The following is a 127,810-nucleotide window of genomic DNA, read 5'->3' on the forward strand; positions in this document are numbered from 1 at the left end:
AATAATTAGAACTGTTCATTCTTTTCTCTTTTTTTCTTTTGTATATGTGTATTTTGTTTTTATAAATTGTTTGTTATAAACTTTTTAATTATAACTTTTTTTTTTTTTTTTGGAGAATCTGAAAAATAGTTTTTGCCAATAGTTCAACCATATTGTACTTGTTTTTGTGCAATAAAATTTCTTATTGTATTATATTGTAATTGTTTTGTAATTAATAAGAAAAATGTACTGTACAATTGAATTACTTAGGTTCTTGGAAATACATATTTTTAATTATTAGTATATTTGAAACCTAGTCTTATACATGCAAAACATTTTTAAATCATTAAATTTAACAATTTTCTCAATTTGAAACAATCTACACAGAATTAACAAAAGTACTTTCTTTGTACAATTTTTGAGGTGGAGTGTTAGTGAAGCCTCTTCTATATGTGTGAAGCCTTTTGTATACATATATAGTGAAGCCTCTTCACAATTGTTACAGAATTGTGTTTATTCTTAAAATCTATTTGATCAATTTTGATTAAACTTTACCATTTTCCATTGAGCATATGGCCTAATGAATTTAGATGTTTTATTTTTTCACAGAATTTATAATAGCATGTAGCCTATGAAATCCAGATGTTTTTATTTCATTTTTTAGATATTTTGTTTCAATTAGAATTGGCAATACTGAAACTTACACTGGCCACGTCATTACTGCGCATGTCATATCTTAATTGAGTTCAAATTGCTGGTCGGCATTTTAATGTACAGTACAAAATAATCGCAATTCATTTAATCTCTAAAATGCCAAAAAGAAACCATGTTTTTACTGAGGATTGAAAAAAAGTCTGTGATCATATTGACCAAGTGAAATATGAACTGTGCTTTTCAGAATTTTCAGTAACTCGTGGTGGCATTCAAACATTAAAAATCACTTGAAATGTGCAAAACATAAGGCAAGCAATAGGAACTTCCTCAAATGTATTGTCGTATTTTAAATGCACCAATTTAAGTGACAAAGAATTTTTAAAAAAATTCACACTAATGATAAATATTAATAACTTCTTAATAATAAGATATGTTTAGTTCAGTTATTAAAAATTGCTTTTAACTTGTTGTTTCTGTTAACAACTACATTATTTAGCCTTTTCAATCATAGTTACTTATCCTAGTAGGCTTAATTTTCTGTTGAGAGTATTTTCTCAAAATTGTCTCCGTTTGAGAAAAAAATATTATGGTAAGCCTATCCATGATTTCCTTTTCGAGATAAGGTTGTAGCATGAGCACACGCGACAAAGCGATAGTGCATGACTTTCTTTAACAATGTTCCACAGTAACTAGCATGTCTTCTATGGACTTCTAAAGAATTGAGTTCATTCTCAAAATTTAATGGGCTAATTTTATAAAACTTTGCCATTTTCCATTAATTGAGATGAGGAATCCAAAAATGTAATGAGGGTCCATTTAAATATAAAAAGTGGGTCCATGACTGTCAGTTTAACCCTTCTGTATTTTGAAAACAATGTCCATGCTCTTTGATACAACTCAGTGTGCCAAACATAATTTAAGCCTAGGGATCAAAAGTAAAACAACATTGTGTATGCCTAATGAAAAACAGGTGCTAAAAATGAACAAAACACAAAAACTAAGCAATTGATGGCGATTACTTTGTTCTTGTATTGCTTTCTCTGTGTTGGCAGATATGAGGGTAACCTCTCCCGTGGCTTAGCAGGTATGAGCCTAGCCTCTTCTGTGGCAGCAAATGCAGTTTGCCTGTCTGCAACCATCAGGTACAAGGATTGCCTCTTCTATACATAATAAGTGCAAGGATGTTTCTTTCTTTCTTTCCAGTTCTGCCTCAAATCATGATACTAAATAACAAAGTTGTGCAATGTCCTGGTTTAAAATTTCTTCTAAATCAATACAAAAACTTTTTATTATAATTTAATTACAAAGTGTTTTTTGTTTATTATATTATTACATTACATATTAAGTATTTTTGTTTCTTCAATTTTTTTTTGGCCCACCAGTAATTGAGTGGCTAAAATCACCTACTACTGGTAGTTTGTTGCAGGTTTATGCTCAATCAATGGGTTTTTTATGGATTTTCCAAGTGTTTTGTGTGTGTAAAACTTAAATAACCAGTTTCTCATAGAAAGCCATACTGGAAAGCATTGCCCTCATTTTGCCCTTTGTTTATACCAGTGTTTCTCAACCTTTAATGAATCGCCGCCCCTTCAATAAAACCGTTACGTAGTATTGCTCCCTTCACTTTGAAAAAAATCCTGGGTTGAGGCTAACACGAAATTCTTATTGCATTGAATAGACTAGTGACTAGTATAATGTTATTTGTTTAATTATTGTACAATATAACAAATAAAATATCTAACTATTCTTAATATATAATGTTTTACTCTATCGCCCAGAAAATTGTTTTTCGCTCCCCAAAATATAAATTGTTACTAATTGCCCCAACATGGAAAAATGCCCACATGGGGACGATATCACCCCCATTGAGAAACACTGGTTTATACCATCAAACCAAACCAATTTCTTTTGCTTGAAATGATTTCACAAAGAATCTAAAATCTAACATACACAATTTTCAAATTTATTTAATAAAGATATGTCTATATTTTAGGTGAAAAATATATTATAAATAATTTATCAATGAACTGTAAAATGATTTATTTAAAATTTTATTCTATTTTTGAGGTTAAAAATAGGAGAAATTCTGACTATCCTGGACAAATCAGTATGTATGGTCACCTTAACCATGTCTCCAGTAAAAAAAGCTGGTTATAAGGAAGAAATTGTACTATCTCTTTCTTATATTTGGCATTATAAGTGAGTTAAATACAAACACCTCAACACTGGGTAGTATGCACAGCAATACTGGGCAGTTGGCAGTCTTAAATATTACTTTAGCTTATTTTATTTATTCCTTAATCTTAAATACTACATATTTGTTGTTGTTGTATTTTTTGAAATAGTTCATTGTTATTGTGAGAATCGGGACTTATTAAGCTAATTAATGTAAGAAAATATATTATTTCTTTAAATATTGTTTACAAGAAAGGAAGTTACATTCATCGTTTCTCGAGAAAAGGGAAATCAACTTCCTTTCCCACATGGCCTTATCTATAATTCGGACAGCCATATGTCTGTTTACCCTCTCTGCACTCGTCACACATCCCAAAGAAACCGTGGTCCTCCTGTGACGCTATTGGCTAGAGAGTGTGGTAAGAGGGGCAAATTTCCTCTCTTGCGGAGAGTCATCAAGAAGTCCCCAGGCAGTCAAGGAAGATATGAGATTGTCATACAGATGCACACAGTTCGTGACGAGATGACTTTGCCGCATAAACTACGGTTGGCTGCCATAGAAAAGAACCTGTCGACAAGATTTTACTTTGTGTGGTGAGAAGCAAGAAAATTGTCCCCGATAGTTCACATTCACCTCCCTCACACCTCCATTGTACAGAAGAAGACTACTCACTGACCAACAGTCAAGGTAGTATGCATTATATTTTTGTAAACTCTCTCTCTCTCGCGAGGAATAGATAGGTTTTGTTACTCTTGCGATTAGAATAAGAAATATTATTCTCTCAATATATCTATATTTACTTTGCTAACCTTTATTAAATCTTGTTTTGTTAATTAAATATGGTCTCGTCTTTGAGCTCAGCTCTACGTCAATCTTTTCACTTACCTACATATCCTCCCCACTCGTGGAATAAGCCTTCCTACTTAAATTTATTCATTATCTTATATCGTGAGTTAAACTATTGTTTTAAATCGTGGTTTAACTGGTGTCAGGAAATCCTGATAGGAGGCATCGATTATACGATCACCTTGTCTCTGCCTCTCTTTTAATTAATTTAACGTAGCAACGCAATCCTATGACCCTTCGGATGGATCCTACAGATCTGTTGCCAATAAGTGGTAGAGAATAATACACATCTACCCCAGTCATCCTCACATTATTACAATAATTAGAATTTTTTATTTATTGTAAAAATTTGTTAACTGTATTCTTTTTATTTTTCTTGTTAATTCCATTTTAAAAAATTTTTTGAAGAAATGTTCGATGTTAAGTTGTTCCAAATTCGAACCCTATTTATCTGATGAGGGCTTATCAATAGAGCCAAAAAACGTTTAGTAAAATGATTTAACTACCCTCAGTGTTAAGGTGTTGTTTGTATTTAGTTGAAAATAGTTAGCTGGGTTATAATGGATTGTTATAAGCTTAAAGATTTATAAGAAAAAAAAAACTGGTTTGATAGTTCAACCGATATGAAAACTTTGAATGTAAATTTTACTTGTATAACAAATGATTACATTCATTTTGTGATGATCATATATTTTATTTGAAAACTAAATAAAAAACCAGCAATAAGTTGTTCAACTTTCCCGGCAACATTTAAATTTTGGTGGTGCCATCTGTTGTTATATTTTATTTTTTTAACTACTATAAAATGATAAAAAGCTTAATTTTGAGGATAGCAATAAGTTTTATAAAAAATTGTAAATGCTAATAATGAGTAAAATCATCATTAAGTCCAACCATACTGGAGATACACACAACCCCCATTATCTCCCCACCCCCTCAATCTTTAACCACCAAAATTTAATAGTATCAATTCCCCTATTAAACAAACCTCCCAGCAAAATTTCAGAAATTTTTGACAAAAAGCACAGGCATTATTAAGCTTCAAACAGGGTGAATAAAATCGTATACCCCACCCACACACAAATTATCCCTCAATTTTTTTTCATTTCTGGACATTTCAAGGTGTCCTAAGTCCAAAAATGAAAAATCTTGGGGGGGTCATTTTTTGACTGATTGTCATACTTTTTCTCTGTTATATGTATGTAAAGGTTGCTTTTAGCGTCCTAAGTCGAAAAGCCACGCGACAGAGATAATTGGACCCACCTGGCGTTGGGGCCATAAATGGCCGGAAAGATCAAAGGAGTAGCGTCTCCGCTTAAGGGTCAATGTGTTGGCCACGTGCCGGCCGGCTTGGGAAAAAATGTAAACAAGGGACGGACGCGAATGTAAGCTACGTCGGCGGGAAATAGGGCGAACGTCTTTGGAAGCTCTCAAAAAAAAGAAGAAACTGATTGGTCACAGGTGGTCGCAGCAGGATCCCTTAAATTGGAAGGGTGGCGGAGAAACGAGGAGAAAGGGCGAGAGACCGGATACGTGGTGGTCTCTGACACTAGGTAAGCCTTTGAGGTGTATAGAGACAGCATTCTCCTCTTGGAAAGTCCTCCGGAAAAAGGTTAGTGCAGAGACGGACGGCCACGCGGTTGAGCCATCTCCGGAAATGCGACTCGAGTTCCCCGGAGACTAACAGTCCCCAATAGACAAGCCGACTAGCGATATCACATCTTTGTTACATAGCGTATGTAATGTTGTTGAACATTGTACATCTTGTAAATAATTGTTGTGTAAATAAAACTGTATATATTTACTTGTTGAGTGTGGAGGTGTAGCTTTCCTCGAATCATCTTACGGACATTCTCGAGTCACAAAACCCAACTCGAGACAGAACATCGTAAAGATCGCAACGGAGTAATAAAGATCTTCACTATGTAACAGCCAGGAAAGTAAAAAGGGTTGTAAAATATTGTTTCATATTAAGAAATTTGGTAGCAGATTTCTTAATATGAAACAATATTTTATACTCTAAACATATGGTTTTTCATCTCTTGCTTTTATTTTATTTATTCCTTTGTTTTCAGTTATAGTAGAAAATCTACTACTATAAATTTTTAAAAACTTTTATATTGATTGCTGTTATTAATAAAGAAACAGAAATCTTATCTCAACATATCTTCCTTGTCATAAAACTATAAACTGATGAAATCTCTGCTTTGATGTAGCAATTTTATTTCATTGTTTTCATATTGTATTTAATTGACACTTTATTTCATACAATTAGAATATTTATGAAATTTTGGAAATATTGATTTATATCATATCATAGCTATGAAAAAAAAAAAGATTTGTTCTGATTTCATTTTTACATAATTAATTTGCATTGTAAAACTGTCTTGTATGATAAACTTCAAATATAAGAAAATGATTTAAACTTGTTGAACAAGAATATAAATACTGTATATATATTTGCAGAAGGTACTTATTTTGAGGTAGTCTTCTGTAAATGTCTTTAATATAAATTTTATTACACTAATAGTTTGGTTTATTTTTGAACCAAATTTTGTACTATGTTAACTTTACCACTTTTATAAAAATTCGATAGATTAACATAACATGTGAAAAAGGAGGTAAGATTGACTCGAAAATTTTATTTTTGTAAATAGTCATTATTCAGTTTCTAATCGATAGATTAAAATAAAAATTTTATCAATTTAATGTATGATAATCATCAACTTATTAATTAATGAAAAATAACTGAAATATGATTTAGATCTGAATTTTATAATAAAAAAAAAAGTGTAAACAATATAAGATTTTATTATGGTTAAATTAGTTGAAAAATCACTTCTTGTTCTTCTATTTTGAAATTAAAATTGAAATATGATGTCCCTAAAGTGAAGAAAATTAGAAAAACTTATATAAAAAATTGTGTGATTTTATTTAAGAATAAATACACAAAAGAAAAGAATTGGTATCGAGTTTTTATTTATAATATACACATTATGATACATTTGTATACAATGAAGAGTTTGACAATGAGTTATTTATAAAATGTGATGAAATGGTTTGCATCCCTATGTATTTTTCATACATATGGATATACGTAGCCATCAAAATTGTTTTCAATTTCTCGTGGACTTTGATTTTTGATTAATTGTACATTATAACTGTACCCAAAGGCACTCATCAAAACTTATACAAAAATTTTCCAACATGCAAATATAACATAAATCATAAAATGAAACTATTTAGCTAAAAATATTTTATATACAATAACAAGTATTTCCCAAAGATGAAAATTACATCAAATGATGAATAATGTGATGAAATAATATTTCATAAAAAGCAAATTCACACCAAAACTCACACTTAAAAAAGTGTTAACTACAGGAAATATATAAAAATTAAATAAAAATCATCCTGTAAGTTTCTTCCTTCAAAATAAATATAATGCTATTTTAAAATTATGTTATTTTCATAAAATAATTGATAACTATTTAGAATGTAGAATAAATTTTTTTAATTTAATTTTTAAGATCTTCCAAACTGAAGTTGTAAACAGTAAAAATGTACTAACCTTTACCATCATTCAACTGAAGTTAAATGTTAGTACATTTTTTTAGAATTTATCATCATCTTGGATAATTCAATACACTTTGAATGTAGGCTATACTTAAAATTATTGAATAATTGTAATTAGTGAACTCAAAATTATTTATAAAAAATAATGTCTTTTTTTTTAATCCCTTGTATTATTAAAATATTTACAGAGCACCTTTCTCCATTTCTAAATAGAGTACAAAACATACATATTCAAAACGTTTCAATTCAAATTCTTAAATTGTCTTTAAATTCTAAATCACATTTTTCATTGAAACTTTTTGAATTTGGTTATACAAAATACTGAGGAGGGAAAAGGATTCTCAAAAACATTTTAACGATAAAGATAATTTATGTGATATTAATTCAACTCGGGTTGAATTAAATATAACTAATCTTCATTTTATTTTATTATTTTCTAAATATATTTTCAAATATCAAACGAGGAAAAGAATAATATAAGAGTTGTGATTATATTAATGATATGAAATTTTATATATGCAGGCAAAAAATTAATATATTTAGAATATTTTAATTTTCTCTAAAAAGATATTTTTGTGTAATCTTCCATGCATAAATTTATTCATAATTAGTGAAAAGATTATTATTTTTCATAATTTTACAAATTAATTTTAAATTTTATTTTAAAATCAAAATAATAAACAACATTTGCATTCCATTAGTAAGAAATATAAAGTTTAAGTCAAAAATTACACAAATTTTAATGCTTAGCTTGACTTAAGAATATTTCTAAGAATTTTAAAAGTTAGCTTATCATAAAAATTAACAATTTTGTAAAAACAATGGAATGATATATACAGGGTGTCCCATAAATTTGTAAACAGTTTAAAAATTCATAAAAGTTGAAAGAATTGGTATATTTGATTGCGGTTTGCCTAAAAGTTATTCTCACAAAGGGGGATTTTTTTGAGTAGAGAAAAAGAAAATAGTTCAGGCACTGAATGCAAAAAAATCACTGGAATTGTGCAAATCTGAATCATAAAATGCAGGGTGTACGATTAACAGCTCATTTCTGAATTTTGCTGTTACTGGCACTGACATACAGTTTTCATTGTGATGTTGGTGAATAAAGCACTATTGGTAAAGTTGTTTTATCTCAGCCACGAATTGCCGGCCGAAACTTTACGAAAGTTTAGGACACAGAAGAGAATGAACAAAGGTTCAGGTCCAATCACTCCTGCCAAATTGTCTCCATTTGTGAAGCCACGTCGGAGGTACGAACCTCTGATAAACGTGGTGCACCACTGCATGGGCGATTACACAAACTTCCCGTTTCTTCGAAGCATCGTACTAGGGAAACCAATCTGGCTGGATGCAAACCATATTCGAATATACCAATTCTTCAACTTTTATGAATTTTTAAACTATTTACAAATTTATGGGACACCCTGCATATAATATCTACTATTTTATGAAAATAGATTTAATTACGAAATATTTAATGCGTAATTGCTGGAGTCATATTTTTATTCTCTGCTTCATACAAATGTACTTGTTGCACTTCAAATCAACAATAAAATTTCATATAAACTATTATTGTAAAGCAAAAGATACAGTACAATCCGATACCTTGTTTTAAAAGAATAAAAAATAATTTCAGTTTGATAGTAAATTAGAAACATTAAAATCTGAAAATTATATGCATATCAAGTCTTAAATATTTCTTGTGACATGCTGATTTATTTTTGAAAAACATTGTTTAAAAATGTAAAAGACTATCATTGAATCCAAGGATATAATTTTGTATTATAAAATGTGTGTAAAAATGCAAACTGAAAATGAAAATAATACATTTTTACCCATAACTTTTAATGAATTAATACAAACTTTATCACTTTTTAATTTAAAATTAGATATTTATCTTTTAAAATGAAAATTGCATATGCATTATAATTAAAAGAATTTTTGCAAGAATAATTATTTTACTTTATCAGTATTTTCTCTAAATGTAAAAGAATAATTATGACTACACAATGTATACAAGTGAACATCAACAAATTTATTTTTATTAAAACTTTGTATGATCAAAGCAATTATTTATGTTTGGATTTACAGTATTAATTTAGTAAATGCATAATTTGAGATTTTTACTTAACTACACTAAATGCTGCAACTATTCTCTGAACATTAGAGATGCATTATAATTAATAATAAATATCTATTTTTCTAATTGATATATTTATTTATTCTGTAAAAATAATTATTGGAAAAATCTTTGTTTCAATTTTCGTATTAATAAATTAACTACTATTCTGAAAAGAAAATCTTTTATCTTTAAGTAAACAATAAAATAAATATAAATAATTTTTTAAAAGATTTATTTCTTAAACCTCACATCCTGAACATTACAACAATGATCATGACACGTCCTATTTTGGAGATTAGTACTTAAAATCATTGAAAATTTAAGTATGCAATCTATATAATTGTTTGAATTTACTACCATTATAAAGCACAGCATATAAAATTTTATAATTTTAAATATATTAGCTTCATTGGCATTTATTGAAGGCTGATTTTCCAAATGAGCAACAAATGGACTAATGAAAGTTAGACATTTAGTGAAACTTATAATATAAAATAATGAATAACAGTGGTTAAAGGAAATGCTGATTTTCTTGCAAGTTTGTTTAAATTGTTTTGAAAACATCACTTTTACCTTACATCAACAAGTTATCAAAAACATAAATTCAGGCATTAAGAACTCAACAAAGATTTATATATTCTGTATGTGCAAACAAATGTATGTGAATTCAATATATTTTCAATAAAATAAAATGTATTCTTTATGATCATTATTTACTTTCTATGTCAACTCTGACTACAATGCAAGTTGAAATTGAGAATGTGCAGTTTAAGAGTGTGTTTTTGTATATATTGTTTTATTAGTTTTAAAAGTTAATAAAATAAGTTTATTAAACAGTTTTCATAAGTCAAGAATGATATTAGTGTAAAATTTAATAAAACTATTGACAATATTGCATTGATCTGAAAATACATTTCTTCTTTAATAGATTAAAATCTCTTATCAAATAATTTTAAAATTATGCATTAATATTAATTCAAAGAAAAAGAAACTTACAGTTTGTGAGTTGAATATAATACAAATGATTCAGTATAAGTATACTTATCAATATAGATCATGCAATGTCTATATCAAGATTTTAAAATTAAGAAATATTTTAATTCATCACATATATATATATACTGTGTGTATATATATATATACATATTATCACACATTGATATGCATATGATTTTTAAAAATTCATATACATATCTTCAGTTACTTAAAATATTTTTTCAACTGTTCTTAAAATATAGTCTATTTCTAGGACAATCTGTTTAACTGTCCTCGATATATTTTATTAAAAGATATCACAATCAAATACCCCTATCTTCAATGTCATTGATGTTTGAAACAATGATCTTAAAATATTTAATTAAATTTAGTCAATTTAATTATATTCATATAATCTATATTACACGAAAATTTAAAAATATTTAACTTTGAAGATAGGCTATATAGTTAAAATATCATTATCCATTACTCTAACAATTTTTTTACATTAAAAAATATACACATTTTTGCATCTCCTTTCTTCAGAATTCAAATAACAATAATTTACAAAATAAAATAATCAAAATTACTTCTATTTTAATTTTAATTTAGTACAGTAAAAACAATTATTTACAATTTATTTTGGTGATCAAAGAAAATGCAAATATGCTGTATTATTATTATTATTATTTATTTAATTCTTTTGAGAGCCAATATATCTCACTGCTTAATTATTTCCTTATTTTAAGCAAACAATAGGAATGATAATAAATTACTTACATATATGAATATTTTACTCCAGTTATTTGAGTTTTTGGTCATTTTCTGCTAAGCTCTGATATATTATTAAAATAAAAGACAAAACACAATATTTAAATGTTCTAACATTAATATTTTTGCTATAAAAATTTATATAACACTGATTTGATTAGGTATAAATTTATGAATATCTGTAAATACTAAAATATCAAATTCAGAAAACGTACTTAACTTGGCAAAACACTTTAATAGGCACAGATAACTCTATAACAGTTCAATGATATGAATTAAAATTTAATAAATTATTATAACTAGAAAAACTATTAATTATTGCCTTATAGTGAAGATCAAGATGATAAACACTGTTACCAGTTAAAAGAAAATGTCAATTTTGAATTTTATTTCAGTTAAATCATCATTAAAGTCATTTTAAAAATGATAATATATTTAATTCTTTATTACAGAAAATTAAAATTAATTAAAATAGAATATGAAGTTTAAAAAATAATTATTTGTGAATTTAATTGCAAAAGTGATAAATCAATTCTTTTATTTCTTTTTTCTAAGGAGTTCAAGGAATAAAAGAAAATTTAACATATTAAGAATTTACTATTCATCTTTTACATTATTGCAATTCCTTTAAAATAAATTTTATTTACTATTAATTTTATAATTTTTAAACTTTTATTAATGAAATATTTCTCATGAAAACATTTACAATTTAAATTTATATTTTGTGATATCAATGATAAATGTAATTAAAATAATTGTTGGCTTTTATTAAATTAATGCAATTATAATTAAAATAGTTATTCGATTAGTATCTTAAATGGTAAAAATTTAAACTGAATATTTAGACTCAAAGCTGACATTTTCAATTGACTGACTTTTAAGACAATTTTGCAAATAGACAAATCATATGTAATATGACTTTAATGATTATCTAATTTTATATTTTACTTTCTAATTTTTATCTTACTACTGTTGCATATGCAAAATCTTACACATGTACTGTACATATAAATTAGGTTTATGGATCTCTATTTCTGCTTTTTATTTTTTTTATTTTTTTCCGGATATGAAGGAATGATAATTTAACATATCAGTGTAAAATTAACACTGGACACACTAGCAATGTTGTGCCTATTGGAATATTTTTTTAATTCCAAATAACTTCTGTTTATAAATGTTTTCCCTTCCAATTTAGTCTCAAGTGCGTACTTACATCATGTACATTTAAAATTTATCATTCATAGATATATTGACTATAGGCATTGGAAGAGCAGCAAGATCAAGAGGTGTTCCTTCTTCAGTACTTGGACTTCTATCAACTTTATATGGTTGTACTGCTGGTGTTATTCCTATTATAAAACGCTACAGAAATAATAACAAAATTTTGTTTTTAACAAGTGTATGAAGTTTAGAATAAATTAGAAATCAATACTTTTAATAAATGTTAATGATTTAATATGATAAAAACTTATGTACATTTAGAAGTTAAATTTTTGATTAGGAAAATTATTTATTAATAAAATTCATATAAACATATAAATCAACTTATAATAAAAAATCTTTTGTAAAAAAAAATAACAGTTTTGTTCCTGTAGATATTTTCAAAACGTTTAAAGGAATAAAACTATTATTAGTTCAGACAAAAGTAACAAAATGATTGTTTTTTGAAATTAGTTTTTATTTCTTTGAAACCCAATTACTAGAAATATTTAATATAAAAATTGCAAAAAATTCAAATAAATATATAATCTAATAATATATTTCCTAATGATATTATAAAGAACAAATTTTAAAATTTATTATTATATTATTATTTAGTTGAATACTAAAGCAATTATTATATTGGATAAAAAAACAACATTCAACATTGACATGTTTTTCATTATCACCTTTTGTTTTAAGAACAATTAGATTAAAAAAAATTAGCACATTATAAAAAATATATAGTCTCCATATGAAAAGATATGCCATCAAATGTTCAAAGCAAAACAGCTTTTTAGAATAGTTCAAGAGTTTCTTTTGAAGTTAAAACATTTCTTACACACAACAGATATTTATATGTATCTGTTGAATTTACTGACAATTAAGTTAACTAAATTGAATCTACAATATCTTACATATCAAATTTAATTAATAATTAATGGACACCTTTAATATCAAATTTATTATTAACTTTATGTTATGTGCTAAAACTATCTTCTTCTCGAATTACTAGAGAAATCAAACAAATCAACAACCTTTAAACACCAAAAATTTTATACGGTAGATAAAATAAAAATAAAAAATGCATAACCATCTCATATATAAGCATTTTTTAAGATTTACCCAGTGTCTGAGATGAATTAATATATGTTAACTTTGCCTGATCATTCATAAATGTACTGTACCTCCATGCATAGATACCATGTTACAGTCTTTAAAGTTAATACACTTGCCAGTCAGGCCGGCCTCATATATTTTTAAGACCTCCAGGTTATGAATATGCTCTGTTTGAAATTAACTTGGTATTTTGGAGGTCAGCGTGCACATTCGGGTCAGTGGCGTATGTGGACGGGCAGTGGTATGCCTGTTGTTTGTAATGTCGTACTGATGCTCCTGTAACCCTATTATGCATATTCATAACCTGGAGGCCTTAGAAATACATAAGGCTGGCCTGACCAACAAAAGTGTTAACTTTAAAGACTAACATGGTATCGTATGCATGGATGTACATTTACGAATGATCAGGCAAAGTTAACATATATTAATTCATCTCAGACACTGGGTACATCTTAAAAAATGCTTATATATGAGATGGTTATGCATTTTTTATTTTTATTTTATCTACCGTATAAAATTTTTGTGTATGTTATGTGTTGTTTGAAAACTTTAAAAAAATAATTTTTCAAATATTTTTGTTCCAAGCATTCCATTTTGGAATTTGTTTCGTTAAAACTTGAGGCAGGCCTCGGATAAGGCCGAAAACGTTTGAAGTTTTCATTAAATTTATGTTACTGGTGTTTAAAGGTTGTTGATTTGTTTTATGTTATGTGCATATTAACAAAAGGTACAGATTGTTTCATATATCTTGACCAGGCAATATGTGGTACTTGGTTGGGACTCTGGAAGTTTTAAAAGTTTGACATTGTCACTGTGCATTATGAAAAAGGGGCTCTCAAAAGTTTTATTAACGATCTATTCCCTTCGCTAAGTAAATAGACTGGTCCCTACTAGTGTACAATTTTACAGCCTGTTCAAGAGTCATGAAATGAGCTGTATATATGAGAGTTTTGTAAAATTTTACAATATATAAACACATTATTCACAATTATGAATAAAGCATTCATAATTAAACATTATCACCCATTATCCAAACTTCTCAATACTGTGTTACATTTATATGTAATATTTAAATTATATATATATATATATATATAAATTTATTAATATTACATAATTTAAAAATAAAATTTACAGGTAAAAAATTTGTATATAAAAAATTTTTTTAATTTTTTTTTTAATTTCTATCTATTTATACATAACTGAAACAATTTTAACAGACAAAATATTCAATTTTAATGTTTATGGTTCTAATAAATCAATGAATATTCTTAATGGAACTAATAAATAGAATCTTAAAAAAAATCTTTCAAATATTTCTGAAGAAAAACACGTGTAACATAGTTTTTACTATGCTACGTATGCTTAGATAGTCACTTTTGAAACACCTTGTATATAGTATAAATCTATCTATTACGTTGAAATTAAAGATATTTTTAAAAAATTTTATACGAGCATAATGGTTTTGACTTAGTCAATGGTTTATGGACCCTTCTGTTTGGAGACTACAATTACAAGAACAATTGATATGGTGGAACAATTCTTCAAACTTCAACTTCTTCAAGATGGTATTCTTGACAATATGGAACACCATACCATTATGCAATAATTTTTCAGGGTTATCTCAACATCTGCTTTCCTGGTTGTTAGCTTGGACATGGAAGCATAATCATAGATAACATATTCACCTAATTTAAAGGAACTTTGGAAATTTTTGCCTGGAGATTCATTGAAATCATGTTACTGTAGCTATTCAAAAGATAAAACTTGAAATGCCTGAATGTGTGTCCTGCAAAACAGCTGAATGTTTTGAGTTCTGCAGAGACATTGATAATGGTCATATAGAAACTAATCATTAAATTAGACCCATATAAACAAAATAAATACTATATGTAGGTAAATATTTCATGTTTACACACAAGAACATAAATATGAATAATGGTAGATAAGGACCGATTTGTTCTTGTAATGAAGGAAAACAGTAAACATAAACAAAGATACCAATAGAAAAACTGTTGAAAACAAAATTTCCTGATTGCACTTACATCATAAATTACTCATTTAGGATTAATATTACATAAAATTATATTAATTAATAAACAACTAAAAATTTGACAAAATTATTCTTAACTATAAATAAATTTAAATACATAAAATTAAATACTGTAATTTTTCAAAACATTTTTATCAGATTGGTAATTGATGCTCAATCGTACTTATTTACTATTTTCAATATTGGATTTTCAATCCTACTTTTGTATGATTGAGAATCCAATTCTTTTAAAATTAATATGATCTAAAATCAAAAGGTAAACCAATGTTAATATCTGGAATAAGAAACTAAGGCATAAATGTAAACAGTTTTCTACATGTGAAACCAGCAGATTCTGCATCAATCATATTAATACCAAATAGATCATTGTGAAACCAATATAATTTTACAAATGTTATCATCAGCATCTGCAACTTAATTTTTTCTTATAATCATTATTACAATCTAAATATTTCTAATATTGTGTAATAATTTTGCAGCTTACTATCACTTTAATAATTATATATTAGAATAAGTCAAATGAAAGTCAGCCAATGTAATTTACTGTATTTGCAAATTTATTATCTGTAAATTAAAAGTAATGACCACCAGCAATGAGGCAATTTTCCCATTGTATAAATGAGGTTAGTGATTTCCTGCTTGCAGCAGTCCTATGGTTTCTGCTTCAGGAAGTCTATGACCAATTTGCCAGAGGTGCAGGAAGTGAAGCACCTGAAGGGTTGCAGGTTTGCTTCAGTTGCAAACACATTAGTCACAAAGTAAAAAGTGCTAACTAGGGCTGTGCTAAATGCTAAACCAAAAATTTTGATAAATATTGAAATTGATAGTGCTATGCCAATAACCAATATATTGAACCAAAACCAATAAAATATTGGTAAGTTAGTAATCGTTACTTAAAAGAAGTAGAGTTGATGATTATTATCTATATATATAATCGAGACGAGTTAATAATAATAATAATAATCAGCGCAGAGCCCAAACGGTTAGGAGTTGAAAGTTGAAATTTGGTACACAGTTAGGGTACATCACGAGAACGCACACTAAGAAGGGATTTTTCGAAATTCCTCCCCACGGGGGAGAGGGACAGGATTAAGTCTTACCACTTCCATCAACAATGGAAGTGTTAAGTAACAATGGAAGTGTGAAGCAACAATGGAAGTGTGAAGCAACAATGGAAGTATGAAATAATAATGGAAGTGTCAACAATGGAAGTGTTAACAATGGAAGTGTTACGTAACAATGGAAATGTTAAGAGCCCAAACGGTTAAGAGTAGAAAGTTGAAATTTGGTACATAGTTACGGTACGTCACAAAAACGCACACTAAGAAGGGATTTTTCGAAATTTCTCCCCACGGGGAGAGGGACAGGATTAAGGCTTAACACTTCCATCAACAATGGAAGTGTTAAGTATTAATAGAAGTGTTAAGTAACAATGGAGAACAAGAGAAGGCGACGTGCAAGATTTACGGGCGCTGGAGGAAAAAAAAAAAAGTAATATGTTAGAACATATTCGATTTTCAAATTTAAACAGATTAATTCGGTTTTTCTCGACTTTTCTTCTTTAGAACATTCGATGAAAATCGAACGATATAATCAGAACACGTCGTGAAAATTGAACAATATTCGATTTTCAAATTCGACCTTTTATTAAAAATATTTAGTTTGTTGATGAAATTACTCTTTTTCTTCTGTGACTATAACGTAATAATCTTAATCTTCGCTATCATTACTTTTGCCCGAGCAACGCCGGGCCTATCTGCTAGTAACATAATAAACCCAGCTGTCAAAAAATTGCACTAGAGTGTTAAAAATTCCGGAGGGGATATTGCAGTTTTCACAATTAGTGTTGTGTTGATAACTGATATTTCATACCAAAATTAATAAATGTTTACATTATTGATATTTATATGCTGAAATCTAGAATATCAATATCATTATTATATATTAGGTTACATATAACTGATATATTGAATCAAAATATATCAGCATAGCACTAATCCAGACTGTAGAGTAGATGCTGTAGAATTTCTCATTTGAAGTTCTCAAGCTTGTCATAAGTCTCATTACAGTGTATAGTCTCGCATTCTCATGCAAGAGGATCATGCAATCTGACAAGAAACCTCTGCACTTATTCTTGATTGCTGTAGAGTCACTAAGGATTTCATCCTATAGTACGGACCTTTTACCATGTTATTTTCATATGTTTAGTGAATTATTTAAGCACCTTAAGGATCACAGTTTTGCCTTGGATTCAGAGGTGCAGGAGATAGTCACAGATTTCCTGAAGCAGAAACAAATAATTTCTATAAGCATAAACAGTAGAATTCATTAAAAAACATTGAATTAGAAATCAACTCTTCAATATTCATGGCAATAAATTAAGAATTAAAGCAAGCAGACTTGATCACTGAAATTTATAAATACCTAAAACAATATATTTCAGTTTTTGGTTTCTTCTTATTTTTTCTTCATATAATTTTAGGACTAAGATCAAATTTTTATTTTTTAATAATCATTTTATCTGTTTATATTTATTCATTAAAGTGGACAAAAATAACTGAATTATATTAAATACAGCTTCATTATTAACAACAGAATACAGCTAATAATTAAATGACACACAAATTAAAGACATTTTTCCTTATATTCTTTCTGTATTATTCAATTGCTGAATTTATCTTAAATATTTACTGGGCTGCAATTTTCAAATTGCAGACCTATACATTTCCACTGTCATCTGTCTGTCTATCCTTTATTAATCTTGAGAATGGAGTTAGATAGATGAAAATTGAGACCAGATATGGAAAGCTTAGCCCTGACTATATGCAAATAGTTCACCTAATTTCAATTCAAAATTATCATGACAAGGGAATTAGATAGATGACCATGATTTGATTGTTATCAGGAGAAGTATGATGTACAGGAGCAAGATACCACTAAAATTCAGATCAGATATGGAAAGCTTAGAGGCTAGAGAGCCCAATTAACTATATACAAACTTCCAGTCTGGACTGGAAGTCACAAATTTTTTTTTTAATTAAAAGATGATTAAAAATTACAGCCCAGCATTATGATAATGTCACAATAAATAATTGCTTGTTTTTAACATTTATTTTTATAGACACATGTCAAACTTTTTAAATGATACTTAAGGCTTTTATACTGTTTAATTTAAAACATGAGCTTTTTCTCTTGTTGCATTTTGCTTCAATTTTGCTCTCTAAAAATACAGTGGTGCCTCATATTTCAAATTTTCATTTATTTCAGGAGATCATATGAAGTCCAAATCAGTTTATCATGTTAGAAATAATAGAAAGTGAATCAATCCATTCTCAGACTACAATACACATGTCAATAAACTTAAAAACAGCAAACACACAAATTAAGGCAACAATAACAAAATTCAATGCCCCAATAATAAATTAAAATGCAAAAGCAATAAATAAAATACAAATACTGTATGATAAAATGAAAATTGCATTTGTTGGTAACAGACATTGGACTTTGGTACCATAGATGTGTGATTTAATTATAACAGTTGTGAAATTTAACATATTATAGATATTGTGAGATTTTATTTTTTGTTTAGCATCTTATTTTAAACTATTTACTTCACATCTTATTTGAATAAAATCAAGTTGTAATGTCTTTGGATAAAAAGCATATCAAGCATATGCATATTATGCTTTGAGTTTCAAAAAGGATATAATGTCGTGCAAACAGTTAAAACAAAAAAATTGTAATGTGTATGGAGAAGACACTGCTAAACTTATAATGTGTCAAATGTGGCTTAAAAAGTTCAATTTGAAAATTTTGAACTAAAGGATACAAAACATACAGGGTGCCCAAAAGCTGTCAACAAAGACAGTACAAAAAGTACAGGAAGAAATTGCTAAAAATTAACAAACAACACACAATATATATAACCAAACACACCAAAAATACAGTGAGAAAAAAGCAGTGAAAATATACAAGCATAATGCGAGAGCAATAGTCGACTTGGAAACATAACAGATTGAATTACGCTTTGAGGGCATTTTTTCACTGCATGCACAATTTAAACTCCAAGTCAAATTTTGTGTCCAAATTTTAAAGCATTTGAAGTTAGAGTCATTTAAAATATGAGGTAACACTGTATTGCAAAAATATGGACAAACTAGACATATAATGATTCAGATATAATTCTCAAAAGCTTAAATTTGACAACTAAATGGAAAAAGAAATAAACAACATATACATTTGAATCAAGGAGTATATACTCTGCTTTTTACTTTCTGTTCCTGCTTGTTGAAGGTTTTTAGAAATAATTCTCTCACTCAATGTACAAATATCCAATATAATTTTTTAGTTGTTTCAGATAAATTAAATAGAACATATATCATAATATTAATGAATTACATTAACATTATGATGTGTGTTCTATTTAATTTATCTGAAACTACTTAAAAATAGTAAAATAAAGAAATATTTTTTTTTAAAGGAAAATTATTTGTATCAAGTATTTAAAAAATATTATTTATTTTATCCATATCCAATTCAATTGCTAAAATATTAATGATATATAATAAAATAATAAGTATTTATCAATAATAAATACAGGGAGATTATAATTAAAGTATCTCTATTCAGATTAAAAATCAATTATGCTATTAAACAACCAAAATTCAATAAAACTTTGGAATTATGCTTCTTAAAACTTATAGAATTGATTATTTTTATTACGAAAGTATTTTCTCATGCAGATCTACAATGAAAGTAATAAAGTTTAAGAAACTTTTTTAATGAGTGAATTTTTTAAAATTGATGAAGGTTTTTTTTTAATTATTTGTTATTAAAATAAGGATCCTTTGGTGATGGAATCATAAGCCAATGGGTTGAATTAATTAACATCAATCTTAGAAAGCCCAAACCTCCAGCTTTATGGGATTACTGAGCTCACCAGAGTACATTCAGAACCTACATTTTGGCAGCTTGATCCTTGAATCTTTTGTTGGTGCACAGCTTAATAGATCTATATCTCAGCCCTAAGGCTACAGTCAACAGAACCATAAAAATACATCTGAATTCTCAATTCAAGCTGCACTTGTCTCACTTGTGCATTTATTTTTACACCAAAAATCAGATTTTTTTTCACCTCTTTATTCTAATGTGCTTCTTCTAATAACTTTCGCTTTCTCTCTCTCTCTAGTAGAGAATAAACCAAAACGTTTTCTGTGCATTGAGATTGACTGCTGTGAATTTTGCTACTCCAAATTTTCTTTCTTTTCATTTTTAGTAAGTTTTTGATTATATCTTTGTTTAGTGTTAAAGATGTATAGATCAAAATGTTCTCATAAACTTGGCCCGTAGTTATTGTGGATGATATTTTGTGTTTATATGTCTGCTGGTTTCATTAGCTAGCAACTAGTACTTCAGTTCTGTCATCCCACATCACTATTTGGGCCTCAAAGTCCTTGCAAGGATAGGAAATCTCTGGATCTTGTTGGATGTTGGCCTATTGTTGCTGGTTGTGAAGGGACCAATAATTCAAGCTTCAAGGTACCAAAACCGTAGGTCTGCCACTGCTCATAATTTGCTGCCATGAATGGCAAGAAAAAGATCAGACAAGTTATTTGAATGAATATGATTAACTGTAATTTCTTTTATCTATCTTTATACACAGATAATAATACATTAACTCTAACAACTGTAATATTGTGTTTAAGATGTTTTAGTGTATTTGGAAGTGGATTGTAAATGTTTTATACGGATAGAAAGTTAAAATAAACTGAAGTGCAAAAAAATTTGAGACAACAGCACATGTAATGTTGTTACCTTCTACCCACAGGGGTAAATGCTTTGAGCTGGAATATTTGCATTTGACACAATAGATATGATACTTATCGGTTATTATGTGTTAGCTTGGTTAGAGTAGCAATGAGCCATGTAAAGGATTTATTTTGGTTTGATTGTGGACAGATTGTTGGAGCAAGAAGAATGAGTCACTATCAGCAAGTTGGCAAATGCTTTTGGATTTTCTTGTGTGCAACAGTTTCAAGGGTTTACCAGGAATACTTAAATTCCAGTCAGACATCAGAAGTATATGCATACAGTGTGGATGCCCATGGCTGATACAATAACATGACTGCTGTTGGCTAACCAGATTAGTAACTATGCAACAAAGGGCAACTCAGCACCAAAACACAACAGACTTCAACAGGGGCACTGTCGAACCCATCAGTCAACATACTGTGTGACATACACTGTATTGCTTGGGTTTAGTAGTCACAACCACTTTAGTGTCACTACTAACATCTGGGTATCAAGCAATGCACCTCACCTGGGACAAAGAACATCAAAATTGGTCATTGGATGACTGGTGCAATGTTATGTGGTCAAATAAATCTTGTTTTCAGCTTTTTGAGCTGATTGTCCTGTTCGTGTGTGGCGACAACAATATGAAGCCATGAATCCATCATGTGAGAAAAGTGTTGTGCAAGCTGGTGGCAGCTCTGTCCTAGCTTGAAGTGTGTTCTATTGGCATAAACCAGGTCTAATGATGATACTGCAGTTGACCTTGACAGATGTGACATATACTAATCTTGTGACAGACATTTTGCACTTCTTTATGCATGCTGTGTTTCCTGATGGTAATGATTTGAACTAGCACTCCCCAAAGAACATGGGTGGCACAACAATAGCTTGAGAACACTTGACAGATTTTCAGCTACTCCTTTGGTCACCTCAGTTGCCAGACTTGAATCCATAGAACATTTATGAAACACTGTATAAACATTACTCAATGCCTTGCAAAACTATCCAACTAATGCAACTGAATTATGGATAACCATTGAATATGTCTGGATTTGAAATACCTGTGCAACAAACAATCCAGATACTTTGTAGAATATATGCTGTCATGTAGCTGATGTTATACAGGCTCAGGAAGGAGGCTCTGTCTAATTTTTTGGCATTTCAGTTTATATACTATATACCAGGGGTGGGCAAGCAAGAGTTCAGTGGGAGCTGAAATATAGGTTTTGCAAAATGCATGGGAGCTGCAGTTCTGTACTGTCGTGGCGGATAGTACGGTACAGCACACGATTTTATTATATAATATAAATATAATATAAAACATATATTAAATTTTTTAAATAAACATATTTTCATAAAATTATAAAAATAAAATTGTAAAAACAATAATAAAAAACAGAAATTAACACTTTCAGCAAGTGGCATGCGGCTCTCGGAGCCGCATTTGCCCATGTCTGCTATATACTAAGATAAACATTTGATTAACTGATGGTAAATACCAATCATATACAGGGTATTAAAGAATTAGGGTTACAAAATGAAATGGGTAGTAGAGAGAGTCAATACACTCAATATAAAAATTTCTGAAGTTTCTTTGCTGCCTGCATAGCATACATGTAGCATAGGAAACCATGAAACAAAGTGTGACACTTTGTTTCATGGTTTAGCAATTTTAAAAATGTAGATCAATGGCAGCTCATGGCATCTAATATGCAGTGCTGTCGTAAGAGAATACTTGGCATGCAATGCTAATAGAATACTTTTATTTTGTATAATGTTTTTATTGGCACTAGTTTTGACTAATTTTAAGTTAAAATTAATACTCTTATCAAAATCAACATCAATCAAAACAATTCTATTAGGGTTATGTGCTACATGCCCCCTGTAACAGTATCCCTATATCAAATGCCATGAACCTCCACTGATGTTGAAAGATGCATCTTAGAAAAGTGAAAAGTGAAATCTCAACAGTAAATGTTAAATGTTTGTTGTCGTTTCTTTACTGGTAGCCCATTTTTAATTGCATGTCAAATTTTAAGTGCAATTAACAATAAAAAGGTGATAATCAGATAAAATAGTTTAATGTCTGTTCTGTGCCACATGAACAGTTGCTATACCCCGTTTACTATCAAACTGTACAAAGCTTAATCCCTGCAGATTTTCCAGCATGGAGAGAGTTTCCACAATGGTATTTAGAACTGTGAGAATCAGAGGTGGATTTAACAGCAGGTGCACCGGGTGCGTGCCCTAGGCTCCGACTTCTGAAGGCCCCCACAAAACCCCCAACTTTACACTTTTTTCTAATGACACTAAGTTTGGTTTCATATGTGCAATTTTAATTACTTACAAGTTTACAATTGGTAGTAAAATTTGAACATAATATATGATACATTATATTCAAATTTTATTGGAAATAAAACATTAATAGTACATAACTTTTTTTATTTAAAACTATGGTTAACATGTATTTTTATTTTCCCTGTCTCTCTTTCTTTTTTAAGGTGCCCAATATTTTCTTCTGTGCCTGGGGCCTCAACTGACCTTAATGTGTCTCTGGTGAGAATTAACAGTACGCCACACATAATTTTAACAAACGTTTGACAGTAATGTCAGACTTCTCTGTATGGCATTCATGCATCACAGAGCTGTAACCACTACCAACAGTTTAAGAACCCATATCTTATAAGAAGGCTGTGGAAACCCCATTTCATAGGACCAAAATTGCTTCTTGTATTCATTCCTCTACTGGCCATTCCATTTTGTTGATCTAAATTCTTAACACCTTGTATACATGTTCCAACTTGCCTAAAAATTTGACAAAGACAAATGGAATAGAACTTGTTCATGACTTGGGGACTGCTTGTAGTCACATCCTGACTCCTGCACTATCATCTAACTTTAATGTATAAAGTTTTACATAAACCAGAAATATTTTAAATGTAAAATATGACTTGTAAGTTACAGTTAAATGTCAAGCAAACTGATGTAATTGTTTCCATCCCCTTTTCAGTGTAAGGATATGAAAATTTGTAGAATCAATATTTTGAGAATATTAACAGTTAATACAGTAAAACCTGAATAAAACAGAAACATGCTTAAATAGAAAAAACTTCAAAACATAGCAATTTTCTGTGATAAATTTTACTATAAACCAGAAACCTGTCTAATGGAAGATTTTTTTGGGTATAAAGAATGTAATTTAATCTGAATAATGCAGAAATTAAGATTCCACTTGTTATGGACAAATGACAAAAATTGCCTCCAGGTATAATATAGTTACAACAGAGCATGACAAACTGTAGTTTAAGAATAAGTTTGATTTTTCTTCAATATTACATAATTACTCATAAAACCAATGTATTCTCAAGTGATGTTCAAATAAGTTTACATTTAACTATTAGTGGGATATACCTGTTGACTACAGTAGGAATTTCAGTGTAAAAAAACTTCCTAATAAAACTTTCGGAAATTCAATTTATAAGAACAATAGGACATATACTAACTTACACATAGTATTTTGATCATCACCCGTGGTTAAATGTCAATACTGTCAGAAAATTTTCTGGATATGTTAGATATATGTCACATTATATAAGCACTAAAGTCATCAGAAGTATTTCACCAGAAATTAATCTACAAAGCCTTTGAATATCCCTTGATAGATACTTTAGTTACATTTATAACTACATAAATACTGTAATCATCAGAAGTATCCCACAATACTTAAAATGTAATCTTTGAATATTATTTGACAGCTACATTGGTAGACAGATACATTAGATAATAATAATAATAATCAGCACAGAGCCCAAACGGTTAGGAGTTGAAAGTTGAAATTTGGTACACAGTACGTCACGAGAATGCACACTAAGAAGGGATTTTTCGAAATTCCTCCCCACAGGGGAGAGGGACAGGATTAAGGCTTAAGGATCAACAATGGAAGTGTTAAGTAACAATGGAAGTGTTACATAACAATGTAATTGTTAAGAGAAAGCGACGTGCAAGATGTAGATGCAGTTTTTTTTTTCCTTTTTGCGGGAATTGAACATACTTTTAGACCCATCTAAAAATTCTCTAATTAGTCTTGAAACAGGGGGACCCAATTCTTGCATTCTGTGAAAACAGGTAAGGTTGACTATAATGTTAATCTTAATTTTCGCTGTCGTTACTTTTGCCCAAGCATTGCCGGGCCTACCTTCTAGTATGTTTATAATCCGAATCCCAATAAAATAATCACTTCAGATAGTTGAATTAATTTACAGTTAGATAAATGAAATTATCTTCTTCCTGATAACTGGATTGATGACTAAGTACAGTACATCAAACAAAACCTTCACAATTCAGTAAATAATTTCAGTATAAATTAAAATTCTAAATGTTGTTGACCTGAAGCAGATCTTGCATAAGATCAAAAACATTTGTTAAATTTATATTAAAATTATTTACTGGATTGTAAAGGTTTTGTTTGATGTACTTACTACAATTAGATTTAAACCTAGTAATAAAATGTTTCCTATGTATGTCATAAAAGTGGTTTTAGTTTAAAATATATGACTGTGTGACATGTATCCAGTATAACTTAAACATAAAAAAAAGTACTAAAGCCTATTCAAAATGAAAACCTGCCATAACAAAGGAAAATTTAGTATGGTTTGTATTCCTGTTTTCACAGCTTTTACTGTATATAGTTTATATCATTTGCTGTTAGTCTCAACCATTGTAGTTTATAGAGTTGTTTATAGAAGTCCAAGTTTGTTTATAGAACTGTTTTGTGTGATTTGATAATTTTGAGTGAGTACCTAAGTATACAAGGCTCAATATTGGATTTTTTTTTACACCCAGTGTAATTTGTACCTGAGGCAAAATTGATTTTTACTGCTCCTGCTTCCAAAGCATTTGCCAATAGAGAGCATGTGTTGGTACCAGTGGCGTAGCAAACATAACTGGCGCCCGACACTTTATTGGCACCTCCCAGAAACACATATAGTTTGTCTTGGAGACCATTTGGGCACCCCTCTGCGAGTGGCGCCCAGTGCATGATACACCCCCTTGCACCCCCCTCGCTATGCCATTGGTTGGCACTCTTGTATAAACTATTTATAAACAACTTTAAGATACTTTAAAATACGTTCATAGAACTTTATTACATTCTAATTATTTATTTATTTCTTCTTTTGAACATTTTTGACTGCTCATTTTGCTATTTGAGACAGTTGTCTCATGATCTTAACCATTGAGCAGGTCTTGTTTACACCTTGAAGCCAGCCTTAATTATATTAAATGTATTAAGTTAATTTTATTATCTTTATTTATAACTAAATTACTAGCTTTGTTACATGGAGTACATATGGCATACGGCTAATAGATAGTTAGGCTTACGAGCATTCAATTCTAAGGCCAGAGCCAGATATGACTTTCTGATGGAATGCAAAAAAGAAAAAGTGCTACCTATGTCATTCTTCTGAATTCAACTCCCACCAGGTAATGAACCATTACTTGCTAAAGTGCAGAGTATGTGCTTGAATAGGGCCATCTGCACAACAAGGAAGCACATATACACCAATATCACAGAACTAATCAGGATCGAGAACGCACTTTTTGATAAGAGCCCCTACACCTTAGCCCAAGAGAATGCTCAGCTTGTAGCTATACAGGAAAGACTAATGAACACCTTAAAGAAGCGCTACCAAGGGAAACTCTGATGAATCATAAGGATACAGACACCCTGGAAGCTGCAACAACCCTCATTCCCATACCTCATTTGGGATGACTTAAAGTTACCGACTTTTGCAGTCAAAGTCTTGAGTTTAGGACCTAAGTTTGCACCCCTCCGATCATAGAAGACTTAAACCCTATCCCTGAATTGGAATCTCTATTGATGGGATTACCTAATATTGATAAAGAATACTGCAGATGGAAGGCCACTCACACACTTAAAAAATCCACCCAGCACAAGATATGAAACACTTGAGATCTAATTTGGAGCACACAAGAAGATGGATGCACCACAACAAAGTCACATTGGTCAGAGCTGACAAGACCAAGTCTATCGTCCTTGTGGAACTAGATACGTACAATCAACTATTAGAGGAGCATATAAACCACACCCAATGTACCATCGCAAGCAATAATACTATTGACAGATTACAGGCGAGAGTTAGACACTTTGCCAGTATGAAGCTCGCCAAATGCCTTGAGTTAAAGAATATCATGATCAAATCTCCAGATACTCCTAGGATGTTTGCCTTCACAAAAATCCATAAACCTGGACAACAGCTATGACCACTTATAGATAAAGCCAGGGCATCAACCATTAAACTGGAGAGGCTCACACACAGGCTACTTTCGCCCCACTTGGAAGGATACCCATACGCTCTGACCAATCCAGTAGACCTTGTATCCCTCCTCAAGGAAATATCAGTGCCTCCTGCCTTCATAACGGTTTTAGACTTTAAGTCACTGTACCCATCTATTAGACTCCCACCAGCAATTTGCGCCATCAGAGATGTACTTTTCAACATCATTAACGATAGCACTATGCACCAACAGATACTAGAATTGGAGCATCTACTATGTTATAATTCCTTGTTCCAATTCAATGGCATTACATATCCCCATGGGAGAGGTGTCCCAATGGGCAGCCCCACCTCAGGAGACCTGTGTGAGATCATGGTCAGGCAGTTAGAATCTAGAATCATCCCACAGCATTTACCCAACATCGTACTATATAAAAGGTATATCGATGATATTCTCATCCTATGGAGGGTAAAGCCAAACAGATCAGCATTTGTCAATTCATTCAATGATAACCCATATGGCTTGACCCTAGAGACAGACCAGGCTCATGCTTCCAAGGCACATTTCCTCAACATTAACATCAAGTTTTCGAACAAACAGCAATCCACACAGAAGTATATTGTAAACCAGGTCAGAACATCTATATATACCAGCAGGGTCATGTGACCTCCCATTATAAAATGGCGGCCTTTAATGCCTTAATTAAGAGGGCCTACACACATTTGTCTTCTCAGATAGCTCTCCGAGCCGAGATGTATTGAACATGTAGCCAAAGAACATGGTTATCCTGCCATCACACGTAAATTGATCCACAGATGGCACTGTTGCCAAGAACTAGACCCAACCCAAGCACCCAACGAAGTTTCACCCAGTATCATCCTGGTTACTTACAATCTGTACCTTAAATTGCTATACTCTGCGATAGCTAAGAAAAAGAATATTTGCATCACTTATAGAAGATGTGCTACAATATTTGACATTTTACAGAACAGAAAAGACACTCCCAACAAAGAACGACTCTCGGGTGTGTACACCATCCCACTCACGAACCATAGATGGGACAGAAGCCTGGTCTACGTAGGATCCACCAAGCGCTCCCTAGAAGTGAGAATGAAAGAGCACACAGCAGATATGCTACAGGCGAGGACCACCTCTGCTCTAGCGATCTATGCCTCAGACCTGGGCATAGAGCCAATGTTCAATCAAGCAAAGGTGATCCACACTATGCAACACATACACCATCTTGGATGGCTAGAGGCTATTTACATCTGCATGGCTACACTCAAAGATGGTAATTGCATTAACTATAAGGATGAAATCATTCTGTCAACAGCCTGGCAGGTGCTCGTAGACAAGAATGTACAATAATCTACAGCTGTTAATAGGGCACATGCCCAAATGACATTATCAAAATCCACATGATAGAGTTCTGACTGGTGTTCCAATTGGATTTAAAATTTGAATTGCATTTGTTCAGGAGTTATTAGTTACCCGAAGAAGAACCTAAGAGTTCGAAAACATTCGTAATGGTCTGTTTATTAGAAGACACACACTGGTAACAGGCTCAGTGGCATGTTCGTTTACTTTACTCCAGTGTAGTATCACTGTTGTTTAAAACTAAACAGAAACATCAAATCAACTAATGCCTGAATTGCTTCATTTACTAAAGATAATGTCCTAATTATAAGATGTTGTGATCTGGAGTGTCAGTTCAAAAATAAAATATATTCAGTTATATTTCATACCATGAATTTCAAATTTCAATTGTATAAACATCTTAGGATTAAAGGCTTGTTGTAAAATGACTCTGATCAAATGCATCCATGAAGTTTGTGAAAAAACAGCAAGAAATTGCCAAATGATTGATAGATTTCATGATCTATTCACAGTGTGTGTAGGTGAGATACCAATTAAGATTCACTTAGAATAGAAAGAGAATTCCATTCTGTCTCTCTAGGAAGATACAATAGCCCTTCATACTAAAAATATTGGAGCTAGATAGAATGACTAAATTAGATGTTATTGAGCCAATAGAATGATTCATTGATTGGGTCAATCAAACAGTTATACAAAAAAGAAGAATGGAAATTTGAGAATATATTAATATGAGAATGATCCTATATATCTGAATAGTGCAATTAAATGATCACATTTAAATTTCTTAATCATGTTGAAATGATAGCCAAATTGTCAAATGCAAAATACTTTTCAGCTTGATGCCATCTCAGGATTCTGGATGCTTCTTCTAGATGAGGCAAGTTCAAAATTATCACTTTTCAAACACCTTTTGGCAGATATGTTTGCAAAAGACTATCATTTGGTTTAAACTGCTCTCATTTAAACCTTAAACTAAGATAGTTCATAGTTCATAAGGTTGTGCTGCGGATTTTTCAAAACTTACCTAGTATGATAATCTAAATAGATGATATTCTGATATTTGCAAATTCAGTTCAAGAACTACAGAGAGTTGACTTAGTATAAGAAAACAAGAATGGCATCAAATTCAGCAGAGACAAGTATGAATTTAATAAAACTAAAAACATTTCTTGGACATTATTTCAGTAAGGAAGCCAAAAGAATTGAGAAAAACAAAATCAAAGAAAGCTATCACAGAAATAAAACCTCTCAAAGATAAGAAACCCCTAAAGAGAGTCTTCAAAATATTCAATTATTTAACAAAATTCATTTCAAATTATCCTGACCTAATAAGGTCTCTTCACTTGTTGTTGAAGGATAAAATTCAGAAGACTTTTGTTAGGTTAAAATCAATAATAACAAAATCATCAGTGTTATATTACTACAACCCTAAAAAGCCAATAGTTCTCTCTGTGGATGCTGCTTCCATTGGATTAGGAGCAGTCCTGTAACAAAAAGACAAACCCTTGGCATATGCATCCAGAGCACACAATGATGTTCAAACCAGATATCCCAAACTGAAAAAGAATTCTCAGTATTGTATTTGGTTGTGAATGGTTTAGACTAGCATTCTTCAACCTTTTCACACCTGCAGACTGGTAAAATAAGAATAATATTTCATGGATCAGAAAAAGGATAAAGATAAATTTTCTTAAACTTAAACTGCTTAATGTGGGTGATGTGTACAACTGCTGTAACTGGCCATAACAAGACACTGGTTACTGTGTATTGCAATACATTGCTTTTTCTTCACATGTGGCTTGTACTGCACATTCCAGAGTATCATATTTCTTTTTCTTCATTTCTTCTAAACTTGAAGCACTAGTACTTGGCATACTTTCAGTATCATCACTACTTTTCACTTGATTATTGTGTCCTTTTAAGAAGATTAAAAGGTTTTGCTGTTTGATATTTTTGTCTCCATTTTGTGGGATTTAAACTTAAAAAAAAAAAAAAAGAAATACCACAACAATATGAAATAATAAGTAATAAACAAAAGATAATATGCACAATTGCAATAAAATAAGAATTTTTGCTACATGTCACCAATAAGCAAGTTTATGCAATTCTGTAACACCTACTGAGTAACAGCAGGGGTGTAAGGGGTAGAGGAATTATCACAAGACTGATGCTCATTTGATAACTGTCATGCATAAATGTAATTATTTTATAAATTATTTTAATTATTATATACTAGTTAAAATATTATCTAATAATTTTAATAACATTTCTGATTTATAATGAACTTTATTTAAACAATTTCAATAAAAAGTAAATGAAAACTGTTTATATTAATTACAAGTTTAAAATCTTATTTTTTTTATCATAAAATTTCCTGCCAGTCTACGAGATTTTTTGTGGACAGGCAGGAAATTTCCTTGGACCAGTACCAGCCTGAGGACCCAAGGTTGAAGAACACTGATTTAGACAATTCATATATAGTAATCCAAGAATAATTGTTGAGACAGATTACAGACTGTTAATATCAACTTTCAAGAAGCTACTACTTAAAGTTACTACTAGGACATCATGTGATTTTGTTGTATCATGATAGGATTTAGGCAGAACCAAAAAGAAACAAGCAATCCTTGCACTTGTTAGGCACAGAGAAGGCAATCCTTATACCTGAAAAAGTTGCAGACAGGCAAACTTTGCACTTGCTACCATAAAGGAGGCTGTCTTTGCTCCTGCTGACCACGTGAGAGGAAATCCTTGCATTAGCAGGCCACACAGAGACAATCCTTACACTTACCGACACAGAGACATGATCCAAGAACAAAACAGTTAATGCCAATGTCCACCAGTGGCTAATACCACTAAGTGGATAATACCACTGAATACTGGTAGTTGGTTCTGAGTTCACATCTGGCCAATAGGCTAGCTACATGGAGTTTTCCAGATTTTCTTCACATTAGAAACATCAAAATAGGGTCCAATTTTCCATAAAAGACCTCCTGAGAAGCATTCATGTTTGGCAGATCACCCATGTGTCATATTACTGTATACAAATGAAATCAAAACTAAAAGCAATCAATGCCAATTGCTTTGTTGTTGTGTTCTGTTTGTTTTTTTATGTCTATTTTCTATTAGGTGCATGCAATGCTGTTATTTATTTATTTGACCCCCAAATTCTGTTAGGCATGCTTAAGGAGCACAGACATTGTCATTTTGACCCCACTTTACATCAAAAACAAAATCATGGATTCCTATTTTCTACATTACATTTATCATATTTCTGGATTCTTCATCACAATCAATAGAAAATGGCATAGTTTTATCAAAATTGGCTGTCAAATTTCGAGAACAAACTCAATTCTATAAGTCACATAGATGTGCTAGAACCTTGGGATATCATGTGACTTTGTTGCACTATTTGTGCAATATCACTTTGTCGCATATGCTAGTGAAACAACCTTATATCTCAAAAACAAAGTCACAGACACCCATTTTTCACTAATTGCGATGAATTCCTCATTGCAATTAATGAATAATGGCAAAGTTTAATCAAAATCAATCAAACAGATTTTGAGAACAAACACAATTCTGTAAGCCTCACAGAAGAAACTTTGCTAATGCTCTACCTCAACAAGATTACAAAATATGCTACTTAATCTGCAGTCATATCACTTAATAGTTACCTACAAACAAGAAACTGTTCATTCACTGCTGATGCATTGTCAACAGAACATTAAATACAAACAAATGTTTTCAATCATCATCATTCTGATATTCGACTTTAGAAATTCGATTTTGTTAAAAATCCCGAGGCAGGCCTTGGTGAAGGCCAAAAACGTTCGAGTTTTTGTTGAAATGCTGTTACTGGTTAAAAGGTTTCGTTTGTATTTAATTAATTACCCCCAGTAATTTTGTGAAGAACATAGTTACAACAGAACATAATCAACAATCTAAAGACTCTGACTCCTTTGACATAGAAATTGAGTCACAAATGACTCTACTAATTGATAATCTCCGAATTACCAAACAAAACATATTATTCAAGAAGAAACAATGAAAGATCCATAATGGTGAGTTTATGACATTATTGATAAAGGTAAATGCTACTGGTGCAATAGAGTACATCTGTGGTTGCATAAATGTAAATGTGATGATGTAGAGTGGACATGAGGTGCTAATACATTCACCTTGGGACTTTGGCAAGTAAAATTTTATTTTCTTGTTTTTTGTCTTGTGCCATTATGCAATCCTAATTAAAATGATATTTGCAATGAAGAACATTCAAACTAAACTTGACTAGTGAAAATATAAGAATAAACTATAGAAGTCTAATTTATACATCATTAGCATATATTATTTTAGAATATAGTGTACTGGTGGCTATTGAGTATGTTGGACTCAGTAGGCTTAAAGCCTGCAACTCTGTAAGAAAAGATATGTGTAGCCCACTGGAAGCTTATGAAATTCCCTTGCAGTCCACATGCAGAAAAGAGTGATGTAAATCCTCAATAGTCAGCTGATCCATAAGATGCTGAATCACTAAACACTAGAGGCACTCCAGAAAACCAATTCATGGATGGACTAGGAAACTACATAACAAGAAGTGATCATGCCATCAAGCTAAAACAAAGTACTTGAAACCAGTATTTCTCCATCTTTTTTGACCTTTGACCTCTTTTCAGCTTAATATTTTTCTGGGGTCCTCACATTAAGTAGCTCAAGGAAAAATTAAAAATTGCATCCACTGCATTTTTTAAATATTACAAAATAGAATTTTAATTAATAATTATAGCATATTTCTTATGAATTACGTATACAAGTACTTATATAGCACATTCATTTTTAAAAATAAAACGTAATAATTTGACATTTACTTTACTCAGTGTGATCTTTGCAGCTGATTCAAACTAGCAAGTTTTTTAATGTCTGGTTGCAATGTTGTCAGCAACAAATGAAGATTACCTCCATTCACAACAAGACAAGCTTTAGAGAGCAAATGAATAACCTGACTAAATCCAGATTCAAGAAGATAAGATGTGGGAAATGCAATAAAATATAAATTGGCCTCTTCCAAAAGCTGTGTATTTGCTATTTCACTACTTATTCAAAAATTTTCTTTATTTTGTTTTTATCTAACTTGAGCTTCACAGTGTATGCACTTTATACATCTACATGCAGAGCCAGATTTACACATGTCTACACCCTAGCCCAAAGCACATAATTCTGCACCACCTTCCCCTCAAAAAGTTTTATTTATAATTTTCAATTTAATATATAATAGTTTATTTTTGAAACATAAGCACTTAATACAATCTTTATAATCTTTGAATCACATTACATTTTTAATTCAAAACTACACTATACACTACTTATGAAATTGCATAACATGAACACCTTACATTACACTACATTAAATGATGCTGCATAAACAAGCTATAAGTTGTGTGTTTCATGTTTTGTAATAAAAATCTCAGTCCTCCTTATAATTTGGCAAACACCCCTGTCAACTTTTTCTCCTTACCACTTTCAGATTTATGGCCCTGACAGTGGCGTAGCGAGGGGGGTGCAAGGGGGTGTATCATGCACCAGGCACCACTCGCAGAGGGGCGCCCAAATGGTCACCAAGACAAACTATATGTGCTTCTGGGGAGGAGGGGGGTGCCAATAAAGTGTCGGGTGCCAGTTATGCCCTTGGTGCCAATTATGTTCGCTACGCCACTGGGCCCTGAGTAAACTAAACAGTATATAAAAGTAGTAACAATATATTTTAAGTATTGGGTACCATAATATCATAAAATAAACAACCATTCAAACTTCAGCAAAAATTCTTTAATCTCAAGAACATTTTCAAACGTATTGGGTACCTACTATCAGTAGATATGTAGAAGTCAAGCGATATGAGTGTAATGAATCACTTGGAATCACTATTGTAATGCCAAATCTGGAATTTTCCTTTAACACGTGGCTTACGCTGAATGTGAGAGAGAAATAGCAAATGCTTTTTGCCTGTGACTGAGCATGACAGTGCAAGCTGTAGAGATGGGCAATATAAATGTATTGTACCACTTAATTTATTTAATGTATATATGGATGTAAATTTAAAAAATAGCATTTTATATGGTCTTTTCAAAATAATACTGAAAATTTGTAAATATTTGGTTATGTCTTCTGTATATATACCCCAACTGCTGCACCCTAGGCCATGGCCTAGGTTGACCTTATGGGAAACCCTGTCTTCATGCAATAAGCCCATATTATAATAGTAAACATATCTAAAAATATTAAAATGATATGCTTTGCATCAATGTGGGAATTTAATATGTCCTTGTTTACAAGAAACAAATGTATGTAAATATATTGAGAATTTTATTTATCTCAATATACTTGCATACATTTACAAATATTTTAGGTTCAAAATTTTCTTATCAAATTTACTTTTGTATTTTATTTAAACATTATGTTTTAATAATTTACATTTCATTAAGCTTATTGAAGTTTAATTGTTTTCATATAATTTTAATATTTTATTTTGACTGTGGCTCCCTAGTGTTTGTTATGGCTCCCCAAAATTGATTTTTGGTCTGTGGATCTCTTGAAATGTTCTGTGGCCCCAGTTTGAGAAACACTACTCCAAATAGTAAGAAGCTAAAAGATAGTGAACTTAAACTAATAATTCTCTCTTATATGTATCATTTAAATAATTCTTAAAAAAAAAAACAAAATTGTGACATTTTATTTTAAATTTGTTAACTTCTTCAATGGGATGGATATATAGTATAATGTAAAATCCTCAATGACTGACAGAGAGCATAAATCTTATTGAACATGGAGTTTGAATTGACTTAAAAACAATGAGCAAGTATGTACTGTGACATTGTCACAATGCCATGCTGCAAGTTTTAATCATCTTTTAATTTAAAAAAAAAATCACGTAACTTCCAGTCCAGACTGGAAGTCACATGATCACCATATAGTTAGTTAATAGGGGTCTCTGGCTCCTAAGGTTTCCATATATGGTCTGGATTTTTTGTGGTGTCTTGCGCCTGTAAATCATACTTCTCCTGATAACAATCAACTCATGCCAGTCATTTGTTTCTGAACTTTGTTCTTGAGAAAATTTTGAATTGAAATAATGTGACCTCCAGTCCAGACTAGAAGTTCATATATAGTTAATCAAGGTCTCTAACCTCTAAATTTCCTATATATGGTCTCAATTTTCATCTATATAACTCCATTCTTGAAATTAATGAAGAACAGTCAGATGAATGATAGTGGGAACGTATAGGTCTGCAAATTTGAAAATTTGTCTCCTTACATTTTTAACCAAACATAACACTGCCAAAACAGCCTGACCTCCAAGGCATGGATTCTATAAGATTTGATAGGTTGATTGGTAGAACCTACCAAATCTTGTAGAATCCCACAATGTCACTAGAAGAGCCTTCAGTTCCAGAAAATTACTTCGTTGAGTGATGCATCATGAATCTGTTTCTTCAAACTCACACAAGTGCTCAATTAGATTTGTGTCAAGGGATTTATTTATGAATCAAAACATTCTTCAAACCAGGCAAGCTTCCTTCATTCCTTAACAGTTCAATTTTGATTCTGATGTGCCCAGTGATGAACATAAACAACAAATGCACATGTTTTCACACTCATGCCATCATTAAGATTGAGAGCATGGTTGAAATTGTGAGATTTATGCCATAGTAGATGTTCCTATTTCTTCAAAGAAGATAAAATAATCTGCACTGACCTTTTTCACGAACATGTGTGACCAGCCTATATCCTGTCTACAGTTTATTGTTTTGCCATTTTTGAACCACCTTTGATAGATACTTACCAGTGATAAATGCAAACAGGCTGTTTCAGAGATAACACGAAGACATCTGGCCATTAAATTTGGCCTTTGTTGAAGTCAGATGAGAATCTGCTGCTTTACTCACTTGCACACTGTAACTACTACTACTTACACAATCTTCTGTAAGCTGTTATATGACCTTGACACTTGTCACTGCATCTGTAGGAATTGTTCTTGCCTTAACAAAGGGTAGTTGTATTGTTTTGGCTGATCAGTGTATATGTTTGTATATGTTTCTATTATATTTTAAAACAATAAATATTCAAAATAAAAAATAGTGATTATATCCATATGAAAATTAAACTTCATAATGATTTTATCATCAAGAAACATTTAATAAATTTATCTATTTAAAAAACCTGATTTTTATCAAATAAAACTGATGAGATGATATGATAGCATGATAGCAGATGATTAAAAGATAATGATTCTTGAAAGGAAAAAGCAGTACATTTTTCATGGAGTCTGTCAGAATTAATAATTTTAATTTTATAATAATCATCATAATGAATTATATTTTTTCTAGGATAACTGATAATTCAATTGATATTCATTAACAAATTTTTACATCAAGATCTATAATAAAATATCTCATTCAGAAAATAATTTCATTGTAACAAACATTTCACTATACAGTGGGTGATTGGTTAACGAACAGTTCGGACTGCAAACAAATCGGACAACGAACACTTTTGCGAAAGATTTTTATGGTTGGATAACAAACACAAGAAGCAACACTGTTTTTTTAAGATTTGCAAAACTGTATTTTAATGGCATCTATACATGATTTATGGAATGAGACTTTCACAGTTGTATACATAACCTTTTTTGCACTAGTTAATTTCTGTTCTCTGAATTTTTTTAAGTGCTTTTCTGAACTTTTTATTTAAAACACTGATATTATTATGGGGCCTAAAAAGAGTGAAGTTTCAAGAACTGTGTTCACTATAGAAATGAAGCAAGAGATAATATAATAGCCAAGGTACAGAGTGGGCAGAAGATATCTGATATTGTAGGTAGATGACTTCAACAGGTCTACAGTAAGCACAATCTTAGCTAAGAAAGATATAATAAAAAAGAATTGAGCTGATAAAGGAGTAGCAAAAATTGCATCTGAGAAACAAAGATGTGCCATCCATGAAAAAATGGGCTGATTGCTTTTAGTTTGTTATTGCATGTAAATAAACATGGTAAGAAAGTATATAATTTTTTATTTATTCTTGTGGGTCTCCAGAACGAATTAATCAAATTCCCACAAAATCTATGGTAAATTGATAATCAGTTAACAAACAATTCGGATAGCAAACATAGTCTTGGAATGGATTATGTTCGTTAACTGATCACCCACTCTATTTGAAAATTTTAAAAATTGATTTAAATTGAATAGTAATTTGCTAGAATGTTTAGGTATCTGTCTACAAAAAATTTCTTAATAAAAATAATACTACTTTAAACTAACAAAGAATAAAAAAATTAGAAAAATGAATCATATCAAATGAAAATAAAAATTAATTTTTTTTTTTTTTTTTGCAGAATCTATTCATTATATATAAAAATAATAAAATTTATAAACTATTTATATTTCTTGTTTAAACAATGTTATAATTGATTATTGATAAGAAATCAATACTTTATATATATATATAGCATTTAAGAATTATATAAAATATTCAGATAATATAATTTTAATCAATAAATATATTTTAATAAAAAGAGGATTATCTTGAATTGAAAAAAAATTAAATCCATACTTTTTCAAAATACAATGTTATAATATACTAAGTAATTTTTTATTTACTTTCATTACAGAATTTCAAATATGAGATAAATAAATTTATTTAACATAATCCTATTGGTTATATATCAAATTTTCAAAAATTTAATAATTAAAACATAAGGACAACTTTCTAAATAGAACACAAAGCATGTGCAAGAATGAAGATTGACATATACAAGATGTGTGTAAAAGAACCAATGGATTATGAAAAGTATCGTGTATTTCTAGAAAAACGGATCAACACATTATTTTGATCAGCATTGTTCAGTATCATAATCATCAGTGAAACTTTCTCCTCATTACAAAACCAGAGAACACTACTGTTGCTTCAGGTATAACTTTTTAATGAAGTTTTTCCTAACCAATGGATGAGATAAGACGAATGAATTCAGTTTCCACTTTGCTCTCAACATAACCTCTTTGGATGTTCTTTTGTGAGGTTACATGAAGAACCTTATTTATCAAGCAGCTATTACAAACAGTGTCTAAGGCACAAAGGTAAATTCAGAGCTCTCCCACATACCGAATAATTTTAAATGAAGCAATTTCATTTACTATCAGTTTTAGCTTATTAATTTTTATTTACAAAAGAATAATAATAAAGAAAAATAATTAAGCAAAACAATTTCTATGATAATGGATGGAATGGGTAAAATCTCTTATTGGTTCATCAAAAGAAACAATCTTGGCAATTTTTTTTCAATAGACAACATTGCAAATGAATATGAGTCTAAAACTGAAAACTTTTTTCCACTAGTGTTATTTGAGTTGAGTTTAAGGTAAATAAAAAGCAAGAAAAAAATGTTTGGAAATGTAGATTCTATCCTTAATTCATGGGTTTTTTTTATCTCTTTGTACAATTTGAATGGATTAGAAGTTACTTTTTCTCAAAGCAAACTTCACAAATTATAAAAGTTTATTTTGAAATCACTCTTCCAAATCATTTTTTAAATCATTTTACAAAACTATGATCACACAAAAGGGTTAGCACATGGATAATTTTTGGGAATGTAAAAGCATGGAGATATTAAATGTAGTTTCCTTGCTGAACCAGCTGACAGGCTGATGTATTATTAATCTAAATGTAATTAAAATGTATACAGTATGCCAAATTGGCATATGTTTTACTTACCATTTATATCCAATATCACTTCCTAAGCCTTTTAAATTTCCGGTACTCCATACGAAAATTATCAACTAACTAACGTTTTCGATCGCCTCCGCGATCTTCGTCAGGTTTTATCGACGGTTTTGAAAAGAAAAGAAAAAAAAAAAAAAAAAATGCAAAAGGAATTATTTCAAAATTCAAACAATCGAATCTCTCCCGCGTGCAATAATTGCGAATGATCTAACAAGCAATTAATCTCCCTGATACCATCATAAAAATGTCTCTGTCCATCCATACAGGAATACTACACTATCCTGAGATGCTACCATTGCGGGTGCATTTCGGATACATACCGCCACGCATATGATAATACGTTGCCATCCTTGAAATTAATACATTTCCCCGATTTTGACGCCTTGTAAATCTCAAGGGTCTCCAAGGCCCTGATGCGGTCCGTGTCGAATGACGTTTTAACGAGGCTGGTTTTATCAAAATCTGCCTTTATCTCGGGGTCGGTGGCGTACATCGACAGGGCGGTGGTGTGTCTTTTTTTGGCAACGTCATATTTGTGTTCCGAGATCCTTCTTTGAACGGACCTCTTGGTAGATCCGATGTATATTAGGTCCCTTTGGGACCTGTGATCCCTTATCGGGACACTATATACCCCTGGTGCTCTTAGAAAATCCGGTTTGTCTTTGGCGTTCCTGAGTAGCGAATAGATCGATTGGGTTCTTGAGTACGCCAACTTGGTGCCCTTCTTCCGCGCTATTTCCTTGTATAGGTCCTGCATACCTCTGTTGTACTGGACCACCGTGCGCCGGTTCGGCCCCGAATTGGACCTATCCCGTGCCACCGAAGCGCCAAGTGCCGTGTTTGTATTACGGAAGTTACGCGCTAATCTACGGACGAGGCCACGTTTATATCCATGGTTAGCGGCTATGTCTTCTATGTGTCCCAGCTCTGTGAGCGTGTCCTCCCATTTAGAATTATGAGTGTACGCCCTCCTAACTAACGCCCTGAACGCCGCAATCTTATATGGATACGGGTCTTCAGACCCAGCAGGTATGTACATAGGTAGGTAGTCGGGCTTGTAATACACCCGCGTTTCAATACTGTTTACCTTGAGTTGAATGGCGACGTCTAAAAAGTGCACATCGGTGCCCGATAGTTGATCTAGTTTAAGCGTTAGCCCATACGGGTTGTCGTTAACACTGCGCAGAAAATCATGGACGTTCGGCTTGTTCTTCCATATGACCATCACGTCATCCACATACCTACGATATAAAATAATATCGTGTGTAAACCTGTGAATGACATCTCTCTCTAACTGCCGTAAAACCAACTCACACAGGTCGCCCGAAATTGGGCTCCCCATGGGGACCCCCCTTTTCTGTAAATACGTGGCGTTGTCGAACCTAAACAGCGAATTGTAGCACACCAGGTGTGCGAGCTCAAGTACGTGTTTGCGGTGTGCTGGTAGGCTATACTTGGTTAGTAGGACGTCCCTAAGGGCGCAAAAGCAAGGTTGGAGTTTAATGGATGGATATAGAGCCTGAAAATCCAATACCGTGATGTGAGTGTTCTCTGTAACCTGTGTACGCTTCAATTCATCGACCAACTCTCTGGAGTTCTTCACTGTTAAGGGATAATCTTGGAGATGTCCGGCCAATATGCGGTGCAACTCGGTTTCTAGCAACTTCGTAGGGGCTCTAGCCTTATCCAAAATAGGTCTGAGCGCAGGCGTAGGCTTGTGCGTTTTCGCGAAAGCGAAAAGCCTGGGTGTATCCGGCGACGCCACCACCGCCCTGCTTAATCCCTGCGCCTTCGCCAAGGGTGTGCCCGTGAATCGCACAACCCGTGCATGCAACTTGTCTACGTAGTTATCCGCGACCTGCTCACTGTCCGTATCCACGATGTATTGCATCAACATAGCTTTATATGTCTCTTCCTTGAGTAGAACGAGTGCTCTGTTCTTATCCGCCCTTAGTAGAATGATACGCTCCTCCGCAAGCCATTTCTTGGTTCTTCTTATATGCATCCATATGCTGTCTTTTCTACAGCTTCTGTTACAACTTATTCTCATGGCAGCCTTCCATTTGTAATGTTCCTTGAAAACCTCATCCATTCCGCAGACCATTCTTTCAATGTCCGGCATTACTGTGTCCAGCAAGGGTTTATATGAGCCCGGAGTATACATCGGGCCGTGCGCTACCGTTTCGATTAAGTAATGCGGAGGAACTATGCCGTCCCAGCAGACCAGAGGGGTGGGGGGTACACTCTTCTTGTTGGGTTTTTGCTTACTCATTATCCACTGCAATTTCTTCTTGTATCTCCGTGCCAAATTTCTTGCCAATATTTTTTTTTTACCATTTATAAAAAGATTTATTGATTTTTGTAAAACAATAGTCCTATTTTTTTCCTATTATATGTCCTTTAACTATATAATCTTATTTTTTCTGTTTTTTATATCTTTGAAGGCCTTAGCACATGCCTCATTTGCTTAATGGTTAAAATGGCACTGGTTACAGATATTGTAACATTAAAAGGTTGCATAATAAATGCATTCAGAACTGTCACTCAAGACATGTTACATAACACCTGAAGAGAGATTGAATATCATCTCAATATTTTGAGAGTAAGTAATACATGGCAATTTGAGATTTCTTAAAAATAAGAAATATTTTTGAATTTTCTCACTAATTGGGGTAAACCATATGGCTACACTTATTTTTCTAAAATAAATACTGTGCAAGTTTCTGTTTTGTCAGTTTTTTTCAGAAACCTATACATTCACAAATATAATAACATTTGTTTTTTACAGTTTGAAAATTACAAATACAGAAGAAATCAAAAGTTAAAAGTAAAGAATATAAAAATAATTAAGCGACAACAATTTCTATGATAATGGATAGAATTAGTGTTACAACAGTGTCAAAAATGAGTTACTTAATTTTTCTGGAATGAATATATGGTAATAAGCTGGATAATTATTATAATTAATCTTTGAGTATGCTTTGTAAATAAAATAAATATTCTGAAATCATTAGTATTGGTTGATTAACTGGTTTATGTTTTAAGTTTAATAGTGTTTCCTAAATAAAAGTTGTTTTTGGATCCATGATTGAATTTAATAATTTGATATCATTTCATATGGGTACAAAATTATTATCCAGCAATATTTCTACCATTCTATCTTTTTTATTTTATTGTGTGGAATATTGATGTTCTGCTAAACCAAGTGCTAGGTTTCTTGTAGCCTAAATACATTCCTTGACAATGTTATTTGAGGCCACAGACTCCAAAATGTTCTAATAATGATTTGAGTGTTCTGTCTTGAGCAAATAACCTCTTTAGTGTATTTACAATTATATTTCACCTATTACACCTTGTGTACAGTAAGTAACACAAGGTGTAATAGGTAAAATATAATTGTATTTTTTAAAAAGTGATCTAAATAAAATATATTACACACTGTATTTATATATAAAAACTAGCAAATGAGCCCAGCATTGCTCCAGCAAACAATTTGGATGATTTGATAAATATTGTACGTTTGGAAATTAAGTTATTACTATCAAACACAAAAAAATCGCATCTAAAATAGCACAGTAGAAACCGTTCTTCAGGTTAAGCCTTAATCCTCTCCCTCTCCCCTGCGAGGAAATTTCAAAAAATCCCTTCTTAGTGTGCATTTTCATGACGTACCCTAACTGTGTACCAAATTTCACCTCTAGGTTCAGCGGTTTGCTCTGTGTGATGATGAATCAGTCAGTCAGTCAGTCAGGACATGTAATTTTATATATATATATAGATGTCCTAATAAAATATTAACATTTACAATAATCATTATTATAAAGACCATTTTTGAGCTATACTGTTATTAGATTTATTTCATTATATAACTTTAAAGCTACTGATTCAACGTATACCAAACAAATGCACAAAACTTTTTAACTCAACACTTCAAAAATTTTTAAATTCTAATGTACAACTAATGTTTTTGGTTATTTTTAATGGCCTTTGTTGGGCCATTCAATTCATAGAACAGTCTGATGAAGGCCATTAAGAATGGCTACAAACATTAGTTGCGGATTAAAATTTTAAAAGTGTTAAGTTAAAAGGTTTAGCACATTTATTTGGTAGACTTATTTCAAATTCCAATAATTATCTACAATAATAGATTTTTTAATGGCTTAATTGAGGAAAATTAAATTAAAAAACCCATAACTAATATTTTTGTTGTTCAATAATGTTTTACATAGGTATTTTTAATAGAGAAAAAATGAATGAAACAATGCATTATATTCATAAAGTTATGGATAAAACTATTGTAGTTTTTTTTTTTACTTTAAAAGAAATCCTTTTATATATAGTAAATTACTTGATCTTATATTTGAAACTATTATAGAAAACAATGTATTTTAATTTCTGTAAACTAATATTTTTTTACGTTATATAAATTATTCTGTTTATGTAGAAAAATGCAAGATCCCAATTGTATTATACACAATGATACCTAAAAATTTGATATCAATTTTAATCAATAATCAGTCACTTAATCAGAAAATTTAATTGATTTATATTGATTTCATATATATTGAAATAATATATAAATATAAACTTTATTTTTATAGATGATTATTTATAACTGCTGTAAATATTTAAATAAAATTTTATTTCTTCAATTTAATAAGATAAAATAATGTCAAAAATCTGAAGTCAATGACTTTTTGGATTATATTGTTATTAGAGATTATAAACAAGTTTACAATAAAATTTTTGCATGAAATTCATCAAAAATAAACAGAAAAATATAATTCAAATTCATATTAAATTACCAAATAGTCATAGATTTCAGATTTAATAATGACAATCAATCTTTTTATGTATTTTATTTATTTTTTTTTAAAGTAATAAATTTTAATTAATTAATTTGAATAGATTCTGCAAAAACAGTCAAAGAGAATAAACTAATCTTTTACCAAATAATTTTAATAAAAGAAATATTTAAAAATTTTGATATTTGAAACTATAGTAAAGATTTTTAAATATGTAAAACATCAAGATCAAATATATTTTGAAAATTATGATAATATATATTTTCGATAGAACAGTTACAGTTTATATTTACAGGTTAAATTCTCATGCATATACTAAACATATCTAAATGCGTTTTCTATGCATTTTATATTACTATCAAGTTCAATATGGAGGTCTCTTAAATTACATTTGACATATCATTTACATTTATTTCTAATATATTTTAAATCGTTTAAGTAATATGGAACTATAGAAAATTTTCTACAGAAAGTATTTGTTTTTTTATTGAAACAATGCATATAAAAATACTAGAAAATTATCGTAAATATATTAACTTTTTATTCAATATTGATTTTTATTGACTTGCTCAAGTACAGATACACGTTTTGTCTGAAATCTATTCATTGAAAAACGAGATGCATGTTTGCAGATGTTTGCCCATGTTTTACATATATGATAAATTTTCAAAATTATAAATGTTCTTTATTAAATGTTAATCATCGTCTATATCAGTGGTTCTTAACCTGGGTTCGGCGAGTCAGTCTCAGGGGTTCGGCGGAGGTCAACCACCTGACGTCATCGTGACGTAGAAACCGTATTGGTTTCGAAAACTAATGCTACATAACATGTGTTCTATTGGGAAATATGCCTATATTTCCTAATAGAACACCTATTATACCTATGTTTTGAATTTGAAAAATTATATTTTATTTTTCCAATTAAAAGGGGTTCGGTGAATGCTTATATGAAACTGATGGGGTTCGGTACCTCCAGCAAGGTTAAGAACCACTGGTCTATATATTTTTAGATTTTCTTCATTTAATGAACAATGTATATTTTTAATATAAGTACTAATATTATAGCATTTCTACTTTCAATTGAGACCTTCTCCACTATCACTCTTGTCTATATTATTCATTTATGCGCATTACGTTTTCCAAGATTTGCAAATTTGTCAATTTATATTACTGTCTTTCTTAACACTGTTAGAATAGATCTGATTTGTAACATAAGTATGGTAATTTATTCTTTTTAATTTCTAGCTTTATAGTTTATAATATTGATATTTTATGATTTCTCTTTAATTTTCTTCAAATCGTATTGACATATAATTAATTTTATTACTATATCCAACAAATTGCCATTTTCATTATTGTCATCTGATATCATCATACTTCTGATAATTTAATTTCCATTTAAAATCACTCTCTCTTTCATATTTATTATCGATTATTATAATTATGCAAAAACGACAACTTGTTTTAATTTTATTATTGATTCAAATTATCAACTACAGAATTGTTTCTAAATCAATATTTTAAAATGCCATATTTAAATCTATTGAAATTAATTTTTTTATGAATTCTAAAATAAGAATTATTAGAATCATAAAAACAATTTTATATTATTTTGGCATTATTATATGTTACTATATTTTTAAAAAGTATATGATTGAGTAACATTTACATGACTAATTGCTTTAATAAATTTCCAATTCTTTAAATTTATGTATGAAAAATTTCTTTACATTCAAATAGTTGTAATTGGACAAATAATCTAACAGAAAATTGTTATACAGTAGACCCTCCTATAACAGTAGATACGTTCCGTGTTATAGAATCCGTGTTGTATGAGTCACTTAAATACACGAGCCAATCACAGCTCGGCATGTGTGCAGTTTAGGGGCTATGGCTGTTTGAAAGGTTTTCTTCCATAAAATTAAACGATTCTAGACTAATTTGACTCAACATTTCCAAATCACATATAATTTTTTGGGAATAATCCATATAAACTATGCTATAAACAAAAAATTGTAGGATTACCTACCAAGTGTGCACCGTTCAACAACGCCATTGCTTAAGCTTGTTTTCATTGCGGAGCGGCTCGTCGAATGGCGGGCGCGTGTTTCCTGATAAGTTATTTTTCTGCGAAAAATTCGCTGAACTTTGGAGACATCATTAATATAAATATAATTTTTATGGCCATTGAATAATAAATGGTTTTTAGTAGGTCCGCTGCTCGTTTAAACTCAACGGTTTGTGCAATGTCCACTATTGGTCCAGATTCGACCAATCCTGTCACGATATGAGTCGGCAATGATGTTTTACCGTGTTACACGAATCCGTGTTATAGGGGAGGGTCTACTGTATTTCAATATTCATTATAATTTTCTTATTATTCTTCAATAATCATTCTATGATTGACCAAGAAACACACTTTTATAAAGTTTTTTCAAGTTTTTTAACAAACAAAAAATACATATTCATTTTAAAATTTATCTGAAAATAATTCCTTCTAGTACTAATATTTTCAGTAAATAAATTTTAGGTTAATAATCTAAAGTATAGTTATTTTATATAGGAAGCCTCATTTTTTTATATTCATTATCCAGTTGTTTTATATTCAGATATATGATTTTGCTACTAAAAGATATAAAATTATATCCCTTTAACTTTCTATATTAAAATGCATAGAATCACATGCACTGTTTAGCATATCCATGAAAAAATTCATCCCCTGCATATATATACGTGTATATATAAATAATTGGAATTAAATAAAAAATATTATAAAAATTAATTTTTATGAAAGTGCTTAGTGTTTCTTTTTTTTAGATATTAGTTTTAATTGTGCAATTATCAAAACAATCAGAATGAGATATACAGGCCTTTCTCTTCTGTCTTCTACCACCGGACACACTCAGAGAAAGAGTGGCCACCAAGCCAACTCCTCCCTGTCAATAACAGCACTGTACAATAAAGACAGCAGAAAGGGGGACTATAAGGGAGGGAGGGAAGAGGAAAAAAGGAAGGGAAAGAAGCAGCCTATGATATTTCAATGCCAAAACCACAGAGCCTACAGCTATTTTATTTCTTTTTTAACTTTACATTTAATTAAAATATAAATATATATTTTCAAATTAAAGTATTATTTTATTTTCAAAACCAAATATATATTTTGTGCAATATAAGAAATGTCTAAAAATGAAGGATTTTAAAATATATCTTTTGGATAAAATGGTATTGAAAATAAATGTGCAATCAAAATAGTTTTCTTATTTAATGAAATAAAATTATATATGAATATATAATTTGATTTCATTAAATAATATCAAAAAATAATAAAATATTTCAATTTTAAAATTTTAAACTTTTATGAAAATAAAAGTACTCAACTAAACATTTTTAGACTTTTCATAAAAATTACAATAAAATTTAATTATTTAAAATTAGTATTAAAATATTTATATACATATAAAAAAGTTTTAATTCTATTTCATTTATATAGATTAATTTATATTATTTGTAACTGATTATATCTTTACTATTCATGAATAAACAATGATATAAACTAATTGTCGTAATTTCTACATTTACTTATGTCTATGTATACTTATTCTAAATTTCATAAATATTTCTAAATCTTAAGTAGTATTTTAAATAAATTAATTCAGATACATTTTGAACTTTATATTATTAATATATTGATGAAAGAAAAAAATTGAATCTCTATTATTTAAAACATATAATTATTATGATTATTATACTTTCTATGGTAAGAAAATACTCAATATAAAAAATAACACTATTAACATCAATATAGAAATATTTTAAAAACCTACCTTTATAAAATTTTGAATAGATATTTTTTGTAATATATTTATTAAGAACATTATACATTTTTATAGAAAAAATGAATTATCATTTATATGCTTTATTTGTATGTTTTGTATGTTATTTTTAATGAAGTCATTAACGAAACATTGCATACAAAACTGCACTATACTACGTGTAATACTGTAGTTTATATAAAATAATAATTTTCCTTAACAAAAAATCCAAATATTTCAATAATAATACAATTTAAAGGACAAGAAAAATTGCAATGAACAGAATCTAATTCCTTTAAAATAAGTATATTTACATTAATCCCAATGAATTTATTTGTGTGAATCTACTTTACAGAAAACATTACATAAAATATTTTATAGCAAATACAACAGTCATTACTAAAGTAATATTTATTACAAATAATATATTTTTGTTTTACTTGAACAATAAATATTTGAAAATATTTCCACTTCCAATCAAAATTGGCTAGTCATAATGATAGAATATGAAGCATTTACTGGTACACATTATATATATATAGGGTAATGATAAAAGTCTCTCTCTTCAACTGATTATTGTAGAAATTAGTACAATTATTTCAGATCTTATGACAATACATACTAAATCAAGACTAAATTATCTGTTTCCTTCTCCACATCAAGGAGAAAGGAGATATCTCAACCCCTAATGGAAACGGGTCAATAATGTCAATTGCAAAGTTGTAAAGGATAGAAAAATAAATAATTTTAGTTTTTATTACATTCCGATATATCAACTTTTTTTAAAGCATGATGTGCATTTTGAGAAATATCAGAAATAAATGAAAAACATTATAAATTACTAATGGTTATACATTTATTTTAATATTTGAAATGACTGCAAACTTCTCTGCAATTGGTCAAAATTCAATATTAATTTCCATTTATTTATTCTATTCCAGTGTCCTGTAACTTTTGTTTGATATTTTGAAAGCAAAAAGAAAGCTAAAATTATTTATTTTTGTCATCCTTTACAACTTTGCAATTGAATATGTTGATCTGTTTCCATCAGGAATTAAGATAGCTTCTACTCCTTCAACATAGAGCAAAGGAAGGAGATAATTGTACCATCATTTAGTACAGTTCTAACTTAATGTGCATACATTAACATAATATCCATAGGCCTATTGCTTATACTACTAACTTCTACAATAAACAGCTGATCAGAGACTTTAGTTATCATCATACACAGAATTATTGACATTAGTCATCCAGGCTTTTTTTTTATCTCCAAAAATATTGAACATAAAATTAAAGGAGGAGAAAAAACACGTTACCAATTCAGAATAATAAAAACTGTAGCTTTCTAAAATTCTAAATTTACTCTTATTCTTTAGAGAAATAAAAACTGTAATCAATTAAAAAAAAAGTTATCATTAATTTTATCTTCAGTACTCCCAGAGGATAAGTAAGCTGAGTCATTCTTAATATTTTATATATTTCAAATTTTATTTTACTAAGCTAGTTTAATTAGATTACATAATTAATTATGTTAAATCAATTATTAAGAATTGGTCTAATGCAAAGTACTTAGAATTTTTAATTCAGTTTGTCCAATTGTTTCAAGACAATTATTCAGTCAATCAATGAAACTGCAGTTTTATGCAAGTTTTTCAAATAAAAACATTTGCAATTTAAACATATATTTCCATATATTTTGCACTAACAGGATAGATAGATAAATAGATAACCAAAAAATCACACCTTATAAATAAAAATCCCTCCTTTTTTTAAAAGGTGTGATTTTTTGCTAATTTTATTATTTCAATTTAATAACAACAATCATTTATATTTTTTTAATATAAAAAACAAAATGATGAAAAACTAAGCAAGATTTACTGTAAAATCAAAATGGTATAAGTAAATTTTGTAATTATAAAATTATTGTTGTCTAAACAAAGGAACAAAAGTAATTTATTACTGTAAGAAAAATTTCTGACAATTTGATCAAAAATATTTTTCTACAACAAAAACATATGAAAATCAAATGCACTCAAACGTTTTGAAGCTTAATTATCTTCAGGAATTTAATAGCTGAACAAAGATATGAGAAACTTCAAAACTTCAAAGTTAAATGAACGAAAAATTTTTTCATTTCAACTTTGAATTGCCCTTTTACTTGTTCGCCAATTCAATTTCTGAAAATACACAAGGACATCTAATTTTTTGCTCCAAAAAATATTCCACGTTTTGAGAAGCTTTTGTGTCAAAGAAAAACATTTCTGCTTAAAAAAATTATCATCTTCAAATAAAAACAGTTTTTGTTTAGTTAATGAAAAATTCTGTTTGAAATAAGAGAGACTATTTCATAATATAAAATATGCTTTTAAATTCTTTCAATATGCTTTATAATTGTACAATAGGATTATATATTAATACAATGTTATATAGAGATAACAGATTTTGTAAATACAACTTTGTTATTAAAATGAGAATTTGTTTCATAAATACATTGATGATAAAACATCTAGTAAGATAGAAGCCAAATGTAAATGCCAAAAATCTACTGAAATATCATATTACAGTCAAATATTTTTTATTAAAAATTTTTAAGTAATAAATTAATTAATGATTATAATAATTTACTATTATAATATATGCATATCTACATTGCTAATGTCTTCAATTTTATCAAATTATAAAACTGTAATTATTTGTTCCTGATGTATAAATATCTTAGTTTATATGCAGTTATAATTAAGTCCAACATATAGTAAACAAATGATGATAGCTAGACTTTAAACAGGGTATAATATGACCTGATTAAAATCTGGTCAATTAATTTTAAAGATATTATGTAATTTGGACTATTTTGGAAGAAAAGATTAATCCAGAACAAGACTTGAACCTACAACTCCTGCTTACTATACAGATGTATTGCCAATTACATGGCAATACTACTACCTGGACCTCCAGCCAGTATTTCTTCCAGACCAATTAATTTAGAAAATATAACCCATATGGGTAACTCATTGCTTTAAATCTTGTATTAAATTTAATACAAGACGGTGGCTTAACTGCCTAATTTTAGTTTACATTATGTAATATCTATAATTAACTATCCATATTTTAGCCCAATTAAAATGTTTATTGTTTGGTCTTAATTACATTATAGGAGTATATAAAGCAATTGTACAAATATAGATGCAGGGTTTGAATCAATGAAAATTATGGATTTGAATGACACTTTAAATTATATTACTTTCTAAATCTTACTAAATTTGCTTATTAAATTATTATTGTTACTATTATTATTAAGATTACCATAATAGCTGAAAGCAAGATACAAACTGATTAGCATTAAAAGTATTCAGATAGCGAGGCAAAATAAACAAAATTTATTCATATTTTCCAATCTAGTAAATGTAGGTACTCTCTCTATATATAATATAAGGTTTCAATTTACACTTTCCTTTGGGGCATAGAATGCAATTTTAAATATAAGGAAACTATTTTACCACTTAGATAACAAATACTTTTGAATTAAAAACCATTATAATGAATGTTTGTGTGCATGTGTTCCAAGCAACAAAGCCATTACATTTGCACATTACCATTATGCAACAGAACCGTTACACAATGTTATCACCTAGCCAATAAATATAATAATAAATATCAAAATTTTAGCACCTTTTGTCAGATTTAAATCTAAGTGGTTATGATTTAACTATTAACTGCATGATCAGTTGAATAGTATGCACATTTTGTTTATTTTTTCTAAGGATGATACAGACACAGACAGGTCCTTTAAAGTATGGACTGTCTGTACTAAATAATACATATGGTAACCCTATTATTAGTATTAATTAATCAGTAAACAAAGGAAAATTCTAAGTATGGATGAGCATATTTATACATCTTTGTATGAAATGATTATTCTATTATGTCTAGTTATGGCATTAAATTATTCTGATTATTAATAAATTTGTTAGCTCAAATTTTTTATCAAAATATTATCATCATGTGCAGGTTCTGTCTTCTTTAGAAAAATAAATTAAAGAATCAAAATATTATTTGATCATACTCTGATATTTCGGAAGAGTTTGACACATTTAATATTCCATAATTTATATTAATAATTTAAAAGATTAATTTACATATGTTATTTTAACAAAGAATTATGTTACCACTAGCAGATGCAAGGGATGGCAATAGAACATCACCCCTCAAGATTTTTTTACTGCTAACAGAGTTTTATTAATACTTTAACATAATATGTTCATAAAAAAAATTTCTTAACAACATTGGTCAAGTAAATGAATCAAACACTCCAAAAATCTTAACACAAAACCAGTGAAGAACTTTAAATATGTTAAAGACAAACATCTATGAACATCTGAAAGCCCATTGCATTTAATAATAAACCAAATGATTGTTGTAATGAATTAAGCTCCTTTTAAAGTAATGTTATTATTAATAATTAACTTCTAAGTAATTTAGTACTAGAGGTAAGCATTAGGTGCTTTCTCTTATTAAATTTAACAATTATAATTAATTTAATATTTACTAAATTAGAATATTTTGGGAGAAAAGAATCAGCCCAAGTAGCACAATTCATTACAGCAATTGTTTGGTTTATTATTTATTAAAGACCAATCTACACCTAAGATCTGCTTCAGGTCTATTTTTGCTCTTTATTCTATTATATTGGAATATTTAAAACAACAATGACAAATTCAAATTTAAGATTACATTCAGAAATTCAAATTGTCTGAGGAAATTAGATTTCAGAAAATTATGTGCAAAATTATACAATAATTATGGATGCAGGAATATAACAGTACAATCAGAGGTGCCATACAATGGGGCAAATATCTGTCCCTTTGTCATCAGATTGTCCTTGTCTTAATCCCCAAGGGAGCTCTAAGGTTTTCTTTTATTTTTAAACTAGCTTGTTATGCCCAGCTTTGCCTGGGTTTATAAAGTACCCTTCACAGTAATTGTTACACCCAGAGTTATTAATTGTAAATTTTCAAAAATATATGTAGTAAAACCACTTAAATTTAAGAACATTATCAGAATGCCTGTAACTATGTGGGAAGTTTTTTCTCATAAATAACAAGTCTATAGAAAGATTATTACAATTAGTTTAGTTTATTTGTTTATAGCTATGCGACATGTGGATGAGCTGCCAAGGGAATGCCTTCCAGGAGTTTTATAGGAAACTGGACCCTATTTAGGTGTTACTAACTTGAAGAAAATAGGAGTGTATAGCAAACAAACAAACACTCTCATTTATAGTTAAAGATTAGTTACTCATTTTTATCACAGAAAACTTTTACTGATGACAAAATTAAAATACAAATATTTATTAACCAAACATTTGTTCTATGATGATTGTTTGGTCAGATATCAAGGTACCACTGTATTTGATTAACACAATTTTGATATACGCATTGAGGGATTAATTAACAGCATTAATCAAGGAATACTTGTGTGTGTGTCTATATATATACATATACATACATACATACAGATATTTTCTTGCATAATGTATGTACTAAGCCCTTTTTTTATAGCTTATGCCACCTCTTTTTTATTTCTGAATGTAGTCTTAAATTCATAATTAGTCATTGTAACACAGAATGGAGAATAAAAATGAACCTAAAACAGATTTCAGGTGTAGATTGAAAATGTTTGTCTTTAACACATTTAATTAAAGTTCTTCACTAGTCTTGTAGTAAGGTTTTTGGAGAGTTGATTCATAATATGTTCATACTTTAAAAGTTTTATCATTGATTTTCAATAAATTTTTTTTGTTTCATTTTGTTAATTTTTAAATTATAAGTTTGTGTAGGTGTACTTTATGTTAAAAAATTGTTAAAGCAACAGAACTTTTAAAGATCTGTATTAATATATGAATTAAAATTTCCCTTCTTGACATTTTCTCTTAGATCTGCCACTGTATACTATATAACTTACATTAACTAAAATGATATTTAATTAAAAATAAGGAACTCTCAGTCTAACTTATGAGATTTCTTTTGTTTAAATATTTTTGAAAATTCTAGTTCCATTTTCAGAAATGATTATGTAGAAACAATTACAACAAAAAACTTAGGTTTCTTGTAAATCAATTTTAAAATGCAAACATTTATTTATGATGTATCTTTTTTTCTTTTAGTATAAAAATAAAAAGTTTTGTCAACTAAAGTACTCAAATATTTAAAAATTTTAAAAAGCAAATTTATACTGTATTTATAACTAATTCAAAATTATAGATATGTATAGAAACAGAATAAAAAATATATTTTATGAAAATATTAAGTCTTTATATAAATTTTAATTTATAAATTGTATGTAATTTTTCTTGGTTATGCATTCTCTGTTGTTATTAATATTTTAATAGATAAAAAAATCTAGCAATGAGTTGCATAACTTTCCCAGCTATTATGAAATTTTATTTAGAAAGTAACTTTTATATTTTTAAACAATAAATAAAATTTTGCGTGGTTCCATCTGTTATGAGATTTTATTATAAAAACTTTTTATATTATTAATTATTATAGAATGGCAAAATTTTAAAAGTAAAGATGAGTTTTATAAAAAAATTTTAAACGCTAATTACCAGTAAAATCTTCATTAAGTCCGACCCCTCTCAAGATATGAGATGATGTCCCTGTATTTTCCCATCTCCTCAATCTTTAACCACCAAAATTTAATAGCATCGATTCCCTTTATACACAAGCTACCATGCTAAATTTCATTTCTTAATCTTTACCCCATTCTGATATATTAAACAAAATGGACCCCAACACACACAGGCACGCATGCAGACACATCCATAAACTTTTTTCCTGTTTTTCTGACTTTTTAGGGTTCAAGAGGTCTGAAAACATGGAAATTTTCAAAAATCCTGGAGGATCAAATCTGACACAATTCCAATACTTTCCCTTCTTATATACATATCAGTTGGAAAACTAAAATGCAATCTATTGTGAAAACTTGTGTTAAATTTTAATATTATGAGAATGATGATATATTATCCATAAATCAGCATTTATAATTAAGATAATTTTTGTGGAAAATATAATAATAAAAAGTCAAAAGTTTATATTTATGAATCATTGATTTTCTGATCTTTTCTAAAGATACTAAAAAAGATATTAAAATTTGCTTTAAGTTTTAACTGTAATCCATAAGGGTTATTGTTGGCCATGCTTAATAGCTCATCAATGTTGGGTCCCTTGTTCCAAATGACCATGATGATGTTAACATATATTGCATATAGAATTATTTGATTATTAAGGATGGACAAGACTAAACTTTCCAGCAATCTGAATATTAGCTCATGCATCTCCTGATGTGGAATTGTCTATGGGAACTCTCCTATACTGCATGGGTATTTCCTTGTTAAACTGAAGGAAAAATGAATGACACACTAGGTGGACCAGCACCAGAATATCCATAGTGACATATGAGCAAGATACTATTTAGTGTTTTGAAACACTAGGAAGTACCTTGCTAATGAATAATGAGTATACGATTGTCTTGAATTTTGTATCAATGTTTCCTTCCATTAAAACTGAATCAGGCTTTGTGTACAATGCAACTACCTTCATAAAACAATTCCCAAAGCAAGAAAGTATTATAAGGATATTCTGGAGCAGGCTCACCTGGTATGTCATTCATCCTTTTTTCAGTTTAATAAGAAAACATATACACAACATATGGGTGTCCCAATGGGCAGCCCATATCAGAAGGTCTATGCAAGTTAATACCCAGATGTCCAGAAAGTTCAGACCTGCCCATCTGTAATAATCAAATAATTCTATATGCAAGATATGTTGACAATATCTTGATCATTTGGAACAAGAGACCCAACATTGATGAGTTCTTAAGCATGATCAACAATAACCATTATGAATTGCAGATAAATGTTTGTAATCCACCAATTATATAAATTTAAAAAGAAACTAAAGAGTTAAGGAAAATGCCTTATTTTACACAGATATTTATTGAGGAAAAATTTGTTATGAACTTTTTATTAAAAAGTTCAAAACATGAGATGATGTATTATATTAAAATTGTAGCATTATAAATTAAGTACTTTAATTTTGTTAACTGATTAATGGAAAATTTTGGAAGAATCAAGAAATCAGATTTCATTAAGATCATGATGACATTTATATCATTTGTTTACAATATTTTAAAATATTGTAATATTTTAGAAATGCCAAGAATTTAACATGAGTGGCATTTAAAATTAAATTATTAAGTTTAAACCTACGACAATGTAAAAATATAATATACTCTCTATTTATTAATTATAAAATAATTAAAAGTATAAAACAATAAATATGTTATTTGAATTCTTTTCAAAAACAGAATTTCAAATTATAATGATATGTAAGTTCTGATATCTAAGTTATTTAATATCATTTTTTGTCAACATTAAAAATTACTGAATAAAATTAAAATAATTGAAAAAATAATCAAATTAATTTTATGCTAGAAGGTTAATTAATTTACAGATTAAATAACATGTTAGTGCAGATAGTCTAAATAATTCAATTAGATATTACTTAGAGTTAACATTAATATTTGTAAGTTTTCTTTAAGAATGTATATGTAAATTTTTTTGTTCTCCAAAATAATTAAATCCACTTTGTTTTATCTCCTCAAAAATTTTCATTAAAGCAAAAATTAATTGAATTATATTCATGTTTGGATACATTCAAATAACTAATATGAAATGTGTTAATTCTAAAACTTACTATTTTAAATAATAAAATATTGCTACACACCAACATGCCGAATATTATCGGACTAGAAACGGCTATAATAATAATTTATAAGACAATTTAACACTAGAGTTAAGCATTAGGTGCCATAAAATATTACTGATAGAAAAGAAAAAATTACTAAAACATAATGCAACAATAATATAAATTAGGTCTTCTAAACTATCATTTGTTTCCTGCACCTTTATCTACATAGCAAAACTTCTTCCTTAGAGATGATATGCAAAGAAAACATATTTATTCAATATCGAATTAATTCTATATTCAATTTCATTGATATTTGATGTGATTTGTAATTATTATATTTAAAATGGAATTAATGAAAATTAAGTACATAATCATATATTCCATGTACTGTACATATATATGTTTTCATCAATACATGGAAAATATGATTATTAACCATTAATGAAAATATTCCATTAACTCATTGAAGTCTAAATTCAGAGAAAGTTAAGAGCTTCCTTGCTCTTTTCTGCTCACACTAGTTTATAAAATAGTATTGTTTGGTACAAATTAATTATTTTGATTTAAATTCAAAATGAAGATAATTATAACTTACATACAAATCTATGACATATCTCTTTAATTATAAATCATAAATGCTTCAGATTTTCTATTGTATTTCAAATGTATTGAAATCTACATTATCTCATAAATATTATGTAATATAACTTTGAATCTAATACAAAAGCATATTAATTATAATAAATTTATATTTGATAGTTTTTAATTTTCAAAAAGCATAATAATCAATATTAAATGTATCATTTTCCTATTATCTTGTGCTTAAAAATATTTTGATATTTTCAAAAATCTTATGCCTTAAAAAAGTTAATTTTAAATGTCTTTGGGTCAATCCTAACCCATTCTCAAAAGAGGCTAAATCAAGATTGTTACTCAGTCAAAGGCCATTCATCCTAATCCATCTTGTCCTTCTAAGAACAAATCAAGATTTTACTTTAAATGGTTTCTGATTCAATATTCTTTATTTTCTTAAGGCATGAGTTTTTTGATAATTGAAATCAAAGAATAGTTGGATCATAATTTAAAAGAACACTTTGACAAAATCATTTAATCAGTTTTATAAAATGTATGAATAATTTTAATACAAATATTTCTTAAATTAATTACTTATTCCAAAATATTAAAACTATTTTCAATGACGACGACTTACTTTACAAAATATTCTTTTAGATTTTTCAGAGTTATTTTTTCAATACTGATCAAAATATAAAAGTAATTATAGATGAATGAATTTTATTTACAAATTTTTTGTAAATAATGTTTTAAAATTTCCAATTATTTATATTTTAAATTTCAGCTTTAAACAGTTTATTTGATATGTCAGATTTATAACTTTTTACTCTAAATAAAGGCTGTTTAAATTTTCTGTTTAAAATCATTTTAATCTATACACATAGTGATTGTAACTAAAATACCCCTATTTAACTGTCTGAAGAGACATAACAATCCAATATCCATCCAAATTTTGTATGTTGATGTTTTTGAATATGCAAAAGAGATTTCCACAAGAAAAAAATTTATTCCAAAACTTATTAATGTGAAACTTGTGGCATTATAAGTGGCAAAATTCTTGGCACAATTTCTTACAGTATTGTAATTTTCAAAGAATTGGCATTGTTTTCATTAAACAAGTTTCACAAGAAAGGCATCTTCAGGTACAGTACAGTCATGACCATTGCTACTAATCTACAGTAATAAAAATGGTAATGCTATAAGCAGTTTTTAAACCCAGAAATTGACTATAGCACTTGTACTTTATACATATGTTAAGTATTTTTTGCCACTCACTGTCTAGGAATCCCATTATAGTAAGTTTTGGAACTAAATTTTTTTCTCTGCAGAAGTATTTTTTGCATGTCTAAAAACACCAACATACAAAATTTGGTTGAGTTTGAACTACCTACACATTCCTCCAGAGTGTTGAATAGGTGTACTTTAATTATAATTACCTGGTATTTATCTATTTCCTATATATTTAAATTACCTATATCAGTTCCCTTAATATGTTAATAAAATTTTCTGAAAAATCTGAAAATATTTTGCATTACTATTTCTTTTTTTCTATAATCAAAAATTTATGCTATATTAACTATCTACATTAATTTTAAAATTTATTATTTAAAACTAAATAATTACAGAACTGCCATAAAATATTTTAAAATATTTTCTTTAAAATCTATAAGAATGTTCTTCAACATGGTAAACAATCCAAAATATAACTGATAAGTAAATTAAATTAACTGGTTTTAAAATGAAGCCAAAAATTCATAATATAATTCAAAACCATTAGCAAAGGTTAAACATTTTTTGTCTATTTAATTATTTCTTCGTCAATCTATAAATTATTAAAAATTACATTTCAAAATTGTTGACTACACTAATCTTTATTGTTAATAATACAAAATTAAGTGAAGTTAAAACAATTTTGGCAAAATTAACTGTTGATTAAAATGTAAATAAAATATATATTTTCTAAAATGAATTTAACTATTTTAGTTGAATGAAATTTAATTTATTTAATATATGCTTAAGAATAATGTTTACTTAAGTATATATAAAAGTAAAAATTTATAGTAGTTCAGAAGTAGGCTTGAATATGTATACATATATACACAAAGCATATTACATTTAGAAAATGTAAATATCATTGTAATATAACTAATAAAAGACTTTCTGTATCTATAAATCATTTTATTAGTTTTTATATTTATTGCCCATCACAGTATTACATTTAACATTTAATTGTACTATGACATTAGTGATTGTGATTGATGTTTGAATTCAAAAATGATTTTCTTAATATATCAGTTTTTCAATTGTAATCAACTGGATGCATTAAATTTATTTTCTCAGAAAATACATATTTTATAAATAAAATTATTGTCTTAAATAGCATTAATTTACATATAAGAAATTTCAATAGTTTGTTACTAAAATAAATGTAAAAGCCAAAATTAAGAATGAAATTTTGAAGCTTTATTGGCAGATCTGTAATACAACATTACAGTAATGATATACTTTAAACTTATATTCCTAATTTATTATTGACTATGATTTAACAATGTATATAATATATTATGTCTACATAACTATAAAATACATATTACTGATTTTATTTATATATTTACAGGAAATCTCTTTTAAATACAAAATTATTTCTGTAAAAATATTTTTATATATGCTATTTTAGTAGTCAATAAAGAAATACACTAATTTAATACAGTAGTTATTTTTAATATTTTCAATTATAAATATATTTATAAATAATATTTTCATAATGTATTATCAAATTGGTGCTTGAAATATAATATACAATAATAATAATAATAATAATAATAATATTTAAAAAGATAATATATAATAAATCTCAATTATTTTGTAGTTATCTTAATGACAAAATAGTTGTAGATTGCATCCTTTACTTCAACCAAAAGTAAATAAATTACTTTTCCTCTAAGTGCCTGAACTTTAGATTTACTTGTTTATATACTTTTGCATAAGAATGAATATTAAAAGAAGTGATTCAATAAGTTATCATCAGATTTCTAAGGATAAACATAAAATTTTATAAAAGCTTTTTGTTTAAATTTTGAATTAATTTGAAAAACATTTGAGATCACAACAGTTTGTGGATGACTGAACAGCAAAAAAATAAAATAAAATAAACTATTATTTCAAAGATAGATTAAATAGCTGAGGGTGATTTCCAATAGGTTAAATATTAAAATCAAAATATTTCTCATTTATTGATTTTCAGAATACTCTCTAACATATTATAAAGATAAGTTTTGTTTTGAACAAATATTAAATTTAGAATACTCTTTATATCTCTTATTATTTTTAAGTTTTGCTTTGATCACTACATGCATATCATATCTTACAAATTCAACATCTTTATAACTCAGTAATAATATAAAATTGATATATTACATAAATATAGTAGAAAGTAAAGTTTATTATGTTTCTGTTATAATACAAGTACACCATCAAATTTCTGGCAATTAATATTTTGGCATCTCCTTTAATCCAGACAAAATTACGAGAGGAAACTTGAAATTCTTGCGGCCACTAGACTAGTTTACCGGGTAGCTGCAGATGGCATTGGGTTTAGGGCATGCTTATTTACTGCATTATCACTACCAACAAGATAGTAATACAGCAATTTTATGATATTCTTAGATTATTTTGCTTAAATTTAACCCTAGCTTTGGCTTCTAAGAGATAAGAATATCAGTGGTGGTCTCAAATGTAAAAACTAATCCGTATTAATTCAAGTTTCTAGCAGTTCTTGGTATACCTCTGGTAGATGGGAGGTGTATAATTATGGGTTAGATGTGTGTTAATGAATTAGTATTATACATGACCATGGTTGGTCCAGCAAAATGGTTAATCCAGCAAGGCTTTGGAAAAAAAAAGTGGTGGAAATTTGATGGTGTACCATATGTGAAATATTTTTAAATTTGCATAAATTAGTTAGAAAATTTTATTGACTGTCTATTTTATTATAAAAATAAATAAAAACATAAATACACATAAAATAAAATTTTTCACATTTAGCATTCTCAATTAGTAACATACTTGACATATGTTTTCATATTAAGCCTAGTCAGAATTGAATCAATTCATCCAGTGATTCTTATGCAAAGTTTTAAAAGCAATTTAATTAATAAGTTTTTGATTTATTTATTCTATATTTTAAAAATTAGTAATTTTTTGTTTTTAAATATTTTTTATTTTTTTAAATAGTTTGCTCTTGAAACTACTTTAGAACAAATTAGTTATATTGACTAATTTCATAATATTAGCCTAAAAATAAAATCATATTTAATTTAGAGATTTCTTGTTTTAAAAAAATTCTAAAAATTTAAAACTAGTGAAACTATAAAACAAATATTAAAATCTAATATTCTATTATGTTTAGTCAAAAATACTGCAATTCTTTTCTTTTTTATACAATTATGTAATCAAAATTACAATACTATAATAATCAAAATCCATTTGCCAACTATTATTGAAGATTGCAGCTGAAGTGGAAAATACCACTGGAAAAGATATTACATAGCAAAGTCTGAAATGTCAGCACAGCATTAGGAAGAATACCCATGGTAGAACTGCTCAGAGAAAATGCTGGATAATTGAAGTAAACCAGAAGAAAAAATTATGATTTGCTAGAGGATGTCACAATTCATCCCAAACCTTCTGTAATAAAGTCACATTCACTGACAAAAATAAATTCAATGCGTTCCAGTCCAATGGAAGTTGTCTGTTGTTGTGTAAACCACATACAGAACTGAACAAAGAAAGCATTTCTTTCTCACCAAAACACTATGGAGAATTACTGCTTTTCTGGTGGTGTATGAATGCATCAGGAGAGGGCACTCTACATTTCATCCATAGCATAAAGGAAGAAGTACACTTACATTAGCAAATTGAAGGAAAATTTGCCCTTTAGTGTTCAGAAGATAGGACTTTCCAATGATTCTATTTTTATGCAGGACAACAATCCAAAGTGTAGAGCTTGGAACACCTGAATGTGGTTATTATACAACACCCCCATTATCTTGAAACATCAGGACTTTGTACTGGTGCCCATTATACTCAAGCCCATTGAGAATGTGTTGGATTATCTTAACATGAAAATAAGAAGTTGATACATTTCAAACAGAGATGATTTAAAACTAACACTACAAGAAGAGTGAAATAATATCCCCATTGAGTTCATAGCAAGGTTGATTGATTCATATGATACTCTGTTAAAATATCTATATAAGAACTTATATGGAAGCTCAAAAACCACCAGAATTTCATGAGAAGTACATTGCATATCCTTTTTACAGTTCAAAAGTAAATATTTTAGTTTTTTATCTCTAAATTTTATTAAAAAATATTAATAATAATAAGCATTGCAAATATTTTTTGACTCGCCATAATGTTTAAATTATTCAATTTATCATCATCTGTTTATTATTATTTACAGATGTTGTAAAATTTGTTATCTTATAATAAAGTCATTTTATAACAGCTATAAATTAATCTCATTAACTTTAATAACTAATAGTTAACTAGATTATCTATAATGTTAATTACTATTTTAGCATAATTATATACTTTTTAAATATGCATACCTCTTTCAAATTTCCTGGAGTTTTCAAAATATAATATATAGCATAAGCAGGTATCCATATTACAGATGCTAATGCCATTCCCCATCCCATCATTTCTCCCCACCATGGATATGTGTATGAATCAGCATAAGTTAAAGGCTCATGCTGAATCACTGAAAATAAGAAAATTCCCTGAAAAATTAAAAACAAGTTAATTTTTTCAAATCAAAAACAGTTTTCATTTACAATATAATAAAATTTCATTAAATCTAACCTCTAAAAATTAAATATAAACAAAATATCAAGTTACTTAATTAAAGTAAAATAAAAAACAAAAAATTTATCCTAAACTTAAGTTGTTCGATTATATTCCTATACTGATCACAATAAGGATATAAAAAAAATGCATATTTATGTGGCAAACAATTCAAATAATTAAAAATAACAGCATTTGAAAAAGAAATGAATAAAATAAAAGAAGAATTAATGACTTGTATTCAATTTTTTAGTAATCAAAAACATAGCAGTAATACTTTATATTTAAAAGGAAAAGATTTAATTCTTAATTTTAAGAAAATATGTTTATTTAAATGCTTGTTGCATCTATTGAAAAACACATTATAAATAAATAAAATTATATAATTAATTAATTTTGTTTTTTATTACAATTGATCAAGATTTCAATGTGACATTGTGACATCATAAGTAATATCTATAATACACAAGAAAATGGTAAAATGACAAGAAAAATTAGATAATTCCTTAGAAAAACAAACAAAAATTACTAGTCAATGAATATCCAATCCAAACTATCGATTCAAAACAATTCACTTTAAATGAAATCAGTTGACAATTATTCATATTATGTAATTAACATTTCATATCACATATATTGCAATATAGAATTTTAATTACAATAAAATTCAGTTATAACAATTCTTCTTCAAAAACTATTATAATTTACAATTAAAAAATTATTTTATTCTTACTTTAAAAATTTTTTTAAAATTATAATCCTTACCACAACTAGAGCTGGTGCAAAAAATACCCAACAAACAAAGAAATAATAATTTGGCTTAAATCCTAACATATCTTGCATATTACTATATAATGTTTTCGCACCTATTAAAGAAAAAGAAAATTCATTAGAAATAAATAAGGGAGAAAAGCATGAAGAATTTTGTAATTGCTTATATAAAAAAAATATATAAAAAGAGTTTTAAACTACTTTTGAAATATGAACAGAATTAGTTTAGCTAAGTCCCCTCCTCAAAAGTGAAATTGCAACACCATGAAAAAATGTGTGGGACCACATCCAATTGCAGGACTAGTAGAGGTGACAGAGATATGCAAATGATTAAGTTTGTATATGAATTGTGTCATGTGATATCCAGTTTTGGCTATAAAGACCAGTAGTCAGCATGGGCCACAAATGCTATCAGTGATTGTGACAGCCAAACTTTTGAAGAAGTGTAGAAAATGCCTCAGAGCCCATCAAGCTGAATACCACCAGTTAACAGCTAGGGAACAAGATCATATCCTGGAGCTGCATAACCTTGGTTTGTCAAAATGTGTAGTTGCCATATGTGTTGGGCACAATGTGAGTACCATTCAGCAATGTGTGATACAGTAGATGCAGGAACCACTGCAAACATGACTAAGAGGGAGTGGATCACACCAGCTTACAGACTGGCAGATTTGCCAAACAACCTGTCAGAACCTATTCACCACATCAAGTGACATTCAAAGCGGCTGTCACCATCAACAGATGCATCTCTGTCCATCCAAACTATTTGCAATAGGTTGCATGAAAGTCAGACTGTACACCTGACTTCATGCAACCTGTTGAAAATATTTTTAACTGTTGTGAATGCCATTAACTGCTTGACACAGGGCTGCATGCCTGGCATGGTATCATTGTCATCGCAACTGGATGGCATTGAGTAATGTTTACAGATGAATCACACTTCTGTCTGTGGAGAAATGATGGCCGTGGACGGGTGTGGTGGTATCCTGGGGAATATGCCAGTCCTTTTTTCTGTGTCACACTGGCCCCACATTGGACATCATGGTTTGGAGAGGTATCATGTTTCAATCAGTGGAGAGTCCTGGTGTACATTTCTGGTATTCTGACAGCAGACCAGTACATCACGTGAATTGTGGGCCTGTGGTTTGGTCACTGGTGCAGGCCACACCAGATGTAGTGTTTCAGCAAGACAATATCTAACTGAACATTGCAAGGCAAACTCTCACCAGCCTAAATGGATTTACATCCTTCCCTGGCCAACAGCCTGGCCAGAACTCTCTCCCATTGAACATCTGTGGGATCTTGTCCAACATGAAGTACACCAGGGATCACCACCACATACTGTAGAAGACATGCACACTGTAGTCAATGCAGCTTGGCTAGGGATATCTCAGGAAACCATTAATTGCCTCATTGATAGTATGCCTCTTCATATAGCAGCCTATACATATGCTCATGGGAAACATATTTGTTACTGAATAAACAGGCTTCTGTTGCATATCTTTGTTTGTTCTTTTAATCATTTGCATATCTCTATCACTTCTATTGGTCCTGCAATGTGCATGTGGCATGCATTTCTTTGTGGTGTTGCAATTTTACTTTTGAGGAGTTTGAAAATATTATAATTCAGTTTAAGTTAAATACAGTTAAAATGGAAGTTTAAAATCATTGCAAAATGCTTGAGGCTTCTCATTGGAAAATTTTAATGAGAAATGGACATACTGCTACTATTCATTTAAAAATTTTAACCGCACTTTAAAAATATATTTGGAACACTTTGATTTAAAATATTATCAGTTTTTTTTCAGTATTCAGACTTTTCAATGTCTGATCAGAATAAAAATAATAAAAATATGATAAGTTACTTTATATAATTACTTAAAATAAAAATTAATATGCAAGTAGAAAATTGCAAATATTTACCATATACCCAAGCTAATCCAACTATTTCAAAAAATACAACAGTAAGTAAAGTAGCTCCACTAGCTGAATAGAAGTCCATCAGTTGAAACAAATACATTCCACCCTATGGATTAAATAAACATTATAAGTACAAAAATAGATTTATTTTATTTTTTATGTATACTAATATTTTATATAAATAAGTATCAAACAGTATTTTGGAAATTACCTGAGTGACTAGTGGTAATCCTAATAAAAACTGGATCACTACAATACCTAATGTAAATAATCTGCGCCGAGGACGGAGTACTGTTGCAAATTCATCTACAATTCCTGTTACAAATGATTCTACTGTACAAAACTAAAAGATTTAATTAATAAAACATTAATAAAACATCTCTTATTTATTTAAAAAATTTATAAATGTTCAAAAAGTGATGATTACAAAAAATAAAATACTACACTCACATTTAAATTTATTTCTAAATTTAATCAAACTTCATAAATATAGTTTAAATTCATAATTTAATTTATGACAAAAGCTAAAAACTTGTATTTGATATAAAGATTTGAAACTCTTAGGGTACGACTATGCAGACATGAGCGAGCGAATTTTCCGAGTGAGCGAGAATATATGGCGAGAAGAGGCCAGACGCGATAAATATCAAAACCTGTCAGATATGTGCAAGAACAAGAAATTCGCTCTCACCAGCATTATTTCTTGCTTCTCACTTGTGCATGGTTTTCCTTTGCGAAAACCAAATTGCTCGCAACCTCTCGCTTGCTCTAAATTCGCATCTGCATTGTTGCACCCTTACACCAGTGTTTTCCAGTCTGTGGGGTGTGAGACTATTGCAAGGGAGGGTGCAGCTTTTACCAAATTATTATTTTTTAGTACAAACAAACAAAACAAGTCAAATCAAATCAATGTTGAAAAAAAAAATCAGCAAAACGGTTATGCCTAATTCACCCTCATCCGAACGACTCAGGTATGAACACTAAAAATCCATTCACACTCTAGTCGAAATATCATGACAATATAGTTTATTTAATAAGGTATATTGTTTTGTAGGTCATTAAATAAATTATAAGGACAGTATTTATGAAATTAGATTGTTATGAAGATTGAGGGGGTGCAACAATTTTTTCTGAAAAAGAGGGGCCAATGGTACAGAAAGTTTGAAAATCACTGCCTTACACAATTCTAAATTTAGTAAGATATCAAATATTTGTACAGAAAAAATAATTTTAATAGTTTAGAATGTAAAATTTAATTAAAAACTAATGTAAATATCTCAAATAGGATGTTTAACTGCTAAAAAATTATCCTTAGATTAATCTGCTAAGATTATCCAGTAGAAACAATTCAGAAGTTTCAATTGCATAATTTTATAAACATATTTTGTATAGATATAATTATTATAATAAATCATATTGTATACTATTATATTGCAGCTTAATTATTAAATACTTTTTTAATAGTACAAGCTTATAAATTATATAGTATTAAATATTTGAATGTATGTATAGAATGATCTTATTGATTGTAAGAATGAATTAATAAATATTTAAATTAACAAATATGATTACCTGACTATCTGTTCCCAAAATAATTAACATTAAGAAAAATAGTACTGCCCAAAGAGGAGATAATGGCAAACGAACAACAACTTCTGGATAAGCAAGGAATGCTAAACCTGGACCTATACAAATATTAAAATATGTTAAACATTAATTTAAAGTTATTATTTTAAATTTTTAAATGTAACATTCAAATAAAATCTTTTCAAATGTTTCTCAATCTGCAAATGAAAGAAATAATTTATATTGTAACATAATTATATACATAAATATTATTTTATAATTTATATTAATATAATATAAATTATTTCTTTCATTTGTCAATTTATTTAAATATTTAAAAAAATGAACATTTAAATCGTATATTCTGGAATGTTTTAAATTTTTCGTTCTATTCGAATGCAGCCATCATTTGTTTTATAAGTTTATTCTGAAGAAGATTGGTTAAATACAGCCAAAAAAGTTAGAGATGAAAGTGATTAATGCAATATTTAAGGTGTTTTTGGAGTGTTTTAAAATACTTTCTTTTGAACAATTTACTTGTAATTTTTTTTTTCTAATATTAATGAAAAATTAGATCAAAATCCAAATCATGATTTCAGAAACACTGGTTTATTAATAGTTTAGTAATATACATAAATATTATTTTCATTGTATGTAGACTTACAAATAGAAATAACATACATTTCTTTATTTGATTTTCAATAAAATCTTAAGCAATTAATCATTTCAAATAATTTTAAAATTGTATTAATATATACTTGAAGTAGGTAACCACCTTAAAATATGGATCTAGAAAATTGTAAATAAATCAAAATACATGCTAATACAGTTAACATAAACTCTTATAGTGCTCTGCCACTATTGTAATTGTAAAGAACTTAATAGTTGTAATTTATACATATATTCATTCCATTTTTCTTTATAATATTGTATCGGGTTTTCTGTTAATTGTGACGCGTTCGTTTTACTTTAAGCTCCGTATCACCTTTTGGGGTCACAACAGTGGTAAATGCGGATTGGTGGAAAGAAGGTCACGTGCCCAGTAAAGGCTCCCGGATGAGAGGAAGATATAAAAACGTATGTCACACGTGCAGAAAGATCTTTTTGAAGTTTTGTTCATACATGGACTCTGGAGACAGGATTGATCCTACACTAAAGGAGAGGATTGTGGGTAATGTCCGAATCTGGAAGAAAGAGAAGTGAAGTTTGTGCGTGAAGACAATCAAACCCCATCGCCTGAATTTTGCGAAAGCTGGTAATAAATTAAATTAAAATTATATGTAAGTACTAGGAGTACTCATCAGGACGATTAGTTCTTTAATTTGGCACCATATATCGTTTTCATGGAGTGAGTCCAGCCACGTGCCTGCGAACAAGGGGTATCGAATTTGTGATGTAATCGTATCAATTGGATGCAACGACCAAATATGCCACCATGTAAATAATTGTATATATATCTATATATGTATTTTAGAATAAGTGAAGTTCTTTCTTTCATGTTAGTCTAAGCATTACCTTAGTGTATAAGTTCAAGGCATTGTATAGTTTTTAAGGATATTAGTTAAGTTCATTAGCTGTTTGTTAAGTAATTCTTTGTTATATTATTAAATTATTTCCTGTTAACAACACGTGTCTTTTATTTTAATTGTAAAGTCCTCAGTCGAGTACCCCGCAACCAGACTGGCTATATTTCGGTATAGCCTTAGTCAGTACACTCTCAACATTCATATACTATATATGATTGACATTTTTTAAACTAACTAACTTTATAAAAAAAATCAAATAAAAATGATAGTGTATCAGTAAAATATCATAAAAAGATGTCCATTTCAGTAATAAATAGATATACAAAATGTAATCCCTAGTAATGAAATCAAAATCAAGACAATAAAAACATTTGCTCTGAATAAAAAGTAAATATAATATTCAATTCAATAATATCAAGATTTCATCAATATTTTGACCATCTAATATACTGGAAAACAACTAATCCTGTATTCTAATAAAATTTAATTTTACTCTGGAAATAATTAATTTTAATCAAATTTTCTAAAACTGAATGTTCTCAGAACAAAGTCATAAATGCAATGTTTTAATATTTGTGAATGTCTGTTTTGTTAAATATATCCAAGGTGTAATTCCTAATGTATTATATAAGCCATATGTTCATTCAAAAATGTATTGAGAACTTCAAAGAGAAAAAAATATGTTTATACTGATTATTCCTAAACTGATTTGAACAGTTGAACAGTCCCATACAAAAAGAATAAGTATGTCACGGTAACTCAGATTATTAAAACATTTGGCATTTAAACTACAGTATTACAGTATGCCTACACCCTCATCTGAATAGATTCAATATCTCTTTGGGACCAAATATGTAAATTGTATTTAGATCTTGCTCTCCTTCTTTGGTGGACATATCATTTATATAAAATATCAGAGATTCATTCAAAAAAAAGATACTAAAAGATACATACTGGAGTTTAAACTTTAAATGTAAATACCAACAAGTTACACCATAAATAAATAAATAATATAAATATATATATATATTTTTTTAAGTTTATTTTTTCTTTATAATTATTAATATTTACTTTAATAGTTAAAACAAAATTTTTATTAAATTCAATTATCGATTGACACTTGTATTAAGAAAATAAAAGTTTGCTGATTATATAAGATTTTAAATAAAATTTATCAACTTTATAATAGTAAATTTCTACTATTTAATCATGCTAAAATTTATCTTTCAAGAAAGAAGTAATTTATATTTAAAAATTGGCAGTATAGCTCTTTAATGACTATAAATGAGAGTTGAGTCTTTTATGCTAATGATAAAAAAACAAATGCAATCCTTATTTTTCTATTTCATAATTCTTGAATAATTCATTTACTGCAAATTATCAAATGTTTTCTTTTTCATTTATTTCATCCAATCATTTGTTTTTAATTTACATATATTAAATTATATATTATTTATTTTGTACAATATGCCGAGAATGTTACTAAAAAATGTAATAATGAAACAATAATTAGTAATTCTAATTATCTAGCAAAATTACTTAAAATTGATATTAATGCTTCCAACTTCATAAATATCTTAATAATGGATTTAAAAGTAAGTGATATTTCTATACCTATTAGATAGATTTAAAGATAAAACATTTATTCTAAAAAATTCTTAATGATTCATAAATTAAAAACTTTGATTGTAGTAGCAATTACAGTTAAATTTGTCACCAGGGAGTAAACCATAATTTTTTTATGCATATACTTCAGATCATAGCAGTATTTTTTAAATTTGAAATCTTCTTCATATAATTAAAAGTATAATATATTTTTCCACATAAAAATCATTAATGAAAACATTTAAGATAATTAAATTTTTGGAACAAATATTCACCTGCTCTGGCAACTTCAGAAACATCTTTGTTTTGTAAAAATGCCATATGACCTAAAACTGAGAATATTACGAGTCCTGAAAATAAACTGGTACCACTGCTTATACAGCATACAATCAGTGAATCTCTAAAAGCAAAAAATTTAATTTTATTAGAATAAGTACATAATAATCTAATATAAATATATTATTAATATAGATCAAAATTTGTTATGTAATCTTCAAAATAAATAACAAGCTTAGAAATGAAGAAGTAAGTCACTATTCTTAACATGTGGAAGGGTTATTGCAATATGATAATATAAATTTTAAAGTTTACATTTTTAAGAGAAAGATATTTTTAATAAAACTTAAAATGTGTTCTGATGTCTATAACATATGATTGTAAGAATATGACTTATTTTTCACAGTTTAACTTAAATATTTAATTTTTTTAGGAATTAAATTTTTCAAGTCATCATTAGGCATGTAAAATGAAGTTATAAAAACTATCCATTTTACTTGCATATTTTCAAACACATAACATATAAACTATTAAAACAGATTATAAGTGAGTAAATTTTGTTAACTTTTTTCAATTAATTAAAAATAACATAAAATTAGAAATTTTGATATTTTATATATAATTTTTTTTTACATCTGATGATTCAAGTTAAAAGTCCAACTGATTAACTGTAATATTTAGAACTGTTAAGACACAGTGCAATCCATAACTTTGAGAGAACTTTCATATAAAAACTCAGAATAATATTTTACTTTTTTATTCAAAATAAGCTCTATTATAGCTGATATACCGTTCAGCTCTCTTTTCTAATTGTTGCATTGTTGTTGAAAACTCCTCTTTTGTAATAGTCTATAGTTGGTTTGGTTACAGTAGTTTCTGCTTTGAAAATATCAAATCTTTGACCTTTAATTTCAATTTTAATTTTGCAAATAAAAAACAGTCTGGAGATGACAAGTCAAGTGAGTAGAGAAGGTAATCTTTATTATGATTGTTTTTGAGCCAAAAGTTGTCATACAATTGTTGCTAAATAAGCTAGAACATTGTTGTGCAAAATGAAAACTATCACATGTGCAAATACAGATCAGAAAACACATTGTATCCGTTTAATAAGATGACTCATTATACATTTATAATATTCTTGATTTACCTTGATACTTATAGCACAAATTCTTTGTGCAACTACACTATGTCAAAAAATAAAAAAAAAAACATTCTTTATTTTTTTGGTCCTGGTGAATTTTCACAATCCATTAAGCACTTTGCTGTTTTTATAGTTAATTAATCATTTCTGCTACAGTGGCAATGTTGTTGCCTGTTTGGGTTATTGTGGAATGACTACCCTTTATGAAATCTGGCATATCAAAAGATGCTCGCTCAACTTAATGCCTCTTTGCCATAAGCCTTTTTTATTATTTCCAAAGATGTTGTTTTGTAGCTGATAACTGGTTTCAAAACAAAATTTGATTGTAACATGATCTTACTTTAGAATCCATCAAAAGATGTTTCACTAAACAGTAATGTATTTGAGATCAAAGGACCACAATTCAAATTATTCATAGACTTCAACATTGGTTACAAGAACAGAAATGACTAGATATTTTTTTATGGCTATACTTGTAACACTCAGTCTCAGAACTTATGGACTACACACTGTTGGGTAGGCTGTTATAACAATTTATTTTAGCATCATTAATGCCTTATTTGCTCTGCAATATATATGTTATAAAATTTTAAATATTTTAATATAATTGCCATTAATAATATATTAATACATCATGTAGTGTCAGTTTGTTAATTAAAGATGATTTTAATCTACTGTTGAAATTAGATTTATTAAAAACAAAAAATGTGTAGTGCTGCATCACTATATACAATTTCTTCACATGACTTTTGTATATGTTTATGTCCTTTCTGTAATATGTTTTGTTAGTCCATGCCTGAAATTGTAATTGTAGATATGTTAATATTTTTCCTTCAGGTAGAACCACTTTTTGGGGTGGTGTCGTCTGCCGTGCAACGATTGGTTATATGATGACCATGTGAAGGGTGTGACGTAGTATGATGGCGGGATGTATAAATTGACATCCCATGTGCGAATGAACTATCTTTTTCCTAACCAGGACTTGGATCAGGTATACAGAGGCTTGTATGGAGTGGAGAGTGAAGTAGGAAGAAAGAAGAACACGACCCAGTATGGACGACTGGTAGCAAACCACTCGAGAAGTAATCAGATTGCATCATAATAAGTTATATGTCATGATAAATTATCATTATCATTAGACTGAGTGTTTGAAGTGTATAACCGGATAAGACTAATATTATCATTCTCTAAGCTAATCAGTGAACCACATGGCCACCACTGTTGAGAGTAGATTCTTGGACCCCAAAAAAAGGAAAATTTGCTCTCATACTAAAGAGATTCAGCGAGTGACCTTCATCTGTAAATTAATTTTTATTTAGAGCATATGATTGGCTCCTCATAACGGATCTATTAATTGTCGCGAGTGTTGTTAGTTGTATCTGGTAGTAAGTAGTGTAAGTTCTGATGTATTTGTCTATTATTATTAAAACTTTGTTAATTGAAAGTCAAGGTGTTCTCTATGTAAAGTCCTCACGCATACATTTTACCCAACTTATTGTCTGGAGTACTTTCAATACTTCCTAGACACTACAAATGTTCAGGAAATTCAAAATCACTGTTTAAAGTTACTTGTATTTGACTTCTTTTATGAAGGCAGCAAAACCAATTTTGGCTTTTTAAGAATTAAACAATTGTATAAATTTTTATTAAGTTTATTTATCACAAACCTGTAAAAATTATGACGATATCTATTATAACTTCCAAGTGCAATATTAGCTCCAATTCCAATTCCATATGAAAAAAGAACTTGAGTCCCAGCTGAAACCCAAACCTAGAAATTGATAATGAAATAATTACAATACATATTTAAACATTTATCAATTTTGTTTTATTGAATGCTAAGTAAATAAAACTTTTGCATTTAAAAATAAAATAAATAAATAATTCTATTAGTTTTGAATAAAAAATATATAAACTTATTATTTTTTAATTTATTGAATGTACTACATGTAATTGTCATATTAAAATTACTAAATTTTTTCTCAATATTTCATCATTACATTTTATGTTTTACAGTGGTGGACAAAACTTTCAGAGCCACAATTTTGATATACAACATCCTTCAACTTTGGAGTGACATAATTATAGAAGAAACAACTTCCTTTGAAGTAAGGGATAGGAAATACAGATGCCTTTTCTGAATTAATTAACCCATTGTTACAGTAATAATGGATAGTTTGTATCATCCTTGCAGACTTACTACTCCAAACATTCATTTTTTCATGTAAATTTGGATTACAAGTTCTGCAGAAAAAATATAACACTAAACTCTTTGACATGGTTGGTGTTGATAAACTTGACAATTCAAAAATAATGACAAATACAAACAGGAATATTATTCAGAGATTGGTGTGCTCTGATAAAGAAACTGATGAACATTATGATTCTTCTTCTGACAAATGATGTAATTATCATTAATAAATAATTTTCAAAAGTAAATGTGGGCTTATTTTTTCCTTAGTACATTAGACTAGCAACTTAATTTTCAAAATTAAGTCTAGGACCTATATCCAGAAATATCTGGTACTAAATTATATATCATTAATAATATAAAATTTTTGATGAAGTTTAAATTAGACTTTATGTTCGAGTAACATTTAAGTAAACAGAAAGAATAAATAATAAGTTATAATAAGAGTAATAATAAAATATTACTTTTGGTTCATGCAACTTCTCCCATTTAGGCTTGATATAATATAGCAAACCAGTAGAAGCACCTTCTAATGTCACTCCTCTTCCAAACAATATGAGAAGAATAACATATGGAAAGAGAGCAGTAAACCATATGATCTAATATAAAATGAAAATTATTATAAAATTTTTTCAAATAATATCAGTAATGTTAAACTGTTAATTTTACTTACCTTCCCACTTTGGTGAATTCCTCTCCAAATAACAATATACACAAGAAACCATGCTAATAAAAGATATAATGCTAATTCTAAACGAAGTCCTCCTAGATCATGTAAACCACTGGTAATTTGTAAAACATGATGTCTGAAATATTTTTAAAAATTACTAAATTGTCAAAATAATATGTATAGTTTATTACAAAACATATTTTAAATTAATTATTTATAATAACTTGCAGAATATTATCACATCACAAGACATTGCATCTTTATACGTGCAACTCTGCGATGCACTGTGATGATAAAAAAAAAACATCAGAAAACAACTGAATTTGGATTGTTCTTAACATAAGTTGCAATTTTCTAATTATATGACCCTTACTAATTTGGCCATTCCTTGTCTTGTGCAAGAAATGCGCAGGGGTGCCAGATTAACATGAGTGCCAGATTATTGAGTGTATAAGCTTACCTAAAGGCAATGAATGGCATGACCTTCAGTACTGATTCTTTTTGGAGGGAGGAAGGAAGTCAGTTAGTCAGGCAAATAACGTGGTGTGCTGACATGCAATATTATACACAGAAATGAAATTGAGAAAACAGGATATGTGGCCTGACTAACATTTTCATACAAATGGGAGTAAATAAGTGATCACACTGGGCAGTAGGCCAGATAATGAAAAGGCTGGATTATTAAAGGCCAGATTAGCAAAGATTATACTGTAAATAAACAGCTTTTTAAAAACCAATTCTTCTAAATTATTGTCAATACATTTGCATAAAAACAATTAAAAAAGAATAAAATTCATTTATTTTCGTGAAATTGATATTTTCATTAATAAGTTAATGTTTTTAAGTTATTTAAAATTTTTTCTTGATGAAAAGCAATCAATCAATTGCATATTAATTTATTTTTTTCAGAAAAGTGAGTAAAAACTGATTTTTCCAAGTTGACTTTGTATTTTTATTCAAGTACACTCACTGGCCAATGAATCAGAAAACCCCCCATGCATATTAATTAAGTAAATGTAATTTTGCATCTTATATGCAAAACACTTGAGTCAGGTGAGTTAACACATGTTCATAAGCTCCTATTTAAGAATGCTGTTAGTCAGTATGGTCATTAAGTTTATGAAAATGGGAAAAGCGAAGGACTTGATGGAGTTTCAAAAAAGGCTGATTGTGGGTGCCTGTCTCCTGGAGCCACGAAATTAAGAACTGTAGAGCTGATTGGTTTTTCCAAAGGGGAGCTATCCTGAGCATTCAATCAGTGGAAAAATAACCTACAGTTGATGTCTAAAAGAAGTAACTGTGGTTCCAAAACAGTTAATCAGGAACACTACCAACGTCATCTGAAAAGGGTAGAAAAGTGCAGAAAAAAAGAACTTCCTCACTACAGCAATTGATGGAAAAATTTAATGAATCCCATCCCCAACCATATCTACCCGAACTATGTGCAGGGAACTGAAAATAATCAGTATGAACAGTCACAGGCCTGTACAAAAACCACTGATTTCTGCGAAGAACCAGAAAGGTTGTCGACAGTGATGCCAAGAACACTGTGATTGGACATCCGAGGACTAGAAAAAAGTAATGTGGTCAGATGAATCACAATACACCTTATTCTGTACCAATGGTAGAGAGCGGGTTTGGAGGGAGCCACATGAAGCAAATGACCCTGCTTACCTCATTAATATGACTCAAGATTCTGGTGGGTACGGGTAAGGTACCAGACGTCCTGCTTTCGGCGGGACAGTCCCGATTTTTAACAATTTGTCCCGTCTCCCACAGCATTTTAAAAAAGTCCAGAGTTTTGAAAAGATTAAGTTTATGTCAATTATGTGTCAAACTTATCTTATGTTTAAGATTTGTAAAGATCATTTTGTATCACGCATATCACTATCAAGGTGTGTGCGAGCATCAGAAATACAGAATGCTGTTCCAACAAAAACCAACAGAAAATGGTTTGGGGCATGCAGCTGTAGCAACAGAGCAGTGCTGCATTTCTGCAGCTGCTCTGTTGCTGTCCAAATCAGCAAACATTTTGTTTGTTGTATGTTACATGGCACAGAGCTCTCATCTGTTGCGTCTCATCTTAATACTTCAGTGTCAAAAGCAGTTAGAAAAACTTTTCTTCCATTAACCATCTGCAATACTATAAGTCAGTTAGAAGAATAAGGTACAATAAATCATGCAGATTTCATAAATAACATCAAAAAGTTCTATGGTATCTGCTTAGATTAATTAGAAGAGTGGATGGTACATTACACTGATATTGAACATTTTCATTGGGTTACATTAAAACAAGAATTTAATTGGGAAAATGTGCAAAAATCATTCGATCACATTAGTCTGTTGACTAATGTGATCGAATAGTAATATTTTTAGATAGTAATACAGTAGGAGCATCGATTATCCGACTTAATTGGGGACTGGGGTTGGTCAGATAACTGAAAAGTTGGATGACCGAAAAGTATGAAAAAATACATTAGTAGTATAGTGTATTAGGCCTGGTTTAAATATTAGCTTCCTTTTCATGGTCGAGCCAGTGCTGCCAGCTAAAACATGCAAAAATTTAACAAAAATAATATTAAAGTAGCCAAGACATAACCAAATATTGTAGCTCCACATCACTAGCAAACATTTGAATTTGCCAACTAGAACGCAGTCGGTTAACCGATAAGTCAGTTAATCGGGGGTCAGATAATCGATGCTCTACTGTATTTCCGAAAATGATCTTTTCAATGAGATATTATTATTTAAAAAACATATTGATAAGGAAAAGGTTAAGTGTTGAGACTTTAAAAGCCATATTATGTGTGAGATATAATTTAACAAAGTCTTGCGAAAAATTTCATGACATTTTAAACAACAGCAGCAATCTACTAAAAAAATTCACTAAACAGAAATATGTGAAAGAATAAAGAGTTTTTAAAGATTTATAATACTATATACAGTATATTTATTATATTTGTAAACTTTACATATGTTGAAATTTAAAAAAAATATTTTTGCATTCTTTGATAATAAAATTTTGTTGCTCTAGAACAATTTTTTTTCAACAAGACAACCATTTCCCATGTCAATTTTGTCCAGCTTCACCAATGTTAAAATCTGGTCACCTTAGGTATGGGGCAGGTTCTATTGGGATGAAACTGGTCCGCTGATATTTCTGAAAAGTCAGGCGACTTCCAACGAGTACCCAAACATTGTTGCCGATCAAGTTCATCCTGCAATTTGTGCTACGAACAGTAGCGCAAGAATTGTTCAACAGTGGTTCAGCGAGCATTAAGACGACTTTTGCCACCTACCCTGACCACCACAGAGCCCTGTCAAAAACATATAAAACACGTTAGAACAACAGATCCGCTAGCAAAGTCCACTTTCCTCAAATCTACACAAACTAAAGAAAAGTCTAGTTAATGCCTGGTGTGCATTGGACTTAGCACTTCAGCACCTTGTAGAATCCATGACAAATAGAGTAAATGATATAATTTGAGCTAAAGGTGGTCCAATAACATATCAAACTGCTATTTCTAATTCACTGCCACTGAGTGTATGATCATTGAAATATGCTGAAAATTTATTATATTAAGCGTATATTGTTTAACAAAATATCAGATATAATGAATATTATAAAAAAAAAAAATAATTTCAAAAATGAAATCACGTTTAATCAGTTCAAATACCGCATGAATTTCTAAGTTCTTGTTACAGAGTAGAGAAAGCGACATCTATTGGCATTTACGAGTACAGACAGAAACATTGTAATGTGATAATTCGTGTTTAGACATACTTTTTATAAAATGTATACTGATTTAAATAAAAATGATTGAAAAAAGGAATATTTGTTATATCTGAATAGAAAGAAATGAAGTTATGAAAAATAATTATTTTAAAAACTATGATGACTAAATTTTCAGTAATGCATAAACGGGTTAATATTCCATTTTTACAGAAAACAAATACACTAGATCGGGTGGGTAACCTTTGGCACGCTTAACAAACGTACGCAACCCGGGGTCACCTTTAAAAAAAATAAATATCCAACATCTGTTAAAATATTTTTTTGTGTTTCGTAAAAAATTTATCATGTTTCTAAAGTGTTAAAATGTGTATATACATTGGGTGATCGGTTAACGAACACTTTCGCGAAAGATTTTTATGTTCGGACAACGAACACCTCACAGAACAAACACAAGAAGAAGCGACGTAAAATAATGAATACCGATTGGTCTTCCCTCGTCTTCGGGCAACAATTCGAAACTTTTCGGAGCGCGGGAGACGTCGACATCGACGCTCAACCCGCTTATACTGATCGGATAGTATTCCTCCGAACTTTGAATGAAACTCTCCCTTGTAATTCCAACCTTTTATTTTTCTGACAGAAACAGTTTCTTTATAGTATTTGCGAGACTGTCGGGCGGGCACTCGTAAAGTTTTGCGTCGATTTTAATTTTCGAAAGGTGAGAGTATAATAGCAAAGAAAGTGGGCAGATGATGTCTGATGTCGCTGGGCAGTATGGCTTGAACAGGTCTACAGTAGGCCGCAGTTCAAACTTATCTAAGAAAGATACTGTATTATCAAGTAGATTCAAGCAGCTTAAGGAGTAACAAAAATCACATTTGAGAAATAAAGAACATTGAAGAGACCAAAACTGATCTGACGACAGAAGAACGCCAAGAACTCTTGAATGAAAAACACCACGAAATTCGACGAGATAAGTTTTCTTCTGAAAAAGAAGATTAATGCCGATATCTGCTACTAATCATCTTTTGAAAAAGTGGAGGGATGTCAGGACAACGGTCTTAGAATGGCATCCAAACCAGGTTAATAGGCTTTAGGGCTCTATAGTTACAATGCTATTAATTACTTCTGAAAAATCCTGAAGAGAGAAAAGCAATCGACATTAGACAGATTCTTTTACCCCCACAAACAGAAAAAACATGACTAATAAAAATGCAAGACTGTATATATATTTTTATTATTACATATAAATAAACGTACTAAGAGAGTATATATTTTTTTATGTTTTGGGGTCTCCAGAACGAATTAATCAAATTTCCATAAAAACCTATGATAAATCGATAATCCGTTAACGAACAATTCGGATAGCGTACAAAGTCTTTGAATAGATTATGTTCGTTAACCGATCACCCACTGTATGTGAGTTATTGATAATTTAAAAAGTTATCTCGATACTTGGAAGACACTAAACAGTATGCTTCTAAAAATTTCGGTTGACACGTGCGAAAATCATCATAGATTTGGCAATTTTGTCACGCACTTAAAAAATTTGTCCAACCTGACATTGGTTATAAATATAATTACTGTGTACATGGAATAACTTGCTAATATAGTGAACATTCAAACTACCTTGATCATCTTTTCCATGCTTTAACTATGCCTACGTATGGCCGCGTTTCTTTATGCAGCGAGTGTGTAGCAAAATGACGTCACGAGCAGTGTTGGCCAATCAGAAACCAGTTTCAGTGTGTTCGTTGTAAAGCGCTTCTCGAGCGCTGCATAAAGAAACGCGGCCTATATAAGTCGTATTCAGTGGCGCACCCAGAGGGAACCAAGGGAGGCTCTGACTCCCTCCAAAGAAAAAGGAGAGAAACACTGAAGTTTTCCAAAAATCTTTTCCTAATTAATAATTCATTTTTAATTATATTGTGTCGTGTCTTCTTTTTCTCTACTACTTATGAATTAGCTTTCAAATAGGTGGGAGTTTTATTGAATTTGCACTAAAAAGTTTTTTAGCCGTTTAACTTGACTCCCCAAGGTTACGACCAGTGGCGCACTCAGGATCTATTTTAATCTCAAGGTCTATATAAGAAGGATAGGCCACGCGTACTGGAGCCGCCATTTTGGGACTTTTTGAATCGCATGTTTAAAACAAACTTGTACGAACAGTCAGTTTTATACGATATTAATTTAACTAAAATTGCATAAATTAGTTAAATTAATGTCGTATAAAACTGACTGGTCGTACAAGTTTGTTTTAAACATACGATTCAAAAAGTCCCAAAATGGCAGCTCCAGTACGCGTGGCCTATCCTTCTTATATAGACCGTGTTCAATCTGCGCTAGAGATGCTCGTGTTTGTTTTTACATTCAGAAATAGTATTGAATTGGAAAGCTTGCAACAGTAACATTTATACTTTCGAGGAATGTTGATCAAATATTTTACCAAATAAATTGTATTTGAAAAAATTAATCTTAACTGGTTTTCTTTACGTGTGCAAAATAAGATGTTATATTGATCCGATGCGCCATTTGGTTGTATCAAATTCATTATTATTTAATAATAAAAATTTATGCATAATCTAAATAATTTGGCAATAATATTAGTACAGGTATACATCGAGTTACGTCGTTTCCGATCATACGTCGTTTGTCAAAAAAGTATATGAAAAAATAAAAATCAAGTTTAAGTCAGTTTATTCGACTTTAAATCCGTCCGCCATAAACATTGAAGTCGTAATATCACTAGAAAAGCGTTGAAAGCACATAAAATCATATTAAAATATGTACATTTACAGTAAATGTTAATATAATCATCATAAATCCTAGGGAACGAACCATGAAAACATCTGTGTTTCTGTGTTGTCGTCTTATTTAGCGGTCTTTAAGTGCTCATTATTGGCGTTTAGTTACGACGTAAGTCGAAACTACGACTTACGTCGTAACTACACAAGTAAATTTGACTTACGTCGTTTTTCGACTTACGTCGCCTCTCCTGGAACCAATTACCGACGTAAGACGAGGTATATCTGTATTTACGATTCCAAGAAAAAAATACACAATATACACGAAAAAAATTTAACATTTAAATTTATAGTAGTATAAGAGAAAATTTTCATGCAATGAATTCACTTTGAGCTTTCGGTAGAAATATTTACCAAATATAAAATTGCCATTTATAAAAATATTTGTAGGTCTACAATAAATTTATTAAATATATATACAGTAGAGCATAGATTATCCGACTTAATTGGGGACGAGTGGGTCGGATAACTGAAAAGTCGGATAATCGAAAAGTATGAAAAAATACATTATTAGTTTTTTTTTTTTAACTCTTTCCGCCCTGTGGGCACTAATAGGGCCTCTTTTAGTAGGCCCATTATGGGTTCGGCCAGGCCCACAATGGGGCGACCGGGTGGTGAGGGACGGGGCCCGACATATCCGAACGGACCACCCCCGAAAAATTCCTGGGGATTATTCGACCCGTTCGGATTCGATCCCGGGTCCCCCAGAGCGGTAGGCTGCCACCTTTACCGCTCGGCCATCCGGCCGTCTTCATTATTAGTATAGTGTATTAGGCCTGGTTTAAATACTAGCCTCTCTTTCGTGGTTGAGCCAGTGCTGCCAGCTAAAACATGCAAAAATTTAACAAAAATAATATTAAAGTAGCCAAGACATAACCAAATATTGTAGCTCCACATCACTAGCAAACATTTGAATTTGCCGACTAGAACGCAGTCGGTTAACCGATAAGTCAGTTAATCGGGGGTCGGATAATCGATGCTCTACTGTGTGTGTGTGTGTATATATATATATATATTATATTATATAAGTAAAAATAATTTATACAGTTACTCAATAAATAAACTTTATAGATTCAAGAGTAAATCTTGAAATGACAGTAAATCATGAAGGGAAATCTTAAAATTAAGTGAATGTAATTGCAATATTATTTCATTTTTTCCGATAAATACTTAAAATTATGCATTTTATCCATTTATTAGCTTCTCCCGTCATCAATTATCTTAGTTTGTAAGTACATGCAGTACGTACCTGTGCCTCATTTTTTGCCTTGAGACACACCGCTGTATTGGATCTATCGCATTTTTCTGTGCATCTTATAATGCGAAAAATACGGCAATATTTGATTGCTTCTTCTTATATGTTCATTGGGGAAAGAACACAAAATTTCTGTCTATAATGTATACAGGAACACACTTGATGGAGAGAACAGACTTTATTTTGTATCGCATATTATTGTTGTACAAAAGAGTGGATACGCATTTCGGGCTATTTGCCCTTCTTCAGTCCTTTTTCGTACAATTATAAATACTGAAATAATATTTACTTGTGACTTCTGGATAAATGGTGTCGATTTAAAACAAATCAAATGAGCACATAAAACCGTACAAAAATAATACGTGATACAAAATAAAATCTATTCTCTTCATCAAATATGTTCATTATATGTTCTATACAGCAATTTTGTGCTTTTTCTCCAAAACGGCAATATGTTTTTTTTTTTTTTTTCTGTAACTCTTTCCGCCCTGTGGGCACTAAGAGGGCCTCTTATAGCAAGCCCATTATGGGTTCGGCCAGGCCCACAATGGGGCGGCCGGGTGGTGAGGGACGGGGACCGACATATCCGGACACCACCCCCCGAAAAATTCCTGGGGATTTCTCGACCCGTCCGGATTCGATCCCGGGTCCCCCAGGGCGGTAGGCTGCTAACCTTGACCGCTCGGCCATCCGGCCGCTAAAACGGCAATATGTTAACGATTATTAAGTAATAATAGAATAAAGGTTATAGTAAATTTAATCTCAGTCTTTAATGTTTTTAGCTACCTAACAGTAGAAAATAAAGTTTTCTAAAACTGTCTTAATCATCATAAATCATACAATAAATGGTGAACTATGCTACAGTGTTTTAATAATTTGGATTTGCTGCTCTGCTATCATCTTATGTTGGGATATATATGGCTTGATCTTAATTTTGGAATAAGGAGGGCTTGGCCGTAATAGAGATATTTGGTTCTGACAACAAAAAAACAAAAAAAAATTAACTTTAATACAAAGAATGCTTGAAAAAAATCAGAGATTTCGGGCTGGATTATTTCTCATCGCACGTCTATTCAGTAGATTTGCGAAACACCGAATATGCTTCGTTTCATAAAAAGTACGGACATTTTATACAAAATTATGCAGAAAGAAATAATAATTTTTTTTAAATCTAACATTTCTGTTTATTATATATACTTATTTTCTAAAATTTAATTTCAGTTTTGAATAATACAAAGCATAGAATGAGTTTATCGTCAATGTAAGGCAGTAAAATAAAATTCAGACAATGTTGTAAATGTTTTAAAGGAATGTGTACGTTTCCTTGGAAGAATCTTTGTGTAAATTAATAGAATAAACTGTATAGCAATGTTCACCATTTGAGAATCAAGTGCAAAAAAGGCCAACCTGTCGTTCTTCTACGTTAAAATGAATAGAAAACGAAGCTATTTCTATTTAGTTTAGACTCGAAGGTTTACACGCTGACTGATACAGACTGAACTAGCTAATTTTAGTACTTTCAGTTGTAGCGGTAACATAATTATACTCCAGATTTTGGCAGTTTTCCATGTTTTATTAGAATAACTTATTTTATCTTGGGAATTATCGTTAATTCAAATTACTAAAATTTGTTTCAGTAATATGATAAACTTGAACATAACGAGAATCAAATAGTTGTTATGGCAATTTATCTTAAATATGTTTTGACTTGTCAAAAACAATTACACTATAATTCTTTTTCCTTTAGTTATCTCGTTCAGAAAGTATGGATATTTAAATTTCCTTTTTTGTTAAATAAAACTAAATCTAGGTCAGTTGTTCATTGTACAACCACCTGATAATTTCATTTTATCAAATATAACTTAAAAAATAGCTACAAAATATAAAATTTAAGCATTATTTTAAATATTATGTTAAAACAAATTAAACATGTTGTTTTCAAGTTCCATAGTAGGCTAATGCTTTTCTAAATAAAATTATAAAGGTGGGTATGATATTAACTATAGTAATAATTTTTTAACAGTAAGAAAAAGAAAGTTGCTTTGTAAGAAACAATTATTTTTCTTCTTCTGTTATATATATATATCACATTATCATATATTAGAAGTATAATAAAAGTAGGAGTAAAATTGTATTTTATATTAATTATATTTAATAATGTAGCATTGCTCTAAACCAGTGTTCCCAACTGTTGTGTTACAGCACACTGGTTTTCAGTGAAGCCATTCTAAATTTGCCATGAAATGAATAAAAAACTTTTAAATGACATTTTAAAACTTTAAAAAAAAAAAAATAACAAAATATACTTTGTATTATCAAATATATTTCAGAAGTTTGTTCCAGTAAATTATCGTAGAAAAAGTATCAGAGATCTTTGATCAACCTGTTGAATGGTCCAGTAATATTTAATAACGTGTGCCACTTTAATCTTTTCATAACTATTTAAGTGTGCTATAAGTCCAAAAAGATTGGAAATCATTTCTCTAATCTGATAAGAGATCATTATTGATAAAACATAGATTTAATAAATATGAAACATCAAGAACAAAATTATACAAAAAGAAATGTTTTATATTTATTGAATGTTGAAAGAAGCATTAAGTTTGTTTATTTTTATGTTAAAAATATACCTTCAGAATAACTTTTTTTAAATATAAAATTGAATTTAAACCTACTAATAAAACAAATTTATCATCGTAAAATGTTATGAAATTTGACACTATCGTTGTAAATAAATAAATCACTGATAACTTCAATAAGCTAACTTTTATTAATTAAAAGAAACATTTTTGGTTAAAATCTGATTATCCTCAGTTTTAAATCTTATATTTAACAGGAACCACAGACCACCTATGCCCCCATCCACTTCTTATCCTGTAAATATCATCTTAGATAATAATATAATATAGATTGTATGGCCAAAATATTGTGTCTTTCTGGTAATCTAACATAAGAGCTATGTGATATGAAAAATGTTCTATCTTCTGGCTAAACAGCATATAATTGCAGTTTTGAAAAGTGATCAGGTAAGTGTGCAAACTACCTGGCACATACTCACAGATCATACTTTGAGAACCATTGGAACAATTTCAAGGACAAACAAATAAAATTAAGTGAATTTTGCTATTAATCTCTTGCAGAAAGAAGAGAAATTAATGGAATACATTAACTGTTTCCACACACTGACAATTTCATATACATACTGTATATTAATAGTGTTATAATGCCATCCCAAAACATAGATATAAAATTATGCTAAAACTCTTATAACCATCCCATTACTTTATTAATTCCATATACAGTGATACCTTGATAATCCATCCGAAAACAATTGGCGAAATTCGAAACCGACGAAAACCGAGGCAATTATTTCCATATGAATCAACGTAAATCCAATTAATTCATTCTAGACACTCCAAAATACATACCAAAAACACATTTTATAGAGAATTAATATAGCATTAAATACTAAAAGCAATAAGAAATTAACATAAAAGACTAATTAGCATAAAGATAAAAGCATTAAGATTAAAGATAAGATAATTAGCATTAAATGAAAGCAATAGAATTGTTCAGCTAGACATGTGGGGTAATGTCTTGTCTTGTAGAAGCTAGTTGGACATGAGCTTCTAGCTTATATCACCTCATGGTAAAGTGTGACATGTAATAGTAGTTGTATGCGTTTATGATGGTCGTATCGAGGGAAATAATGCCTTCCAGGAAATCCGTTTAAGGGTAACTGGCCCCTATTCAGGCATTACAGACGTGGAGAAAACTCAAAAACTTCACGTGGCCAGTCTGCCCTGGCAAAGCGCAAACCCACGACCAAACTCCAAGTGTTCAGGGAATGGAACAGTTTGCCAATAGTGGGTTGTCGTGGAGTAATGTTTACACAATGAGAAATAACACCACACTGCACCGGAAAATGCGTAGGTTGCCCTTTGTTTTCACAAAATTAACAGTGAGGTCACTTGAGCATGCTGGCGAAATCCAAGGCAATTGATGAAAACCGAGACAAATTTTTCACGAAAAAAATTGACGAAAGCCGAAACCGACAATAACCGAAGTCAACGAAAACTGAGGTATTACTGTATTTCTATCTGTGTTTAAACCTCACATAGACAAGACAGTAATATTAGTATGGTAATTATATATTTGAATCTTATCTGAGCATATGATCTGTATAACAGTGGGATTTCCCATTAACTGTGATAGCTATTGATAAGTCCTTGATTAGAAGTCTCAAGATGTTAGCTAAATTTTTGCCAGCAACTGTCAACTACTTTTTTTTTACTTTTTTCTACAATTCTGCTATTAGTATGATATAAGAGTAATTAATGCTCATGTAAGTAAAGAATATACAGGTAATCCTAAATATATACAGTTAATTTGTGAATTAGGTCATTAAGAAGTTTCTGAAATTGTAATTTTATATTTATATTTGTTTAGGAGGAGTTAAAGCATGAAAAATGAAGAAATGCTTATTGAAGAATTATTAAAGATTTTAGATAAAGCACTTACATACAAAAAAAAATCAAAACAAATCAGAAAAGAACATCAAAAATCAATTCTAGAGAGTTTAGACTAACCATTAAACTTACCTAAAAAGAAAACATGAACAAAACAAGTTTATATAAAGAAATACAGTATTTAAAACTATTAAAGTCATGACTATTTAGTATGATAAAACTTTTTGGAATTTTACCATACCATCTTTAGACCCTTTACATTGGGCCTTAATATTCTGATAATTCAAACAGAACATATGCTTACAAACTGTTGAACTAAGCTGACATGTGAGTAAAAGCACAAGTTTGAAATTTTAAAAGCATGAACTCCAACTAGTACTTTTAAAAAATTGACAATATCTGAGATGCATGAGACAATTATACTAAAATTTAAATGATATTAAACATGCAATTTAATACAGTATTTTATTTTTATTTTATTTTTTGTTTTTCTTTATCTTTTATATAATGCATGTTTATCAAGTGTTACTTGCACAGGTGCTGCCTTCTTTTTTCTTTATGGAGTTTCCTATAAAAGATGAAGAATTAAAACAGAAATGTTTGCAGATATTACACTAAATGTGAAAATATAAATTAAACTATCCAAATAAGAGTATTACACTAAGAAAACTAACTTTTCCCTAACTAATAATAAGAATGAATGGTGAGATCCAGCATATTGCTAATTCTGACCTCTGATGAGCTGGCAATATTGAACTTATCTCAGAAAAGACCTGCACAGATTGAAACTGCATGTATTAGTAATGTAGAAAAACACTAATAAAAAAAATAGTTGATAGTTACTGGCAAAACTGTAGACAATGTTCTGAGACTTTTAATCAAGGACTTACCAATAGATCAGTGGCGAAGCAAACATTACTGGCACCCCCCTCTCCTTCCAGAAACACACATAGTTTGTCTTGGAGACTATTTGGGCACCCGTCTGCGAGTGGCACCCGATGCATGATACACTCACTCCCTTGCCCCCCTCGCTATGCCACTGCAATAGATATAACAGTTGAGAAATTCCACTGTTATGCAGATCTTACACTACCCACATAAGATTCAAATACAGGTATACCTCACCTTACATCAGTAATTGGTTCCAGGAGAGGCGACGTAAGTCGAATTTACTTGTGTAGTTACGACGTAAGTCAAAACTACAGTGGAAAATGCCAATAATGAGCACTTAAAGACCGCTAAATAAGACAACAACACAGAAACACAGATGTTTTCATGTTCGTTCTCTAGGATTTATGATGATTATATTAACATTTACTGTAAATGTACATATTTTAATATGATTTTATGTGCTTTTAACGCTTTTCTAGTGAAATTACGACTTCAATATTTGTGGTGGACAGATGTAAAGTCGAATAAAATGATTTAAACTCGATTTTTATTTTTCCATATACTTTTTTGACAAACGACGTATAATCGAGAATGACGCAACTCAAGGTATACCTGTAGATAAATTAGATAAAGCTAGCATTTACATCATTAAACTTATTAATAGGCATGATTTATATTATATTGGTTACACTATTAGATCAATTTCTAAGAGGATTACGGTACATTAATGCTTCTAAAGGCATTATGACTAATGCTACATTCTTGACTATGTAGATTTTAAACACTGATACAGAAACATGGAATAAACCTGTATTAATAAAGGAATGGTAAGGTAATATCCCAACAAGAGTTTTAGATCAATTTTATATCTTTATTTTGGGATGGCACTGTAACACTATTAATATACCAAAGTATCACTCTTGAACATACCAGATCTTGGCCTTTTTGAGCTCTCAGAGCAGTAAAGGGCCTAAAACCACAAAGAAAAAAAAAATATACCAAAGTATATGAAATTGGCGATGCTCGATGTTAATGAATTCTATTAATTTCTCCTCTTTTTGTAAGAGACTAATAGAAAATTTACCAAATTTTATTTGTGTTCTTGAATTTGTGCAAAGTTTCTAGGTTTTTATTATTTTATTTTAGTTTTTATATATTTATTCATTTTTCTTTTATATTATAGTTACAGTTTTACTAGTAATCAGGTTTATCATGTATTAGTCATCCTTGTGCAGAGACTGCGCAAGATGAGTTTTACAAATATAGCCTTGTATGGGATAGAGCTTATAGCCAAGATTTCAGGCTATTACTTGCCAGTTAGTTATAGTGTATCAAGTTAAAATTTTTAACATTAAAAATCCTTGTCCCTTTTCTTATTTCAATGGAACAGTTAGAATTTGAATGTAGAAAAAGTAGGAAGTGCTACTGTACTAGAATAATTGGCATTTTGGCAATTGTTCAAAAAAAAAAAAAAAAAAAAAAAAAAAAACAGATTTCTTTTAAAGAAAGATAACATAAAATAGTTTTAAGAAGTTTTGAAAAATGCAATAATAGAAAAATTTTAAATTTCTTTTAAAACTTTGATTGTTTTATTTGCTTCATTTCGTATTGTTACGTTTATTTGTTTGAAATTTATTTGTAAAAATGAAAAAGCATTAAATTTATTGTAAATATAACAGATGATAAACAATTCAGTGTAAAATTTCAACAATTTTTAAAAAATATAATTTGATTGAAATTTATAAAAAAAACCAAATAAACTAGTTTCAATAATAATAATAATAATAATCCATTACATCCCCTTTTTTTGAATATGAATGTAAAAAGCATTTTAAAGTATTTGGCAGAATGTTACTTTTAGTTGAATAAAAAATAGTAATTTAGAAAAATTAGAATAAATTTTTTTATTACTGAAAGCTGTGTTTTTTGTTTTAGTATTTGTATATATTTACTACCTAAAAGAACGACGATATAACATTAAAGTGTAATTTTTAACTCCTTGGGACTCCGGCGAATTAAATACTTTTTAATTTTAATGTAGTTAAACATAAAAACGAAAAAAAAATTATAGAAATGTGTTAATTTTGAAGAAAAAGCTTCAAAGTATAATTTCCTTTGTCTCGCCTTAGCGCGAAACTTGACACCGATGTGTCATTGTTTACACAGCTGGATGACCTTGAGAACAGCTGGTGTCGTCTTTCGCGGGACATTCTCATGAAACTCTCGGGAGGAGAAGGGTAAAAAGTAGGGTGAATACTAGATGGCGGTATATTTCTAAATATTTTTTTAAAATTACGATTTTAATTGAAATTTCCGACCCCCCCGACTTAATTAAACGTATATATAATAAAATCTATTAATTAAAAAAATTAAAAAACTATTGGATGCTGTTTTTGACATCAGAAAATAGCTTTAAATAACTTTACCGAAGTAAAATCGACGCACTAGAACTTTAGAAAGATGAATAAAGTTTTATAAAAAAATCCCATAAAAAAACCATTAAGCGTTAATTGCGTGTCATTAAAGGTTAATTAAACTCGCAATAAAATTTTTTCGCGCGGGTAAAAATTTTTCAAAAAATTTGGAGACTTAGAAAACATCCGAAAAATCAAAAAAAAAAAAAATTTTTTTAGGGGTCCTAAAGGACCCCATTTTTTGTAACGCTATACAACTTGCCCGAGATATCTCGGGCTAAGGGCTGAACGCGTTAATCAATTAATATACCAGTATAAGTCATTATTTTTTATGAAATAAATAAGAGTAATTATATTATCTATAATCCTAAAAAAATACATTAACTTATGTCAATGCTAATATATAAACGACATTTAAAAAAATTCTTTTAAAATTTATTTGTTTTGACGATCAAGAAGTACCGGATATTAAGGTTAAACGAAGTGAGTGTGTATTAAGTTAACCGGTATTTAAGTCAAGTAGATGTGGTAAAATTTATTTATAAGTTAAATACAATTTTTCATCTATAATTAATATATTGTTTATATGTTATTGTACTGTACTAGCATTTTTACATATATAAACAAAATGTATTTAAAAATAATAGAAAATTATTATTATGTGCTGTTCAATTACATATGTCTTGATGTAAAATAGTCTCTTGGCATTTCCTGTAATAGTTACAGGTACTATCGATGAGAAGAACATATGTGAAAGGCAAAGTTCCAAGTGAATAAATTCAGTAGGGAATTCAAAGACAAGTTAAAATAGTACAAATTACTGATATTTAAATATACACACAAAAAAGTTTAAGTAATTACAGTATATCTATTTGATATCACAATTTTATAATTTTTTTTCATTTTTCATTTTCTTTTATACTATTTTTGATCTATTAATCTAACTTAGTTTAAAATGGCCTATTTAAAAGATGATTTATCCAAATTTTAATGCAAATAATATATAAATAGTATTTAAACTTAAATGTAACAAAATAAAAGTTAATTATGAAAAAAAATTAAAAATTATTCAAATGCTTTTGAGCTTAAGTACTCATCTTAAGGAATGTAAAAAATGCTCTATTGTTATTTGAAGTATAAACTTGAGAAAAATTGTTGCTATAGTGATGACAACATCTAATGACAACTAATACATTAAATAGAATAACTTGAAAATTAATACAAAATTGAAAGATTGCAATAAATAAATTAATTAAATATACAATAAAAAATTATAAATTTAAAAGTCACATTAAAAAATTAATCAATTAAATAAAAGTGTAAATGGTTTAATGACTCACAACTACTAAAGTTGTGAGTCACTTCCAGGATGTTGCCAGATTATCAGAGGTTATCCTTTTAATCATTAAATTCAAACTTTTGATTTTTATCAATGGGATATAATAACAATAACTAACAGAACAAAATCCAAGGAAAAGATTTGATGATTACTAATACTGTGTTAAAAGTGTTATAACTGAATTACATTACAAAAACCTAGAGACATTGCATATGACTCTGATAATGATCACAGAAAAATTTTTGGAGTCATCATTTAAATAAAATGTTTCAATTTTTGTTCAGAGAATTTTCACCAAAATGATATAATTGTTCATGGATATACTCGATGAATAACATAAGTATATTTTAAATTTTTATATTCATTTTATATATTTATGCTAATGGAACTTCTCTGAAATAACTATAGCTTGATAATAATAATTACAAGTACATAATAATATAATAATTAAAGTTTGCAAATAATTGTAATTGCAATAAGTTTGTAATTATCATATGAAGATACATTTTACCATAGTTTCTATTTAAATCAATGAATGAAAATATGAATAATTATTAAAAAATCAAAATAAGGAAAGAAATTCTAATCTTTATTTGATTAGAATTTATTTTCTTATTTAATGATATTTTTAAATATATATATAATCTATTTAAACAAAAAAATATCAATGAAGTAATTGATAAGTCTGTCAATTATGAAAAGCAATTAATTAACTGTACTTAAATTCTAATTTCTTAAATTTGAAAAATCAGTAAAATTTATTATTACATTAACTGATGAAATCAGGAGACACCTGGGTAATATAACCATAGTATTTTTGATGATATAAAGTTGAAAATATATTCAAAAAGAATTGCATTAACAGCAGTTGTAGTTTTTTTCCAGGTGAAATATACATTACATATGAAAAATTCTTGAATAATGAGAGAGAATTTCTATAGAAAGAAATATCAATGTTATTTTTAAACCGACTGAAATATATTATACTAAAGAAAGCAATCAAATTAGTAATAAATTAAAATGTAGTTAAATATATAAATATTTAATTGGAACATTTTTAAAAAATAATTGAAAATAATCCAGTTAAAATATTAAAAGAAATATTACATTTCATAAATAAAGAAGAATGTTAAAAATATATATTTAGTTATAAGAAAATAGTTTAATACATTTTTGAGCATTTCTGTAGCTCATCACCATTAATAATTGATACTTTAATAACCACATGTATTTTAATTGTTGAAATTTATGAAGAATCAAATGAAATGAAAGAGTTTTGGAATCTGCCTATCCAAAAGTGACAACAGACGAAAAGGATGGTGGTTAAAATTATATAAAAAACTATTTATAAATAAAGCTTTTACTTTATTAGTTTCTAAAAAATAATTGTGTTCTCTGCAATCTTACCTGTTTGGACTACTAAATAATCAAAAATATTTTACAGTTCAAATTGGAAAAAAAAAGACTTTGAAGTTTATATTTTTTTCTATTTCTTGTACTGTATTTTCAGGTTTCTGTAATATATTCTGTAACCAGAGCTGTCAAAAGTTTGCATGGTACAGTACCTGCTAAAAACAATCCTTTAAGAGCTAATAAAAGAGCAATCTACATATTTCATTTGTTCAAAAAACAAAAGGTTATTTTATGAGCCTTTTGTTTTTTGAACAAATAAAATACATAGAATGTTCCTTTGTTGATAAAAAGTAGTCTTAAAGATTTTATTTTCTGTTAGTAAAAATGTTAATTTTATAGGGTTTGGAATCACTGCATGACCCCAAAGTTTCTCTGACCCTGGAGAAAAATCCCTAGCTCCCTTCTCTTGACAGCCCAGTCTATAGCCTATAATATTGGATTTGTTTTTGTAATAAATACCAAGCCAAAACTAATATATTTTATTTAAAACAGAAAATTTGAGAACAAAAAGAGTGCATATGTAATAGTAATATATAGCAATTTTTAATATTCATTCTCCTTAAACTTTTATTAATATTGCTGTTATAACAATTTTTAAAAATTATTATAAAATCCAACATTCTGAAAGTTAATGTAAGATGTCTGCTCAGCATTAAAAGATTTAATGTAATGTATAAATAATGAATTTAAAACAAACTTCAAAAGTAATGTGTTAATTATTTACATTTGCAATACATTACAATGATGTATAAAGATTAATAAATAAAAATTAATAAATTTTATATAATATATTTAAAGTAAATAGTTGATTCATTTACTGTAGATTAAGGACTTATCATAAACTTTATATGTTAAATTTTATTTTCTAATTTACTTACTCCCAATATTCTTTTACTGGAGATGTAAAATTACTTGTAAAATTACTTGTAACAGAATTATTACTGCTGGAAACATTTCTGGAATTAATGCAATGTTCAGTGTTCCATTCATGACCACATTTTTCCCAAGGTAGAGGATTGGTGAATGATGCCACAAAATAAAACAATGTATATGCAATCAAGACAATATAATATATATTGCATAATCCAATCATTGTCATAGAGGCAAAACCAATACCTAAAAATAATGATTTTTTTCAGAATTTACCAGAATATAATAATTCTACATTAAAGAAATAGTACAATAATATTGTATTTTATTTAAGCATATTATAATTTTTATAGTTATAAGTGTAATAATTTTAAAAGCAATTTTAATATAATAAATTAAATTTTAGTGTAAATTGTAGTTGTGGCTATTGATATTTATTGTTTTATTACTAGCAGCAACACCTGCAGACTATAAAAAAGGGGAGCACAAGCTATAAAAAAATGGGCATTGTATTATATAACATATTATGTACTGTATATTTTATATATTATATAAAATATACAGTTTATATACCTCAATGCTATCATGTATATCAAAATTGCATTAATCAAATACAGTGGTACCTTGGTACCACTGTACTTTTATTATATTCTTAGGATACTAATGCTTTTATAATATGGTTTTTAACAAATTATACATGCTTTAGTTCTAAATGGGTGATAATGAATAATTTTCATTATCATCGATTTAAATGAAAGTACCAGTAATTTATTTAAGTAAAGTAAAAGTTAGAAATTATTAGAAACTACTCAAAAAAATTGGAAAAAATAGGTCATAAATCTTAAATCTACTAAATTCAATGTTTGAATTCAGCAGGTTTAAGATTTATGATCTAAAACAGGTCTATTAATGAGGTCAAAAGCATTTGTCAATTTTCATTTAACATTTGCTGGAATTTATTACAGTTGTCTTTATATCTGCTAGTTAGAAATTGTGTTATCATAATTCATATTTACTACATTGTTGTCATTATATTCTAAATCTAAATCTCTCAAAACATTTCTAAGCAATAAATTATCCAATATCACATCTGAATAAGTTATTTTGCAATCCTAGTAATAATTTCTTTTTAAACACTTTAGGCTTATCATATCCATGTTCTTGAAAATATATCAAATTAAAAAGTTTAGTCTTGTGTAATATATGTTTAAATTATAAAATATTTTATATATTAGAAGCATTAATTTATTAATGATTAAAAACTAATAGAATTAATAAAAACATATTACATTTAATATGTATAATTTTCTTTTCTCCATATGTGAAGATATGTTAACTCTAAAATGATTATGCTAATTTAATTTTAATGAAAGCAGCATTTAAAAATGTTGTGTTAATAATAAATGCTCAGTAAGTTTTGAATTTTATTTTATTTATTGTTTAGTTATATGGTATACACAGCATTCAAATTCTTTTGGACAGTTTCATTGATTGTCATTAAAATTTAATTGATATATTAATTAAACTGTTTAACAAACAGATTTAAGCAAGTTCATGTAAACTGGTTTTGTTAAATTTTAAATTCAATGATAATAAAATTGTAATTAAAATTTTGTGAAGATCAGTTAATTTCAATAAATAATTTCTATAAACCATGTCAACAATTATGTAGTTATTTTCTTGAATTTGCTTCATGTCTGATTGTTGTCTGTTATTTTATTAATGGCCATCAACATCCGTTGTAAATACTAGACTTATTTACAGAGAAATTGTAGTGCTGCTCAATAATTTGGTCTAACCGTAAAAGTAAGTCCTTCCGCTGATGAATCGGCTATGATTGATTTAATTGCCAATGTGATGGCACTAACGTTGCCAGACTTCAAGATATAATTTATCATATCTGCCATTTAAAATTATGAAATTTGAATTAAAATTCTCATATGTATACCAACATATACATATAAAAATATCAATCTTAGTTCTTTTCCAATTAAATGCATATGAGAATGTCTTTCTAGTTTCTTCAGTTGTTCATAATAAAATAAATATGATGTCCTCGGCATATGTATTGGTATTAGACTTGTGATAATATCAAAATCTTTAAAAACTCTGAGAAAAGGGAAAAATGGCCTGTCCACTGATGGAGCATTAAAAAAGTTGCTAGTCAGTGCAAATGCTGATGGTTGGCAACTATCCACATATTAATTAAACAAACATGTACAGTACATATATAATTATTATTAATTGATTTAATACTAATCTTATTTATATTTGTTAACTCAGAATATTTTATTTGTATTTATATAATAAAATATATAATTAACTTTTATTTCTTTTGCAAATACAAATTTTTTATTTTGTTATCATTAATAAAGAATCTTAAGAACCATACTTGATTCAGAGTTGCAGACTGTGGCTTTATTTCATATCATGCTTAATATTTATTGCTATTATTTATTATTAAGATATTTGCTAAATTTTTAATTATGAATGTCTTATGTCAAAAGTCTTTGTCGTAAAATGTTTATATATTGTTATAGTAAATTATGTTTTTAATAATGAAATTAGATTTATAATTAACTTATAAAAACTATTCTTAATAGTATATTAAAGTTTATTAAATACCATTATGCCAATTAATATAAACATGACTGACTTTTTATTATTTGAAATAAAAATATATTTTTATAATATATTAAAATCTTAAAAAATTAAAATAAATATAATTCTCAATACCTTTCATGATAGGAACAAGATTCCAAACACCAACTCCACCTGAGCTAAGGTACTGTCCAACAGAAACTTCCAATAAAAAAAGAGGAATGCCACAGAAAATAATGCAAAAAACATATGGAATGAGAAAGGCACCTAAAAGTAAATATAAATTTATTATTATTTTTTTACTTTACTATTTTTTATTATTTATGATTCTTTCTTACATGAGAATTCTATAAAAAAATTTATGGTAAGGATTACATGTAAACTTTAAAGATTTATATTTTAAACAAAATTAATCAGAAAATTTTGAGTTTATGAAAAAATAAATAAATATGCATATAAATTCATAACAACATTTAATTAACAAATATATCAAAGTAAATCAAAAAACGGCACACTTATAAACTGGAACTGTATGATAAACTAATCAACATCTAAATTCGTTTTCCAGTAAACAATAAACAAAAAATTTACTGCTCATACGTTTTTGGCCATCATTTAGCAGACCCCATCAGGAATGTATACATTAAAACAGTTCTATCTTTCAAAAATTTCTATCATTCAAACTTCACTGCATTCCAATCTTTTATACATTTAAAAAGATGTTCAATATGGACATCATCTCATTTACATCACAAAATTAAATAAATAATTATTTTTAAATAAAACTGTGGCATTCTAAATAATATTTCTATGATTGCAATACTGGAATACAGTCAGAGTTGAGGGAATTTCATTTCATGCCAGCTATATAAATTTCTAAAGCCTCCAAAGATCATGTCATGTTGGTCAAAGACCCTATGTAATGGGGTAGCTTCATCCCATTGGGAAAACCCCAGGTTTGGCAACCTAATGGGCAAATGCTGTGTTATAATTCCCTTTGGCCACATCATATTTATGGTCGCGTATTCTGGTTTGAAGGGATTTGTATGTGGATCCGATGTATGTTAAATACTTGTTAAATCGTCCATCTTGTAATGGAATACGGTACACCCCTGGTGCTTGTGTGCCATCCAAGCTGTCTTTTGCATTAGCTAAAAGGCAGAAAGCATTGAGTTTTCTCTTGTAAGTTAAACACAAATTTAAATAACTAGCAATCCTATTGTAAATTTGATATAGAGACAGTTTGTAACATAACTACAAAATTACATTCTGCCTTGCTAATCTTCATACTGGTGTTAGCTAACTCAGATTTCTGTGTGGAAGCAAGTGTGTTGATTAACAAATTTCAGTACTCATATGCTATATGTTTGATATGGTCAAGTTTGTTGTTGGTATCACTGTTTCAGAGTGATGCGAGTACACCCTTGTAACTAGGGCCTGGAATGCCACTACCTTAAAAGGCCAAAGGTCCACTGAGTTAACAGGTATAATGAGGGGAATGTATGTGAGTTTGCAGTAAATCATTGTGGTTATATTTCTATTTGTCATTCAAATATTGATGTCCAAGTAATTAACCTCCGTGTAACTTTCCTGATCTAATGCTAGTGTTAGTTTGTAGCTCTTGTTGTTAAAAATTTTTAACATCAGGTTTAGTTCTCTATATAATCAAAATATTATCCATATACCTGATATAACTAAGGATATTGGATATGACAGTAAATTTCATGATGATAGTATTAATGTATGATAAACTACATTAACATTTCTACATATAATAAAATCATAATTATATTGCATACTTTTGTAATATGTTCATAACACTATTTATTTATTAAAACAAAAAGTTAAAGCTTCACATCGCATGCTACATCATGTCATGTGAGACTCTCTGCCCCTCCCACTACAGTAATTCACACATTACACAAAATATCACACATTTCAAGGAATCAAAATTCACATTTACTTCAATTTTATCAAAATGAAAAATAAACAAAAGGAAACTTTTTGGAATAAGCAAAATATTGTGCTATTCAAAAATTCAAATTGAACAAAATGATTTTTCTAGGTTAGTACAAATAACACACAGAATATAAAGTTTGTCAGATTTGAAATAGCACATTATTCAAAAATTCAGCATTAAATATTATTTGACGTTCAACAAAATGATTTTTCTAAATAATCCAAAGAATTACTTTGGTTGTTATTATCATATTATATCTATTAATTAACTTGTAAAATGAAAATCATTTACACTTTTCCAGCAAAATGGTTTACAGAACAAATGTTTTTGATTTATTTTAGAAACCTTCCTCAGGTTTAAAACTACAAAATTCTGAAATTCAAGTTATCTCTTCCAGTTTTAATTTTGGATTTTAGAATCTATTACTGAAGAATAGAATCTATTACTGATATTTAGAATCTATACTATCCAAAATTAACATTCCTTGAATTAAAATTTATAGGAATATAACTTACATTGATACTTTTTTTTAGTTGGAAGTCATTTCATCAGTTGCCATTTTTTAACAATGACTGTGTGGTGCCTAGTGTAAAGTATGGAGGAAGTGGTTTCATCCTGTGGGGCTTATTTTACTGGTATGGACTGAGACAGCTTGTTTCAGTGAAGTGCACTGATTTCTACAGCATATATCAACAGTTTCGACAATTCTGTTCTACCAACATTGTGGGAACAGTTTTGAATGGGTCCTTTTCTATACCAACATGACAATGCCCCTTGCCACAAAGCAAAGTGTGTGAAGGAATGGTTTCAGCAGCAGGGGTTTCAAAATGGACTGGTCTGCCAATAGCCCAGATATCAATCCCATTGAACACCTGTGGGATGAATTTGAGTGCTGATTGTAAGCCAGGCCAAATCGCCCAACATCTGAGAATGACTTCACCATTTCTCTCAAGGAAGAATAGAGGAACATCTCCACAGTTATCTACCAAAATCTGGTGGATATACTCTCACCCGCCACTCTCCAGGAAAGCCTGGAGAGTGGCGGGTGAGAGTATGATTACAACAAAAGGAGAGAGAACAAAATAATATAGGCTAATGATATGGAAACTAGTAAAAAAGTTTATTTTCATCTTTTTTACTGATCAAGATTAGTTTGAATGTTCTTCATCATGAATATCAGGAAAATAAAATTACATTGCCAAACCCTGGAGTTTGCATATTAAGATCTCATATGCCATTGGTTGTTAATGTCTGCTTTAGACTAATGCTTGACATTTATCTAAGACAGAACAGAACAATCTTGAATACTGACTTCTGGTAAAAGAAAATTCATTGAGTTTGGTGTTAAAATAGTTCCTTTAGCACTAACACAAGCACTTTTGGCGAGTTTATAATCGTTGTCTTCAGGTGAAAAGAACGATTTTAATAAAACGAATGTGCAGAATGTTCCAAGGAGAACAGAATTTTTGAATTCAAAACAGGCATCTGGTAATTCTGTTAAGAACGTGCAAAAAGATTTTGACATGTTCGAATTCTTAAATCTACGGTATGAGCGGCGCATGCGTGGAATTGACACCACGATGGCGATACGATGTTAGGAGTGTTTCATTGTTTAAACGCCAATACAATGCTGCCCACACCCCTGGTAGATCTAGGGTGGGAACATTGCATGCTTCCATAGTAGCTGTGAGTAGCACTTCTCAGATGAACACAAGCCTTTGATTGTTGCAACATTTTATTATTTCCGTTCTGGACCACAGGGGGTTGTAGCCTTGCTCAAATACTTTTTTAGTGAGCTCTGTAGTATATTTTCCCTTGGCTACATCATCCTGATGCTCTGCGAGGCAGGAGGTGAGCATTCTTGTTGTTGCTCCTATATACCTTGTGCTAACTCCCGTTGCTGGATTTTCTAGGTGTATTGCATAAACTCCTGATTTTTATAAGGTGGTAGCGTGTCACGATCATTACAGATGCACCTGCATAGATTTGGTAGAGGGGTTATAGGTAGAGTGAAGTTGTACCGCAGTTAAACCTTGGCGTGAGTTTTTAACTTTATTTTTGAATACTGAAATACAGAAACAAATAACTTTTAATTTCAGTTATTTGTTTCTGTATTAAAAATCCTCACTTTTTATTATTAATGGTGGACAACACTATTTCAAGCATTTATGAAATGCAGTCATTTTGTAAAAACTATATTTAATGAGTAAACATTAATTAAATAAAATTTTAATGTAATACATAAAAATATTATAAATATTCTAAACAGAAAGTAAAATTAAATATCCTTCTCTGCACTCAAAGCTATAACTACTTAAAATAAGTAAGACAAAACCTTTCACACTGTTTCTAGGAATTTAATCACTAAGTACAAACGTTTTTGGCCATTTTGAATGGTCTTCTTCAGGTACAATAAGGTAGGTTGAAAACATTGGTTAGCATATATTTAAATGATATCACTGTTTACAAAGGTTTCTTCTTACTAGTGACGTCATTGCTAATAAAGTTTAAACAATATCGACATTGTTAATTATCTTTTGAGTTTAACCAAGATGTGCGAATGACTATTGATGATAAGATAAGCAGATTTTATAACTAGCCCACCTTATGTGCTATAACCTCCTTTTTCACCTTCAACCAGCAAATCTATCTTCAAAAAAGAGGGGTTCCAATGGGTAGCCCCCTATCTGGAGACCTCTGTGAATTAGTTGTTAGAAAATTAGATAGCCAAGTCCTAGAATCCTTCAACACAAAAATCATACTTTACACACATTATGTTAATGACATTCTTATTATTTGGCGATCCAAGCCAGATATTGATAGAGAACTGCAGATTGTCAATGACAATCCATTTGGGCTTAAGTTAAAGTTAGACCAACAGCATGATAAGATGGCTCATTTCCTTGACCTCAATATTTACCTGAATCAGGGTTGTATAGCCACTAAGATATACCATAAGCCTAATCTTCAATCTTTCTTCATTCCCTCAACCTCAAACGACCCATTTACTTATAAAATATCCACCTACAGGGCTCTAATCCGTAGAGCTTTTACCCATTGCTCTTGTATTAATGACACGCTTCATGAAATCCAACACATCAAACACATTGCCATAGTTACAACAGTAAATTAATAGATAGGCTAGCTCAAAAAATACATAGTTACTTAGAAAACGAAGCAATTAATTCCAGACTTCTTAAACAGCAATGTAAACGAACTGTAGTTGATTCTGACCCTAGAATGAACCAAGTGTTTAAAATCATAACCAAGAAAGTCAAAGCTGATCTTACATACAAATGTAACCCTGCGATATATAAACTTCTGGCTAATACCAAAGATAAATGCAGCAAAGCCAGAAGACCGGGGATTTACTCAGTTCCGCTTGAGGACAATAGATTTAAGCTGAACAAAAAATTAACATACTTAGGCTCAACCAACAGATCGCTTACAAAAAGGATAGTTGAGCATAAATATGACACATACAAAATGTTTAATTCCACCCTAGCCCAGTTTGCAAGTGAACCGAATATAACGGCTAAATGGGAAGAGGCTAAGATTATTATACCTATGCTTGATTATAACAAGCTTAGAACAATTGAAACAATAGAAATCTTTACGAAATCCCTCAAAGAGAACTGTATTAACAGCAGAGAAGCAGACTTGCTCTCCACCGCATGGCAATCACTCCTCAATAACCTTTTAAATTAAATAGGCCAATCCATCCTAATCGAGCCTGTTGCAATCTTTCCAGCATTTTCTAAATTTATCTTGTTTTTTATTTTCCAATTTTAACAATTATCTTATCATCAACAGTCATTCGCACATCTTGGTTAAACTCAAAAGATAATTAACAATGTTGATATCATTTAAATTTTATTAGCAATGACATCACTAGTAAGAAGCGAAAAAACAACCGAAAACAAGCAACAAAAACAATACCAATACAAATACCTTATACCAATACCTGTATTTTTAAGTATCATAAAACCAACAATTTTCAACTTTTGATAGTTATCACATTACTTGTTGAAATTGTCATATGCTTTATTTTAAAAATGTTAAATCTATTTCAAATATTAAGCATTTAAACATTTATATACTAAATTTGAAATAATAAACATAATTTAGTAATGTAAACTAGAAAATATATACTGTGTATTTGAAACATTTTAATTTAGATAATTAAAATAATTACAATTTTTAACATCTAAAATTTTAATTATTAAAAATTATTTCTTTGTGTAAAATGAAATTGAAAATACTGTTTCTACACGTATTAATTAATCATAAATAATTAATTAAAACAAATGTAATAAATAAAAGATGAGGAAAAAGATTAATGTAGAACTATGACTAAAGAATATTAACATATTTTGAAACAAAGAAATGATTTATATTGCATATAAGCAAAAACATGGTTTTAATACAAGCAAAAAAATTATATAGGCTACTTGTAAAAAAATAGAGGAAGTTACATAAAAATTAGAGTTAGGTCAATGAACGTCATATACTGTAATATAATTGAATGCTATAATTTTCTATTTTAAATATTGCCAATTCATTTTTTTTAAATATGATGAGATTGTTATATATTTTACAAATACTATATTTTTGCTATTAAAAGTATAAAAACATTAGACTATTAGTGATGTCTGATAATTTAGATTCAACTATATAAATATCAAAGATGATTTTAAATTTTAAACCACTAAAAAAATCAAAACAGTAAGCATTTACATGTTATGACAAATAACTTATTTTCAAGCAGTTCAGAAATATCTCTCAAATTTTTCCTATATGATAAATAATTGATAGTTAAATATTCTAATATATAACTTCTTCTGCAGCTTGTTTCACTTTATGTGGGTTAGCTATATTTGATGAGTTTACTTCACTGCATCCAATTTGCAGTCATCTTTTCTCTACCATTTTTTGTTCATGTCCACTTCAACTATATCCATCCATTTCATTCTTGGTCTTCTTCCGCTTCATCTTCCTCTGATTATCATGTTCATAACTTGCATTTTAAGATAATTTTCATCCTTTTATGACATGCTCTTCCTCGATAATTCCACATCCTATGATACTATGAAAGCATTAGCCAGTGGCGTAGCGTGGGTGTCAGCCGCCTGGGGCAGAGGAAAATTTCGCCGCCCCCTTATTTAGGTTTTTTACAAGATGATATTATTTATTGTGAAATTTTGCCGCCCCCACTACGCTACGCCACTGATCATAGCTTTCCTTCTTATATGTTGTCGATGGCATTAGTTATTTTAACTGTACCTCAAGTACTCGAAATATAGTAATAAAATTATTTTTATTATAGTAAATAATTTATTTATTTGTGCTATAATTTTACATTTATCATATAACTTATTTAAATACAACTATGTTGAATGTTTTCTATTCAGTTACAATATTATATCAATAAAATTGAGAAGATATAAGAATAATAAATTAAATTAAAATAATAAAAGAATAAAACAATTCTTTATAGCTACTTTTTGGCTATTTGGGCAAACTTATCACACTACGATTTTTTGATGACTTTTTACTTGGTTTTTTCTTTTCTATTTTCTATTAGACTTTTGATCTTCAAGATGTACATTTCAGGTTTTTCTACCCTTCTTCAGTTGGAGTTTTACAATTTTATATTGATATATAATTTTGAAAGGTATATTCTTTCATTATATGGTATGTTCTTCATTTTTATACGCTTGTAGACGTGTCTTAATTTTCAATTTCCAACATGGATTTTAATTTTTTCCACTTGTTACAATTTTTCAAAGGGTACTGACAAGTTTACGTTTGTTTTACCAAATGTAAAACTTGTCAGTACCCATATAAGCAAGATAATAACAGTTAAAGTATTAAATTTATGAATTTCAACAGTATTTTAATGATTTATTAATTAATGATTAATTCTTTATGTGATTTATGTCAAAAACAGATTATTATTTATCTTTCACTTCATAAACTATTTGAAAATGAGAAAAATTTAATTTATGAATAAATACATTTTTTACCTTAATATAAACAAAATCTTATACAGTATTTAAATTGTAAATTGAAAAATACAGGCTTTGTTTCTATTAAATTTAAATCATTTTTCATTTTTGAATCTTTATTTATATCTTTTAGTGAATATTTAGGTTATTTGCTATTATTAGGTTACAGAATTAATACTTTTCATGTTGTATGTAATAATACTTATTAATATAAAAATCAATCACTCATTTAATTTAAAGTAACATTGATTGATTTGTGAATGTAATGCACCATGCATAAAGGCTATAGTCATCCACAATTGTATACATTAAGAATAGGTCTGATCCATAATAGGATCAACCAGCCTAGATAAGGAATATAAATATTGTCCTAATTCATATTAACAATAATAAACTACGGAGATCTGTATTAAAATTTAATCTGGATCAATGTGATAAATTGACAACTTACTGTACTGCCATCTGGTTAAAAAATTCATAATAAAAATTAAGTGAAAGGGTATTTATCATATATAACTTATATTAGAAATTGCAAGTCACATTATTTACAAAGTTTATCACAGTATTTATCTTGTATGTATATATATATATATAATGATGTTTCATGATAAAATACAACATACGGTCCATTTCAAAATTATAAACACACCCAACGTTTTTCAATAACAAAAACATTAACAATTGTAATGCATTTATTATGTTAGTATGTTGTTTACAACATCAATTTAAACATTTTCTGAAATTTTTAGAGCAATCAGACAATTGCAAAAAAAAATCATCACAGATTTTCAATTTTTGAGTGTTTCAAAAGTATAAACACGTGCATAAAATTAGTATAATAATTTTTTATATTAATTATTGGTTTAATTAGTTGTCATCAGAGGGGAGTATCACTCATCATTAAAAATGTGGCACTATTTTAAACAGTTTTTTGTGATTTAAAACAATACCTCGTGGAAAAAAACTAACAGAGTTGGAAATATGTAAAATTTACCAATTAAAAGGAGCAGGACAATCTCTAAGACAAATTTCAGCAGCTATAAATCGATCTACACATGCTGTGAGAAATGTGTTAACTCAGGGTGAAAATTATGGCAGAAATAAGCAATGTGGAAGGCCTAAACTCCTTACACCTAGAAACAAAAGAAAGGTTTTTTTTGGCTACTGACGGTCAACAAGTTGTCTCAGAGAAGCAGCATCAACATTGCCAATTGCAGCTTCACCAGCAACTGTATGGCGACGTATGCATAATCATAAAAATGCCAAATTTACAAAAATGACTGCCAAACCGAAATTAACATGATTGCACAAAACAGCTGGATTAAAGTGGGCCAAAGACAAGATGACATGGAAAGAGGAGTGAAAACAAATAGTCTTTTCAGATGAAAAAAAAATGGAATTTGGATGGATCTGATGGTTATAGTCACTACTGGCATGATATGAGGAAGAATGAAGTCAAAATGAGCAGACAGCAAGGTGGAAGATCTGTGATGGTGTGGGCAAGATTTGGATAAGGAGGTAAAACAGACATTGTATTTATAGAAGGTAGAATGAATTCAGAAAAGTATCAAGAACTGTTGTATCAAAATTTAATAACTTTTGGATCACTTATTGGGGGAAAAAACTGGCAATTCCAACAGGATAATGCTGCCATTCATGCATCAAAGTCAACTAAAAATTGGTTTACTGAAAAAAAAATTAATGTAATTGATTGGCCATCACGGACCCCTTATATGAGCCCAATGGAGAATGTTGTTTGGGGCATTATGAGTCATATTGTTTATAGCCAAAACAGAGAATACAATACTGTAAATGAACTGAAATTGGCTATTATGGATTGTTGGGAAAATATTAAACAAGAACAACTTCAAAAACTAGTAAAATGTATGCCTGACAGAGTATTTGAATTAATTAAATCAAATGATGGACCTACAAAATATTGAAACATCACAAATTGTTTTTTGTGCACGTGTGTTTATACTTTTGAAACAATCAAAAACTGAAAAATCTGTAATATTTTTTTTTGTAATTGTCATATTGCTCAAAAAATTTCAGAAAATGTTTAAATTGATGATGTAAATAACATACTAATATAGTAAATACATTACAATTGATGATGTTTTTGTCATTGAAAACAGTTGGGTGTGTTTATAATTTTGAAATGGACTGTATATATAAAGAGAATAGAAACTTTATAAAGATTACCAATATGAAAAAATATTAAATAAAACTAAAAAATTCAGAATACAATATAATAAATAACTGATATTTTAAAATATGCTAAGATTAAGTTAAAATAATTTCAATTATCTTAACTTAGAATTAAGATCTTTTCTGTTTATATACAATTTAAAAAAGCCTGACATTTGACAGAAAAACTAAAATTAAATGTTATGTTTATATTTAAAAACCATAAAAATACAATTATTTTTTATTTTTGTAAACACCAATAAAAAGTAATTTCCTAAAAACATTCACACCAATCAAAAAATAAATTGCTAAAATAAAATTATTTATCATTCAAAGTGTTTTTTTTCTGTGATTGTTTTATAACATATAATATAACAATCATATTATTAATGAAAGAAAAATTATTGCATTCTCAACACCATTAAACTTTTATTATGTTGTCTGTAATCATTACTTACTGTGTTATATCACAATAACATTTTTTTTAAAAAATGAATATATTTGATCTTTGATTGATTGATCTTAAATGATAATTCAATTATTTTTAATTATTTTATGAAATTAATAAATTTATATTAAATTAAATTTTACATTATATATGTATAACACTTAAAACAAAAGATAGCTTACTGAAAATAAGTATTATTTGAATAGATCTTTTTATTCAAAAAATAATTTTTTAAATCAACTATTGTTTTCTAGTAAAACATTAAATAATTGAAACGTTTTCATTCATTCAAATTGTAAAATAATGGAAATATAATTAAATTATTATTATTTAAAATATTATCATTAATTTAAATAATTCAGCATTTAAATTAATACATCAAAAGTAAAATTAATAAATGTACTAACAGTTTAATTAAATACATACTTATCAGTTAAATTTTTAAAGTAAAAGATTATTATTATTATTATTAAGTTGAAAAAATGAAAAGATTACCGAATATTAAAAAAATAATAATAAAAATCATATTGGTAATAAAACATACATGTGAGATAAAAATAGATTATTAATGCTATTTCCGTTATATATTACAAAATAGTCATGCTTTTCGATGCAAACATAAAAAGGAAATAGGTATATAAATATATTAAAATTCTTAGAGAGAGTTCAAGTTACATTATATTTTTGGAAGGAAAACGTTAAGCACCGATGCTTGGTAGGAAAGCTTCCATACAGAGTAAGCATGTGTTTCGATATTCTTAGCGATAAATTATCATAGTAACCCATCTGATTGAAATAGAAATATATCTAATAGTTAACCTATATTATATTATCTAATTACAGATAAAAGTGTAAAAATCTCTGTTATCGTGTCATATTAAAAGACATATAGCGTTGTTAATAGAGTTACACTCTACTAATTGCGTGCGTGTTTACACGTTGAATAAATTGACTATTTATTGACCTTTATATAATATTACATTAAATAATCGATTTCACTGTCTATAAATGAAACTTACCTCCACCATTTTCGTAACACAGATATGGAAATCTCCACACGTTTCCTAAACCGACGGCATAACTGATGCATCCAAATATAAAATCTAAGTTTCCGGACCATTTTCCACGTTCGGGCATTTCTTTAGAAGTACTTCCATCACCGGTGGATATGACTTCACTTCCACTTTCCGAGTTTGCTTCGTTGTTTATTACTAAAGACAAAGACGGTATCTTTTCTTTGGAATCTTCTTCATTTTCTTCCTGTTTTTCACAAAACGGAAAGCACTTCATTTCTGTAACGTTTCGAAAGGAGAGACAAGATCAGAATGACTTCCAAGATGTTGAAGGATACGGCCGCGTTAAACGTCGACTGAGTCGAGAATGGCGCACGCTGACGTACATCATCGCGAGGGACACTTACACCTTTTTTACAATGGTAGACACGTGGATTGACTTAAGTCCAATCGCGTTCGGGCGGAGACAGACTGCTCGTTATCAAGGCTAAGTTCGGTTAGGGAACCTGTTAGAACAGATGTTGGTAGATACCGGTCGCCTTTTCCTGCATTCCTAACTGGGATAAGGTTGCCGGGATAGATGGCGCGTTCTGATTTCAACAGAATGCTAGTTAAATCAATAAACCATGCTTTTATCTTTCATCCGTAATCATTCGTTTCTGCTTGACGTGATTTTCTTACTTAATAAACTTCCAACACTTTCGAAAAGCTTTCTTTCTATATGCAGTATTTATTTTTACTCGAAAGGAAAATGACAAATAATTTACCTAGCTTTAATGAGTTGTATGTTGTTTATATTGTGACTAAATTTAATACATCAGTTATTTAATTTGATTTTATAATAATCAAATCGATTTATTAATTTAAACTTGACTACTAAAATCATCACTAAACACCTTTGAGTGCTGAGACACATTTATTTGTTATACATTCAATTTATTGTTCTAATATTCTATATTTATTGTATTCTATTTTGGAACAGTTTGAAACTGACGTTCCAAAAGTATGGCACTTGAGGAGACTGAAAACGTTAGTGTATAACAAATAAATGTGTCTCAGCAGCCAAAAGTGTTCAGCGATGATTTTAGAAATTATTCTCTCAGCTGAGCGTGGGTTCGGTTTTTAAACTTAACTATTTACTCCTAGAGATTGCTTTAGTTTATTTTTTGCATTTTAAATTATAAAGATATATAAAAATGCGTTATAAAATATTTAGAAGTGTAGGAAAGTAAGTTATAAGTTACATATGTACAGTACATAGGTGAGAATCAGATGCAGAGACAAAGAAATCGTAGTTAAAACGTGAAGCTAGCGTTACGTCTTAGGTTTTATAGACTAGAGTTGTATTACGAACTCCTGTTATGAAACTATATGAATACGCCGTCGTTGCATTCAAGATTAAAATTAATTATAAAATATATGCTTGTTATGTACAGATATTAATTTACGTATTATAATAATTTTTATCTTAAAGTCTATTTGTGGAGTATCATATTTTTTAATTAATTTAGAAAATTTTAAATCATTATATTTATAAATTCATATTTTAGCAATGAAATGATACAAATATTTTTTATTTTATTGACTAATGTTTTCTTATCGATCCAATGATGAAAATTTTATTTCTTAATAAATTCTAGTTTATTGTATTTGAAATTTTTTAAATGCTTGCAATTCTAGGAAAAGTGAATCCCTCCCTATCATTATATCAATAAAGTTGTAAACATCCGTAAACATTTCAAGGATTATGAATTATTAATTTTATAATATCGTAAGATTTATTTATTTATAATATTTCCTTGCATTTATTTTAAATTTTTTTTAATAGAATTTGTTATCTTTTTTTCTGATAATAAGTTCAAAATGAAAATTCAAAAGATAGAGAAAAACAATGTTTATCAGATCTAATCTCATCAATGAATCTATTACTGAAGAAAACACTTGAGTAGATATATATGAATTTTTATTGTATGTAATGATGATGATGATGATATATATTTTATTATCATGTACAATAAAAAAAATAATTAACGAATAAAAATGAATTTAATTATTCAGTTGTAAATAATTTACAAATCAAAACCTTTTTAAGATGCTTAAATTTCTGAATCAAATGATACAGAAATATTTTATTAGATTTCTAATATGTCGAAATATATTGTAATCTATCAATAATTAAATATTAAGACTCTGATTAAATTTTTTTAGATAAAGTTTATTACGTATAGATATATCCTTGAACTCATTTCATTGTGTAGTTCTGCTTATTTATAGTGTAGTTTGTAAAACCAGTATTTAACATTTTCCGTTTACTATCGCTATCGAAAGCAGATTCTATATCATTGTTTTTGTTTCTATTGACGACAAACAGATTATTTATATATACCTAATTCTTCACGTATACTGTATAAAACAACTTCGTTGTGGTCCATGTATCAACAATGGTTCACGATATACATTTCTTTGAGCTATTCAAACTAGGTGCTATCCCACTCCGGATTTTTTATTTTTTTATAATATTAATATTCTTCTTACGTAAATACAATGCAGTGCATTAAAAAAACACTTGTTTTTACATTTTCGTTTCTTGATAACAAAACTCATTATATAGGCAAAGACGCGTTTCGAGCATGGTTCCTCTTTAATTAGCACTAAAATTGAATCACGAAATGACATCAATACAATTATGAATGTAATTCATTTACTTCAAGAGTAAACATATTTCATAAAAACATTAATTAAAATTTCATTGAATTCAATCAATAAAATCTTAATAGGAGAAGATAAGCCTGGAAGAATAAGACCAACGTTCATCTATAAAAAATGGAAAATTATACAAACTTATCAGATATGCTCACGCTTAGAGTATTTATTTATTTATCATTAATACAAAGGAAAAGTCACGTAAGGACTACAGATCTCCGCCCCCCAGATAACAACCAAGCCCCGAGAAAATATGAATTATATTCATAATTGTATTTGTATCATTCTGTAATTTAATTTTAGTGCCAATTGTAGAGAAACTATGCTTCAAACACATCTTGACCGATGTAATGAGTTTTGTTACGAAGGGATAAAATCGATGTAAAGCCAAGTTCACGGTCGAGTCCGGAAGTGGAATAATTATGAATTATTTTCCTTCTCTATTATCTTTTTTTACTCATCCACAAATTATTTCTTTTGTGTACTGTACCTATATACTCTTATCTATTACTTATATACCTGTAAAAACCTATATACCAAAAGAGTAAGATAATTATACACTTTAATTATAATATCGGTGCTTTGATCATCGCAAAAAAAATAGTCTTGCTAGTCTGCTATTTTAAACAGTTCGAATAATTTGAAATGCACTGTTATATCAATATATGTAAAAAGTAATAAGTTAATTGTTAAATAATGTATAATGTTTTAATCGCTTACTGTTTACAATTAATCTTCTCTGACGTCCCTGTAATTATACACATTTTATCTTCCAGTTGATAAGATCTTAAATTTTTTTCTTATAATAGCCAATAATATGTACTGTACTTTACACAACTTTGTTTCAACACTCCATTTAATTTTAGATTTTTTTTTTCTATTTTTATGCTAGTGTGACAGTTCTTATAAAAACTGAAAATTTCGTTAAAAATGAAGCTTAACACATTATATTTTGTTATGAAATATTTTACCATAACTTTAATGAAATAACAGTTACTTCAATTTTTTATATTAACTGAAATAACGCAAACAATTATAAGCAAAATTCGTATTAAATGCATATTTTTTTGCGAATTTATGATAAACGCTATCATTGATTATATACTTCTGTCTGTCATACAAATGACAAAATTTGGCTACCATATTTCTTACTTCTACCGTTTCAAATATTTATTTTTTTAAAGGAATTATCTATTTATTAATTTCGTAATAATATAGGTTAATTATTATTAATGTTATAGTTTTTAATCTTACCAGTTTGTAATAAATGTATTAATCTACTATAAATTTCAAATTTATTTATTAATAAATGGAATTATAATCGTTTTAAAACTTCTTTTTTATAATTAATAGCTACTGTAACTACTCAGAAAAGATGTTTATTAAGATTAAATTGAATTTATTAATTAGTTTTTAATAAAATAAAAAGTTAACTTGCATTTGCTTCACAGTATTAAAATCTGAAAACAACATAAAATTTTAAGCTTTTTTATTTAAAAATAGAACTATATACATCCATGAAATTATATATTTAATATTCGAAAAATTTTATTTATTCGTTTATTTTTTATTTAAAATTTAATTCCATAAATACAATTGAAAAATTTTCTGAAATTTATTTATTTAGCTATCAAAAAATTTATATTAAATTAAATTAATTAATTAGTATTGTTTGTTTTTATTTAAAAATTTCCTTAACTTTTTGATCCTGTGCTGATTAATATAGGAACTCAAAACTATTTCCTTATTTTTTTTTTTTAAATTTTTTCTAATAAATATTAAACAGAGCTATTTCAAAATATTATTTAATTGAAAATTTTAAATTAAAATACTATAAGTATGTTATGTATAAATACGAATAGAAGAGACAATATTTAGATAAGTAAATAAAAGTTAAATTTATATTGTTAGTTATTATAATATCGGTTATTAATATAGGGTTTCTAAATAAGCGTAATAAAAATTCTGTTTTTATAAATGTTTTTATCTAGTTTTTCACGTCTACATATACCAGTTCCTAATCATTTTTTCCACCGGAAGAAAAGTTTCCTTTAAGGAAAAATTAAAGAAAAAAATAAGAACGATTTATTATTTAAAATATATTTAAATGAAAAATATATTTAAAAACTAATTAAAAATTAAAGTTTTAATAAATGTACTTATATAATAAAAATATCTATAAAAATCTTTAAAAATTTAATAAAAATTAGTTATTTAAAACTTTGTTAGATAAATTTACTGAATACTTATTATAAGAAATTATATGACGATAATATCTTACTACTCAATAGATTAAAATAAACTGATATTTATCGTTGTTATTGTAAGAATTTGATCGATATATTAAGTGTTTTAATAGTAACTTGATAAATTTATGATTTATTTTACTTATTGATAATTCTTTTTATGTTAAAGAATTTAACTTTGATATGTATAAATACTGTTGATTAAGCAAATTTTTAAAATGTATCAAAGAAGATAACATTCATAGTTTAACAAGGAAAAAAAATATATGAATTATCACTCAAGCGACGTCTTATAATCAAGCTTTTAGAATAAGAGGAATTATAAGCAACGAAATGACAACTCTATTTTTAATAATTAGAAAACTACTTTTAAAAATTCTGTTAGTTGCAGTTGCAAATTCTGAAAATTTAAATAATAAAGATTTTTTACATCAAATTAATTTATTAAAAATATATTTTTCCAATACTTTATATTATATTTTGCTCTTTTATTTACAGAATGAAATTTTTAAAAAGAAATTTAAGAAACTAATTGAATAAAATAATTCTTTCAATGACTGGAAATCGAAAATATTTAAGTTGTATATATATGTTACATTATATCTGTTACTAATTCCAGTCCAATACACAAAAATTATTTACTTAATTAATATGCTTGGATATAAATCTGTTGGATAATATAATATAAACAACAGATTTTTAGTTTGCATTTTCCAAAAATGCGCAATTTTTCTAAATGTAGTTATATTCAAATATTATAAAATCTCAGTCTGGATTGGAATTACACAGTTCTGGTAAATCCAGACAGGCATAGTCAAATATTTAATTAGTAATTCGAACAGAAACTTTTCTCCATATCTCTTTATTGATACTTCGGTCAAATCTTGAGAATCAGTTATGCTTATAATAAGAAAATTTTGAAACATAAGCCAATTAGAATTGAAAACTGAGCATAGAATTTTAATTTAATAACAATAATTTTTGTTAGAACGAAGTTAATAGAGATAATTAATTCCTATCTAATTTAATCAAAATACAGCAATTCGAAAATCGTTGTTTTAAAAAAATAGTTAAAACGGTTTGACTAGATATTTGAACAATTAACCTGCTCTTACAAATAAGATTAGTAACAGATTCAATAATTTTTGATTTTCAATACAGTAATTGCAATTTTCTTCATAAAATTATTCAAAATAAACTTTCAAACTCTTTTTTTAGTGTCTATCAATATAAATAAATAAGAGAGATAAAAGATAAATAAGAGGAAGAACGGAGTAAAACAGTTACTATAAGCTACAGAATAAAATAAACAAAGATCAACAAAATTTAGTGTTAGAAAATAGATAAGATCCACGGAGCAGGGCCTGTAGTTTAGAACATCCAGTATAATACAAGGTGTTTCAAAAATGATATATATTGTGCGAAATAATAGGGATTACAAAAAAACTTATATACAGGGGATGCAAAAGTAGGTATACAGTTGTGAATCCGTGATATACAGGCGTTCATTATTTCTTATACCTTATTTATGGTTTAATTAATGCTAATATTTAAACTTAAAATTAACTTAATTATACTTAATTTTAACATAAAAGTAATGAAAATGTTATATAGACAATGTATATATGAGGGGGTGCAAAAGTAGGTATGCAGATGTTATTGTGGGAAGAAAATAGAAGAAAAACTTATTTATGCATTAATTAAACCATAAATAAGGTATAAGAAATTATAAAATATAAAAAAATAATAATAATGAACACCAAAGACCTGTATATCACAGATTCACAACTGTGTACCTATTTTTGCAACCCCCTGTACATAAGAAAAGTGCATACCATATGGCCTTAATTTAATGATTGGTTTCTACGTAGCCACTATCAATATCTCTATAAAACTCAAAGTAATCAGCTCAGCTGTTTCCTGGAACACACGTTCAAGCATTTCAGTTTTTTTTTTTTTTTTTATTGAATAGCTATTATAATACTATTTTGAAGATCAGCTCCCTCTCTGAGTTTTCTACGATATATCTCAGATTTAATCAGTGGCATGCCGTGACATTTGATGATAGGGAAGCTGTGTTTCTGTAAGAAGCCGACTTCCAGGGGCAATCAGTTAATTGCGGGTCAGTGATGGTCTAGGGTCCATTCGTACGTGCGTGGTTGCGGAAGAGACAAAGACGACAAGTATCTGACAAAAACCGTTCATTTTAACATAAAATAAACATACACTATGTACGGAATAGTTTGCTTTAGGACAATCAGCCGTTCGGACGCCCTGGGACGATCGAAGGTGGCTCCGGGACTGTGGCGTTGAGAAGTCTGTAAGGCACGGAGACTTCGTCCGCTGGCGTCGGGGACACGATCTAAGTCCGGAGTGGCACGGGTTACAGGTTGGCACAATAGACGAGAAACTGTTTTTTTTTTTTTCGCGTTGACACACGGCGTTTTGGTTATTCGGAACGTTAACCTAGTGCGAGGTGTCTTAGTTTGTCGGGGATTATATCAATCTCCGTTCTTTCTTTCGTCCATTTTGATTGGTCATTCTCCCTCAATCACGCTTCCCGAGTGGTTGGTCTCTCGTTACTAAGCTAACGAGACTCTTACCTGGAGCGCGAGAGAAGTCAAAATCGTAGACGAATTCGATCTTCCACCGATCATAAGACGACTTCCTTCCGCGATTTATGGTTTCTGCGTCGCAGTTTGATATAAACAATGGATGTCCGACTACAAATGACTTTTACCTATATTTTTTTAAACTAATAAATTTTTCTCTAAATTAACCGTTTTTTCGCGTCTTTCGTGACGGGTCAGACCCGTCCGGTACATGACATTTCCAGTATTTGATTAAAACTTTTATGGAAATGACAAAAATAAACAATTTATGTATTTTAGTTCTAAAATACAAATAATACATACATAATACAAATTGATATGATACAAACAATGATAGAAAAACTTGTTTTCTAATTTTTTATAAACTAACTCTATCGGCGATTTTTTCCGCAAAGTTGTTAATTACTTTATCATAAAAGTCGCTGGTCGTCGACTCCATCAACGTATTTAAAAGCACTTTTTCTATCGAAAGCAACGCTAGCGACGACAATTTTTCCTCCGACTGAGTGAGTGTTCCTGACCAATGTGTGAATTTGCTTCCTGATCGAAAAACTGTGCTCAACAGACGCACTGGTAGATGATACCGTAAGAATTAATGATATTAAATCATATAATTCTTTTAGTACGTCTTTGTTCGGATCTACATTAATTATAATATGTTTTATGTCTAAGAGTTATTTGTCAATATAGTCCGGACACGAATATAAATATTGCGATTCGCTACGTAATTTAGATAAATCAAAAAATTTCCCATAAAATTTACTTAATTTAAAGAATTAAAACACGCTTGAAAAATTTTTTTTCATAATATTAAAATTATTAACATCTAAAAGTGATAAAAATTCTAAAGATTTTGTCTAAAAATCTGTCAATATAATTACAGTAGGCCTATAATTAAAAGAAAATAGCAATCTTATCGTTTTTTTTTTTCACATGTAGTATAAAAATTTGTAATAAGATACATAATGCGGTTGTAATAAAATATTAATTTTAATTAATTTAAAGTACGTTAAAATATGAATTTATATTTTAGAAAATACAAGGGAAGCGGCGCGCCACTGGATTTAATGGATTTCTAGACAAAAAAATTCAAGCGTGTTAACTTAGATGGCCTTGGTGATCAAGAACAGATCCGGTCCTCAGAAATTTGTTTATTAACTCATGAATAATTTAGTCGTTGGGGTTTGTTCTATGATAGCCTACTTTCTCTCAAACTTTTCTCGAATTTTACTGTTCTTCCATGCCTTGTATCTTGCATGTTACAAGAAAAACCCGTTCCTGCATATTCATCGTCACTGATATGGGTCCGAAAGGAAAATGAAAGTAACTTGAACATCTGCAGACATGAATTCATATAATCATGTGCATATATTATGGCAGTATAAACAATTGTTTTTTTAAATATCTCTAATTTCAACATTATAGAATCATTTTTGAAACACCCGTATAGTTTGTTGTGATATTTTGGCAACTGAAGGCATTTTTTGACAGAAAGCATTATTTTAAAATTTAATTACATCTAAATTTTTTGGCATGATTTCTGTACTCCAGTTCATCGAGATGGCTGAGAAGCATTGGGATTCGAATTTCGATTCGTACTCTTTTGATATTTTATTACTGATAGTCGGATCGTCGTTTTCTGATCAGTCTTATTGAATGTCAGCCTATCATGAGCAAAATTGAGATCGATTGAATAGCTTGATACGGATATTACGATAGTATCTTGCATTAAGAAAATTATTCAATCAATCCACACTAAGAAGTATATAAAACATTAACTGAATTGTTTGTCCTATCAAGATAAAACCTTTTTACTCTAGCTTCTAAAAGAAAATCATATCGTTCGAAACTGATGACTCAAATTTCTTTCACTGCAAAAATTATTGTAATAATAGATTATAGCGGATGAGATTATCAAGTTTACGAGAAATCAGACGTATATACATTAATGTTTAACAAATGAAAGTTTGACTATTACTTGTTATATACATTATTAGTTTAGTTTGATATTTAATTTTTATTGGAAATTTAGTCTGTTCTATCAAATTTCGAATGCGTGCATTAAATAATCCATGAATAAATGTTTCGAAAAGATAAAATATTAGCACTTTTGATAAAACATGAGTAATAGATATAACAAAACATCTCGTGATTTTTTCTCCTTAAATTTGGCATCCTTTCAACTTCTTAATCGATAATTTATCGATCAAATCTATGAGGACAATCATCTCAACCGCCCTTCGATTAGACAGCAATTTTAATTATACAATTTACTTATGAGAAAAGCTTATAATAAATTATATTTATTACAATACTATAAATATTTTTATTTTATTTATTTATTTATTTATTATTTTTTAGTTCTAAGTGTTTAAGTAAATAGAAAATGTTAATAATGTGTTTATTTTAGACTTTAAAATTTAATATATAAACTATGTAATGTTAAATAATCGTGATACGTATTAAAATAATTTACGATAAGTATTATATATATATATATATATATATATATATATATTAAATTTTAGATTATATATACAATTTTTACTGCTACATAAATATACTTTCATTTATAGCTTGATTTATTATAATTAAATATATATATTAATCATGTATAGAGTTGTTATAGATTATCAGAGTTCATTGAACTCAGATTGAATAAACATTTTTTCATTCATTCAATATATAATTAAATAAATAAATAGAATAAATATAAATTAATTTTATTCTATCTAGTTTAAACAGCTGTTTCATATTTATAACACGATTTCATATAATTTTGTAACTGCAGTTGAAATGTGGAGATATGAAATATTGTAGACTTAAGAAATATTTTTAAGTAACTTTAAGAATATCTCATTTATATAGATTTTGATGACATAATATTTTCTTATTTCGAAATTTTTATAAAAATTACATTGAAGGAAAATTTTGATCAAATTTTTTTCTTAATGTATAGCATTTTTGTAGTGAATTATGAATAAAATTAAGCTTGTGCTCTTTGAAAATTGTTTAAACAAAATTGCATTAATAATTCCAAGTAATCTTAATTCTTAGAGTAACTAAAAACTTTTATATTGACAAATATGACACTTTTATACGATTTACGTGATATCTTGTCAAAAATACGGTCTCATAGACTAAGAAGAACAAAATAAATATATATTTTTTTTATAATTTAACGGACCATAGATGATATTTTTATTTGTTTAGTTAAAAATATTATTGCCTTGGGGAAATATAAAATATATAAATAACAATTATTCCTATCTACAATGCAGTATCGAAAAATTCACTTTTATAATCTAATTACATATTTTTAATTTAAGTTATTTGATGTTATCTTTGATTCAAAATATTGATTTATTTTTAATTTAATAATTTATTTGACTTTTTAAGCTTTTTTATGATCGAATGGCGAATGTTGGATTTATTTATGACACAAATTATACGTTATCGATTTTCAACGTAATTATGTCTAACGAGAAGTGTTAGCGTTATCCTTTTCTTTTCTTTAAGTAAATAAAATAAACATGGAAAGTGCATTACTTCGTATTCTGAGAATGTTACAAAATGGAATATTTTATTTTGCAATCCATTATAAATTACTTACTCGTGTCAATCATTGAATGTAAACTTGTTAAACGGAATATTTTTTTAAAATATTCTAATAATCTATAAATAAAAATATTTTGTGGAATCTGAATTGTTCGTTTATTAAAGAAATAAAATTATTTAATTAATATTACAGTATATTACTGATACACAATTAAAATAATTTAAAAACTTAATTTTTTAATTCGCTTATCATAAAACTTATTTACACAATAAAATGATATTATATTATAAATTTCCTTTTAAGTTACTTGTAATTTCCAAGTAAGTAATTTACAATGGATTGCGAAATGAAAAATTCCATTTTGTAACATTTTTATAATACGAAGTAATGCAGTTTTTTTATTTATTTTATTTACTTAAGAAAAAAGATAATACAGGTAACACTTCTCGTTAGATATACAAATAATTACATTGAGAAATCGATAAAATATAATTTGGGTTTGACAATTAAATTGATAAATTCTTGTATTAAAAAATATTAAATAAAATCTATTTAGTGAAATTAATTATGAAAATATCTAAAAAGATTTTTATAATATCTAAGTACCTTATTAGCGTTTAATTATTACGTTAAATCATTAATTTTACGTTAATGTCTCTGAGGAATGTTAAGAAGGTCGATTATCTTAAATTTTACTTAAGACACGAGGCATGTGTATGTTGATTAGTTATAAAAATTACTTAATTTACAACTAAGAATGTCATTTATAAGAATTTAATGCCAATAGCATTGAAGTATGTAGGTCTAATCATTTTCATTCACTTTTCCTTTTATAGTAGTAATTTATTTTTATAGTAAACTTTCGTGCGAGTTGAAAATAATTTTTTATACGACTGCATGTAATGAATTATATGAAACAAGCTTTTTTTCATGTAACTGGATATTAAAAAAAAATATTTATTTAGGTCATAAACTTAGGGTATAAAATATTATTTTAATTTTATTTATCTTTCGTTTGCTTGAAAGACTGGTTAAAAATCAAAAAATAAAATTTTATTGGAAGTTTATTTTATTTTTATAATATTTTTTTACTCTAAATTACACTTTAACATTTTTCAATAGTTAAAAGAGAATTAATATTAAATCCTATATTTTCAATATATATGTCGTGATTCTGTACGAATTGGAAGAATAAATCTTAAATTTTAGTGATATGATGATAAAATTTTCAGGTGAATTATGTAGTAGATTTTATGAGGAAGTCTATTGATTTATTGAAAAGTAATTAATTATATTCATTCGGTTATTACCCCTATAAAAATAATAATTATTAATTATTTTCACGTGCTTTTAATAATATCAGTAATAATTTATTAGTCAATTTTTAATGATTAATCGATTCTTGAATTTAAAAAATTAAAAAAAAAAATGATTTACTGTTATAATTATTTTTATAAGAAATTTTTGTCTCGAAGAGTACAATATATATGATATAATCTTGCTTTTCAGTCATTTCAGTTAGCTTTTATTATTCGAAGAATATTGAGCCACTAAGTTTACTACTGCATATAGATAACATCTAATAATCAATCAACGATAATGACCTATTTTTTGGTGTATAGACTTAATCAATGATAACGTAACTTGATAAACAATTTTTTTGTTTGAAATCTAATTTTTTTTATTACTCCTCTAATTTAAAAGTATGAAATTAAATGGAAAGAGAAACATATCAATAAAAATATGTTGTAATTACATTAGTATTGGAGAGGAATATAAATAATGGATAACTATTCTTAATTTATTTCATGTTAAGTTGAAATAAATTGGTGATGTAAATTTAATTTATAAAGATAAATTCTGTTAGAATATATTTTTTTTTTTTTTTTTTTTTTTTTTTTTTTTTTACTGTTAACAAGATTGTAATGCATTTTACAAATACAGTATTTAATTTATATTCTTTATTTCTATAATATAAATAGACATAATTTTTTAAAGTAATCATAATAGATTAAATATTAACATACATTCTAAAAAAACTGTTGACATGTAATTTATTGGGGATTAATTTTAATTTATATGCAAATAAATGCATTTTATCCTCCTGAAATGAAGTTAGAAATATGTCTTGTGTAAGCTACTTATATTATATATTTTAATTTTATCTTGAAAAACAATAAAAAAAATGCTGAAATATTTTATCACTCGTTTATTAATACTATTATCTAATTATATGTTATAAATATTTTTTATCAAAATTTCAGTTGTTTTTGATATAATAGTATATTAGACTAAATCATTCTAGTGTTAAATTTTTAATGTTAATTTCATGTTGTTTATATATTAATTTATTTTTTATTAAGATATCACTAGAAAAACTATAATTTAAAATTAATTAAGTTTAATCAAAGGCACTACGTAGCCAATTAAAGCTCATTATGTAATTCATTAATATTTTATTCGATTATTACCGTATTTAAGAGCAGTGGCAGAATATGTTGATATATGTTTCGTGTGATTATAATTTAGCTAAACATAAATTAACGTTACGGAACAGAATATATAGAGAGCGCATTAATTATACCTCGACGGTTATGTTATGCATCGTAAGCATATACGTGGTACGATCCAAAAGTTCGGGGAATGCAATAATCTACGACAACAAAAGCATGTATTTTAGCATAACAAATATACAGCATGTATAACAAAAGCATGTATAAATTACAGCGTATGAAATGGATTCTACCAAACCACCTCTACGTGTTCAGGTTAATTTCACCCATGTCATGTGATTAAACCGCGAGCGCTGCTGTTTTTTTCCGGAGATAGTTACCTTTGTCCTGCGACGTAATCAAAGTGGAGTTTCAAGAACAACCTCCAACATTTCGACTTCACCGTGACCTTTCACCGTAGAATCACCGTACACCTTTCTTAGCAATTTTAAAAACTCCGTAGGTGTTTTACCTAAACGCTGACAAAATTTAATGTTGGAGGTTGTTCTTGAAACTCCACGAAGCACGGACATACACGACACCAACTGAGTTTTACCGTAAATGTCTGGTATGGAATTTAGGGTGAGCAGCTTCTATGTCCTATATTCACTGACTGCACTCTGAATATTGACTGATAAATAGTGATTGATCTTTGTCTCCTGATTAAAACAGACTATATAAGACGAAACTTAGGTTATTAGTCTCAGTGGAAGTAACTCTTTGGAAAATTTCCGCATACGTTTAATAAAAAAGTCTGCCATCGCGATTTAGTTGTCTAAATTGTTGTGTGTTTAGTGACTGATATCTGAACATCCTAAATACGATGGGATGGCAGACGGATGGGTTGATGACTTGCCAACCCATCCGTCTATCATCGTATTTAGGATAGTGCAACTACAGCGGGTTTGGTACAGCACGATGGTGCGCCATCAAATTCCCGGACAGACGTGCGTCAATGGCTCTCAGAGCGGTTTGGCAACAGCTAAACAGGAAGGCCTTGTTTCATGGCCACAACGTTCCCCACATTTGACCCCTCTGGAGTTTTTTCTATGAAGTCAGCTAAAGGGACATCGGTGTACGATGCGTACCCAACAGTGCCGCGTGATGTTGGCTAAATGGAGAGACGCATACGAGAGACCCGTGAAATGGTGACACCAGGAATTTTACATGCCATCCATAATACCACGCTCGACCGTCTACATCAGTCATGAGTAGAGTTCGGTAAAGCTTAGCGCAGCTGTTTGGAAATACCAAACTGAGCTTAGATCCTGATAGGAGGTCTGAGCTATGAATTTGGGCCGGGGCTGAGAGCTGCTGAGCTGGGCTGTGTTGCAACAAAGCCTTAAAATAAGATTATTCAAATAAAGGCTACTTGAACATTAACCAATTCAACTATAAATACTTTTTAGATTAAGAGAATTATTAATAATAATAAAGGATAATACAATAAACCCTCGATTTAACAGAATAACGGGGAAAGGGGTTCTGCTATTGCCAAAAACCCGTTAAAACGAATATGTCTTCAAAAAATACATTAATAACAAACTTAAAATGTTAGAGATGTGTTAAAATCTTATTATAATGTATAAGTACAAAAAATATTATAAAGTACAGTACCTTGAGTAATTTGTGCTGATTGATTCATCGATCCAACCTTCTAACAAGCTCTATTTGCAAATAAAAAAGGTTTTAAATTTTTCCTACAGGACAGAAATTTTATATCTGTTAAATCGAAGATTTATTATATTTTAAAATGATACAAGTAACGAGTCAGTCAGTCAGTCATTTCTAGCAAAACGTGTAGTAGAGTCCCGTTAATTCGAAGTGGACGAGACAGAGACAAAAAAACTCGGAATATAAGATACAGAAAAACATGAAAAATTAGAAGAAAGAAAAAAACTATACATATATAAATTCAAAAACTATACAATAAATTCGATATACTTTATGAATATTAAAGTACATTCAAAAGTCGTATGTTACGCTAAATAGTCTTAAATTTATTTCCTTCGGTTATTTTAGTGCTGAAAAAGCATGCACCTTATACATACACTTGTGCAATGCTGGAACGATCTCTTTTGCCTTTGGATAGATGTTTAAGTGGACACCTTGTATAGCAGACATATGCTTGCAATGTTTAACTACGTAGGTGGCATCATCCTCTATCTAAAATAATTGCTTCCCCGCGGCTTAATTTATTATTCGATCGTAATGAATATGTGAATTTTATATCTGTATTTAATTTCGTGCTGTTTTATGATTTGATTTAATTTCATCTGTAGTTTCATGCAACATTATTTCTATATTATAATTATATATTAATTCGATATTATACATTATAATTTATATAATATCCAAATAATATATAATATAATTTTCATGACTTACATACTCTTACTCAAATTATTTTAATTTTACTTTTACTATTCAATAAGAAATATTTCTTAAAAACAACTTTTGTTGTTAAAAGTTTGAAACAGTTTTCAACCTTTTTAATTTGGCTGAAATTTTTAACAAACACGAGACATCTAAATTATGAATCTTGGTGTTTAAAATCACATGTCGAACCAGAAGTGAGATCCAAACACATGTCGTTCAATAGTAGGTCAAATGTTTCCTGCATTCTTAACGTAAATCTGGATCTCACCCGGACCAAAACATTTTTTTTCTGTCTGGGATTTAGTTTCTGTCTTTTAATTGATATATGGCTTATAAACTAGGATTTATACTTCAGGTAAATAACAAAATGTCGTCTTATTCTTGAGTAACTAACGACAATATTCTATCTCAAGACTGTAAATATTTAAAAGCCTAATTCATTATATGAATACTTTTAAGATCTTGAGATGTCATAAATTATACATAAAAATAATCTTTTTATGGAAAGGAATGTTATCATTAATAAATAAAATATTCTCTTAAGTAATTTAAAGTTATAAACCGTGATATATAATAATCGTCAGATGGAAGTGAATAACCGGAGGTCTAATTTTATTTTATTTTATTTAAAATAGCAATGGAAATTGTATTATGATCGTTTTCAAATAAACATTAAATAAGATGGAACACTTACATTATTAATTTTTAATTAATAAATTATAATGAATTTAAATGACACGGTAATTTGATAAGTTACTGTACGTCTCTGAAATGGTTAATTTCATTTTCATGCATAAAGAACTTTGCTTTATACCATGAATTATTTCTGTACAATAAAATTGTAATAAAGAGTCAATCATGGAACCGCATTGTGATACTTATTGTACTGAGTTTCTTATAAGAACTAATTAGTTCAAAACAACGCTTGCCTTGTCATCTTTATAAGTTCCTGTTCAATAACAGCAGATACGTTGTGAGATCATTTATCCATCTACAGTATGGAATTTTACATTGTCTCTATCAGTTTTGACAAGATATTTTTGCAATAAAACAATCATACAAACTTCCTCATATCAACAAACCATCTTATCTGCCGTATTTGCATATAACTTATTGTATTTATTCATCTCAATACCGTAAAACATTTTTATATAAAAATACATTGTAAAAATACAAAGTATTAAAGACCAATACGAATACAAATTCTTGTCTTCTCTATCGTCCTCTTATTTACATAAATATAGGCGGGGAAAGTAACCTAAATAGAAAGGTCGACTCTGCTGTGTGGATCGTGTTCCTGTGATGTTGAAAGAGGACGATAAAGAAGACAAGAATTTGTATTCGTATTGGTTTTTAATACTTTGTATTTTTATATAAATATATTACGTCCTGGATTTTTAGAATTTTTTTTACAATACAGTAAAACATTTTACAGTTTGTTAAATTTTGATTATCATATATTATGATTATTTGAACGTAAATTTTAATTATATTTTTAATCATTTTAATTTTTTAAAGCAATTCTTTTTAATTTCCTACATTTCAAATGGATTTACACTCGTTGACAAAAAATTACCCATCAAGCAAGAGAGGTTGAAATGGAATGAAACTTTGTTAGTGTTATTGACAATGGTAATAAATGATTACAATACCATAGAATTATACTGTTGTGCGGTATAATTTACTTTTAGTACCTTCTAGATTCTCCTCTTTCCTGGATGCACGAGGGCATGGAGGCATATAGGCATCTTATGATATCCTGCAACATATTTGCTCACAGACGTTACAACTACCGTTCCGGATCCCTCACACTGTAGATTCGTCTTGTCCATCAAATGCTTGATGGATGACAAATCTGGAGTATGAGTAGGCCAAGGAATTGCTGCAAAGTGACAGGAGGATTTCCTGAATCTACCGCTGTGGCCACCTCTAATAATGGTACGAGGAACATTGGCTCAATGTTCCTCGTACCATTATTAGAGGTGGCCGACTGTCATACAAGATGGCTTTCCTGAATAGCACTCTAGCATGCGGGCTGTGTGCTTCTTAACAGTAAAGACAGAATTGACACACTCACCAATAGTCCTCCATATTACCATGGCTGTCTCCCATTCCCAAACAAAACTGGGATTAGTCACTAAAGCCGATAGTCCGTGTCAGTCCATGTTTCCATTACCACATCACTGAAAATGAACCCGTTGGGGTGCTAATGATAGGATACGTAGTGGTCGCCGAGCCTGAAAATTTGCCTCTGCTAGTTGTCTGACAATGATACAGGAAGAGACAGAGTTCTAATCTCTTCCCGTACCATTGTCGGGTCATAGCGAAAAGAGTTCCACCATCTGCCACTGAACGGTATAAAGAGTATACAGCTATTCGTGCTTGTGACACGAGTATCTCTCCTGGTGGCTGAGGACTGAGGCCCAGACGTCAGGCATTTCGTCGAACATCTGGACCTCGTTCTCAGCTCGATGATGTCTTTATCAAAATTCCGTCACTGTGGGTAATATCTAACTGTAACAGGTAGGTTCTAAATTTTCAGAAATTACGAATAGTGTGCCTCTGAGGCTTTTTATAAGATACTGGAATGGTGATTTTAAGTTATTCTAGTAATATTATCTGGCCTACAATCGGATCAACTGTACATCGTTTACATACTTGTATGAGATGAGAAACTTTTTTGTCAATGAATGTATTTTCATATTATAAAAATTACAAAATACTAAGAATTTTTGCTTATTTTGATTTATGAATTTGTCTTTTGCGCAAAACTAATTAAAAATAAATTCCAGAATTTTCTGAAACTTTAAAAAATTTTAATTTTTTGAATTCTCATTTAACCCTTTACTTAAGAAACCTGTACAATACAGACGGTCCTCTACGTTCGGACGACTCACTCTTTCATAACACTTCGATTTCCACTTTTCGTACTCTAAATTTGTATTTTAGTATATTTTCAGCTGACAAAATAAAAATTTTTACTAGGCAGTGGCACTTTTTATCAGTTTTGGTTTCCGTAACAGTAAAATCATTTGTGAAAATTAATTTTTGTTGCTTGTTTTATATTTAATCTGCTGTTTTAACGTCTTAAATGACATTTTATGCATTATATCATATTCACAGCAACAAAAATGAAACTTTACAACCTTAATAAATGATTTTATAATTTTTGTTTTATTTCTCTGGAAACGGGAACCCTTTTTTAACGTAATTCTTCGACTTTCGTACACAATTTAGGAAT

General features: G+C 28.8%; 1 protein-coding gene across 2 annotated transcripts; it reads right to left on the bottom strand.

The window, feature by feature from the left end:
• Positions 1 to 11,910: 11,910 nt before the first annotated feature.
• On the bottom strand, positions 11,911 to 109,160 carry LOC136977527 (sodium- and chloride-dependent GABA transporter 1-like). 2 transcript variants are annotated; one of them, XM_067273021.1, is made up of 13 exons: positions 108,585 to 109,159; positions 97,095 to 97,226; positions 94,367 to 94,604; positions 75,171 to 75,303; positions 74,962 to 75,096; positions 73,974 to 74,077; positions 71,165 to 71,289; positions 67,765 to 67,877; positions 66,404 to 66,535; positions 66,196 to 66,298; positions 64,267 to 64,367; positions 63,267 to 63,437; positions 11,911 to 12,464 (listed from the first exon to the last, which is right to left on the bottom strand). In XM_067273021.1, the coding sequence occupies exons 1-13, from the start codon at positions 108,853 to 108,855 to the stop codon at positions 12,327 to 12,329; spliced, it is 1,896 nt and encodes a 631-aa protein (XP_067129122.1). In that variant the 5' UTR covers positions 108,856 to 109,159; the 3' UTR covers positions 11,911 to 12,326. The 2 variants fall into 2 exon arrangements, with proteins under 2 accessions (XP_067129122.1, XP_067129123.1); XM_067273022.1 differs by lacking the exon at positions 11,911 to 12,464 and adding an exon at positions 47,323 to 47,499 and having other exon boundaries at positions 108,585 to 109,160.
• Positions 109,161 to 127,810: the final 18,650 nt, after the last annotated feature.

Source organism: Centruroides vittatus, unplaced genomic scaffold, assembly GCF_030686945.1.
Source record: "Centruroides vittatus isolate TY-2023 unplaced genomic scaffold, ASM3068694v2 contig_460, whole genome shotgun sequence".
Lineage (NCBI taxonomy): Eukaryota > Metazoa > Arthropoda > Arachnida > Scorpiones > Buthidae > Centruroides > Centruroides vittatus.

Bases quoted from the DNA above. Each gene is read 5' to 3' on its own strand.
- LOC136977527 (XM_067273021.1), bottom strand. From the start codon at position 108,855: ATGAAGTGCTTTCCGTTTTGTGAAAAACAGGAAGAAAATGAAGAAGAT. The intron at 75,304-94,366 runs GTAAGTAAATTA...AAAATATTTCAG, and splicing joins CCAGTAAAAGAATATTGGGA to ACATCATGTTTTACAAATTA. The intron at 64,368-66,195 runs GTAAATATTTGC...TTTCTTTAATAG, and splicing joins TGGATTAGCTTGGGTATATG to GTGCGAAAACATTATATAGT.